This window comes from Pyxicephalus adspersus, chromosome 6 (genome assembly GCF_032062135.1).
Source record: "Pyxicephalus adspersus chromosome 6, UCB_Pads_2.0, whole genome shotgun sequence".
In the NCBI taxonomy this organism is placed as follows: Eukaryota; Metazoa; Chordata; class Amphibia; order Anura; family Pyxicephalidae; genus Pyxicephalus; species Pyxicephalus adspersus.
Window position 1 is genome coordinate 61,656,138 of NC_092863.1, and position 144,179 is coordinate 61,800,316.

The window sequence follows — 144,179 nt, forward strand, 5'->3', positions numbered from 1 at the left end:
CAACTAATAAATCTAAAATGAATATCGTAATATATAGATAAATTTTAGTTATATACTTAGGACAATTATGAGTCCTAATTTGTTTTTAAAAATCTACTTTGGGTTTAGCTTTGGGTTGAGTTAGTCTTTACAATAAATATGTTCTTTGCCCAAACAAGATAAGCAACAGGTTTACAATAATTTTGACATCTTACAATAAATATGTGCAACGTATTTTCTGCACCTTCCCTTTCCCTTACTTTATTTACCCTTTAAAAGCAAAATAAAAGTCCCTGTGTAAGACTCCCTTAATCTCCTGCCTTCAAACTACTTTTTTATAATTTTAACCCTCTTTTCACTCTTTTTCAATCTGGCTTTTTAATCACCTAAATGAAACAGCCCTCACATAGGTGGCCAATGATCATCTCAGAGCAAAGTCATAACTCATCTTTTCCTTGATCTTGTCACAAAACTTTCAATCACATTCTTCTTCTCCAGCCCTTCACTCTAATAGTATTGGCAACTCTGTCCTCTTGATTTGCTTCTTAAGCTACGTACACACGTCAGATTTTTATCGCCCGATAATCGGCAGCGGCCAATTATCGGGCCAAAATCTGCCGTGTGTACAGTCGGTGTCGTCCATCGTCCGGACGACCGACCTGCCGGATCCACGGACGACAGCCGATCCTAATGAAAGGGAAGGGGAGAGCGCGCAGCAGGGTCCCGCTCCGTCGCTCTCCCCCTCCCCTCTCCATAGAGCATAAACGGTGCTGTATGTACAGCACCGTTCATGCATCGTGCACTCCCTTGTCGTTGGAAAGGATCGTGAAAGATTCTTTCCAACGACAAAAATTGGAAGTGTGTACGCAGCTTAAATCATTCAACTGCACATTGCAAAATTTTTTTCAGTTGTAACTTTGACTTTTCCACACCCCTGTCTTTTAATGTTCCCCAAGGCTTGATGTGTGTACTTTACGTCTTCTCTCTTTATACTTGGTATTCTCCATTGGCAAATTGATGTCCTCCATCAGTCTACAATACTATATGTATGTAGATGACACAAAGGTTTACCTGTCGATCTATGACTTGTCTCTCCCTGTCCTGCATAATGTTTCATGATACCTGGCTGCTATTTCATTTCAGCAGTACTGCTGTAATCATCCCCCACCCCCCAACAATAAAAACTGTGACATTTCCCTAACTACATATAACACAGTCTACACCCTACAGACACACTGTTTTGTGTAACCACTTTAATTCTGCACTCTCTTTTACTCCTCACATACAGATTATGTCAAGGTCCAAACAATGCCCACTGGGCAACATTTCCATGATACGCCTATTCCTGTGCCTGGAGACAATAAACTCCTGGTATATGCTCTGATTACCTCTCATCTTGACTACAGCAAAATCCTTCTATCTAGTATTCCAATAACTAGGCTCTCATCTCTACAGGCTATCATGAATGCTGCTTATCTGTGCTTCTCATTACTCCTCATCTGCTGCTCCTCTCTACAAATCTTTACATTAGCTTTCATTTTGCCTCAGAATCAAATCAAGATATTGTGCTTAAATTTTAAACCAGTCCACTGCTCCTATCCCACCCTCATTTCAAATTGTATACTGGAGTATACTTCTAGACCACATCTCCACTTCTTCTGTGACCTAATAATGACTTAACCACCCATAACCTCTTCCCACGCATGGCTCAAAACATTTCTAGAGGGGCCCCTACTCTTTAGTAGTCCATTCATGGGTCAGGTAAATAATAATAAGTAAGACGGATTGGCCCAGGGTTGTCATATAGATTGAGTTACATGCTAAATCAAACCAGAATGTACCTGGTACGTCTATTAACTCCTGGCTTTAAAGCAAACAAAAGAATGGGCCAAGCACACATTTGCTTTATGTCATGGTGCAAACATACAAAACACTACAAGAATGGAAGAAGTGGTTTTTACTAAAATCTGGGGCTCAAATAAAGAGATTAATTTATTTGATAGCAAAGAGAAAGGCTAGAACCCCTCTCAGTATTTTATTTCTGTTGCAGATTTTCTCAAACTTTCTATCATGTGAAACTGTAAGTCTTGGTATGTAACCCCCGTTAACACCGAATAACAATAAAAACTGAAAAGGAATTCTAATCCTTCCCCATTCTGTCCAAGACTAGAAAAAAATGAAATATGGCTTGGAATACACTAAAGGTATATACTGTACCTGATTTATTTGTAGGCACAAAGCAGCAAAATAGATTATCATAGAGCTATAACTCACATTTACAGATATCCATCATCCAAATGTGTTAGGGGTTAAGCATATCAGAGATAAAGCTGCAATTCTGAAAAAGAGTGTTACAAATTTAGGAGCTTGGCATACACACATGTGCACAAAACCTTGCCAAACATGCCAAAAGGTCTTTGAGGTCCGGTTCTAACTAACACTGAGTGCTGCAAGCTCTAAACTGAAACCTTGTTCACCTTTGTGACCTGGCATTGCTTCATTTTTGTCCCTATCTCTGCTCTCTGCCCTTCTTGGCTTGACTCATATTGCCTTGTAATTCTGACTTCTGAGTAGACTTTATTAGACTGATATTGTGACTTTAGTGGACTGATATTGTGTCAGTTTGCTTTAAAACACTGCATTGGTTTTGCATGTAGCTTCCTTGTTCTTAGTTCAACTTATGCGGACCTTTTTTCATGTCTTCTGTTCAACATACAATATATAAATCCTCTGATCTTGTAGAGGGTTAATAAAAAAAAAAGAATGTGTAGACAACTGACAGGTGTAGTTTCTTCTGTGGGAATTTGCATAAAAAACTAAAAGCTGGCCATGAACTAGTAAATTTGTATACCACCTTGAAAAAAATAATACTGCAGATCCAACCATACTACATTTAGAGCAACATTTAGACTACTAACCAATAAATTAAACCACTCCAAATAAACTTTAAAAACCCCATCAGTATATAATAACTAAATAAGATAAACTAATAAAATGAACACATGGCTACTACAACTATAGCATAGTCCTTAGATTGTAATCATATCCTAAAACTTTTATGTAAATGGTATTAAAAGGTGTTTTGTATGTGTGCCTTTAAATATTTTAACTGCAGCATGACCTGACCTGTTCCTATTGAAAATATTGGTGACCGCTTCTGTTGGCCCCAAACTGACAGACAGAAGTGATTTGTGGTATTTACTATACAAACATGCAAAGCTAGATGCCAGTAAGTGCTCCTCACTGTAGTCAACATATGAAATATCTGGGAGCTTGTTATGGGTAAAGCAACAAGACTTTGTTCTAAATATTCATAGGAGTTACATAACTTAGTTAATACAAAATACAAAAGGTAATACAAAAGGAATCCTGAAAACTGGTTTGGTGATTGAGGTGTTTACACAGTGCTATTTAGATGACTTCAAGCAGACGCAATAGCAGAAATTATCTTTTAACAGTAAACTAAAGTGGAATAATCATATTTCATTTTGATGCAGTGCCAAGAGGAATATGCTTTATTGCATGTCCCTATTGGACAGATTTTATAGGGTACACTTTTGGACAAACAATGTTCTTCTTAAGAACATCTAAAATGTATTTAATTGCCATTAGTGTCAAAAAAAGCCTCTAGGGATATTTCATAGGCATCTTTAAAAAATGGTCAGCGGTGAAATCATTTTCTTTCTGTGCTTAACCTTAAAGTTGACCTAATCTGAAAAAAGAGTAAATCACCAGGAGCCAACTGATAAAAGAGATATTCAATGTATTTCCCTATTTAATGTACAGCGCTGCGTAATATGCTGACGCTATGGCTATGTACACACATGCAATCATTGTCGTTAGAAAGGATCTTTCACGATCCTTTCCAACGAATAACGACTGCACGATGCATGAATGAGTGCTGTACATACAGCAACGTTCAGATGAATAGCGGGGGAAAAAGACTGAGTGGCACCCTGCTGTGCTCGCTCCCCTTTACTTTTATTACGATGGTTCGTCGCCCAACATCCGTGGATCCGCCAGGACAGATGTTCGGACGACGAGAGCTGTACACACACTCTGGGATGATTATCAGACAAGAACTATTACATGTGTGTACCCAGCCTATATAAATCCTGTTAATATTGATAATAATGTTTAGCACTCTATTTAAGGAAATGCTTTTATTTAATGCTTTCGTCCACAAAGTTGAAACTTTTAGTCCACAATCTAATAATCTATCAAGTGTCCTTTTTTATTCTTTGAATTGTTGTTGTCTCAACAAAATCAGATTCTCTGCCTTTTTTGTCAAATAGCCATGTACATTGTACTTCATTCTTCATGAATATGAAGAAATAGATTGCCACAGCGGGCAATTATTAATGAGCCATTGAATGACTGGCAAGGTGGATGTAGTTGCATAATAATTAAATCTGTGGCCCCTGCTGGGACAAGATAAATTAAACCATACATGTGGTCTGGGTTGAGTTTGGAAATATATTTCGTTTTTATTTGATTTGTGAAGGAATCGTTTTTGGAATGGGTGCAGGTCATCAACCAATATCCAATGTTTCATACACAATGTGACACAAAATGAACATTACATTTGATAAAGCGATTATGGTTTTCAACTCCATTTTTTACAGATTAAAGTTTTCTAATCAGCCATTGCCCTGTGAAATTTTACCATGGACAATATAGATTCATAAATCACTTTGGTATTATATGGTGTTTAAATTAGAAACTTCAGCTTTGGCGTAAGCAGATGATTAGTAAAGTAAACCATGTAGCCATGTATAAAGTAAATCATGTAATTTTCATAAAATAATGCCTCACATGTTTTATTATACAGTTAAATTAAAAAGAATCTGCCATAGGCTTCAGCCACTCTCTTCAATCACTTGCCAGGCTTTCCTAAGCATCTCATCTATGCCCAAGGTTACATTTATATTAATATATTCATTCACTTTAATTTATTCCTTGAACTCTGTAAAATGTATAAAATGGTTACAAATTTATGAAATAGTATACTTATGTAGTCAGAGTTTGTGTGTAACCTTCAGTCCTGTACTCTTTAGGCGGTGCGAGTATTAGCAAAGTATGAGGCTTCATAAAATATCACGTTTACTTACACAATTTGGTAATAACTATAAGTGAATGGTGTGGCTCTCATAACCAGCTTTAACATTGAAATTGTAACCCAGGGCAATCAATCAATATTTATATTTTCCTGATCTGGCTTTATTAACTTAAAATATGGTTAGTGCATTTTATCTATCATTTCTCCTTGCATTACTTTTTCATTAGCTACATTTAAACTTCAGTTATTCTAAAACAAACATGGCACAGCTATGACAATTTAAAATTATTATATAAAAAACGAGATATATATAAATACACACACCATAGTCATATGGTCAATTTGGGGGAAGCCAATTAACCTAACTGTGTGTTTGTGGGATTGGAATTTTTTGAAAGGACAACCTAACAAATCATCTAAAACAATAGAAAGACTAGGGGATATTTTGCAATTAAAACATACATCATTAACAACAAAGAACACAAAAGATAAAATCTAATAGGAGTTGAAGGGTTTTCCATGAGTCTGGGCTGCTTGGCCAGTTTCATTTGGTTTTAGGACTGACATTTTTGATTGTATTTCTAATCGATAAAATGATCGGATCTGAAATGAATCAAAAGAGAGTTCATCAGTCAACTGGTCATAAGAGGCCTATTGGATTTATTATTAGTCAGTTTGGTCAGGTGAGTGCAGGATTGGCAGTGGATTTTCTTGTGGGTACTAGGCCTTAGTCATGCAGGTCCGATAACTCTACATTTTAAAACTCACTTGTAGTTAAATTCATTTATCAGTGTTCAGAAAGTTTGTAGCGAACATGCAGTGCAGGACTTCCCAAAGGGGATCTTGAAGCTTATCTGTTGATTTTTTACTGAAAATGACATCAGTAAATATAAGCAACATCAGAGGGGTATATTTCATAATGAAATAAAGGCTTTTTCTTTCTCATCTATACTTTACCAATTACATATTTTAGAACAGGTAGTGAAGAAGTATTCATGCCCCTTATAATGAAGGACTGCTACCTAATATCTAAAATTTGACAGAATAATTGCCATTCTTTTGAAGACACTTTGGATCACACATGTTATTGTTTTAACTAGGTAGTTTATATCAATATGAAATATATTTCTATTTCTACATTCATATACTACATACTGTAGCATTCACAAGGCTTTTGCTTGTACAAGCCTAGACTTTTCAGGGACACAATACATGTGAACATCCACGCTGAGTCTGTTTTATATCTTCAAAAAGAATGCCAGGAGCAATAAATGACTTATATATTGAGGCATCCCTATCATAAAAATTCCTGTGAATGCCTATAAATATGACTGATGATTGGAGTTTTTATATAGACATTTGACCTGAACATTTTTTTTATTAACAAGTTAATTTTCCCGGTATTTATTGAATGTATTGTTAATAGTATTTGTTACATTCAACAAATGAATCTATTGAAGGTCCTGTTGTTATTAGAAGTTAAACCAAAAACAGATCTGATATAATACCAGTGGTTTTCAAAAATCAGCTTCTTTTTTTTACAAGACTTTATATAACCTCACTAAAGCACAACATGACTTAGTACGGGGCTATGATGTCATTATTGTTATTAATATTATTAGTATTATCATTATTATGTTATTATTATTAACCACCTGGGCGTTACACTGATGTCTAGATTTCTGTACCAAAAGTGGTACACTGTTTTTCATGAAATTTTTTTTTAAATTGTAGACCTGTAACCTACAGAAATATGTCGGAACAAGGATCTAGTAGATATGAATATAAAAAAATATATTTTGTATTGGATTGGATACAGGACTTTGTATTGAATCCAATACAAAATATTTGAATTTCCCGCTACGACCCCCATCGACGGGCGCATGCACGGACATCATCAGGAATCGCCGAGGAATCTCAACCAGGGTTCCCCCAGAGGTTGCTAGGTGTTCCTTGAGCAATGAGCAATTTGTGCCTCTCAGGTCAGTTATCCCTGACAGCAGGGATCTTTTTATCTTTAAGGGTGATATTGTTACCACTGGTCATCAATGTAAGAGACATTCTTCCCACTGACCACCACACTAATGTACTGTAAGCTGTGGAACAGTAATTTTAGTAGGGGTTCCCTGCAATCTGAAAATTCATTCAAGGGTTCCCCCATGTAAAGACATTGGGAATGACTGATATAGAAGTTTCAATATGATATGGGGGAGCTGTGCTAAAATAGGCCCGCCTTGATATTCAAGTGACACCTGGGCAAATAATACCATATGTGAGCATGTCGTTCAGAGGGGAAATTGTATATATTCTTTTTCCAAAGAAATGTCATAAAGGAAAAACACTTTTTAAAAAATATGTAAAGATTATATTGTGGGATTTTAAGAAAATGAAGAGAAAATAGTATCATTGGCTAGCAATCAAGTAGGTTTGCCTATGATTTATGCCTGCAGTAAGAAAACAGTGGGAGATGCACAACTTGGAAGGCTAATCCATTAAGTAATAAATAAAGATATGTGTTCACTAGGAGCTAACAACAGAGTTATAACAAATAATAACTATGATAGCTGATATTTTTCATTATGTTTTGCTTTGGTAACCTTTAGGGGTTTTATGGATTAGTTTCTAAATTTTTAATTACAAACAAAGTGGTTATTGCAATATATAACAATATAAATTTTGTTAAAGTCTAAAATTCCAAAATACAAAAAGTGCAATCAATTTTATAAAACCTAATCATTCACCTTCATAAAGGTAAATATAAAAATAATAAAAATATAGAGCACTCAAAATGCACATACCCTAATACTGCCTACATAAAAATGTTCAAATCCATCAAGTCACATAGGTCAATGTTAAAACCTGTGTAACTTGACTGCAAACCTGAGCTGATGTCTGCATGTTAGATAAATTGATGTGAAGATGAATATATAATAATACCATTTAATCTGCCTTTTCTTGCTCCTGGTCATCCATGAGTCAGCAGTGTCATTGGATCATATATCACAATATATATATGTAAATATATATATATATATATATATATATATCCAGTCTTCCAATTTAATATATTTTTATAGAATATAAAGTTCTAAGTATATGCCCATGTAGATTATCACCAATCCAGTTCAACTGATTTAATTCAAAGATGTGCAGTGAAGTCTACCGATATTAGTAATATTATTTCATTTACAACACACAGCATTTTATGCTGACATATAAAGACAAGCATATAATAAAATGTAAAATGTACTTTGATGGTGATTTAACAAGCCAATTTTATTTTTGCATCCACCAGTCTACAGATAATTAATACTACTGAATTTGTTTTTAAAGAAAAAAGTAAAATGATTCAAAGTTCTTGCACAACAATATAGGGCTACTGCAGGATTATCTTTTAGTGTCTACAGACAATTAAGAGTAGGTATGGTTGAAATTAGATGAAGCAGATGATGATCATGTAATGCTTATGGAATTAGTTTAGTTTTCTAATTTCTCTTCTTGGCCAGAGTGAACTCTGATGTGGTCATTGAGAACGTCAACCAAAACAAACAGGTGCATAACAGTGCATGAGACGTCTATTAGGCATTCCTACCATGTGGTCTGTCTAATTGCTGCAGCTGGAATTACCACTCCAGGAGGTATTCACGCCCTTTTCTAAATAACTCCCACTTGTTTCCCAGACACAAGGCTACAAGGAATTTCCTTTATCATCAAAGAACATTCCTAATATAATCTTCAATATGAGCCTTTTTATTTTGCTGCAAAAGTAAAACATATTTTTAATAAAATGATCTATCTTTAATGCTATCTTTCTGTCTATCTACCGATTTTCTTACACATTAATTATTTAAATATTACTGAATATTAAACTCTAATACATCAGCTAGGACAATACATGGCTGCTTAGCTTGATTTCTGACAAATGTTGACCATTCCTAGAGAACTATAAATATATAAGGTTTCAAAGCAGAAGTGAAGCAAATGGAGGTACACATTAGTTATAAACCTTCACTATGCACATATAGCTGTGTTAGCAGTTCAGTTAGATGCACAAAGCCTGTTTACGTAGCAGACATTTTTAAATGAATCAATCAATTAATTAATCAATGGTAAAAAGTGTATTTGTAAAACTTGTATACAATCATTTTTATTATGTTTATACCATATTTGCTCATTAACTATTTAAACAAGCTCTACATTTGTTGTCAACGTTAGCTACTACAGGAGGTCAATGCACAAATGGATCTGTTTTTTTTTATTAGTAATAATTAGACCAGAGAAAGACTTTGTAGTTTTGAGGTGTGTATGTTTTCCCAAGTTTGTGTGGATTTCTTGTGGGCACTCTAGTGTCCTCCTGCATTTAAAAACTTTCTAGCAGGTTAATTAGCTTTTTCCCAAACTGGCACTGGATTATGTGATGGACATTACACTATAACTGTGGCAGGAACAATAGATTGTGAGCTCCTCTGAGAACATTTCATGACATGACTATAAAGTAATAACGAATGTAAAGTGCTGCGTGATATGTCAACACTATTGTAAATATAAATCCCACCACTATATTGACCTACAGTATACCTTTAACCATGTATGTATACAGTTTGACGCATATGTACAAGTGTATGCATCAGTTACACATAGGGGTCTAGTTTATCAATGCGAATTATCAATTTTCACCCAAAATTTACACATAACATTGAATTATTTATTGATTGTGGACAGTTGGGATTTGGGAAACATACTTACTTTTTAATGTATTCAGATAATGTGTAGTAAGACCATTTAAATAAATAAATCATGAGAAAACACCAGAATTGCTTTCTGACATATGGAAATCACATGCATCAAAGAAGCAGCTATTTAAAAAAAAGAACAAAAAATGGTGCACAGTGCTATTGGTACAAGACAATGAGCCTGGGGTATTAAAGCTCTCCAAGGCTGGAGAGAATACACTTTCTTCAGTGAAGCTGGGTGATCCAGCAAACCTGGATTGGATTTCTTTAAAGTCATTCGCTAGCAGGTGTTTTGAATACTGGACCAGATCCATTTCAGGTTTGCTGGATCATCCAGATTTACTGATGAATGTGTATCTTCTCCAGCCTTGGAGAGCTTTAACAAATCAGGCCCAATGTTTTAAAGCTTTTATCAATTGAACTGTATGTAATAAACATTAAAATGTCTATGTGTGCAAACAATGTAGTATGGCGTTTATAACATCAATGGAATAAGTAACTTGACTAAATGTTTCAAAAACATCAACTAAGTGGAAAAGTTAGTGCATTTCTTTTCCTGTATTGGTGATGATTCACTATATCCCTCCTTTGTCTTTTGGTAATCTTTGTCACAACAACTATGCAATTTCCACTTTGTTTTTAGGATTTAAACTAAAACCGTGAAAGAATAAATACATATTGTATGCAATGAGACACACTAAAGTGCACTATAACTTTGCAAACATTGCTTTTTACCTTGCAGGAAGCTTTTCACATTGCGACTTAAGTTTTGTGCCACCTTTTTCTAGGTCTGACATGTTACTGTAGACTGAATACCTAAGGTCATACAGCTTAGTTCTTTATACTCTCCACAATGCCTCCTCAAAGCTGCTGCTAATGCTAACCAGATCCACAACTTCTTCATTCTCCATCTACACTAATTGTCTACTTTCTTCTTTTATAAAGCTGAGGATTTTGGGCAACTTCATGAACTCCAGATAGGTCACAACCCACTTGTGAACCATGCACCTAGGCTTCTATTGCAATTGCAAAACCACCCGCGGTATTAAAAAACAATACCAAAATATTTGAGAAATCCCATTTCTTAAATATTGAGTTCAGGTAAACCATTGAGTTCAGGTAAACCATTAGGTAGCTTCCATAGATACACTGTAAAACATTAACAGTAAAATAGTCGTTTGTATCCTCTGTATCACCAGTTGAAAAGAAAGAGGCACAAGGTCCAAAATAAAATACCTAGTGTTTACTAGAAAACCCAATGAGTTTTAATGATGACAGCTTCCTTGTTGTGGCCCTATGTTAAACTTTGAGTGGGAAAAGTTGACAGCAAGCATAAAAGATGTCTGGTATAGATTGGCAGGCAAGGTTGTGGTCAAATAAGCAAAAGGTCAAGACATGCAAATAACAAGGATCATTAAGAAACAGACAAAGAGTAAGGACAGGCAAATTAAGAAACTGTGAGGAGTCATAAACAAGCTAAAGCTGTGTTCACCGAAATACCCAATAATATGCTAGTACATGATTGGTTTATTTAGGGGAAATTGGATCAATCTTATTTACTAAGATTGGTGAACACTTAGTTTACTTAATTCACTATTAAGGGTCGTTTGTTAGATCTTCTAAACTGGACTTTGCATTTAGTGGGTATTGTGGTTATTTTCATGACTCAAGGAACACATGCAGCACCTCACAATTTTTAGGCGTCTAATATTTCGAAAACCATCAAAAAATGAACCACCACCTCTGTAGTGGTTATTCTGGTGGTGGAGACCGGTTATGGACAGTTGCCACCCCTTAAATAATGACAGCATGACATTAAAGGACTCTGTGAAGACTAATGTAGATGCTAACTACTATAGAGATCTGTCAGTCTATAAGCAATGTGCACACCACCAAAAATCATTAGGCTACTGCAAGGCAAGCAAGGACCCTTCCCCACAATAGACAAGAATGAAAAAGACTTGAGACCTGTTTTTTTCTCTAAAAACTAGGGATTAGCTTAAAGGGAGTGGAATGAGAAGGGTTTTTTTTGTCTAGAAATCAACTTTATTCAGAGTTGGATAATCACATAATTGCATCAGTTTTTTTGTATTCTGCAACAATTTAAGTGAATGTATATGTACATTTACTCTTTAACCTCTAAAAGATCCCAAAAACACAAAAACAATGGAGAAACACAATTGTGTGATTGTTTTTTTAAAGCACCCTGTTTAGTTATAGCTCTTATGCAAATTAAGCCACTGGTGATTGAAGAGCCTAGCATGTGGAACAAAAGTGTGCATTCATTTAATTGGAGTTTTGTCTGATCCTTACATTGGGCCTTTTATTAGACACCTCATAATTAACAATTTCACACAACCTTCATAGGTTTGCAAAACAGGTTAAATAGCCCTTACAATTAAGCCTTATTGTGATTGTGGGAACACACCACAGTAGTTGGATCTCAAAAAATGTGCTAGTAATGTATTCACTGTTGTTTTCTCTTTTTTCCCAACATATTCACCAAATCTACTTGTGTGCAGCTTAATGCAGATCTGCAGCCAGACAAGTTTAAACATATGGAGCTTTCAGGATAATAAAATGTGTGAGAGTGCATAGATTAAACAATGGAAACCCTGCTTTCTTATCAGAACCATGAACATTGTTTTATTCTACTTTTTCATATTTTTTTTGTCTGATCCTGTTTTATTTCTCATACAAATTACCTTCCTATCCATGTTATTTTTGTGAATTAGATGCACATTTAGGAAAACCATGAGGATTATGTTTAATATAGTTTAAGAGTTTCCAATGGTTCCTCTAAATATTTGTGTGGTTAGCTAGTCATAATATTTTAAAATATGTTCAAGATGTTTCAGATTTTTTCTTAGATTAAGCGTGTAAGCATTCAAATCATTCATATTAACAATGTCCCCTTACACTGCTGCTTATCTGGTTTGTATATTTTAAAAATAAATAAACGTTAACTCTTGAGAATATTGTAAATACATGATATCAGAGCTTCAATGTTTTTTATTTTATCTTTAATTGCAATATGGAAATGGTGTTTATATAGTGCACACCTGGGGAGATTCATAATTGTGATAACACCAGCAGAATGATAGGTGTAAATATCACAGATCATTGCAACGGTATCTTTTTCATTCAATTAAAAAACCTACACTTTTATAGGTGTTTATTAAATGATTGGTAAAGGTTATTCTGAATTCTGGTCCAGCCAAAGTAAAAGGTTAGAAAAATCACTTATTATTAATAATAGAAAAAACTTTGTAGCCATCTTCTTCTTATTATTATTTTATTAGTTTTATTATTATGCTGCATTTGTTCAGCACTCTTATTGCCCTACATTGTTAGTTAATATTTTTATTGGTGAAATATGATGCAGGCACTTTACTGGTAAAGTTTAGATGACCTTTGTATTCAACCTGTTATTTTGGCAGAAATGGCAGTCCATGGCATAAAACCCCCCAATGTATATTTATTTAGCATGGACCCCTCAAAGGTGTAGGAATTGGGTGTTAATCTTTCTAGCAATCAGTCTGAGCAACAATTTGCTAAACCCCATGTATAGGAGGTGCTCTGGCAAAATAAGGACCATCTCTAAAGTTTATTAGGTATGAAAGTTTATTAATACTCACAAACAAAAAAGCTTTTACAATATCCTGCTGAAAAGCTTAAAAAGGAAAGGTAGAGATAAACATTGTACTGATGATGAAAAACACTTAATCATGGTGACTCCCAACAGAATTTCTGTGTGCTGAGTGCTGACGCGTTTCAAGGGCCATGCCCCCCTTCCTCTGAGCTCATCACTTGTCCCTTCTGCAATAAATAACCGGCTTGCTCTCTATTTTTCTATGTTTCCAGTGTAGTTCAACTTTAAAAACAATCAGCACACTATCCAGTGATGTGGTGATGTATTATTGTTCTTTGTTGTTAGGAGAAGCAAACTATACATGATGGTGCATAGGGTTAGATTGCATTGGGTCAGCTAGAGTATAATGCGGTCTTTAGAGGTTTAAATAACACTGAGTGCGTATGAGAGAGGATATATTGACATTCCTTGAGCAAACGTAGACTTCTATAATCCTCTAATCCAAAGGTGTTTTTCTGGTCTTTAGATTTGCTGTCTGAATTTATCTTTTTACAGCATTTTTGTTCTTATTTGGAACTGGTATTCTTGCCAGTAATAAACTTCCTGACCTAGGGTAATGTTCATTACCTAGGAATGAACATTACCCTAGGTCAATGTTCTAGGGTAATGTTCATAAAGGAACATTATCCTAGGGTAAATTATCCTAGGGTAATGTTCATAGAGGAACAAAGTCACCCTAGCTTGTGAAAGAGATACAAAACTGGCTGATACACTAATGAGGTTCCTCTCAGTCCATCAAATAGAATTTCTATACAAAATAGGCAAACAAATAACATGTCCATAATTCTTTTGTAATAAAGCTTAACCATATGAACCTGATATTGTCCTAATTCAGTGGTTGGCTTTAAAATGGGAGGCTGAAGATAGTATTGTGATGTAAAAAATGTATCACTTTATCAATTTATTTTATGTCTTAAAAAAAGGTTTGGATTATAAAATAGTTATTGTCTTTCTCCACTTGTCTTCAAGTTATTTTTTATGTATGGTTAGCCTTTGTATGCCCCCACCACCACCAATCCTATACTTTCTAATAGATTAATTATTAATAGATCATTACTGTGTGGCCTGGAGACCACACCGCCATCCTAAAACATCTTCCTACTTTGTATGTGAGGCCCATCTGGCTGACTTTCCTGTAGATACTGGGAAAGGTAAATGTAGGATTCGGGTGGTAAAAATATAATGCTTAGGCATCATAGGCTATAGTAATGATATGTATGACCACTCACTCCGCGAGTAAATTGAAAGTTATCCTTACAAAATGAAAGTTCACTGAGCTTAGTAAAAACAGTGCAGCTGTGTTGATTTGAACACCTAATCATGTTCAATTGATATGTGAATGGAAGATTGACATGAACACAGCTTTTCTAAAGGAAATTATTTCTACTCCTTCAGTAAATCAACCTCCTTGTGTGCAGCCTTAAAGTGATCTTACAAAAATGATGATATTCATCATTCTGTTGCACAGTCGTTCTATTGTTATTGATTCACTTGCTTCATGTAATCATTATTCTTCTTTATGATAGTAAGCCTAATCCTCAGACAATATTTTATTGGAAATCCTGATTACCAAACAAAAAGGATGTTGCTATACAGAAATTATACTGTGTTTGACCCTTTGTTTATATATTTTTTCATTGCCATTGTTTGCATGGTTATAGGATTATGTATCTAACATTACATTTCAGAATGAGTGCTTAACAGTCCATGACTATCAGAATAATTTATCTGAAAATATGTAATTCCTTAAAATATAACATAGATTATAAAAGAATGTTGAGATTAGTTATCCAGATAAAAAGTTAAAGCTGCCATGTGTTCAAAAAAAAAAAAAAAATAACAGAATCGACAAAGACGGATACATAAAATAAAAGATAATTTACTTTGAGGGTTTTTTGCAGCTCAGTAACAACTAAATTATAGATGTGCTATAGAAAAAAATCTGGTAGAAATCTTTCAGTCTCCCCTAAAGATATGTGCAGGGCATGGACCTTAGATGCAACCTTTACCCCCTCTCCACTGCCCAACTGATATGTTTAGCCAGGTGCTTCTGATGCAATAGCAGGTGGGAGCTGTAGTACATTGACAGCTTTCCCATTCATGTCTACAAGACTCACATTTGGGTTCCAGATGGACTATACTCACATCGTACTACAACAGGGATTATTACAGTGGTGCTCATGCCCTTGCTGTGTTATAAGGTCTTTTGTTGCAGGTATCTTGTTATTTCAATGGGGGTAGAAAGAATTCACTTAAGCACATTGACATATGGCTTCAACACTTCCCTAAACTAGAGGTCTCATTCTTGGCTATTCTACAGGTACAGTTGGTGTCACAAAAAGACCCATCTGTAGCATTCCTTTAAAAACTTAAACACTTAAGAGTTTGAAAAGCTTTATAATATCCTTAAATGTTGATCAGACACCAGAAAGGAAAACTATGTCCTTGTTTTCTACATTTATGTAACATACACAAGATGTTACTTGCACGTAATGCTTGTCTTTATGGTAACAGAAATACTAAAATGACTAGCAATATGAACAAAAAAGAACTGTTCTCACACTGCTGGTAATTCCTAATAAACTGTGAAAAAATTACAAACATCAGACCTATACGTAATGGCTTAAGTTGCACTCAGATACATTTTTTTGGCTTAATGTTTGTTTGTTTGTTTGTAAGTGACACCCAAACCCTTACCAGACAGTGCTGCTAAATTCTATGGAAAGGCAAGCGGGAGGAACCCTTCTTGTTCTCCCCCACAGGATATCCCAATGGTCATCCCTGCTGGGTTGTTTAGCAATCCAGACAGCAGCTGATCATTAAATGACTTCAGAGCACCACATGCTAAATTTCTTCTATCATGACACTAGACAATTATTTGCCATGTGTACATAGCTTTAGGCTAGTTTCACACTGTTCCCTGTGTGTTGTAGTGTAATGATGCACATGTTTAGGTGTAAACAGGCCAATATAATTTCAAGTATACCCTAAACTGTGCTCACAAAAGGTGAACCAGCCCCATAGGACAGATTGGGATTTTTACATTTTCACATGGTTTGCTGCATAGAAAACAGACAAGAGTAACTAAGTCTTTAAAGTATAGAATTAAGAAAGGATGGGTACACACGTCCAATGGTTTTTGGTCCAATAATCGTCTCAGGGCTGATATCGGACGAGAATCTGGCATGTGTGCAGTGCCCGTCGTCCATTGTCTGAACGACCATCCTGGCGGATAAACGGACGAGGGACTACGAACAGTCCTAATGCAAGGGAAGGAGGAGAGAACACAGCAGGGTGTCGCTCCATCGTTCTCCCTCTCCCCTCTCCATAGGGTAGAACGGTGCTGTATGTAAAGCACTTGTTCATGCATCGTTCAGTCCTTAGTCGTTGGAAAGGATCGTGAAAGATCCTTTCCAATGACAATTATTGCACGTGTGCATGTAGCTTAAGGGATTCAAAGTAAACTGCCAGTTGTATTTTATTTAAAGGTTTAGGTTCCTCCTATGTTTTCCTTTACAACTTAACTAACTGACTGCCCCAGAAAACAATGGGACTCAATGCTTGCACCAGGTAATTGGCTTACTGTATAATGAAATACAAGAATTACAGGTACAGATGGGAGCCCTGTAATTGGAATGTAAGTCAGTAATTGCACCTCTTTTAGTAGTATATACATATTCTGATTTCTTTATGCAATCCTAGTTTTCCACACCTATGGACTTTGAATTGTCAATGACTACCTCTATCTGGTATGGGTGTATTCTTTTTAATTGAATAAATATCAGCTCAGAATTAAACATGTTAAGCTGTTATCTAAGGGCTGTGTACAAAAGCTGCTTGTCAACTATTCAGCTGTCATATGAACTGATTGAAATCACAAGTATTAGACAATAGACATTTTTATATCTATAGGAGTCATAGGAACTTAAACAATGCCTGGTTTTCACATTCCCAAATGTAATTACATTTACATATAACTAAAATGTCTATCTTTTTTTCCTCTAATAGAAATCAGTTTAGAATTATACATTTCCTCTGAAATGTTTTTCTCTTTACAATACGGAAATCTTAAGGCTCCTTCCTTGCAATTATCACATAATGACAGTAAACACCACAATTTTAGTTCTGTGCACCAATCATCTGGATGTTTAATGTATCTCTTCTTCCACTTTGCATTTGCATTCAGCTCTGAACACTGATGCAAATTAACTTTACCCACTGAGTCATTGTATTCCAGATGATTAGAATTTTGCTGCTATGGATTCTAACATATTTTGCATTTTCTTTTATCTCCTCCATAGCCTGATAATGTGTTGCTAGCTGAAAGCTCCTTTGGAACAGCAGAGTCCTAACACAGATTCTATCCTACAAGGGATAAATTAATGCAGATTTCAACAAATGCAAATGAGCCATCTTTTCTGTAAAGAAAATTTGAAAAATTGAAAAGAAGGGTAATTTTGCTCATTTTGAGTAGGAGGTATAATGTCTTTATAAAGTAATAATTAAAAGAAAAACAATTACATGGGGCTTATCTGGACCTTGCAGCTGTAGTTTTTTTTCCTCTTACTGGGCATTAACAGCTTACATTCTAAGGTTATGACAAAACCTTGGAAATAGAATCTTAAGAAGAGTTTTATTCCTTTTTATATGATTTGTTTGTAATAGTCGGCTCTGTTTTGTGTATATATAATTAGACAGCAAACCAGGCTTTGAAGGCAGCTTTCCATTTGGTATGTGAGTCACGCAAGCAGCAGCCTTTCATTCAGCAGCCAAAGACTGATCTTTTAAATGCCTCAACTCGCTAAGCATGCTTTGTAAATGCTGCATGTTTAAAAAGGGTAGGAATAACATTGGCTCTATTGTTATTTTATGTTACTTTCCACAGAGCAAACAAACAGATAAAGCTATCTTTGTAGATCTCAACCAATAGAAACATATTTTACAGCCCTTTTTTCGCCATTGTTTAATGCAATGAATATTTCAGCAGACCAGAACCTGTTTTATTGTCTCTTCACAAAAACAGAATCTTGATTGTGTAAATTTTGCAGAGAAATAGAAATCTTCTATGTGAATCATTACTGTGTCATCCTAATGTACCCACAGTCTTGAGATGACTGTCATGCTATCTGGCTGATTACCATTGCAATAAGAATTATTGCTGTCATTACCGCAAAACGCATCACTGATATTGCATGGCTAGGTCCTAACAATGGATTTCCCCTGACATTCTTATACAAGTGAAGAAAGTTTCCACTTACATTAACTGACAACTGCTAATCATTTTTAATGTATTTTTTTATATTAGGAGTAACCAGGACCACAAATATGTCACCACCATTTGTCTTTTTGGTTTTCACATGCATTATATGTTGTTGATTTTAAAATATACATTAGTAATAAAGATAGTATCAGCTTTTTATATTAACATGTCTTTTGGACATTTTCGACTGGGTTAAACCAAATAAATCCCCACAGGCAATTTTCTAATTCCTGTTGTATAATATATGCAGTGGTTCGAGACATGGATAAACATTATTCTCTTTTTGGTACTTTCCCTTCCCTTTCCCCCCCCCCCTCTATTAGCCCTCATTGCTCATACTTTAAAAATATGATTGCCATTGATCCTAACAATCAGGGTAAACCAAATACATCCACACAGGCAATTTTCTAATTTTTGATTTATACTATATGTGGTGATCTCAGGTCATGGATACACATTATTCTCTTCTTGGTATTTTCCCTTGACCCCCACCCCATTAGCCCACATTGTTCATATTGTACAAAATATGATTGCCATTGCTCCCAACAATTGTGCATCTATGGAACTTCTCCAGCCATTTCTTGGCCAAGTAATCGCCGACAACTGCCTAAAAAAACTGGCTTTTTAGATATCAGTTGGCTAATTGCTATTGTTCATCATAGAACAGACCACCAGTGGAGTCGTCTGCTCTGTGTAAAAACCTGAACTTCTACAATGTTATATGGCTGCTTCTCATGCATGAAGGATCCAGCCACCTAACTATTTTTTCTGTAAGAGATTGTTGAAGAAAGCACAAGTTTGCATCAGACGAATATTTGCATGTGTGCCTGTGGAGGAGAGGGATAGAATATTCTACCAGGGGCTGACTCCAACATAGCCATCAACACCCTCCCAAGAAGTTAAGGCAGGGTATATCTCCTGCAGTCAGGAAGGCTGTACAGACAGCCATTATTATTTAATTCAATCATACAGGGCTGGGAAGGGCAGATGTGCTGTTAAGACCAAATGCTGCTTTACCCAACAAAATGCATAATTTGCATAGGTCCCTTTAGTCACATATAAACATACACAACTGTCCACAGGGGCTTTTGACACTCATGGGATATATTACATTTAAATTTTTTAAATCTGCCTGTATAAGCAATTCCAGGCAACAAGTCAAATCAACCAGTAAACTATGGAAGCTATATAGCAAAAACTGCTGTTGTACTAAAATTAGCAAAATGACTTACTTTACCTCAATCTGAGTCGTCTGTAATCCCCCTGCAGCCACAATTTAGGGACTGACTCATAGGTTAAATATGTACTCCTATATGCTAATTCTTCCTCCTTAATTGAAAGACGTCTTTGTAAATTTGGTGGATGTACTCCTTATTTGTAGTCCAGAGCAAGGGTGAAGAACTTTACATTCCCTGTAGAATTTGTTCCTGGACTGCAAATGGCATCCTCCAGTTTTACAAGGATACAAAGAGTGTAGGATTGCAATAACTTTCTTTCTACAATACATCTAAAATTCATACACTCATGAAATGAAATATATACCCTGGATACAGATATATAAATAAAAAGGCTTCACAACATCATAATACATCACTGACACTGTGATCTGCTTGCCTCAGTATTGTAAGGTTTTACACTAAAACATTCCAAAATATGCAGTTGTGCAATATGGCACAATCATTTCTGCTCTGTCACTTTAAGTCTGCATACACATCTGTTTGAACTCAAGAGGGAATTTATCTCCAGTACAAGGACGAGAGGCCTCAAGCTTTCATTTTTTGAGAAATTCTTTTGAGATATCAATAACTAAAAGATAGAGGCACAATGTGAGTGAACTATCACCCATACCTGGAGATCCTACACAAAATTTTATGGGAACTCCAACCAATTTTGCACAAGAGAACTATAAAATTGGCAAATTTGCGTTCCTAAAAACTATTCGGTCAAATCGAGAAGTGGAATTTTTAGTATGGGGACAGACAGCATAAAACCGAAAATTGGTTTCCTATTCTTCCCTACTCTCTTAGCTTACATACACTTTTGTTGAAAACATCTTCAAATTGTGTCAAAAGATACATGGTAATTCTACTGAGTTCATAAATTTTCCTGTAATTAAAGGATTTATTATCCTGGAAAGACCTGAATGATCATGTAAGCCAGTAATTGAAAAAAATCTTCAATAATATTTAATTACAGACTAATATTAAATTGTTGCAGTGTACAGTACATTATAATTTAATATTAAAATCAAGAGAACAAAAAGCTTACAGCAGCACTCACTAAACAGGAAACCAACAGCCTTATTTTTTCATATGTTTGAAGGAAACACTGCTCTTCCACTCTTATCACATAAAATGATCCTATCTACTACCAGACTTTAGTATGGAAGACTATAATTGATAATCTGGTTAGTTTTTATTTTAAATGTTTAGTATGCATAGGGGCATAACTGGTAATGGAGATACTGAGCGTTGCATCTGACCATTCAAGCTCCTCTTTAAGGGAAATGTTGAGAGACTTATGTCCCTTTTATTAATACATCACCACCACCATAATACAAACTTGGATTGTAGTTCTGTGATTGGCAACTGTGCCACTACACATTGCCATGATAGGCTTCATGGAAAGTCACATGGAAGCCTATCATCATAATTCAGAGACCCATGGGAGAATCTCCAATGGTCATTGTGGGGTTTGCAGATAAATTAGAGTAAAATCCTGATTGTGCTTAGATTACATTCACCACTGTGTTGCTCTCACTGCATCCTCTACATAATTAGAAAAACTGTTTTGTAAAACCAGCTTTAAGGTCCCAAGACAGAGATAGATTATGGACATTTCTGAACGTTTCATTTTAAGATCAACTGAAATGTAGATTTAGAGGTAGAGGACCCAGAGGAGATGATTTGGTAACATACTGAAGTGTGTGTGTCTGATGTTAAATAAAAAAAATACTTAGTGTCATTCACCATTATATTTCTTAAAGACAGCTGACAACTTAAATGACATATTTTTTTACAATGTTCCCCATGAATCATTATGTGGCTTATCCAACTAAACTTTAGAAACTAAATAGTGAAAAGCTACAGGGCAGTGTCATAGCAATGCTTACTAACAATTTAGTTAGTAAATTTCGCTCCTTGTAACTTTTATATTTACAGTCATTCCCTAAGCAGCACAGCTGGAGACCATAGAGTCTATGTGCAACTTCTGACCCTGTACAAGTATTTGCACAATTTTAGTCAGCCACTCCCCCTTGTAAAAGTGCTTTTGTGTGGGAAATAAATGAATCACTTGCACTGCATTGTAGTGAGAAAGGGGTGTATCTAATCGTGTGAGTGTGTAAAAGTTGGTATACTCCAGTAGCTCTGGAAGCATTGTCAGGAAGAGGACCGTAAACAAAAAGGATCTGGCACTTTATAGTTGCTTCTATCCAGTAGTCATCCTACTGAGTGTAGGTTTCCCAGATTTCTCCCTGCATGTTTTCCAAGCGTCATCCATTTTCATTTTATTTTAAATTAAAAAGGAAGAAATATATATATATGTTTTTCAGAGTTTTGAATAAAAAGGCATATTGGGGGGGATCTATAGGGTTGGGGTGCAATGGGTCTGGTTCGGAATTGAAAACGTTTGCCAACTAATAGCCGTCCAAGTTCTGTTCTTACATGAAAGCCTATCTTCTCCAGTCATGGAAAACTTTATTAAATTAGGCCCATTGTGTTAGTTTATTTTTTAATTTTTTTTTACAGTTTTTTATAGATTATTAGATGCCTTTGGCATATGCTTCCAAAGACAGACTTGTATTAAACACAAGGTTCAATCAATCGTTTTGGTACATAAGTGTTTTCAAAATTCAGAAAATCTGCTTGACTTTTCCAAAATTACACTGGTTGAAAAAATGTATACATGTGAATACCACCACTGACTGTTATAGCACATTTATATAATGTGATTGCACCAAAAATGTGAAATCCTACAATTAGACATAAGTCATCCTAATTAGTGCATCATTGTCTTGAGTACTTTAGTAAAAGATCCCAATATTTGCCAGCACTGTTAATGTTTTCAGAGTAGGGTACCTTTTGAAAATTTGTTCATGCTGATGACATTAATAATAATATTATAGGTATATAATGTCCTAGACTAGCATGCCTGAAAAATTAAGCTGCATACACATGTGCAAATATTGTCGTTGGAAAAGATCTTTCACGATCCTTTCCAACAACTAAGGACTACACGATGCATGAACGATGCTGTACATACAGCACCATTCTTCTCTATGGAGAGGGGAGGGGGAGAATGACCCGCTCCCCCCCTTCCCTTGCATTAGGATCGTTCGTTGTCCATCGTCTGTGGATCCACCAGGACGGTCGTTCGGACGATGGACAAGGGCGCTGTACACACGCCAGATTCTCATCCGATATCATTCCTGAGCCGATTATCGGGCAAGAACCATTGTATGTGTGTACGTAGCTTTAGACTTTCCTATTTATAAAAAAAGACAGAAAGAAAATAGATTATCAGCTCCAAACAGGTATTCGACTGGAACTGATTTATGGTGGGAACATGGCCTCACAGTGACAAGTCCAACCCATTTTTATGGATTTTGTCCATGTTCAGACTTTGTCCAGATACATGGTTACATTCAAGATAAAAAACATCTGATTTACATTTGAATGTGCATCATAATTCTGTTATATATTAACAACCATAAGCTAAGAATGTCTTCTACAAGTAATGTGACAAACTTGCCCAATTAGTATGCAATGTTTTCAAGCGCTGCTGGTTACCAGTGGGAAGTGGTCTTTGTAATATACTGAAATTTACTATGCTTTTTATCAAGTCTAAAATAAAAAATCGGCAATGCATTTATTTAAATAACCTTTATAAATGTATTTCTTCTGAATTCAGACACTGTTTACAAATGTACTTGATAACAAAGTGTATAAATTATTTTGAATACATGAATTTACATAAAATGCCATGAACAACAACCATCTTTATAGTCTGAACATGAGCAGAGAATAAAAAAAAAAAAAATCAAAGAATTTCTTCCAGATGAGTATCTGAAATTTAAATTCATGAACACATTCCTGATATTTCTAGCAAGCAGAGAGATCAGAGGAAACTAGAATTACTTTCTGTGATTTGGAAGATGCTATACTGTTGCCTATCCTGACCATACACTACCTTGTATTTTTTAAGATGGTCATGCTCTCACAAACAATACATCTTAACAGGCACATAGACACGCAAACCGGTTCAGTGGTTAATTTACTAATCCCACTTGTGTTTTAAGATGCAATTAGGCTCAGAAATCCAACTTAATCAATGTTTATGAGATCAGTGTGAAAAAAAAATGACATGTTCATCTAACATCTGTGGTATGCCAAGCACTAAAGGACTGCGCACTTCTGTCCTACGTGGGGGAGGTGCACGGAGGCTCATTTGTCACAGTGGCTCATTGCACAGAGGCACAAGCTGAATGGTTATAATAGCAAACCAGCCAACATATTGTTTTAGTCCTGGAAAGAGTTTTGAAGTCTATTTTCTGTCTGTGTCCTCATTCCATTGATCTCTCCTGCAGAGGAAAGTGAGGGAAAACACCCCATCTCTTTGTGTTTGATAGGTGTCAGGCATAACTGAGGGATAATCTTCTTATTTATAGTATGTTTAATAGGTGTCAGACAGAAGAGGAAGATTCCATAATACATTTTCTAGTAAACTGTATGTTACTGCTGTCTTAGTTCCTATAAGGGAGATTTCAGTTCACTTCTTGTCTAAGTAATGGGTTTTTTACAAAAATAGAACAGATAAGAAATCTGTAGACGTGAATAAATAATAAAATCATACAGAAAAAATGTGCTCGGAGCACAGATAGCATTTCAGCCTGACTGAATTTGAAATAAGGCAGTTTTTTGTAAGGAAGAAACCATACATACATGTTTATATCTCTTCTACTCCTGCTACTGCAATCTATTAAATAGAAGTTGCCAAGTGAAGTTTCTTTTGAAACTTACAGGTCCAAGATTGTCAATATGTCTCCTGTCCCCCCCAAGGTTCTTTTCATTACCTTACATGCCGTAACTGTAATGATTTTAGAAGAAACTTCCTTCAGTGATTTGACCCATTAGATGCAATAGTTTTACAATATTATTTAATGTTTTATGTATAGTTGATGTCTGATTCAGTCTTGTTTGGCCAGGTCCCTTGTAATGATCAGTTATTTGTCCAAGTGACCCTTCACATTCAGATGCAATTTTATCCATCCATCCTCAACAGAATGGTGATGATAACAAATTATCAATAGCGTCCTCCAGCAAGACAGACAAGTATTTAAATAATTATCTAATCATTCTATAACATAATTATCATTCCTGATCATACAAGCTTAACCTCTATCCTTGTCCTTTCCCAAGGTAATGCTACCATATGATCAGTAAAAATGTAAATTAAAAGGGTAACCCTCACCTCTAACACACACAACCAACCACCGACACATTATTGGTGGATGACAGAAATGTAATTGACTCAATTAGGCCTTCTTGGTTTTATACACTTGGTTTATATATGTGAGTGTATCCAAATTAAAAGATTTTTCTGAGAACGAATCATGCAAATACAACATTTCTAAGCAAAGAATCCAGTATTATTATTATTAATAAACAGTGCCAACATATTACACAGCGCTGTACATTAAATAGGGTAAAGAACTTGTCTGCAATAGGCAAATATGGCAGGTACATTCTCCAACATTACTAGTAAAACAAAAAGCAATGTTGCCACCCTCTTATCACAATATTATAATTATTCACATAAAGCCTAAAACATAAACTACAAAGAAATATTCATACACATGTTATGTATGGATTAATACCTAGGATACTAATTAAAGAATGTGTTTAATCCCACAAATGAGGGTTAAAACGTTAATCTAGGCAGTTCATTATAAACTGTTGGCATGTATATTTCAGCCTAAATTGGGTGTAAATGGATGGAGAGCAAAGGGCAGGAAACATTCATTCTTCATGATAAGATGCCAAGTAGATATTATAGATTCTAAGTTTATAGTATTTAAATAAACGAAAAGACGTTTAGTGTAATGGGAAAATGTAATTAAAGCTGAGGTCAGGTGAATGGTTTCTTTCTTAATTGGAAAGCATGGCATACATTCCTCATACTGATCTGAAAAACCACAACAAACTCCATTTGTGTGACAAGTAGAGCAATTTCCATTCAACCCACGCAGAGCTTTCACTGCAAAGTGCCGAGTCTGAACCTTAGATTGGCCAAATGTGCCATTTCTACTCCTCTATTGTTTGAATAAAACACACAATCAATCAAAACAGTTTCAAGCTCAATTAAAAATTATATTACAACTGACCCTAAATGTACCTGTAGTAATAAGATGACAGATACCAGATTTAGTTTTGTTTGGGAGGATTGGGCAACTATCTCATGCCATAAAAACCCACCTAACCACAGCAGTGCGTAATATGTTAGCACTAAATAAATCCTGTTTAATGATAATAATAATAATAATAACCTAACTCAACAAAAGCACAAACAGTATTCCCCCATGCAATTACCCCTGCCAGCTAAAAAGTTGCTGACAAAGCCTGCCAACATAGTTTAGGAACAAAGTTGGTATTTTCCTATAGTTTGGTGAATGCTTGAGTGTTAAACAGCCTGACAACTCATAAGGTAGGTAGGAGCCACAGAGTATTTTATAGTATAGAGCAACTATTCTTAACCAGGATCCCATGTAACCCTAAGGTTCCTCCAGTGGTTGTTAGGGGTTCTTTGTGTTTTGGGTGATTGCTCTTCCATCTGATGGTGCCTGCAAAGCTGTGGGTTCAACAAGTCAGTAAGATGACACCAGCATTCTTATAACTGTCTGTTAAGGTGCGTACACACTTCCAATTTTTATCGTTCCAATCGAACGACGAACGATCGATTGGGCAAAAAATCGTTCGTAAAAAAGTAACCAACGACGCCGACGAACGAGGAAAATTGTTGGAAACGAACGACCGGACCGGCGGATCGGATTGGGCGACGATCGTTGAACATCGTTCGTGTGTACGGTCGTTCGTTGATCGTCCATATTCAGAGCATGCGTGATGAACGAACGTCCGTTCACTTTCCTGTCGTGCACATAGTTCCTCTATCGCTTAAACGATCGTATCTATTGTGTGTACAATATCTACGAACGATCGTGTCGTTACCTCTATGTGCAGGATCGGTGCTATACGATCGTTCATATATATCGTGCAGGAACGTTCGTCGTTCGTTTTCCGACGATAATAATTGGAAGTGTGTACGTAGCTTAAGGGTGTTATCTGACTGACAAAATGTCATCCATCCCTGATTATCATCATAATTGGGTCATTTTTCCCACTGACCCACAATAAATTCATTTTATCACGGGCTTTCCTGGAGAACTGAACTTTATTTCAAGGGTTTCTCTCAGGTGAATAGGTTGAGAAAGGCTGCTATAGAGAATGTACACGTGACCGGTAGCAATTCTGAGGGAGTTACACTATATTTTAAGGAAAATATAATGTATTTTTAATATTATATTGAATTTATACCTGCTGTAGCCATTCGTGGGAGACATGCAATATTTTATATTGAGAATGCACATCTTTTAAAGCAAAATATTAGAAAATGCAAAAAATTTGTTGGAACACCCAACTTGAACCTCCTGGGTGATGACGAACAACAAGAGAGTCCAGGAGAACTTAGGCTAGGTACACACATACAATTCTTGACGGTCATTAGTCATTCGTTTCCAACGATAATTATTGCACGTGTGTATGTAACCTTTGTTTTGGAGTATTTCAAACATTTAAAAAAGCAAAGCCATTTTGTCCATTAGACTCTATAGCCCTGTACAACAGTATGGTAATGTAATTTGGGATCTTCTGTTGTGTACACAGGATCTTGCAAGAAGAATGTCCTTTCCAGTGTAGGATGCTGGGATCCCAGACTAATCCCTGCTTCCATTTACATCATTCCGACCCAGAAAATCAAGATGGCCAACTCCAGGAAAAGGATGTGGCTGCCTACGCTGAGCGAGGACAGGTGAGTGCAAATAAAAGATTTCAACCAGGAAGTAAGTTATTTTATTACAGAAGGGTCATCACCTGTCCCTTTGGAATAAAGGATCTGCCTGGTCTACATGTATTCATTTTTAGGTTTAGATCAACTATAAAGGCAAACGTGATCTTCTTAATCATTAATGAAGTAAAGGAAACATTACCTTCCTTCATTATCAACAAAAAAAAAAAAAAATAGAACACTGGAAATGTCTGTTGATGATAAGGCCCAACTTTAGTTTTCTTTTTTTTCCTGCAGACCTTTGGTTGGTACGCTGACACCACAAATCTTTTGTTTTGGAGGTCTGGTTGAGGGGTACTGTGAGCCTGTTCCCAGGGAGCATGCCTATGCCGGGTTTACAGTCAGACGATCCTGGGCATTACTAAAATCTGAAGCTGACCTGTATAGGACAGAGCCAGAAAGGAGGTGAATATTGCAGCCGGAGCTGCAATGTATGTTTTTACATCTGTTAATGTAAGGTGGAGGGCTTTAATGTATCTGTAGGGATCAATGAAATCTATTTTATTTTTTTAATCCTTCATTTTAAATAGAACAGCTCAAATGTAAAATTCATCTGTCTGTCTTCACTGTGTTTATATTAAAGTCCAGATTATTTTGGGGTATTATTTAGATTACATGGCATATACAGCTGTTTTAGTTATACAATGGCCATGATTTATGAAGTCAGAGTGGAAATATATCGTTTTTCATATTTAAAAAAATCAGGATGGGAACAGTACTGAAACAAGCCTGCCAAGTTTTCATACCCCACATCTTAAATGCATTACATTTCAATGTCAACCTAATTCGTATGTATTAATTTAAGCTCCCCTATTTACTGTACACTTGCAGTCACCCTTTAGCAAATATACATGAACTTCTTGTTCTATTTGTAGGCAGACTAGATGCCAAACATACAGTAATTGCACATGTTTTCTGGCACAATATTCATTTTTCACAGTCAGGACTGTGCTCAGAGCTGTATTCTGACAGGCAATCCCTTTGTGCTGAGCAGGTTTGCATTTTACACTGCTCATAATTCAGTTAGGAACATGTGTTTATTGCTAGGGTAATTTTTTTTCCTGCAGCCTGCTGTGTAACTGCTTGCTGGCTTCTCCTTTTACATGAGTGTTTGTTATATGTATATACACACAACCTCCCCCCACTCAGGCTAAAGAGACTCAGCCAATCAGCAAGCTTAGTTCCACAAATGCTCCACTTTGATTGGCTGCCTGAGAAAGGGTATTAGGAACAAAGAAAAGTCTTTTCAGGTAGAGAGAGGTTGTTATGCTTTTCTCTCTTTTTCTGATTGCAGGCAGTGCTGCTGCTCGCCTAGTCAGCTGTGTTATTGATCATTAGGAAGCAAGCATTGTGTAACTTATTCTGTACAAGTAATGTACCAGTGGAGGAAACGTGAAAACAAAATAGGTGTATATAAAAAAGCCCTCGGCAGCAACATAAAACATTGATGCAATTAGAAGCAAAGGTCATCTCGATCCTATTCAGATCGTAAGTACAGATGTGTGCGATGATTGATTCTGAACTGTTAACTCATCCAGTAAAAAGAACTATGAAGCTGTTTGTTCTAGATGAGCCTAGGCTGGGAGGAATGAAAGGGTGAGTGTGCAGCATAGGCTCAATGGGGTGGGAAGAGACCACACTACTAATATACACCCAAATCTAATACTCTGCATAAAACACATCTACTCCATACACTCAGATGAACATGTTCTAATAACATGCAGCAAGGCTGAAATCATTCATGTTGTTCTTTCTTTTTAATTTCCTAGTGTGGGATGGAGGAAACATTTTGGGATCTCTATGACACTTACAGAGCCTCAGTGCCATGAATATAATCCACACATATAGAGATGCCTTGTGATTAACATTACAAAATACAGCACATTTTACAAGGCTTAAATCATTCATGTTAATCTTTCTTTTTTATCTCCTAATGTGGGATGGAGGAATCATTTGGTGATATCTATGACACTTACAGAACCTATATGTACGGAATATTTGGGGTTGACATTTAAAAAAAAAGTATATTTTGTGCATCTTGAGCACATTTTATAAAGCCTAAATTATCATTATTATAAAATAAGCGCCATATATATAGCGCCAACATATGCAGCGCTGTACATTAAATAGGGTTGTAAATGACAGAATACAGACAGTGACACAGGAAACAGTGACAGTGACACAGTCCCGAAGAGCTTACAATCTAGGAGGTGGGGTTAATAACACAATAGGAGGACTGATAAAATCTATTCTATTGATCTCTTATAATAATTAGGTAATATCTATTTACACATGTAGAATGGAGGAAACATTTCCTTTAATATATCTTACATAACCTTTGCCATTCATTTAATCCATACACTGAGATGACTTTTGGTTGACAAAAATGTGCCAAGTTCATATAGCACATTTTACAAATATTAAATCTATATTGTTGATCTTTCATGTTAATTGCCTAAAATCAGCTCTGCTTACACGTGAGAAACGTTTGTCTTTAAGATACCTATTACTTACTACACTACCTACCTACCTATTACCTATTACACTACCTACTTATTACTTATTACAATACCAACCTATTACTTATTACACTACCTACCTACCTATTACTTATTACACTACCTATTACTTATTACACTACCTACCTATTACTTATTACACTACCTATTACTCAATACACTACCCACCTATTACTTATTACTCTACCTACCTACCTATTACTTATTACACTTACAGAACCTAAGTGCCATTCATAAAATCTATACATAAATAATGGCTCGTCCATACAGAACATTTTCAAGGCGTCATTTCTTAATTGCTGACTTTACTCCCTAATTACCTAAAATCAGCTCATTAACATGTATGGGAAGGAGGAAGCCTTTGACTTTAAAATATCTATGTCCCTTATAAAACCTTAGTGCCATTCATATAATCCATAAAAATGATGTGTGGTTGACATTTAAAAAAACATGTCTTGACCAGCACATTTTACAAGAATGAATTGTACTGTTGATTTGATTGTGATGGAGGAAACACTTTTTTAGGTTTCCATTTATAAAACCTCAGAGCCATCTGTACATTAAAATGACTTTTGGGTTGTCCACCCAGCACATTTTTACAAGACTTAACATCTTTATTGTTTTTCTTTCATTTTAATTCCTTTAAAAATAACTGACCTTTTCCTTTTATTTTTTAAAATCAATTACCAGCAGTGGGTTAGAGGAAACATTTGTCTTTAGCATATCTTGTATATAAATGTATAACACACAGCTCTCATGCATGCATAGCACGTTCCTTGATGTTTTTTCTCTCCCTGAGACACAGATGTACAGCTGCAGAGAGAACTGTTTCACATTCATGAGTAATAGTTATGGCAGGGGAGGAAGGGAGAGCAGCACAACCTAAAGAGGCTTGTGTTTAAAAAAAAAAAAAAAGCGAGAGAGATGAACATTTTCCTGATATTGCCTGTCACCCACTTTGTGTTTTCACATCACGACAAGCAATTGAGCCCTTGATCCCCATGTGATGTAAAAGCTTGAGCTGCAACAAAATAGCTGCTGTAGCTTTCCTATAGCTGCTTGTTGCTGGCTGCCCATCCCCCTCCCCTACTGCCCTCTCTTCTAACAAACCACTCTACACTTCCAATCCATCAGCAATTCATTATAGCTTTTTAACCAAGAATGTCAGCTAATTAAAAATACTAAGATCATTTCACTGGCACAGAAACTGAGAAAAGGGAAATTGAATAAAGTAGTGTTGACTAATATCAAAACACAATATTTATTTTTTTTGTTTTATTTATTTTTTTGTTGTTTTAAGCACTGTGTGATTTGCTGTACTTTGCATAGAAGCAGTTAAATCCCACTATGACTTGCTGAAGCAGCACAAACAAATTATAGTGCACTGAGGATAAGGTTCACCTCCCTCTGAAGATTGAACATCACACTTAAAAATGTTTTGATAATAGGTTTATCAGATCTCAGATCCATCACTGTTACAGGCAGCACCCCCTCCTACTTTGCTCTTCATGTGTTGTTCAAGAAAGCAGATTTGTCAGGAAAACTGCTGGTGGGGGAGGGTGTGGGAAATGCCACTTCCTGAGTAAGCAGGGAGCTGAATCCAGACCAGAGTTTCAGTCGTTCTTCTCTCTCTTTCTTCACCCCCTCTCTCTCCCTTTCACTAATTTATCCCGATGTTAGCACATTCTGTCTTGTTACAAGCGGACGCCTGTAGGTTTGTTCATAGGGATCATTACTTAACTGATCAGGATGGCTGTGAAATCTCTGTTTAAAGGAAAGACGTGATTGAAGTGGTGGCAAGGAAATAAAACCCACAACTTTTTTTTTTTCTTATGCATTTTTTGGCATGTCATTGATTTTTATTTTTTTTTATGGGTGAAATTGTGAGACCAATTCTGCTAGTGTTTTTATCTTCAGTTTAAATCCCAAATGTAAAACTGAAAAGAAGACTGGCAAGAGAGGAATATAGAAGGGAAACAAATCTGATGTTTTTCTTGAGATCTTGTGAATTACATGATTGCCCTCTGGTTGGGATACATGACTTGTGTCTTCTGGCAGTGGTGTTTCAATAAAATGAGGGCAGCATGTAATGATTGTATGCTTTGTTGGATTCTATCAAGGTGGCCTTATTAAGGAAGAAAATTACAAAACAGGAGAATTAAGGTAAGTCTGATTTTTTTTTGCTATAATCATTTTACTGTTTGTCCCTGTAAAAATCCCTTTAAGTCATCTTTGTCAAAAGCTGCCTTGTTTGCGGTCACCGGGGCCACCTTGGTGCAGATCACTTAAACTGTATGTCTTAATCAGTTTCCTGTGCAGTCAGTAATACTATATTTAACACACTTAGCAATTCTCTGCCGCCTGATCCCTCTGCAATTTCATTTTTTTTCTCTTTCATAACTGTTTCCAGGCATTTAGGCAATTTAGTTGATACATTTTGCTGCAATGTCCTGGTTTGGAAATGTTTTTTATTATTTTTTGTGAAAGCAAAAATATTGTGCTGTTATGAACCTACATCCAAGGTCCCGTAAAACCTGTCTATGTCTTCATTATATCTCATTTATGTGAATGTATAACCCAGATTCTTTCCCCTCCCCCCCACAGGAGGTGTAATCCAACTGAGGAAAGTCACATTTGGACAGTTATTGGAGTACTTAGGACAAAAGACCTAATATTTCAGCGGAACAAATTGGATTTATTCTTTTTTTTTACTTTTTATTTTTTGATCGTTTTGAAACCTGTGACACTGCTCCATGGAAATCAACGAATGTCAACTTTACTTTGGAAACCAGTTTATGGGAATGTAAAACCTCCGATTACATCTTCAGGATGTCAGTAAGCACTTCTACTATAGGGAAAGGTGTGGATCCAAGTGCAGTTGATGCCTATGACAGTGGGGATGATTGGGAAATTGGTGTGGGAAATTTAATTATCGATTTGGATGCTGATTTGGAAAAGGACAGACAGAAATTTGAGATGAGCAACTCAACAGGCAGTGGCTGTGCATCCAAGGACAGTGGACATTGTTTGACATCTAGTGGACCAGTTAATTCTACCTCCTCTACATTGGCTGACACTCTCAAATTTGCCTCTGTGCAGCAGCCCTCGGGGCCCCAGGGGAACAGCCACAAAGAGACAAGCAAATCAAAAGTGAAAAGGAGTAAAGCTTCTAAGGATGTTAATAAGTCATTACCTTCTGCATCTTTGTATGGGATTCCTGAAATTAGTAGCAGCACTGGTAAACGGCAGCAGGAAGCAGGGCGCCTTGGGGAAGTGGCATCAGCAGTTGGCATGAGTACTTCACTGGGCCCCAGCACCAATGGAGTTGGCCTTGCAACTAATATTACTTGTGGGAAAAATGTCAAAGAGGAAAGGCCCGGAGGAAAAAGCCAAAGCACTAGGGGCTCTAAAAGGGATAGGGATTCTGGAAAGTCTAGAAAGGACAGCACTAATAAATTGTATGACCTTGGGCACGCGAACAGTGGAGTGAATACCCAGGCAGTTGTGCACTTGTATGGGTTTGGCAGTGGTAAGAACGCTGGGAATAGTAGCCCTTTCCACTGTAGCAGTAGCCTTCAAGGGGAGTTGGTTAAGAATTCAGTTGATTCAGGGATTATGGGGACCTCTGTTTTGGCTAAAAAAGAAGATGATGATGAAGAAAGCCACAGGCGAAGCAAAAAGTTAAAAACAGAAAAGGTAAGAAACTTTATCCCATTTACTTTACTTGGATTGCTTTTTTTTTTTACTTTTCAGATTCATCCTCTGCAAAAATCATTATGTTCAACTTTTACTACACTGGCAGGGGCATGTAAGGGCAAGGCACATGTTGGAGAAATGCCCATAGCCAATCTTTTATGTTTTATCATTGCTTGTTATAACCTCAGTTTATTTTTAGAAGCTGCTATTGTCTTTATTCTTAAACACTGAGCAGGTTGTGCCCTTTCTTGTGTCTACAAATATCATCCTGCCTATTTGCATTTTTTTTAAGGCAGTTCATTTGTTGGTCTTTTGTTTCCTATGTTTATCTGGTGTTAATGTAGCTACTATGCTACCCATCCCCCATAATCCTTATTGCCTGTAGCAGCCAGCTCTATTTGCACAACAGGCTAGAGTATAAACAACCAGTGAGAGATGACATGGTTACAATAATCTGTTCTGTTTGCCTATGGGGTGGGGGAGGTGTCTCATGTATCCTCTTGCCTTGGCAAAGCTGTACTAGATAGTATTGCAATGTGAAAAAATGTCTTTTTTTTCTTCCTCTAACGATGTAACTAGAGAGCTATTTCAAGAAATGCAAGACAGCAGTGTTTCAGGCACTCCTTTGATTTCAACCAGTCTGTCTTGAACTGTGTGAATGCTAAGTAGCCTGAAAGCACATGAGCAAATCAAATGTTAGGACTGGTTATGGAGAATGGCTATTCTTGCTGCTCATTCAGGCAGGTTATTTACTAGCAGTTATCCAGAGGGCGGAAGGTTTCTCTGGGGAACTAGTGCTTTTGTTGATTGATAATTAAGGGTCAAATGCATTCTACAGGCTGTGAACCCTGTTCCCTTTTTTTTTCTCTCCCCTCCTGCATGAATTGAAGTACTGTGGCGATTATGTATTCTGCGTTCATCATTTGATTCACTGTTCTAACACTTACCAGAAATAACCTTGCTTAATCTAAAATCATTCAGCATATTTCAACCCAACGCGGTATTACCATTTTTTTTGGTTCATAATGTATCTCTTTATATCAGCAGCAGTTTTCTTTTGGAAGCTCTTTACCTTGGAAATGACTCACTATAATTATGTTATGCCCCCACTTGATGTATTAACAGAAAAATAGGCCGAGTGTGTCATACTATTAAGGTTTCTGGGAAGATTCTAATAAAATAAATAATGCCGTTTTACAGAGGCGATCTGCTCAGAATACATTTGTGGCCCTTTTGTTTATATGTTAGCTCTTTTACCATAGGTATTCTGCCTGTCAATAATCTTTAATGCGCAGTTTCTTAATCAGCCTTAACAGTCCAGATAAATTGCCCTAATCCAGTGATTATAATAGCACTGGTTAAGGAGTCAGGTCTTTTGGATTGGATTTAGTGGCTTCCTGGAATGTGGGAGGTACTGCCCTTTTATATCCCCTTTAGCCTTTTAATCTTCCAGCCAAATGTTCACAATCTACAATTTTGTTTAGCTGGCAATCTGTACATTTCAGTATCTGAAAGGCTGCTGTCATGGCAACAAAGATTAGCATGCTGTGGTTTCCCTGCTTCTCTTAATAATTCTTTTCACAATACTTCTTCAGAGATAAAATGTGTGTGAGAAGTATATTTTTAGCCATTGTTGTGTTTTTATGGTTGCAGTTATTAACTCCGCAGTGAATTCAATTACAAAGCAGTTGCTATAGCTTTTTGTGGCCTTGGAAGGGTGAAGTTGTGCTTTACATCACAATGTGTGTTTTTTTTTGCCTCAAGCAAATATTTTCTTTTGAACCAGCCAGATTCTTGTGATAACTTATCTTGGCTGTTTGACTCTTCAGAATCATTAAGAACTGAGTAACCAAGGATAACATCCAGACTAGAAAAAAAAGGAAACCTCTTTCAGCCGTTTTTATTGTTTTGTTTGAATGTGACAAGACAAAATAATCAGCATTTCAGCAAGAGTGCTACATCATAATTTATCTACAATAAAACACAATTACAACTATTTCTGTTGGCCACAAACCTCAGTCTCCAGCTCCAGTCTGTCCTTGACCCAATTATTTCCCCATTGGGTGCTGCCATATTGCTTCTTGCACAGGCAAGTTGGAGCCACGGTTATCGTGCACTTTCTTTGATAGTTGTTACACTTTTCCTCAATAGGTATCACCATCTTGCTTCTTGAAAAGAAAGTAACGTCATCCCTTGAGCGACACATTTCTGTACTTCCCATGACCGTCATAAGTTACTTCAACCTGCATAGGTCTTCAATCAGGGAATGGTTTCTTAGATATTGAAGGTTAAACTATTGACTTTTGAAAAGTCTAAATTTTGCATATCTGGGGACTGGGTTTTGGTAAAGGAGGAATGTGTGGGAAATTGCTGATTATTTTGGTAACATTATATTTATGTTCTATGAGAAGACGGGGGTGGGGAGAGAAAAGCATAACTAAAGCCACTTAAGAGAATGACAAAACTCCCCATTGGAAACAAATCCAAGATTCTTTTGAACATGAACATAGTAGTCATCTGCGATTAGCCTGGAATATCTGGAGAGGCCTATCTGTCATATATTTCCCCACCCTCGGTTCTATTTGCCTGTCCTTGTTTATTAACAGTACATACACGTTGTTAAAAGCCTAATGGTTTATATGTTGACTATTTTTTTCATGCATCATCCTGTAATCATGCCTTGTAATACACACAAAGCCCATGGGAAGGGCTTATTTGGGATTGTGCTTATTCCTTTATAATCAATATATAAGTGAACTTTAGTTATTTAGTTTCAGTTCCCAATTTTGGTAGCCGTCAAACTAGTTAAACCACCAAGACTAAGTTGTACATCCCAGTTTGTTCTTTTTCTCTCTTTCCATATTACTGTATCTGTCTGACCAAAATGTTCATGTTTGCTCATGCCATTTGTGTGTAGGAACTCGTACATATTGCAAAACTATTTAAAAGCCTTCATACCACATACTTGGTTTATTAAACCAATCTTTATCTTCCATAAGAAACATTATTTTGATCAGCAACAGCCATTAAAAGCTGAGAATAAGTGGTGTCATGACAATTAGGACTTATCTTAATCTTGGTAATTTAGGTCTAATGTTTTGGTCAAGTGGTAGTAAATAAGAGGGTAGTTTTTCATATTTGAATTTTTTCATTTTGTATTGATGGCTCAAAATGCGTTATGCCTCTGGTGGGAAATGCAAAGAGTCATGGGAAAGTTATGTCTATGGAGACCATTAGGTTTAGTTTTGTTGTAGAGGAATGAAAATTCTATTTCTGTAAGCTATAGTCGGCCTATAGTGTGTACCTAGTTTAAACTCTGTGTTTGTTGTGTAATGCATTAATGATTAGTGTAAAACCTAGAATAATGCCCCTTTCATAAGCTGGTCAGTTTTATTTCTCAGATATGATGTAATGATCCTTGGAAGATTAAATAACAAATGGTGGGAGTGCATGGTTTCTTTGTATACCTAAGAAAACGTTTCTCTAAATTTTCTATTTGATACCTGTTAGGTGTTTGTTCCTGAATTTGTAATGCCCAAGGATTTAACAATGAGGCTTAACTTTAGACCTTGTGATTTTGTACATCCGATTGATCAAAGCAAAGTTTCTCAAGAGCCAGGTTACAAAGTTCAGTAGGTAACATTATATCTTGTGCAGTCATTGTGAATTTACTGGGTTCCAACACTTTATTACTCAAGATAAAGAACAGATTTAACAGCATATTCAATTTGTATTTTTAGTGTCAAAGTCTAATATTTTATTGGATTATTTATTTAAACTGCAAGCTGCTTTTTCATTTGTAAAAAGTCCAACTCCAGTTTGCTTAATGAATTGATGGTCCTAATATATTGTGTCTTTTCAATTCTTTGCATGTAAGGTGTAGTTTATTCAGACTAAAGCAGTGGGTCAGAAAGGTCACTGGCTATAATTGAAATACAAAATCTGCTGAGGCTTCACAACACCTAGTTCTTAAATCTACATAAGTGATTTAGCAGTTAAATGTTCTGCTAATTATGGATGTCTAACAATAAGCCCAGTTTAGGACCTTAGTTGGGTTTTTCTAATAGTGTACAATAATTACATAGCAAAATAGTGATATATGGCTGTTTTGATAAAATCTGTGTAAATTAAAACCGTTTTACTCAACTACTATTGATTTTTCAAAAGTTTTTCAAAGAAAAACACTTTTGGACAGTCATAAGTGTGTCTAATATGGTTTTCCCCACAGTGTGGGCAATAGGAAGACATAATTGCTATAATGTGAAAGTTAGGTGTTTGTAGTTAGTCGGCACATTTAGCACATACTTCATTACAAGGGACTTTTTAAGTGCATTTGGGATTTTGTAATAGTTCTGAGATTCATTACGGAATCCCGGCACTGGGAATGCCTAGTCTATGACCTACATTCAATTAAGGTTAAATAGTAAACACTTTAATAAATTGCTATGTATATATGGTTATGAGCCATAACATTTTATTTTCTGTCCTTTTGTATTGTCATTCTTAATTGGATGCGCAATCTAAAATTTAATGATCAAAAACACCCTTTGGACAGTCTAGAGGCAAAATACTAAAAGGGCCCAAATGACAATACACCAAAGGGAATCCAAAACCCTTAGATCCCTCACAGAAGTCCTTTTTTGAGTATTTGAACCAACAATTTAAGATCCCTCCCAGGACTCCTTGTTCAAGAAAGAACTGAAGCCTGCTCAGCTCTTCTAGGTATTAAAAAACATTTTATAGACCTCATAGATGGAGAATATGGTGATGGTGTGGGGGAGGGGAGCATAAACTGAACATGCCATGCATATTTGGTAACAACTGAAGCTGTACATGTTTAATAGTCCCCATGTCTCTCTACCTCACTTGTGAGTTAATATATTATACCCTTCAATAACTCTGGTAACACATACACAGATATGTTTGGCACCAAACAACTTTTTATACGCTTTTGGGGTACATACCAATGTTTGGTAACTTCATCCTCCGGCACCTTTTCTTTTTGCTTACTCTGGTAACACGTGCAACTTGTGAGCTTCGTCCTTTAATACTTCCTAACCCACTGGAATGGGTCCAGCGTTTTCCTGATTTGTGCTACAATTGTTCTTAAATGTCTTGCCTGTGTGTATATGCTAACTGCATACAGAAATGGTAAATGTTATTCTACTACAAACAGTACATCTGCTTTTGATTTTCACCACCATATACTAAGCCACACAAGGCTTTTATTATGTCCTGTTTTTTCTGATATTGCATATACTTTTGTTATTACAAAATGTGCACCACATCAATGGAAGAATTTCCTTGATTAGGGTAATTTTCAGTTTAATTGATTTCTGAGTAGCATGGCCTTTCATGATTTTTCTTCAAAAAAATGACAATGAGTATGAGGTATACATCCTGTCAAATGTCCATTGGGCAAATTAATGTTTAAGTTTGTGGTCTGGTAAGTGACAAATCACCTAATAAAAATGTTATGTGTCTCTACATGTTTTCCCTGTTGAGTAGGTCTTTAGGCAAACCTAAATTTTGGTCATTTATCCATTACAACTGTGACCTGCCAGCATACAAGCCTTGAAAAGGAAAACATCATCTGGCCTTTGTTTGAGGTCTTTTATTGAGGCTAATGGCTGGTCTTGTGCCACCCTGAGATAAATGACATTATCTTTGAGTGGTCTGACAGGCAACAGACATGTTAATGTTGAAGCTGCAGGGAGGGTTTGTCATAGCTATAACAAAAGGGGAAACTCCTTTGACATAGCATAAAAGGGAAGTAGTTGCTTGTTTTAACAGATGTAATACTGTTTGTGTGTGTGTAAGACTTATTCCGGATGTAGAAATGCTTATATTAAAACAGTATTCAGTATAACAGTTAGTACAAAGGTCCTATTTTTCAATCCGATTTGATCTTTACCTCCAATGAGATAAAATGATCTGATTTTCCAGAAACCTTAGGTGAATTCATCAGCAGGCAAATGTGTTGGTAAATATCAGTCCAACATACACAAGTTGTGTTCTGTGTACATTCAAGCTAATACAATCTGGAGTTCCTGTCTGTTCTTTATCATGGTCCCCAGGTTCACTCCATTTCCCATCTTTTCTCATCTTTGTAAACAAATATACGTATCATGTGTACTAATGCAGAAAACCTTGATGAATATGCAACAGGTGGGTGTGGGTAGAAAGGTCTTTCTTCTTTACGTTCATACAATTTCCTACTTGTCTGAGGTCTGTGGACACAGCCCAACACCATTTACAGAAGAAGTGGCACTGAAAGTTCCAAACTCTGGGACAGGGATATCCTAATGGTGATTTATTTCTTTAAAGGCAGCCCACAAGCAAGGCTAAGTTGGATTTAGGTTGTCTAACTACATTTTGAGTTTTGTATAAAGAATGTAGTTATATGTAAAAAAAATGTATGTTCTAAAGTCTGCAAAAGTGATGGTTTTCTGTTGTGAGTCCTGGGGGGTAAAATTTGGTATTTTAGAGTCTCATCTTTTTGTTGCTACCTTCATTATTTGTGACAGTAGGTGGTAAAAATCTACTCAAAAGGGACACAAATGGCAATAAAAATATTTTAGTGTAGAAGGGTTAGAACCTATAAACAAGATTTTTTTTGGAGTAAAGGGAAATCAACTTAAAGGAGACAAAAGGCAGCACTTAAAACTTAACAGGGGTTCTAACTCATTGATTCTATCCAAAACAGAAAAATAGTTTGGCTGGGTTTGCGTTTAGATTTAGATTCTTGGCTAAACATTACTTCCTAGCTCTCAAAACATTTTAGTCATCTAAGCAGGATAATTCTGGCAATAGACCTGCTCCTAATAATATCTGTTGAAAGCTTTATTGATGCGAGTATTTACTGTGAGTTCTGTTAATTGTTATATTGTTACAAAGAAAACAATAATAATACTTAACTTCTTATGCATTAGACAGGCTTATGTAAAATAAAAATGCTTTTACACTATCAAAATTGTGATTGATCTAAAGTGTTCTATTAGTTTTGGGGAAAAAGTTTGTTTGCTCGGTTCACCCATACAATCTGGAGATGTGGGCTTTTATATCACTTATTTCCCTACTCAAAATCTGAGAGTACTTGTGAAATTCTAGCAGCCTTTATATTTGTTTTTGGCTGCTCAGCGAAGTGCATGGTTTTGTCATTATGTGATCATTGAGGAAACCAAGACATTCCAGTGTGGGCTTGTAGATCCAGCTTTTTATGCAGAAATTCTTACCTCCAGCAGAGTTATTTACAGTCCTGTGTTGTGAGTGATTTAGAGAAAAAGGCTGATAACACCTTAGTTCTCACTTAGCAGCCATTGTAATTGGAATGGAATGTTTTACATTTGAATGTGGAATCATTATTCTATTCAGGTACAAGTACTTATGCTACACTTTGAATCCAGTAACATAGTGAGATGGGCTTGTCCGTTGCACTGAAACTAGATTTAACACCTAAAAATGAAGTAGTCTGCTAACTGATTTTAAATAAACTCATCAGTGTTAAATATAAATTGATCTCTATGATGATGAGAATATAAAGGTTTGTTCTCAAAATTACCTTGGCTATGGCTGTATGGTAGAGGTTTTTTTCTAATTAACATGCTTGTCACAGAAACTAAAAGTGAAGGTATGTTACACCAGTGAGAATTCAGACACCAGTAAAAACACACAGATGTTTGGCTTCTGTTCCATGTCTGGAGTAAACTAAATTGCAAAGGTCCACTATTTCTGTTCACAATTTCATCACTCCACTGTAGGTAGTCTCACACGTCAAATCTGGACATTTTATATACCACAAAAATAGTTTGCTAGAAAACAATACATATTTTACTTACTGTATTTCATTGCATTTTCAAGGCCAGTTGGGGAAAAATGACATCTAATTTAGTTATATAACATATGGATGGGTGGTAACCAATGTTTGTGTATGTGGCTATTGTGGAGTTTCAGTGGTAAGATGGTTGACACACTTTTGGAAAAGGCAGTGAAATTTAGTTATAATAGATAATGCAGTAGCTGTCATCAAGTTTTCCAGGTCATGATTAGCATTAGAATGGCCACATGTGTGGCTGGCCTAATTTGGTTTCCTGTGAACATGAGAGGTAATAATGTTTCAAAGCCTTAAACCTTGATGGTGTTTTAAACCTAACTCTTTAATGTAAAACCTTTCAGTTGGTAGATACTTCCTGGCCAAATGGAATACACGTCAAAAATAAATTAAATATACATAAGCAGAGAAACAATGGTCGATGGAGGAAGAGCCCTTTACTGAACACATTGAAACCGGCTTTAATGAATATCATACAGTATATAAATTCTGCACATTTTAACCTTTCATAATGCTCTCCAGGTCTCTCTCAGAAGAATACCCTTTCAACTATCAAATAGCTCCTGATCAAAGAAAATCATTTCAAAATCCTTTGAAAGCAATTTCTCTTTAAACCTAAACTTAGAATACAGATGTAATATTTACACTCTCAGTAAAGGATAGGCTTGCATTAGAATATCAGTCTTTGAAAACAGAATTTCCTCTAAATAATATGACATTAGCTTAGATTGTTAATATTTCAGTGAATTGAAGGAAGGAATTAAGTGTACAGGAACTGTAAGCTCTTGCATGTCTGCAATCACTTTTTATAGGGCAAATTATAAACACATAAAAAAGAGTTAACTAAGTGGTGTGTCCTATGGCCTGTTGAATTTAGCAACCCTTAGTCTCATTTTACAAAATATCCAGCCAGACCAAATTATTTTTGGATTTCCTTTTTACCTCTCTGGCTGACTAATTTTGGACGGCTGAAGTTAAAAAGCAATAATGATGTTTGAATTGGAAAGGTTTGGTCTTTTGGTTCTCATTCTTCATACAGAGCTGTTTGTGTGTGGTTCACCGCACTACATGGATAATGCTATCAAATCTGGGCTTTATTATAGGCTTATAACTGCAGCATAGCAGCACTTTTCTTGTTGTTGTGTGTTCTGCCTGGGATTCGTTTCCGTGCCATTGCGATCAGTGATGTAAATAAAATAAGCATTTAAAGCTGTTGCTGCTTTGCAAGAGATACACGTTTTTGGCCATAGTAGATTTTTATTATAGAATATTCTCAGTTATATTTTTACTAGGGTATGCTTCTCAGGTTCTAGCTTTGCCTAAGTAAATATGTAAAAATCTGTATTACATTTATTAGGAGGGTGTGCGGGAGGGCATTTGTATGAACTGCTGTGCATACTGTATGTGTGTGTAATGTATATATGCATGCAGTACATATATAAACATATTTTAAGGAGTATAGTCATTCATTCAGGATCTGGTCTCTATCATTTTTCTAACATCCAAATTTTAACATTTTAAAGTATGTTGTAATTATGGTAAAGACCAGGTAATGAACTCTTGAAAGTATTTTATTACATTTCATGGTGATACTTTCCTCATGTTAAAAGTAGAAATTGTGTTTTTTTATTCCTTAGAAAAAGTCACACATTTCATTTTTTACTTTATTTTTTTGTTTGGGGTGGCTGTATAATTTTTTTTTTAGGTTTAAATTATGATATACAGGTCAATATTCTAAAAATCTGTGTTTTACATCCCATATTCTCTATACATGGTCATAGTTGTTAACAATAATGAAACAGGATGAGAAACCTGTATGTCATTATCAAAATGTTCAGCTGTACAAATCTTTGAAAATAAACACTTCTGGCACTCAGAAGTGCTCATGATGAACCTCCAAGCTTTCTCTACACTACCAGATTGGTATCAATCAATGTTTAAATATGCAAACCACTTCAAAAATATATCTTCTGTCATGTTTGCCAAGATTGAGATCTCCCCATTCAGCAAGTAAAGCGTTTGTTTCCCATTGGACCACTACCCCAGTATATTGGCTATAGATACACCTCACTTCCAAGAAAGCCTTTAATTTTGAAATTGAAAGGTTCACTGTTTTGAAATACTTCACCCCCCAAAGTAAATTTGCTAATAAATTCCACAAGAATACATTCCAGCCCATTGTAGTGATGTATTTTTGTAGGCTCTAGGGGCCATCCATCCCAGAAGGCAGTGAGGCATGATGATGATTTCCCAATGATTCTAATATCCATTGTCAACGGTTATTCTATTGCTCAGTCCCCCGTAGACATCAATATTGTTTACACAAATAATCAATATAATTCATAAGTAACATGATTATGGAAAAAAAATAACTTCCATTAGATTTTTTTTCTTTTTTTCTCTGTCTTGTACTATGTTTGCATAGTATTGTGTTACCATTCTTTTTGCTTATCATGAGGGACAGAGTCTTTACTTGAGCCCTGCTCTCTTTTTTCCATAAGATACAAGACATTGTTTCCAGGTCATATGCTGTTATTGCTCAGATGTGACTGACAGAACTGCATGCATTACAGTAAAGCATATTCATTTTCATCTAGTACCCGTTTATTGCCTTAAGCACTGTAAATCTGTCAGCTCTTCACAATACTTTCACCTCTTTCTTCATTTGCTCCAGCTCCTAGTTTGACAACAATCCCCCGAGGCAGAAACCTAATCTGCTTCCAATTAGTTTCAAATGTGACTGAAATTTCCACATTCTAACTGCTGTTATTTTTATGGTGCTCAAAAAAAAACCTTTGCAATATTTGTTTTATTTAGTTTGGAGACTACAGTGTTAAAGTCACTAGCTGCGTTGAAGTGACTTCCGTGGCCTTCATCCTTTCTGTTATATTTGTTTTTCAAATGGTGACAAGAATTTCAATGACTATGCTGACAAAGCCTTCCTATCACTAACTTGATTAAACTGTATCATCAATGCATAATTCAAGTACAGATCACTGTGTAGCATGCATAAATCTAAAGGATTCTTAGCAGATAGGAGCAAGTATCATTTTGATTTATTGCTTTGATAGTCTGCCAGAGCTGAATATTATGGGCATATACAGTCAAGGAACATAATCTTTGGAGTGCATGCTTCACATGTCCGACCTTTAGAGACGGTGACCTAACTGGTACTAGCAGAGTGTCAGCCTAATTTATATTGAAGTAAGTGTAATGCTAAACTATTTAAATTCATATTGAAGAGAAAAAGTTTTTGTTTTTTTATTAGTACCCTACTGGTATATACAGTACGCTTCATCAGGCAGGTAATTGCAGTTTTAGAGCACCTTAAATTGCATTGTGTGCTCCATGGGGACAAAGGTATTCAAAAATATTTCCTGTGTGACGTAATTGAGATATCAGTAAATGTGACACCTTGATGTGGTCTTGCTCTGGCTACATTTACCAACATCTTTATTTTTTCTTCACAACCCATTGCCATTGGTTGCCCAACAAATTGTTATCAATAGGTCTGCATGGAAATGGGCCAAATTATGAACTAATATGAATTATGGCTATAGCCGACTATTGGTTCCAAATGAAGACTTGCAGTATAGCCTATGTTTTTTGAGCCAACAGCCAATTTTTATTTCAGCACCTAAGATAGGTTAGGAACCAGAGTCTTCAAGCTCTAAAAGTTATGTACATATTTCTGTTGTTTGGGTAAATATCCCCAGAGGGAACACAGCTGGATAAGGAGGTAAACAGCAGTGTGGTCTTAAGGTGCGTACACACTTCCAATTTTTATCGTTCCAATCGAACGACGAACGATCGATTGGGCAAAAAATAGTTCGTAAAAAAGTAACCAACGACGCCGACGAACGAGGAAACTCGTTGGAAACGAACGACCGGCCAACGATAATAATTGGAAGTGTGTACGTAGCTTTAGAAGCAATTGTAATCTATCCAAGGTCAAATACTTGAGGTTAAACAGAATTTTTACTGCTGCTAAACACATTGTGTAAAGGAGGCTTTAAAATTATCTCTGGAATGGAACTTCAGTTATACTTTTTTTTTTTTTTTTTTTAATTAATAATTTTAATTCCCAGTGCTTTAAAACCTAAACTATGTTTTGCTAACTGTGGCTATTCTCTGCAAAGGAAAAACAATTCTACCTGTTTCAACAGTTGCTTGCACATTTCGTTTTACTATGCATGTATATAACACTATATGTTAATGAAGTGGGGCACAAAGCTTATTTGGAATAGGATTCCTCAAAAATAGATTATGAAAAAAAGTTTTACAGAAATGGCAAAATATAGTCTAAATAGGAATTGCAAAAATTGGCTAAGCTAAGGAAGAATAATACTGGTAAATATAGTTTTTCTTTTTTCATTACAAGGTTGTGTACTTTGCAAAAAGATGGCTGGGATATGGTTACTGTAAAATGATATTCCCTTGTTCAGCATGTCAAAAGTCTTTGCATGTTTAATTAATAGTTTTGTGATTTTATCCATTAGAGTATTTATGGCTAACTGTCACACTTTGAGGTCAGTATTCTTCATTTACGCAATGCTAACACTCTGGTCAATACTGTAGAACAGTGAAATAGGAGATGGTGTCTTGCTGGCAAGAGATTCCCAGAGGTCTGAGAATTCTCAGCACTTCTCACTTCTTTGACACTTCGTGTCTGTCTGTTCCTCATGAATTCACCCTTACCTGATAAATCTAACAGATTTACTTAAGGTCACATCTAACAGCTATTTATGCAGGCTGACTGCTGAGTGTAGCACTCCTGTGCAAATGTCACTGCAATGTGTTTATTGTGGTTATCTCACGTCAGGTAGGTTTTATCCTTCTAAATACATAAAATCTAGAGATAACGCAGGTTATCAGCCTTGGATGAAAGTGTCGGGTCCTTCATAATACCTCACTATAAATGTTCTTAAAATGTATTACCTGCTACCTAAAAGATGTGATAAAGATCATCAGTTCAAAAGCACCAGAAAATGTTATATTTAATGCTAAGGAAAAATATTAGGCACTGCTTGTAATATGGTCACACTGTATTTTTGTTGGAATTAAAAATATTTTTGTGAAAAGAACTAATAACTTAGCTTCATCTTAAACTATTTTATTTATTTTATACAAATTTTAACTACAATTGGCATTAGATTGGTCATTTTTGCTTTAATGATAGCTATATTGGCAACATTTGTATAGTGCTTTTCCCCCAAAGGACTCACAATTGGCCACCATGTTATAACAAAAATTCAAAAAACACAAAATATATCATATGATTCCTAGGAGGTGATCCTAAAAATGTTACAATGCTTTATGCAGATGGTCTGTTTTTGAGAATGATATGCTTTTAACAAAGGGCAACAACAATCCAAAATATGTTTAGTTTTGGTTATTGATGATCATTTGGATAAAGTCAGCTGTTTATATCAAATAAATTTGGTAAATCTTCTCCTAATTGAAAAATGTATTAACTTGTATTTATATAATGTCAACATTATGTAGTGCTTTACAAAGTCCATAGTCATGTCACTAGCTGTCCCTCAGAGGGGCTCACAATCTAATGTCCCTACCATAGTCATATGTCATTAACACAGTCTAAAGCCAATTTTGGGGGGTAGCTGATTGACCTAACTGCTTGGTTTTGGAATGTGGGAGGAAAACGAAGCTCCTGGGGAGACATGTATGTTAAGCCTGTAAGCACTGACACTTTTTGGGCATCAAGTGACAACTCAGAAAACTTTGACTGATTGATTTGTTTTTCCCAAGACAAGATGCTAGTAGAGTAGTGTGGCTGCCTATTCCATAGTATGTACAGGAATACTTACCCAAGCCATGTACTCACATTTATAGCTTCTCCACCAGGTACAGGTGCCTGAAATTACTTTGATTGTTTTCTGACAGCTGTCTCTGAGTTTATTTGCAAGCAGGATGTGCAGTAGCTTTACACCTAAAAAAAAAAACACCTAATTTTTTGGCTATCCTTCAATGTTTGTGGTGGGTACACATGCAAAGTTGTATTTAGGTAAGGTGTAAACTTATACTTTTCTATGTGGTTGGTGAGGTGCATCAAGAGTACATTTGTGCAGATTTAGTGTCTTATAAATATTCTGCATGGTATATGTGTCATTCAAAATTGGTTGGCATTGGTTGTCTGGTTGGCGTCATCCCACCTCTACAGTTAGGTTACCTAATGTCTTTTGGCCAGTAATGAAATGTAATGGACTTTTTTCAATTTAAGTAGATTTTGCCTATTTTGCTATTTGCTATAATTGACAGAGTGACTCCAGGCACTTCAAAAGAGCAAGTACATTTTTTTACATTATTAATTCTGCAAGCAGAAGCCACAGTGCTTCTCAGAAGCATTAAATGCTTTTGTTGACGGCTTACAGTTTTATAAACTCAGAATGAGCTTATTGCCTTTTAACCATCATGAGTACTAAATAATAGAAAAACCTATGAGCCTTTGGATTGGAGAGCTGCCAACTACCTCCAAGAAGAGGAGAAAGAAAAGAACTGAATAGTTTAATTGTAGAGCAAATCATTTGTTTACAGATTAAGACCTAGTTGGTAGCCAACTGCTGCAGACAAAGGCGTTAAGAATAAAGCTCTGAGGTACAGGAAATGAATGTCTGGCTATAGATTTTGTCACTGTTGTAGTTTTGCTCCCTCCTTGCACTAGAGAGACACGTTAATGAAATGTGAGGACACTACTTCTAAGCTTTCTGTGTCTCCTAAAATAACAAAGATGTTGGGGGCAGGGAAATGTGTTGATTTGTTTATGCTGTCTGCCTGGAACCAGATAAGCTGGCCTACTCCCAGCAACTGCACTTCACTTTTTTTGGCAGGGTGGCTTGCCGCTTTTGTTTCACTGTCTGAATTACAACAAAAAAGTGAGAAAAAGGAATGCCTTTGAATTTGAAAAAACACAATAGCCTCTCAATGTACAGAAACCATGTGTGTCCAGAAAGGCATGGCTAAAGTTAACCAAGCCAAGTTATGGTATTTTGTTTTGCTTAGTTTGGTATTTATTTTAGCTTTGAATGTTTAATGGATTAGCATGCATATTACCCACACAGTATAACATAAAGTGACCTGTTCATACTGTTCTTCTATGTATTCTTTCCCAGCTAAAGAACTTTTTTGTATTGCCTAATGTTCCCAGAGACACCATAACTGATAACTTTGTGTTTAAAGGGACCTCCCAACAGTGTTTTGAAAACCTGCCCAGGTTCCTCTGGCTTTCCTCTGGGAAACAGCCCTGACAGTGTGTACCAGCAACTCTTATAATCTCCAAAGTCCCTTCTCCAATCACATAAATTAGGACTTCAGAACAATCCTTTTCCAGGACTGTCTGGACAATACTGCTATATAAAAGGGAGCCATATATACATATTCACAGTGATCAATATATCTGCATTTTGTAGAAATGTTTATTAATTCCACTGATGATTTAATGTGCTTGCTTCTCTGTTCATCATTTAAGCTACTAGGTGTTCTAGCATCCTTTAGCCAACATAATGTTGTAACACCATTCTGACAGTACACACTTAAAGAATAGGAATGTGCACTAACATTTAAAGGGAACAAAAAAAGCAAGCAGAAGTTGTTCAGTGGTGGTGGTTGGGGGTTGTTGGCACAATAAAGCATTCAGGTTCAGGCAATGTTCCTTAACTGCCCAACTGCTATCTCTTTTTGTACCACTGAAAGCCCATAGCTTTGTACGACACTTTATTTTATTTTGATTTTTTTTTCAATATAACTTAAGATTATTTTACTGCTTGATCTATTTAATGTGGAGAAACAAGGTGCACAAGTACTTTACAAGGTGGTTTAAACTTTGGGTCCTGGCTCCTGGGCAAGAATTGGGTCCTGCTCTTTACAGATAGACACCTTGTCATTCTATTATCATTATGTTGGAAAACCTGAATATTATTTAATATTAACTGTAGCTCCCCTTATGTAAATTCTTACATGAATAGTATTGTATATCTACTATGCTCCTTCCAGTACATTTACTTTGACTAGGGAATGATCCTGTTTCAGACCTTCTGGTTTAGGACATGCTTTAGGAGTAGAGGTAGTGACAACCCGAGACACAAATTTACATGGTGGTTCATTTCAAAGTTAACAGGGTTGCTGATTTATGTAGCCAGTTTGCATACAAATGATGAGTAAAGAAGATCTTTAAAGCAGCTGGACTCATTATGCTCAGTCAGTATTGTGTATCTTGGTTTTGTGGCCAAGTGTGCAAACCTTTTTATATTTTTCCCCCTGCCTGTAAAAGCTGTTTCAGCAGTATTGGCAGATTCCCACTAAACAAGCCATGCCAGTCCTTTTCTGGACCCACTGTAGCTGAAAACAGGAAAGAATGCCTTGGTTCAGCGGCTGGAATGTAATGGCAAGTCATCAGCTCATCCCTCCTCTTATTAATATTCTGTATGATGCAAGCTTGTAAAACAGAGGATTGGATGCTAATCTCCCAGATCTCAAGGGCTTTTGGCAGTCGCCCATAATTGATGTGTTCACGTAGCTGTATTCTGACTACTCATAATTAGACAGCAGTGTTATCCTACAGCTAAATCAGTGTTGCTTATAAATCATACTTGATAAACTGTAGTTGTATGCATTTTACTGTGTATCTTTTTCTTTTAATACATGAAAGAATATAAACATATATGAAGAGAAGAATAATTGCCAAGGCAGTTCATAATGCCTTCACCTTGGATCACTTCCATTTTTATCCTCTTCTGGAAACCAGCATGATTTGTTCTACGTTTTTCTTCTAGCAGCTTGTAAAATAAAATAAATTAGCATATCCCTTGACAAATATGTGGCTTAGAAACAGTTTGTTCCACATGCCTTTTTAAACCATAATTCTTTCATTGGCTTGTAATGTTTCTGCCATTTAATTACCTGATCTTTCATGTTTTTTGATGTGTGTTTTTATATTTTAGCATTTTATTGTTTTTCTTTTTCTAGCATAGCAATAGTTGAGTGTGAACCTTTGCTGAATAAAGCATCAAACAAAAAAGCACACATTACTTTTTGTATTTTTAGGACTTATTTTTAGGACTTGGTGTATATGTATAGCTAAAATATATATATATATTTTTTTATGGAGCAGGGAAGGGTTAAAATTTGTATTGGGTTTTATTTTGGGGTCCATGTCCTCCTGAGGAGAATTCCCTTTCTGTATTAGACACACAACATGAAGTGATATGAACCCTCCTTAGACAGATGTCCCCATTGGAAGCTTTTCCCTTGTCGTGACAACTCTGAAATAGTGGTCACCAGGAATAATAGAGTGGTGAATTTACTAGTGGGAAAACATAGTAAATTTACATACAGTCTACAAATGTTTTTCCAAGGTTACGTATACAATTCCTTCTGCATTTAGACTTTAATAACCTAGAATAAAGTTGTTTGGTTACCCATATACATTTAATGGTTACTGAAAAATGCAACCAGTAAACACATTTGTCATAAACATGTACCAACAATAAGTTTGGCTTTTTATTAGTAAACCTCAAGAAAACTGTTAAAGTGCTGCCATCTTACCTTTCTCTCAAGCCCCCATCAAAGTGAAGAAGTGTTTTTGCAGGACCTCTACCATGAGACCCAGCTACACAGGCCTAAAGTAAAACAATTTTTTTTGGTCGTCCTATAATGCAAATGGTCATTGAGTGAAGCAAAGACCATGACTTTCAGTTAGCTTTTAATATGTTCTAATAGGATACATGATTAGCCCCACTTTAATCTAAATACAGGTACACTGTAAAGGTGCGTACACACTTCCAATTTTTATCGTTCCAATTGAACGACGAACGATCGATTGGGCAAAAAATCGTTCGTAAAAAAGTAACCAACGACGCCGACGAACGAGGAAAGTCGCTGGAAACGAACGACCGGACCGACGGATCGGATTGGACGACGATCGTTGAACATCGTTCGTGTGTACGGTCGTTCGTTGATCGTCCATGGTCAGAGCATGCGTAATGAACGAACGTCCGTCCACTTTCCTGTCGTGCACATAGTTCCTCTATCGCTGAAACGATCGTATCTATTGTGTGTACAATATCTACGAACGATCGTGTCGTTAACTCTATGTGCAGGATCGGTGCTATACGATCGTTCGTATATATCGTGCATGAACGTTCGTCGTTCGTTTTCCAACGATAATAATTGGAAGTGTGTACGTAGCTTTAGAATGTAGCACTTCATGAATAAGGCTATGTACACAAGTGCAATAATTGTCTTCGAAAGGATCTTTCATGATCCTGTTGTCCTAAACTTAGGCAGTACATTGAGAAATCTTTATCACATTCAATGTATTTTAATTGTGTTCTAATATTGTTGAAGCAGCATTAAACTCCAGGGAAGCAGTTGTCAATTTATCCTCACAGTGGGGGAAACTCTTTTCTTTATCACTCTGTCAATGGCAGTCATATTAATTCCCTCAATCAATCATTTTACAAATAAGTTCTAGCAATTACCAATGGAGATGTCATTTTTAGTAAGAGAAATATCCCCATTTAAGATCTCACACTGTTGGCAACCGCCACCACATTTCTGGCCTACTTAATTGCCTGGGTTTAACATCTAGTGGTATATAAAAGACTAATGCACCTAAAACCTTGCCAACAATATAAATAAATAGGTTAAGCAGAGATTGTACTAACCACATTTATTTTCCTATTCTTATGTCCACTATCTTATTGCTTAAATATGAATAAGCAATCTAAATAACATGAGCCCATGTAATCTGACAGATCAGGTCCAAGCGCACCCTTTTTCTTTACTCTACTCAAGGCCCTGGGAGGACATTTGTGATGAGAGGGGTGGTTGTTACTCAACCATGCCAATATATAGCAATAGATAAGGTTATTTTAGGCAATTCCACGGCAAAATGTGCTAAAAACCATAACCTAGAATTTTACAGAACTATATCGAGGAAAGTGTGATCATTAAATTGGCTCTAAAGCATAATAATTAGATCCTTTAGGATGGTTCATACCCAACTATATATTTGGGTATGAACCCAAAGGCTTTACATTGATGACTGAATACATCAAAACACTTTTTTCTTGTAAAATATCTGTCCATTGGAATGCCCAGTGGTGGTTCAGGATTTGCAGGAAGGGTGGAGCATAAGATTGAATCTGGAATTTAGCTAGGTTGGATAACGATCATTATGACTTTTAAATAATTTGCTTTTGTTTTCATGATGCATATCATCATATATTTTTTTCCCTCATCATTTATTTTTATATGTAGCATTTATTAATCGGATGAGGGTTTACAAATTTTATATGCATCATTAAACTTTTGTGCACCACACTAGTTCATCACGTCTGTCAATTCAATGCATGTTTAAAATTCTGTACATAGAATAAAGGATTTTTGTTTATTTCTTATAATATTTGAATATAAAAAGCATTGTATTCTTTTACTATTTGCCAGATGATAAAGCACTAACAAGGAACCTTGAATGTGTTAGTATATATATATATATATATATATATATATATATATTTTAAAAGTGTTTTGCCCTAGTCATAAAATCTTTTCTTTGAGCATGGCAGCTGAGATTGAAATGTTATTTGATTGCAATAGGTAAAACATCCTGTTTTTCTATCAAACGTTTAACTCGTCAAATCAAGTGTAAACCTCAATGAACTAATTTATCTGCTCACCAAGCTTGGGTATTTATATTGTATTAGCTTTACAATAAAAATTTTATACTGAAAAAATATATTTTATTTTGTCAGGTTGATCCCCTGTTTACAGTGCCTGCCCCTCCACCTCCAGTTTCCAGCAGCATCTCACCTCAGATTCTGCCATCTTACTTTTCACCATCTTCAACCATTGCTGCACCAGTGGAGCAGCTCTTAGTACGGACTCGATCGGTTGGTGTAAATACATGTGATGTAGGAATAGTAACAGAACCTGACTGCCTTGGGCCTTGTGAACCGGGAACCAGTGTCAACTTGGAAGGGATTGTCTGGCATGAAACTGAAGAAGGTATGTGTTTTAATTATCTCCCATGATTGCAAAAAGTTAATACATTATTTAATTTTTTTTCTACAATAACATTTAAAATTTTCCTGATGGTTTTATTTGCTCTGCCTTTCAAATCTGTTGAAAGTCTGTTTTATAAATTACATTTTATCTATGTGCATTAAGGCAATAATTTTACATTTTGTAAAACCAGAAAATATTTTAAATATTTATTTTCGTTCTTCAATTGATGATGTTTTTTTTAATCAACAGCTGGCTTTTTGTATGTCTGGATAGCAGTGCATTAATGGTGTAGATATTTCATATGTTGTGATGGTAAAGAAATGGTGATAAACTGGAATTTAGAACTGAAAGGATTAGAAGTCTTTTTTTCTGTGTTGAGCATTATTTTATTTGCTTTTTTGTTTGATATTTAATCTTGTAATATTAGAACACCTATGTATTATTAATTACCTGTCAGAGGAATTTAATGTGCTCAGTTTTAATCAACAGGAGCGGTTTTGTCTCTCCTTGACTGGCGGCTATAGGTTTTTATTTTATGTAATTACCATTATGAGTTTTTTGACTGGTTTAGATAAGCATGTTTAGTTTCTGGGTGGGTACAGATATGAAGGTATTCTTGTTGATCTACTTACAATATATGGCTTTTGCAGTATATAACCTTCATGTATTTAATACATTCATGAACTTTTGTAGTATACAAGGTATGGTAATATGTATGAGCACATTAGGAGGTTCTCCTGGAGTCCCTTTTGTTGATAACAGGCTTGAAGGCAAGTGAATGACATTTATTACATAGGTCAAAAGGACCCAAGATAGCAGCAATGATTGCACAATGAGACATGATGGGTCCTGTCAAGCGAGTTACTTTTCCTGCTGCATTTTATAAGGCATGGCAGAGTGGGGGGTATGCTTATTTGTTTTGAAGCATGGTTACAAATGATTTATATAAAGGATCCTTATTTCTTTTTTATGTTCCGTATTATTGAAATATTACTGATTTTGAGGGTTTCCGACGTATATTCTGCTATTTTCATTCACCTGTATTATAAAATGTGCATTTGGTTTGCTGCTATGGCACAGACATTATTAAAACTGTAGATTTAACCTTTCTGCTTGCTAGACAGTGCTGAGATAAGCAATTGTTTACTATAGAGAAGAAAAAGCAGGTTAGCTTTTGGAGGAGTTGTTCCAGTTGAATAAACTAAACTTCTGACCTTCAATAAATTAAAGAGTGCTTCTTGTGTGCTGGACCATTTCTATTTACAGATGTGCCAGCAGCAAATACTCTTGTGCTTTGTAGTCTGCGATGGAATAATGCTAAAACATCTGAGGCAGCAGAAGAATTCCCATGTTGCTGCAATTAGAGCACTTCACTTAGCACTAGGATCAAGCCAGAATTATTCTGGGTACTTTTACTAATTTGGAGCAGGGGCGCTTAACCCAGTGGTAAGGATTATTTTTGAGCCATTTAGGCGTCTGTGAAGCATACTACCTTAACCTCCACGACACATGTTTTTATTCTGATATATAATTCACATCACTATCACATCACTAATTATAAGATTTCAGTTTGCTTCCCATTCTGGATAATTGCAATGGGATGTCATAACTTTTTACTTCTCAGAAATCCATAAAGCCCTTGATCCTTTTTGATCTAGTTATGAAGTGCCCAATTATATAATTTTTTAGGGCAGTAGTACACCTCCAAAAAAGCCCACTAATATATATATGTGGACTTTAGTAGGTCAATGGAGAAAGGAGATGACAATTTAAAAAGTATATGCGGATGAGATCAATAATTAGGTGGCTATTGAGCTAATAAAAGTGTTTTTTAGTTACCATTTTTAGCCTCTTAAGGAGTGTATTACATGGTTTAACAAAAGCCTCAGTAATGATAGAGGGGGCAGAAGGCTGACAGTAATTAATTATAAAGTATCAAATTTACCTAATCTAATTTAGTTTTAGGGAATTGCTAATTAATGTGCCTATGTTTTATGGTTTGAATAGGAAACACTGATGTCCTTATTAAATGCACAATAATTTCAAATGTTGCAAAAAACATATGATGGTGGAAAATGATCTTTTTTTGTAATGTACTTCCTCTAATGGCTATCCTTCTAGTCGACAGAGATCAATGACACCATTTTCAAGCTCCTTCTGTGCTGTGTTTACCACATGAGGAGAAAGATTCAATCACTTCCAGCCCACCACAATCTATTTAAATGCTCTCAGCTTTTTTACTGCACAGAATGATTATAGGGATCTAAGTAGAACTGGTTGTTAAATGACAAATAAGTTGTTGCTGTGTCAGACTGTAGCTAGTTGGTTTAGATGTCTCTGTAATTCAAGTGACTTGCTATTGCCCTTCAGGGCTTTCGTTTCAAAAAATGAGACATTTGTGCTGCTCTGGAGTGAAAAGAAAGTGTCTAACGTGGAATAATGTAAATTCTTGAGCTCATATATAAAATTGTCAAGGATGTTTTGGGTTTCCTTCCTTTTTGATGTGCTTCATTTTAAAATATCATTGGCACAAGAAAATATTGTTTAAAATTGCTCACAGATGCATAGAAGAATTTCCATAACATTTGCGCTGTAACATTTGGGGCACACATGGCATTGAAGAAATACGTGTAGTCAGATTTTCTGGAATTGGCTCTGTCCAGCTGGTTTTTAATGCTATGATCATTATCCTTTAATATTCTTATCCTGGTCCATGTTGATGGGGGTTTTAGCTCATTGATTTTCTATCCAATCTAAAATCAAACACAATGCAATTTGAGAGTAGTCCTATTATTAGAAATCCCGTCTGTTTTATTTCTTTTTTTCTGCAAACCTTTGAGCACTGAATTGGTTATATGAGCTCTGATCAGCATAGATGTTAACTGCTGTTGTGCCTATTCCACTTCATCTGTGCAAAACCAATTGCACTGTTTGAAGTTATGTAAATGAGTTGTTTACTGCTAATTAAAATGTGTCTGTATTTGGGCCAAGGGGATCCTGAACCACATGATAGCTCTGAGCTGTGCTTCAATTGCCTGTTTACTGTTACTGGGAACACACAATTTTGTTCAGCTCCAGGAACTGTGATTCAGAATAAAAAACCCTTTACTTTGAGGGTTCTCTGACCTCCACTAAATCCAGTTCTTGCTCTTGTTAGACATAGGCTTGGGAACCTAATACTCTGGAGGTGCTTCCAATTAAATGAGACCTGTTACTCAACTTGTCACATACTGCTGTGTTTCTCATTTCCCTCGAGGGAGAGAGAGTGAAGCATATGTTTGGAGTTACATTAGTTTATTTTTCAAAGACAAATGTCTACACTATGGTAACATAGGATACATTAGTGTAATACATATGTGTTTTCTTTGTGTATATGTGTAAGAGTGTAAGATATTATATACACATTTATATATTACATACACATTTATATAATAAAGATTATATATATATAGAGAGATATATATTTACTCACAGTTAGTGTATCAGTTAGTGTATATGTATATATATATATATATACATATACATATACTAAGAGAGAGATATTGTGTGCTTTGTCTATCAAAAACTGCAGCCATATTTTGAGCTACCCACTTACTGCTAAGAAAATAAACATTAAAGATTGAACATTTATTTTGAGTGAATTGTAAATTTAATTGTAATTTTAAATCCAAAATAGTCCCAGATCTGGTGGATTAACTTTAAGCCAGGATGGCACTTGATATACCTACACGCAAGTAAAACATTCTCATATATATATTTATATATAAAGTTGACCCTTTATAATTCATTGAACAGCAGTTACAGTAGTTGAAAAAGGCAATGGTTGATCTCATTGCAGGCAGCGTATTTCTTTTCCTGGAAGCTTTTTATGCTCAGTAAATAAAGGGAGAGATATAGGGTATTCTTAAACAGCAGATTAGGATGAAGCCTGTCTTGTTACCTAATGTTTGGTTGGTTACTGCAATAACAACAACATAAAAAAGAAATCTAGATGTAGCTTACTTTAAAGTAATATATTTTTCAGTGCATTAGTCCTTCTTTTATTTGACCTTGTTTTGTGTCCATTTTCCCTATACTGTAAAGTACTCTGTTGTTGTAACTAATGACTGAGATTTAATGCTTATGAAATTACACATGAAAACCATTAAGAGGGTATTGAGTACTTAGACTGTGAGTACATTATTTTGAAATGTTATATTATAAAATCAATAGAAGCTAGGAGGCTTTGACTCCTAGATTTTTTCCTTTATTCTAACTCCAGAATTGATTTGTTATGTTGTTTTCTACCATCTGTAATACACATATGGCTCATGCAGGGTAGTGTTTTGCGGTAAAATATATGGAGCGATTAAAACCTCTTCTGTAAGTAAATGGCAAATCTATCTGACCAAATTTATTTGAGAGCACTGATGTACTTTAAGCACAACCCTGATAATTCAAGATGTTTAGGTTTTAATAAAATAAGTGAGCAAATCATGTGCAACAACCAATCAGAACCAATCTTGTGTTGTTTTTTTTAACAACTCTGAGGGCTATAAGATGATTTTTATTCTGCTGCTTGCTCTGTTAATTAACAAAAGCCCATTTTCAGAATGATGTCGGTAGGTTTTTTTAAATTTAAATGTAAAAAATTTATAAAATGGATACACATCTAATAAAAGCATTTGATATTTAAAGCCTGAAAAAGTTAGTATTTTATTACGAACTGATCTCATAAAATAAAGTCTGTTTTTGAAGGTAGTAATCACCACCACTTAAGATGTTTTAACATTTACAGTTCATGTCTTGACATTTAAGAACATGGATTCATAGTCATTAATCATCCATATATTCAAAGATCATTATGAGAGGCACTTAAATCTTGGATGAAAGCTAAAAAAGTATGCATGTTTGCATTGCATAGTTAGGTTTTCTTACCAGAAAAAAAGAAATCTAGGTGAAATTGAAGGGCAACTCTTCCTTCAAAAGTTCAAAGATCCAGTGTACACAGTATATGTGTTAACCTGTGTTTAGAAGGCATCAACCTTTAAAGCCAATTTTTTCATTGGGCTAGTAAAAATAAAATGTGAAATCTAAGACCAACATGAATGTCTCCACATCTGTATTTATGACCTAGCATAATCAGCATTTAGGTATTATATGTTGGGATGAAATGTAGTGGTAGGGTATTCAACATCCAGTTGGGGAATATCCATTCACATTTAGGAGAGACCATATAGATAACCTTGTCTATAATATTTTGAGGTTTATATATGGGTGAGCGTGTGTGTGTTATGGTATGGTGGGCCCTTCTCTGCACTAATGTGCAGTGTATCAGAGTCTTTATGTCTTACTACTATTACAAAGCCCAAATAAGGGTTATTATTATTATTAATATTATTATTAATAAACAGGATTTATATAGCGCCAACATATTACGCATCGCTGTACATTAAATAGGGGTTGCAAATGTTAGACGAATACCGACAGTGACACAGGAGGAGGAGAGAAGAGCTTACAATCTAGGAGGTGGGGGAAGTAACACACAATGGGAGGGTATTATTTTATTTTAGGATAGACAAGGCATGCAAATCATTCACTTTTGCCTTTTGGTCAAGAACAACTTGAATGGAGGATTGACTATTAATGTTTTCTGATACATGCCTTTTTTTTTCTTTGGAAGTAGTAAGGGTTTTAAAATGCTTTTAGTATTTTAGCTTTTTTAAATGTATATAGTTTTGTTTTATTGTTACCTTAAGCCTTGTAGCCTTTATTGAACTGTTATACTGTTGTTATTAAAACATTCATGACAATTGAAATTACTGGATATATGGAAAGACCTTGTTTCTTTTTAAAGAATTTGTACTATAGTAAAATTCTCAGCTTATTGTTTAATGCTTCCTTTAGAAAAGCTTGAAAGCATTGTGTGTGTGCTGCTTTTTTTTACCTGTTAAAAGCAAAATAATAAAACGCAGAATGACTGCAGTTATCCAACCAATGGTTTGAGCTGTTCCCTGGCTCAGATTGAATTATAGCATGTCTGATAATTTGTGCGTTTGAAAACTGTTCAGCAGGCAGCCATTTTTCACTTTGCAGCTTTTGTGTGCTGAACAAGCTGTCAGCATGCCACACACTTCTCACATCCACAAGCTGACAGTCTTTTCTCTCAGCACAACCTGTTACTGTTATTGTAGTTAGAGAAGGGAGAACATGAAGAAAAAAAAGTCAACTTTGTTTTTACGTCAATTTTGCAACCATCCGGGACAGTGTCACATTATCTGGGGTCAAAAGGGTAGAATAACAAAACTTATCCTGCTGGTTCCAAACTTATGTTTTTTATTGAAGTTGCAGAGCTGGTATGATGTGGTTTTAAGGAGTGCAAAACATGAGCACTAGTTAAGCAACCATTGTTTTGTGTAGCTTATAGCCAGTAATATATTTATGACTTCAGGCCATCATGATCAGTTATGTATCTTTCAAATGTAATGAAGTCATTTTTTGATTTAGTTATTATCATTGCCTAAATTTTATTTAGATTCTCCTCATACCAGCTGAAACTTTAAATTGGGTAAAGGCTTTTTAGGGATCTAAAGATTTTTAGGGCTTACAGATTCCATTAAGGGCATCAGCAGACGTACTGAATCCTGTTGATCTGAGATATGCTTGAACATCTCTGCAATGCATGCATACATTCCCAAGTTTTACCCATAAAATAAAGCAAGTGCGGAAGAATATTTGTTCATCTGCAAGTATTTAGGTGAGCTCCTTGCTCTCCTTTTGGGCTGTCTATACATCACTTTTTCTCTGCTCAAATACCAATTAACAGTGTAAACCCTGCCTGCTGGACTACTTTTCCAGCACAAAAAATGCTGCTGCTTTGACTCCCAAGAGCCTGTACCCACACTTTGTAGTGAGAGGTTGTTGGGAAATGTGTATGTCTATGTCCGTAGTGGCCTCCTAGCAGCTGTCCCTCAAAGCTAAACAAAAATACAAATAAGTGTAATGTTTGGGGTTAAATTTGGATCTTGGACATGTTCTCCAAAACATGAGCAGGAAGAAAGGTTGTCATTTATCATTATCCACGTTGGCATTGCCATGTGTATGGAATTCCTAAACCTAATTATTGTTTTTTTTTTTTACCAAAAAACAGAATCTTTTATGTTGATATTAATATACTAAACACTATATTTCAAGTTCTAGTGTGGATTCATTGGAAGAACATTTTCAGTAGGCTTTGTCACTTTTGTATTGTAGTTTGACTGTTTTCCCTGCTCCCTACAGCAGAACCTCTCTAAAATGAAGACGTCTTATACTTTTCATGTGCATATGAAGCTAAAATATTGTTTCACTAGTGTGAAATTAAAGCATACACCTTTTGCCTTTGGGAAAGTTTTGGTGTGCCATCCTGGCTACTGCGACCCTAAACTCTACTGTGCACTAATTTGTTAAAAGTAAATAAAATATTGCTAATAATTTTGTTATATTATAGTCAACTGTCTTTGTAAAAAAAACAGTGTTGTGTAGTCAAGAGCGGATATGTAGTTAAAAATATTTAAGATGCAGCCATTGGTCAGAATTCAAGAAAAGAATGGGTGTAGTAGTAAAGTAGGTAAAAAGATCTGATATTTCAGAAGTACCTAGAAGAGAAAAAAAAAAGTAAAACAAATTTAAAAAAAAATGGGGGTTACGTGTGGCTGAGGAAGAAAGGTGCTCAAAAACGGATGCCGGACTCGAGTTATAAGACCTATTTTTGTGAACACTCAGAGTAAACTATTGGATAATTCTAACCTGAAATCCAGACCTAAAGCCAGTGTAATAGAGTTTTAAGCATCTGTTGACATTACTTTGTAGCATGGAAATCTTGCCAAAATTATGCTAGACTCGTGTTTACTTTTTTCACATGTTTGAATGAACAGTCTGCACTCAATTACAATATACCAAGACCACAGGATTTGAGAATGAGGTTGGGTTTGTTAACAGAATGATGAAAATATAATACTTGTTGCTTGATCCGTGAGACTTTCTTGGCTTTCTGCCATGGGAATTGTCAGGGCTTCTTTTCTTGTTCATTTGCAGAGGTACTTTGGCTAACTCTCCACAAGTGCTGGAACACTGTTCTTTATGGATCACAAGCTATACAGTCATAATAAACAGCACCCCAAGACTTTTATGAGTCCCAGGGAGTATTTGTTTCTTAAGTAGATATTAACATGCATATTCCAATGACTTACAAACCAACCAGATGGGATAACAGACCTGAAATAGTTTTGCTGGCTGCCTGCCACAGGTTAGTGTGTTTTGATTTCTATGGATAAGTAACATTCTCCTTTTTCCCTGTTTGTAAGAGCTTTCCTGTAAGGCTGTGCAGGAAAGCTAATCCTTGGTTTCCTGTAAAATGTGTGCTTGTTAAATAGATGATTCTGCAATGTGCCATGCTGACCCTGAAATGTGGAAGTTTATGACATCAACAAGCTCAATTGCCTGCAGAGATCTTGAGGTTTTTTTCCATGTAATTCTAGCAAATGGAAGACATAAAGTCAAAACAAGTTCAAATAAAAATAAAAGGAACTCTGTTAGAATAGTAGTCATTTATTTGGGTTCCTTATCCCTTAGCATAAAGCCATCATAACAAAAATGAAAATACATACATATTTTTAATTCCTGCTATTGCAGTAAATAAGCAGCAGCGGGACAGATCTCCACAGTGTTCATTTTTGTGCTGATGGTGGCCAATGCACAAAATCAATGCCTAGAGATTTTTGGATGGCTGGGATTATTAGACATTTTAAAACTTGGGGTTCTGGTTGTAACACTAAAAGAATGTTAGTTGCCTTGGTTTAATACTGTCATTACTGTGATTCAGTTGTTTGACGTTGTGCATCGGTGAGTAGTATCCTGTACTATTTTTGGTCCTCAATGCTTTTTGCTATATATGTTTAGTTATAAGCTGAACATTACACATTTCCTGATCTGTGCTTAATTTGATTAACAAAACTTCAAATGGTAAACCATTAGTCTGTTGTAGGTTGGGAAGTTTGTTTCCAAATGCTATTGTTATTCAAAATTATCTTTTGTATTGTTTCTTAAATTTTATAAAAATGTAAGCAATATTAGGTTGTTGGGTTCTTGATTTATATTGTTTTTTTTGTGGGTGATACATTTAAATTAGAACCTAAAATTTAAATATTTGGGCATGAAATTGGTAAACAGTCAGTTATTGTGGAAGAGCATTCAGCATTGACTTGACTATTAAATGGGGAATGCCCAAAAGGGTTTACTATCAAATGAAGTTGCCATATTGGAGAGATTTGTAACTGAATTGATAAAGTATAAGCCTTAAAAGGATCTCAAACAGTCTATATAGCAAATCCCATACAAAAAAAAAAGACATCCCTTGGTGACTTAAGCCAGTAAAATATATACCATAAACTAGAAAACTGTACAAGGGTGATATTCTTTATTATGTGTTAATTTGGTGCAGTGTTTCCAATTTACCAGACCATATTCCACTATTTGTACAATCAACCACTCAACAAAATCAGGCGGTTACCTTTTGTAACCTTCAGAGCATGTGTATTCATGTTTTTCCTTTCCATTCACAGATCTCTCCAGCTGGGAAAATATAACGTGTACAATTCTCTGTGTCTTCAACAGACATTTCTCATAAATTGCGACAGAAACACTGTTATCAGCAGCTTAATAGCAGCTCTACAGATCAAGTCTCAGCATGACACAGAAACTATGGAAACCACATTTTCTAGGCAGATAAAGGAGAAGGAAGTTTTAAGTAGAAAAGTAGCTGAAGCAAAATTGTAAATAGATTCCAAATTACTTAAGGGCTGATAAGGGTTTGATAGATTTAATAGCATTGTTCTGTAAAGCCTCTGGTATGCATCTGAACCATTAGGTAAATGTATTATGCACTATTATATTTGTTCTTAAGCCTGTAATACTTCCACACTTACTGCATTGTTTAGGTAACTAATATAGAAAAATTGCTCTACACAATCTTTACATAATATGCAATGCTCTAACTCTAAATGTAAATGTTTTTAGTGGGCACATTTTATATATTCTTGCTACTACATATTTCTGCAGTGAAAATAGAGATTTGAAGATGGGCTACTAGTAGCAAGGTTAACAACTGCCCAACTGCCCCAAAATGAAAAAGTTATATTATATACTACAACTTACCAGCACAAATATTTAGTGGATGCATTCAATTTTTTTGTTTTTACTTGATGAAAATGGTAACCTAAAAGACAAAAAATGAATTTGGCCACACATCTAGGTATCCTTTAACAAATGTAGAGACCAGGGGAGAATTTTTACATAGGTATGAAAATCTGCAATTTACCCAAAATATTTAAAGGACAAACTAAAAGAACAGCTACCTTGAGAGCAATGAGCAAAGTAGTTGCCCCTGAGTACATATATTACAAATTGCACAATTAAAAAAAAAAGCACACAGTTTTAAAGCTTTAATTTGATATTGAGCTGATCTCTTTTACACACATACCAACATACATAGGACGTAGAAAACATACAAAGAATTTTGTTAAATACTACTGTACCTTTATATGGGTGGTCATTTACATTCTATTAGTTGCGAGCAGTACAACAGCTGTGAGGCTGTAAAGCTGTTTTTCAGGCTACATGGAGGACAAATGCAATTGCTTCCCATTCCTGTGTTACTGGACACCGTCTTCTATTCTTTGGAGAAAAGATAAAATAAAACATTTAACGTGCAAGTACAAGCTGGCCAAGTCCTCATACATATCCCTAATGTATTGGTAACTTGCTTTAATTTTTAATGGTTACCATTAAGAGCAATCAGTTGAATTGGATGTACAAACTTTCGTCTTGAGACACCCTTCTTTATACCATATGTTTCATTCAACAATAGTGTCTGGAACTTTTGTGTCTCTACCGATTTGTCCTTATCCATATATTTGGGAACTGAGGGGCATAAAGGGGTTGACTTGACTTAAAAAAGTATAGACAGAAAATGGTGGTGGGATGTTGGCAAGTAATCCAACTAGAAAATGGGTTTATACTGTCCAAATAGAAAAGCAATTTATTTTCAAATGAGCAAAATACATGTCTGTACCACTTATACTAAAAGAACAAAATGATACTGGCCAAAAAAAACCCAAAGCTATCCTACCTATCAGATTAAACTTTACTGATGGAGGCTAAAGAGGCATCTCAAAGCATTTATTCTTCGACGTAGAATGATCACCTAGTGTCGATAGTTGCCTTAAATGTAATTGTGGAGCCTGTAAGATAACAGGAATCAGTTATTCAATACTAAGAGACTTTGTAAGTGCATAGGTTCTCAACATTGGGGAGGCTGAAACTGTCTTTAGATTAAATCTAAAACCGTATTATATCATTCAATGCGAAATAAAACTTCAACAATGCCCATGTTCAAAATGAAAGGTTTTAAAACAAGTTTGTTTTCAGTTGGAAAGGTTTACTATCTGTAATTTACTGCATGCAAAAAATAGTAAAACTTTTTTCAGTTAATGCTTTGTGGTTGTAATCTGTGGTTGTCAGTCATCGCTGGTGAAGCAAAACACAAACTGCCCTGGTAAACTGTCACTTCGTATCCGTGTGTGAAGTATTAAGATTACATCTGCAAACTGACAAAATTATAGCTTGGAATGAACAGATATAAGGACTCGTCTAGGTTTTCTGCTGTATTATGCCAACTTTGAACACTGGAAGTTTGCATTAATTCAAGCAATAAAAGCAGAAGGGTTTTTTTTTTTAGCAATGTATTGTGTAACATACACTCAGTATAATTATTCTCAAAATCATACGGCCTTTGTACATTTGCTCTGTAAATTTTGAATTAACCTTTTTAAGCATTAACTAGCTAGAGCTACGTGAAATATTCCAAACGTTGTACGTTTTTTTTTATTTTTATTTTAAACACGTAGTATGAGATACAAAAAAAAAAACCTGTAATGATTTTTAAAACATGGTTTAAATTTGAGAAACATTTAAATAAAACTTTTACAAAAGGTGTAGATAAGGCAGAAGATATCTCTTCTACAAAGGCAGTCGGATCAATGTCCAATTTCATGAAATTAGATCCAGTTTTTCAACACCTGCCACATCATCATTTTGGTATTAGGGCAAGTTAATAACCAGAAAATGAACATTTTGACTTGGAGCAATGTACATAGTTCTACTGAAAAGCGAAAGAATGATTTAAAAACAGATATTAAAACCCACACCACCTTTGTCACAATCTAAAATCCCTTTTAATCTGCAAACATTCTCCTGTTGTGAGTTGACAGCACACAGCTTTTTTTGTGGATTGAGAGTTGTCTGCCATGTACAGATGTCTTTTAATAAAGTACTCAGCCACTTCTACTCTCAGGTTTCAACAACATAAAGGCTATTCAGTTTGATTTTTTCATTTTCATTTCAAGAACAATACCCTTGAAAGTGTGTAGGGTACACAGGGCTTTAAATTTTGTTAAAGATCAACTACTTTTTTTCTTATCAAGCAGATATACCATCATGTGTTCAATGGTGTACTAAATAAACCAAACGGGAGCAAATAGACCAAGTTCTTTCCCGGGGGGGGGGGGGGGGGGGGGGTAGGGGGGTTACAAACACAGTTAAGCCAACAAACGAATATTTGCATGATTACCTTATCTGGATAAATGACATAGTATATGACATTTAATTTTCTTTCCTCAGTGGAGAAAGTAGCATAGTAACCATTACTTATGTTAATAAATGCAAATAGCCATGTGGTTTAATTAGTATTTGAAAGAAGGTCTTTTTTTCCCACAAATATTATGGAGTACTATATTAAGCAAACCAATTCTGGATAATGATCCAACAGCGCAAGTCACGAGGACCATAGTGGTAAATCAATATTCTATGCAAAGTCTGGAAGTCACAGTCAGGATCACTCTCCAGAAGTGTTAAAATGACAGCCACATTTCCTATTTAGGGCATCTTGACCTAGTGTTTTTCTAAATGGCCTGTGAATCCCTAACCTAGTGACAATGTCAGTGATTTTTGGTATGAGGAAGAATGTGACCTCCTCCCTTTGATACTGTTTAGTTAGAAGCCAGTTGCTTGGTTCTAGGACTGCCACTTGGCAAAGGAAGAGAGGTCACTGTTGCATCTTTTCCAAATACATTCAAAAAACTTTTGTTTTACCTTATTTTGTCTGGTATATGAGACTTAAACAGGGTGCCATTGCTGGCTTCTCCTGAAATTGCAAGTTGACCGTTTGCTTTTTTTGGATACATTAAAGTTGTTTGGGGCATATAAAAATTATATATAAAGAGATCATTTCATACAAGAGATGTTTTTTATTTGTTAAGGCTCTACAAGTATATAAATATCCCCAGTTTATTAGGTGCATTCCTCAAAAAGAACATGTAAGACACCAAGTTTTTTAGTAAAATGCTCAAGAAATAAATTTCTTCTTGGTTTTCTTTTCATAAAAGTCAAAAAGGCAGTTTCTCTGCTTTGTCATGTTTTCAAACATTGCATACTGTGTTGTAGTGTCAAAACTCAACCAAAGAGAAATCTTGCTGTTTTTGTGCAGTTTCCCCTTTCCTGTAATTGCTCTCTGGGTTATCTATGTAGGGTCTTTTTAATGGTAATTTTGTAGACACCATCTCACACTGATGGCAACCAGTAGATCAGAACATCTGTCTGAAAGTGTTTTTTTTTTTTTAACGCTGCCCTTCTAACCCATGCTGTGCAATAGAATTTGTTTTTATATTGTGGTTATAGAAAGAGGTCTTCGTTTAAAGTATTTGGATGCATGAATAGCACACAGTAAGTGGTCCAGGTTAGCATGTCACTCATTTCTTCCTGATTGATAGACATCTATAGCTGTGCATACACATCTCTATGGCTGTTGTTCTGGATATACCAGCAGGGAGTGCCCACTAATGTCAGGAGTACGCAATTACAGGGAAATCTTAGGTTTTCTGATACTTTCCTGTAATTACATACTCCGGGGCAAACAAAATGGCCAGGTTCTAGCCTGGTGGCTGTATGAAGGACAGTCATGTGCTATAATATGATTATACATCAAATCTAAACCTTCTATATTCAATAAACCCTTTATTAAAAGGGTGTTGCTGGGGCTTGCAAATATATGTAAGTCATTTACCTTGCCTAAAATGTATACATATATGCTTGCTTTAAAGCAGTCATTATACACCCTGGGCATATGTTGCTGGTATAGGAGCAGTGTCCATACATAATTATTCTTATTATAGTATCAATAAATTGTATGTTTACACCACATCTGCCTTGACTGTCCATATTGGTCGACGTTGGCTATCAGCTTGGTTGGTGAAAACTCAAATGGGGTGATCTGCCCAGGTTTATAACAAATACGTTCATTGAAGGCTTTTTTTGCCATTTGTAACTTGTTAAAGAACTATGTCAGATTAAATATATGATATACACATCACAGCTAAGAGTTCACTTTAGTTGGAGTATTGTTAATACCATAAATCAGCTTGTAAATAGAAATGACTAAAGCTTAATGTCAGTCCATCCATTTAATATATATTTGGTTTGGAAATCAACAGCTTTCTTATGTTTTAAGCTCTTTTGCCATTTGTTTTACAAAGAACCCATTTAGATTAGAAGAATGCTGGCATGCATGCAGCTGCACTAATCCTCAGTTGATTGAATAAGAAAGGATATTGTTCTTAAATTCACATCTTATTTTATTCATTTTGAAGAGAAAGCAGAGCAATGAGGCAGGATTTACTGTGAAAAGACAATTCAGCTCTTGTTGTGTGGCATGCTATATGGAATAATATAAGCACTGCTTCTTTTTGGTGTATAATCTTGATCTTATAGTATTGTCTTTGAGTCTTCAGATTCCAAAAGGCATGGCCAGCTTTAGGGTCTTAGTGGATCCAATTTTTTGTGAGATCACGTGCTGGCTGATGGTTAAAAGAAGAAGCTTTTCTAGTTTACAGAAATAGTAAAAGAGAATTCAACTGTCTTGGCGCTTTCCAGTAAAAAAAAAAAACATTTGAGACTTCGCCAATTCCTGTACTAGAAAGAAGTGCTCATTTAACGCTAAATCTTTAGGGAATACCAGATGAACTGTAATGGTTGGAATTCTATTTTATACATTGATATTTAGACAGTGCCTAATAACATTCCACAAAATAATACCACACCCATTAATGTTTGATCTTTCAATCTTTGTTTTTAAACTTGCCAACCTATTCACATTTTTAGTATGGTAAACGTTAACTAAATTTTCTAATTATACATCACTACTATGTAATTATTCACATAGCAGATTCATGTTTAAGTTAGTAAACTGATTGTACTTGTGCTGGGTTATCCAGTAACTATAATCCAGTTTAAGAATCTAATGTAAACTGTGTATAGTTATTTAGAATTTTGAAGAGACATTATATGTGCATTTACTGGTTGCCAGACAGAAATAGTTTCATAAAGCCAGATAAAGCTAGTCAAAACCATTTGAGAGTGAGGGTCAATCTACCCAATGAGGACAAAACAGTTAAAACTGATAAAATAAGATGGTTTTTTTATTAGTCATAAAATGAAAAAATGGTTTCCACTTTAGGATTCACAAAAAAAGTTGGATAATTTTTATGTATTTTAAATATATGCTGTATTTTCTAGGGCTGATTCTGTAGTCTTTATAATAAATCTTGGATTTGGATAACTTTTATTCAAGCATGTACAACAAAATGGCAAATGATAACCTACACAGAATTTGCATGCTACACTTAGGGTTCTATTTATAAAACAGGGAATCTGACATCTGAAACACATGAACCTGGAAGATTCACACCAGGGAATTGTGAGAAAATGTCTGATTCCCTGTTTTATAAATAGAGCTCCTAGTGATAAACGTGACTATAAAGTACATTGGTATGTAAAAACAGTGTTTTTATTTATATTGAATATGCTACCAATATTTGAACCAGTTCCTTTCCTTGAATTACATAATCTTTTTTTATAAAAATTAACATAGCAAATATATTTTACATTTTCCAGAACGATCCTTCCAGAAAATGAAAACTATAAGGATCAAGTCCTAATTGTCCTTGTAACCATTTTATTTTTTATTTCACAGGCTGACACCTAAAGCTTTGCTTTCTGTGCAGAAAAATCTGCGGAGCGAAGTCATGCAGGCTAACTAGATTACAGAGGCATATTTCTTTCCCTATTGAAACTTTGGAGTTGCCTTAACTTCCTTCTGAAAAGAGGCAAATAATCTAAATAGAAACCCTGCAGCTTGAGTTAGGCCTAATGGGACAAGGCTGTAAAAACTGTCAAAGGTCTTGATTGATTGGCGTCTACACTGCAGTCTCCAGAACAAAGCAATAATACTCTTGTTCTCTTTCTGAGAGGATTTCATGTGCCACTCAGGGTTACAGATTATCTGCTGGAAAAGCCGATATTGTAGATAACAGTGCATTATGGGTAGTCATTTAGACTGCTGTAAGTGCTTGGAGTGCATCTGTCAGAATAGTTAGCTTTACTTGCACACATACTAGAAAAACCACAAGATGACATATTTTGCACATTGGTGCCAGAAATCTTACTACACTGATTATAGAGTGCTTTCTTCTAGGTATTTGGATTTTCCCGCCACCCTGTTTGCCATTAATCATATCTCATGGGATTTACTGCACTCTACAATTTGTTTTTAACATCAGAAAACCTTGATAATACATTACACACTTTTTAAAGTGTTTCCAAATAGTTTTTGATAAATGTTCTGCTGTTTAGATGTGTCAGGGTTTAACCTGTAAGCTTGTACTGTATTACAGTGAGGCATTTATTAGAAATAATTGTGCATTAAAAAGTCATTCAGTGGCAGCATACAATTGCAAGTTTTTTTTTGTTAATAAAATGTAGCTCGGAAATACGTGAAGCAATGCAATTCTTCTTTTGTTTTGCCAGTTATAAAATCAGTGCTTTCTGCCAAACTATAAAGAAAATGGACAATGGTTTGTTCTTGCTTCCACTATTTAATTTTTTAGGTTCCCACACACACATCAGGATCTGAACATCATTCTAAACATTTGCATATGTTATCTTCTGGCCATACAGACCTTTGACCACAAAATATGGTCTTTGTCACTTTAGCTAAAAAAAATGGATTGGGCAGAAGAAAGTCATATGATGGCCTAATAAATAATGAATTACCCAGTATGTGTTTATCTTAAATATACAGACACTTGAAAGTTCATTTTAAATACAGGGTCCCAGCAAAAAAAGTCATGGAATACAGACCTCTCCTGTTGCCATTGCCACTAGTTACTGCTATACAGTGAGTGTACAAAGTGAGTATACAAGGTGAAACCTCCATCTAAAGATTCAGAATTTGACACTTCCAGTAGTGTCAGATTGTTGGTCCTCTGTCTTTAATACCTCTGTCTATATCACTATTATGTCCTGTTGAGTAGATGTTGGTGGGAGGAACCAGTACAGGATCTTTATTCAGTGATTTCTTTTCATTATGTCCAAGAGATCAGCAGTGCAGGCAGCAGAACTAATGCATTTCGGCTTTTTTGCAATATTTGGAAACTATATTTAAGTCACGCAGTAGATTTACATACATGCTTGCTGTGTGACAGATACGATGAACATGTTTCTTTGGGTCTGTTTTTTTTTTTTTTTTTTGCATTGATAGTGCAGCTTTATGCTATTGTGTTGCTTTCTTGTAAGCTTCAAAGCTGTGTGCTGATTAGGGCAACAAGTAATTTTTTTTGTAAAATGATTGCTTCATACTTAAATGATAAACCTCAGACAATATCATTTTTGGCTGTGGCTTGAAATCACAGTTTATTACCTCACATAGATATTTGTGGCTTATTTCAGTTAACATAGTCATGCCTCTACAAGACAACTGCATGCAGTGTTAAAAGATTTTTCTCTTTCTTCTTAAAGGTCACAATTAGTCACACTTCATTAGCATTGTTTACAGAACAGAACTAGCTTACTGCTGAAATAGTGTTGCCATTTTGCTTTTAAAGATAAAAAGGTCTGGAATGTAGACCAGAGCTTGTTGTTGCAGACAACATTACTTACAGGATCCTGTTCTAAAGACATATTGAATGGAAGGACCTGTTCCAAAGCGTATTGTAAAGATAAAAATAATGTTCTTGATTTACTTAATGGTAAACCGATAGTAACGGATAAAATGGCACATCTGTACAAAGAATAGCACAGGTTTTTTTTTAGCTCAAGATGAAAAGAATAAGACTTTCGTTACCCCCACTGCTGTATCCCAGCACTATTTTATAAAGTACTGCTTTGTTAGCCTTAAAACATGCTTCAAATGTGTTTCTACAGAGGAAACCAGCTGCTTGCTGGGAGGAATTCAAGTACACAAGACTTTAAAAGACATTCTCACGCAATTCATAAGCTGCTCGGATTTCTCAGTAATGTGCTACATACAGCATTACTTTAAATATGAAATTGAAGTAACATTGCCTAATGTGTTAATAGAAGGTTGAAGGCTTTCACAGAGAAAGGAAATTTCTTGCTTAGGGGCTATGGATTACAACAAATCAGAGTATAAAGAAGCTAAATAATGCACATGATCTTTTCTAGGATATCTGCCTTTGGGCATTGGGTCAAACATTAATGAGCAAGTCATAAATCACAGAGTTTGTTGGACAGAAACATTCAACTGTTAACAATTCTTGTCCAACCTGTTTTCATAACAATTAAAAAAAAATATTCCTAAAAAGAGAGGAAAAATGTTCTTTTGTAAAATGCATAATATGTGTATTTAATACACAGTGGCCCATGTGGCTAAATACAACACAAACATCCACTGTTCATCAAATTATATTACGTTCGTGTTACAATGAAGTTCTTGATTTTTATTTAAATCTACGCAACAAATGTACATTTTCTGTAATAATAAATATCAAAAGGTAATTTCTATTCAATTTTATATCCCAGGGAATTGTTTTGAACCTGTTTTAACCAGCTTTTCATATAATGTGAACTGTGTTTTGGTAAATGTTTGGTAAATTCTGTTTCAAACTTGGCTTCAAAAATAATCCTGAATCTTTTTTCTGAGTATAAAAGTATAAAACTTTAATAAATGGATACTGGTTTTACCTTCATGTGTTTGTAAAAGTATAATAATAATATAAATATTCGGTTTTAAAGCTCATATTTTGAGAAAACTTCAAACCTTCATTCAACCCCCTTTCTAACTAACCCCTAATATAAATTAAAAAACTTTTTACTCAGCAAAAGCCACATTTACATGATGCTTCATTGCATTATTTAATTTATTCTTTTGTCATAAAGCAGGCACTTCAGTTTGCCTGTGCACAGTCTTTAGGGACCAACCAACATAAGCACATCAGTGACATTGGATTAGCAGTCCCTTGCACCTGGATATGGCACTGGCAAGGGACATTAGATATAGATAAGTTTATCTTACTTCAAAAAGGAAAGGAAAAGCTTAATATGTGTTGCATGTGGTTGAGGGTTCAGAATGTAACAAAAATTAAAATTTTAGCTTCCCTTTATATTTATTATTTTAGTTTCTTTGTTTAAGGGCAAGCAGAAACTTTTTCTTGCCAGTACAGTGTTGCTATTTCTCAGACCTCTACCTAGGAGATCTAATAGAAAGAGATCATTTTTAGTCAAAGCAATTGCAGCTCTTTAAAAAATTGCATATTAGGAGGCTTCATGATTTAGCGAGGTCTCAGCTGGCTGCCAGCAGAGGTTTAGGAATGTGTTCTCTGGGGCCTGGTAGCACAAGATGAAAAGGACCCAGAGCTGGCAAAAAAGCAAATAAATGCTTTGACTTTAACTAAAACATCATAATTTATGAGGCTGCTTTCACACTCTCCAGCACAGCATGAATAGATAACAGTTTTTGCTCTGGCTCAGAATATTTTGCTGCTTTTCAGCATGTCCTTTCATAGTGAGCTCCAAATATCTATTTTGAAAGTGTAATGTTTTACTGCTAGAACAGAATAAGTGGCCTGGTTTTGGGCAAGTTTATTTGTTTGATTTACAGTGCTAACAGCAAGTAGATCCTTTATCTTTACCTGTTTGTGGACAGAAATGGTAATATTGTTCCTGTTATTAGAAACTTTTATGCTTTGTTAAAAATGAAATGGACGCATATTTTAAGGGGGCAAGTATCATATTTTGTATGAAATCCAACACATAACGGGGAATACTATGGTGTGTGTATATATGTGCATGTGTGTGTGTATTTATGTATGTATGTATGTATGTATGTATGTGTGTGTGTGTATATATATATATATATATATATATATATATATATATGTATACCAGAAGCAATGAAATGAGCATTTACATGACGTTAGGGTAGAAATCTCCAATGAACTGGCTTTTAACATTTTAAGAACATGGGTTTTTCAGTTACTGAAGAACCGGATGAAAACAGTAGATAATATAGTACAGTAGATAGTATAATAGTAGCTTTATACGGTATGTACAATATATTTACCTTGCTGATGGCTTGAAAACCCATTGAGATGCAGTTCCTTGGCCTCCACAAGTTTTCTCAACAAGTTTATGAGCAGGAGGAGGAACCGATGTTTGTGATAGGAAAAGCAGGCTAAAAACATAAATTCTCAAAAGCAAATAGTAAATTATCCAAATTATGTTGCCATACAGCCTGGTAGACTAAATAGGTATATATCTGACAGGCAATTTACTTCAAACACATAGATTGGATAATCAAACAACAAAGATTTGCCAAAAGTATAATTGTGTTTAAATGGCAGCTATTAAAATGAAATTTCTTTAAAGGTCATTTTGATAATTAAATATGTATAATTAAGTATTTAGACTGTAAAGGTAGGGCAAGCTCTGAGTAGAAGAACCTGCTGCTTCACCCCCTACCATAGTTTATTCTGTTACTGTATGCCAATCATAATAATCCTCTTTTCAACCTAAATAGACCAGTAAATTGCAGTGATGCTATTAACTCAACACTGAAAAGAGAGCGTGGGGGTGAGTGTGTGTCTTTCTGTCTCATTATGCCTATTCCCATCCCCCACTTCACTATTGGAGAGAGGTTAAGGTGCCTATAGACACATGTTTTCTAATCTAGTTAGGACACATCAATGTATGGTCAACTGATCTTGATAAAAGGAAGCATATGGACAGGTCATGAAGCCTTCTTCAATCTCTGTAATGTGCCCAGTGATAAGCTAGTGGCAGGAATCCCCTCCCTACTGCAAAAGCCCAAAGAAATGTATGTACAGCCTGAATGTTCGGTTTATGACTAAAGCTGGGCAGAAAGATCTCGGAATTTTACGCAGCAGGCTGTTGTCTGTCCAACTTTAAGCTCCTAAATAAAGTTGGAAGATTTGATTGGCTTAATTGTGGAATAAGTGTGTGCTCTTGTGTATTTGCCGAGCTTACAGAATTTACCACTATGCAGGCAAACCCAGTGCCAACCTGATCTCGGGAAGATTAACGACAAGTCACGAACATTCATGCCATCCATTCAATTCCAGTCAGTCAAGAGGTTCTGCAGAGGCCGCAGACTGGTCACAGATATGTAGAATTGCTTCTCAAGCTGACTAGGTTGGATGGAAATAATCATCTAAGTGAGTCAACAGCTTTCCAGTGTGTACCTATTTATTGAAGAATATGGTATACTAGTTGCACCCAAATTTAAATACAATTCTGGATTTTATTCTCCTGTGAATGAAAAGCTACCATCAAATATTTACTAATGATTATCCAGAGTTAGACTAAAAAGTATTGTTTTGTTTTTAACTATGACCTTTCAATAAGCCTGGTCATGAGTAATCAAAAGCATATAGTCTAGTAATACTGGAAATTGGCTATATCTGAATAATTAATATATATTGTAATTGGTATGATTTTCCAGATGTTTTATTATCAAATTTTTCCAGTGTAAGTTGGTTTTATGTAGAAAGTTATCTGGCCGTTAAAATTCTGTGACTAATGCAAAGTGCAGGAAGCTGGCCGGACAGCAAAGCTAATGGTTCTGTAATATATGGTTTGTCTTATAGGGGCAGCAGGGTCCAGGGCTGTAGAGGAAACGCTGTTCTAAAGAAAGCCTTTACACCATGTGTTTTCCAGCACTGCAGCCCAGAGAAAATATCTGTGCTTTTGTTCTGTCTTGGATTTCTAACATCATGACGTGGTGGTTTAAATTTTGGGTATCTAATAAATTTAGCATGCATTGACTTAAAGCTGGGAGTATTCAACGCATACCTCTGTGGCACTGATCTTTATAATGTAAAAGATTAAACTAAAATAGTGAAAACATTTGAATGATAGAAGTTTGATTCATGTGGCAGTGTGTTATAAATAGGAAAAGGTTTTGCTGCTTTTGTTCTCTTGGCCATAATTTAACAATGCCATCAAAGGCAGAATGAAGAGGCAGCACATGGTGCTTCATCCATAATTTCTGTTAAACGTATGTTTTATTAATTTAGACAGATTGAAGTCTTGCTTGTAGTCCTTGTAATGTACTGAGCAAGATCTATGTAGCCACAGAGCCACATTGCCTATTGACACACTGTAATTCATTATATCTGTGGAAGGGGGGAGGCTGTTACTATGGAAGCAAGGAAAAGAGAAAGCAGCAAGAGATGCTTTTAGCTGACCAGTCAACTGGATATTGACCAACTGTCTTTTCATGAGGAAGAAATAGATGGTAGTGAATAAGCTTGAGTCTAGTTTTCCAAGAAGCTGAACGATTTTCCCAAATCAATACAGCTCATCAGGCTTCAGAACAAAGGCTGCGGGGGATGCGACAGTGATTGAGGTGGTGATAGGTTCTTTTGTGTTTAAGAGCAGGCAGACCCAGGGGAAACCAAAGTCTGTGTTATGCTTTTCATTGCTTTCTCCGTGTGTTTCTTTTAAAGGAGGTCTTCAAAGATCTTTTTTTTTTATTATTATTTTGTAAAGGATGCATAAAGGCTGAGAAGATTTTTCTTGCCCTTGTATAAAGCCATACCACTCGGTTTTCTTACTTGGCTGCCTATTAGCCTTTGCTGTCTGCCGGTACAGAGCCTGAAATAATAAATGGCAATCACCCAGACAACAGTTATTCCTAAACACCTCATTGCGTGCCTTTTCATGAATGTTCTAAATAGCTATTTACAAATAATGTGGGGAATTACATGATTTAGCCTGTTCTGTTGTTTAAGGAGATGTAATTAATAAAAGTCTTTTTCCTCTCCAACCACCAACAGCGCTAGCCTATCTAAAACAGCAATATCTGGTCCTTTCAGTGATTTTAATCTCCGCTTAGTACATTAACACAAAAGCAATGTGTCTCAAAGGTTTATGACTGTAGTAGCAGCAGCTCACTAGGGTATAAAGTGTTTCATTATGTGTCTGTTTTGTCAGCTCTCCCCTTACTCCTGAGCTCCATTGCAGTACATTATCTGTCCAGCTTAGGCCAGAGTTAAGGGTGACTAATCAGCAGCCCTGTGCTCCAGATGGTTTGATTACTGATTATTGTTAACTCTTAAGCATTTTGGTTTAGAAGCAAGCCTCTTAAAAAAAATCCAGTTCTATCAGTTTTTTTGTGTGTGACTTCCACCCTAAACAAGATGGAGATCCATTTTTTCCTTCTTAATAATGCATATTTTAAAAAATACCTTTTATAAATGTTTCATGTTTAGAGATGATAAGGTCTAATAATGACAATAAGCTATTAAAGCTGTGTACACACTTCCAATTTTTATCGTTCAAAATGAACGACGAACGATCGATTGGGCAAAAATCGTTCGTAAAAAAAGTAACCAACGACGCCGACGAACGAGGAAAGTCGTTGGAAACGAACGACCGGACCGGCGGATCGGATTGGACGACGATCGTTGACCATCGTTCGTGTGTACGATCGTTCGTTGATCGTCCATGGTCTGAGCATGCGTGACGAACGAACGTTCGTTCACTTCCTGTCGTGCACGTCACTCCCTGTATCGCTCAAACGATCGTATCTATTGTGTGTACAATATCTACGAACGATCGTGTCGTTATCTGTATGTGCAGGATCGGTGCTTTATGATCGTTCGCAGATATCCTGCAGGATCGTTCATCGTTCGTTTAACAACGATAATAATTGGAAGTGTGTACGTAGCTTTAGTCTTCACATCTAAAACTATATGGAAACAAACAGTCCATCCTATCTAGGACAATAATGGTTATGTGATCCATATGTCCTAGTTTAAGAACCATATAGCTTTATACATTTTAGAAGTGAAGCCATTCAGAAGGAAAATTAGACAAATTCGCCAAATCATTCTTCAGCAATAGCATTTTTTGCTGCATGAGTTCATGACATTTTCTTTTAACAACATGGGAAATGCTGAAGCAATTATTTAGTAAAATATATAAAAATGCTGTTAAGCATAAGTTCACAACCGTGGTGGATTGCATACAGTACAAATGTTTCTTTTCACACTTGTCCTTTTATGCCATTAAAGAAACATTTTGTTTCTTTACATTTGAAAACATTTGTGCCTATTTACATCTATGTACAGATATATAAAAATACAATTTCTAATGCTTGGTGGAATCCTTACATTTTTGTCCACTAGATTTTTTGTTTTTATGAAAGTCTTGTACTTTTCTTTGCCAATGTGATTTATTGCTTCACAAAGTGCCTTTGGGAGAAAAAAGGTTAATATGATGTATTTGCAAACAGGTTTGCAATTGATCAAACAGTGACCCTCCTCCATTCTTGTTTAGTATTTATTTAAAAGCTGAGATTCTGAATGTTGATTCTGTAATTGAGATGATTAGGAATTAAACAGCATCACATACTGCTCAAAAAAGGAAGGATGTGTGGATTAATTTGTATGCCGGCTTGACTTCCCATCCTTCATTACCAAAGGGGGATTAGTGCTTCCTGGTGATACACTGTGCCTTGCATATTATGTCTATTAAGGTTGTTTTCAAGTACATGGGTATACCTCTGTTTGCTTAAATTGTAATAATTGAAGTAAAATGACCTGAACCTTTTACTTTCCATTGGTTAAACAACCCATACTTGAACTTAAACTTACATTTGTATTCTTTAAATAAACCAAATGTATTTAAAGCCAAATTTTTTTTAAGTTTTAGGTGGCCTTTGGAATGATTAAAACTTCTGTCAAGTTTCTTTTGTCTGTCTTTGTCCAATCAGGGGAAATTTAGAGATATAACCAGAAGTAGGTGAAGGGATATCCCAGTCGTCACCAGAATAGCATGATTTCCACTAATGGAATGTCTACCTTCACTACCTGTTCCAGTCTAAAATGGTGTAAATTTCATAATTTTCTGTTCAAGATTTAGAATCGTAGGTTTAAAAAATCAAAGTAGTACAACAGACCTATAAAAACTTGGCCATACACGTAAACCTTGTGTGAAAAAAAATAGACAACAGTCACTTCATTTTGGAGGAACCCTCAGTTAGGAAATGACTACTGGTTTTCTAGTACTGAATGAACTTTGCTAAGTGACCTAATGAGGAATAATGGGTAGTTGCAACCAGTGCAGGCTGGTAAAAAAATGACTTCTTAACAGATCTCTTTGCTTAAAGCCTAAATTACATGGGGGTTGCGTAACTAAAAACGCTGCCATGATCATCTACTGGATTAGTGAAAAGATGCAGTAATGCACAGATTTGCAATCAGTCTAAGGCAATAATTGTTGCACGCCTTCGTAATTGCCTGTTTTTCTTTAACAAGAGCTTCCAGTCAAGGCTAAATGTACCAAAAATAACATAGAGGTACGCCACTTGGTTAGAAGTGCTGGTAATATCATGTTGGGGGTCAAGTGCATTGGATTAGGATAGGCAATAACACAGTCATCTCCCATTTTCCTGTCCATATGAACAGGCTAAAATTCCATGTCAAAATATATAACCAGAAACATCAGGATTCTTCCATTTTTGCACAGGGAAATAAACATAGTGAATGCATTTAGTTTAATACTTGAGAAGCTCTGTAGGTAATTTACAAACAGCAGGAGTTTCACCTCTCTGGTAATCTTTGTTAATACAGGCAGCCGAGAGTTTGTTTTACAAAGCTGGAAAATATTACTCAGCCAGTCAGCTTTGCGTGGGTTTGCTTTTGTAATATAGATATGTATTTACAAGTTTTCACACCTGAATTCTTTTGTTGTCCAACAATTCTCACTTGTGTAGTATTTCTTACAGGACCATTTACTTTGAATTTTTGCTAAAGAATATTGTGACAATTGCTCTTTTTATTTTATAATTTTCATTATATTAAAAAAAAAATGAACACAAATAACGAGTCAGATTGTTTGGACTAAAATGCCCCGTGTTTTAGCAAAGAATGAGAGTTTTTCTAGAGTCCTGTCTTAGAGCGACAAGATTCCTGCTTTGAGAATTGGTAGTGCACTTTGTTTGCCATATATGTTTACTTGTAATATAAAAATGTCCTTTTTCCTCTGCAATCAGTTCAAGCAATGCTTTGTGGAAGTCAGTACAAAGTTTTACAACCTAGTGATAAACATTTATGAGCAATGGAAGGTCTTACTACTCTGGTTTTTTTAGCATCTTGGAATTTTTTGGAGTTTAGTATTGATTATTCCTTGTACACAGCCAAAATGGTTTGGGAATATTAATAATTTGTGAGGCTGGCATGCCTTCTAAGAGGAATAGGAAAGCTCACTCGACTAAATCCAGTTAAGACATAGGTGTCAAAACAAAGGGTTTGTGAGTGACATTAATAAATATGTTTTTTTCTTTTAATGTTTTTATTTCTTTTTGTGTTTACACATTTCAGTATTTTGTTTGTACATAAAACAAGGGTTTATCATACTGGTTGACTTCTCCAGCAATAAACACTTTGGCTGACTACAAAGCCCATTAGTGGGAAAGCTGTGATCCTTTTGTTGTTTTGCATCTGCAGCTACAGAACTAATTCCAGTTAGTCACATTGAATTGTGTGCAGCAAGGGCTCACCACCAATCTTTCATTGACTTATTCTGAGAATGTTGAAGCCCTCAGGGAAAAGGAAATGGCAAAAGCCTTTTTTACTAGGGATTCAGTTTAAGTATTTGTGCAAGCTTTTATGTTTTCTATTAGTCATTGAATGGTGAGCTTCTTGTGTCTTTTATGTTTTCTTTCAAGCCTTCCTGATTACACACATGTGCTTGATTACCGACATTGTAACACAGCCGTTTTACTGTATTTAAAGTGCAAAAATACAGTAAATTCTACACTAAACTTGCAAAAGGTTGAAGTACAACATATGCAGCTGGCAAGAGCTTTATTTGCAGACATATTTGTGTAAAGGGAAAATAGTCTGTACCAACATCTATACCTTTAAACTGGGAGAGGAGGGCTAATTATCCCCCAATTAATTTAAAGGAATGTAGTGGATCAGATATTTTTTTCTAATCAAATAGGTCAGATGTTTAAAGGCAGACATTCATGTGAAATAAAAATGATGGATAACCTAATAATACCTTAACAGTTATTGTAAATATATATATCTGCGTACACAAGTGAGGACTGTTTTATTCTTTTTTAGGCAAAGATAATATTTCTTATTGCATTACATGTTTCAAATCTATATTGATTATCCTTTTTATCTTACCTTGGATTTCTGGCATGACATGCTTCGCAATTTCAAATATGTGGTAATGCTGATGTGTAGCCTACTGGAACATATAAAATATGAATTCTAATGATTTTTTCGTATTTGACATACATATATTTATAACTGGCAATGTATCAATATCAAATTATGCAAAAGAACTGAAGGGGAACTGAGTAAAGAAGGCATATACCGAATTCAGAGTTCTATAATATGTTAAAATGCTCTTGTCTCCTACAATGTATTTTTTACTCTTACACATTTAGTAATGCAAGTTGTGTTTATTGTCTTTGGTGCATGATGTCATTAATTTCTCATTTTATAATACAGACAGAAACCAGTTCAGTTTCTGTGTGGGCTTAATTCCCATTAGGGGAATTCATAGTTTTCTTTTTAAAAGCGGTACAACTTTTTTTGCATTTTTCATCTTGTTTATTTTTAAACGGTCAAATAGTAAAAAAAAAGGTAATTTTGTATAATATTACTAACTGTAAAAGGTAGCATGTTGCTGTAGGACACGGCAACAGCTTTTTCCTGCTGTCATTTTTTTGGTCCTATCTTGATTGTGCATACCCATAAACCATTTCCTCTACATTTCAGGGGCCATTAAAACCAAAAAAGGAAGCAAACAAACCAAATCTAATAAAATGTATTCAACTGATTGACTGACTGTGCTCATAAACTGCCAAAATATACAAACTCACAACTGTTCTTTCTGTTTACAGGGGTTTTGGTTGTTAATGTCACATGGCGGAATAAGACATACGTTGGTACTTTACTAGATTGCACAAAGCATGACTGGGCTCCTCCAAGGTAAGATATGAACTTGAAGCCAAATTAAGGAAACATTGTGTACCGGGTCAAAGTATATCATTCAATTTTCCTACTCTGCTATGTTATACATCTTTAAACCCTAATAGTTCAAGCAATAACCTTGCCCCATTATACCATAGTTTATTTTACTACTCCCTATGGAATTTAAGTGTGAAAATTATTATGACAAAGAATCATAACAGAAATTCAAGGAAAAAAATGTTTTTTTGACATAATCGTTAATATAAATGAATTCAGTATTTACAGAAAATCTGAACCTTGGGCAATCTCTTCGGCAACAGATGTGGTCATAGGTATATAGGGGCCAAATTTAAACAGATAATAAGCTCTGTTACAAAACATCCAAAATGTGCTTTCTGGATTGACTATTAAATACTGTCATATTGCCACTTGATCATTCATACCTTGATCACCTGGGAGCCAAGCAGGGCAAAGCAACAAGTTTTTTTTTGACCCCATTATCTGTCTGTACTTTTTTTTGCCATTTCGCTGTTCCAAGTCATGACTTAGAGCTAGGGGTTTGAATGGCCAGTCACTAAAAACCCAAGCCCTATCAAATGCAAGCTAGGAGAATAAGTCAAAAGTTCACTAATACCCAAAGTATTATAACTTAGCTTCCATAAAGTAGCAGGCAAGCTAAATAAACAGAGTAAGCAACTGCAGCGTTTGGCATCAAAGTAAACTTGCTTTCTTGCCCTACACAGAGAATACGTTTATTACTAGAATGTGTATATGTAGTTTGTAGTAAAATTAACATGGGTTATATGTTATAACGTTTTTTATTTATAATTTACAGGTTTTGTGATTCCCCTACAAGCGACCTTGAAATGCGTGGGGGCCGTGGAAGAGGAAAGAGGGCAAGGTCAGGAGCATCAGGAGCTACAGCAGCGGCTCCTGGCAGTGATGCAAATTTTACAGAATCAAGAGGACTGCATGGCAAAATCAGAGGAGGAGCTAATGGGAAAGGGAGACGTGGAAGCATTAATAATAGTGGTCGTCGGACTCCCCCAAACTGTTCTATGGAGGATGTTAAAGCAAGTCCTTCTCCTGCTGGCAAAAGGAAAAACAAACCTCCAATGGAGCTAGATCTTAACTCCAGTTCAGAGGACAATAAATCAGGTAAAAGGGTTAGGACAAATTCTCGTAGCATGCCAACAACCCCACAAGGCAAAAATGACTCCTCTTTTTTGGACCAAGGCCGCTCATCTCCAGTTTTAATAGACTGTCCACATCCAAACTGCAACAAAAAGTACAAGCACATAAATGGGCTAAGATATCACCAGGCACACGCACATTTGGACCCTGAAAACAAACTGGAGTTTGAGCAGGATAGCGAAGACAAAGTTTCAGACTGTGAGGAAGCACTGAGCAATGTGGCACTTGAATGCAACGAGTCAAGCACAAGTTTGGATCAAATAAAAACACCCTTGTCGCCGGGTTCACAAAGTGCACCTGGCACACCAAAGGGCAAACGGGATTTAGCAAACTGTCCAAACCAAATTAGTTCCAAAACTGGCAAGAATTCTGGAAAAAAGAAAGTTCTAAATGTGGAACTTAATAACCTTCCTGTAATATCCAACATGTCAGTTTCACTGGACAATTGTGCAGTCTTGGATGGAAATCTTACGATTGAAATGCCAAAACTGGAAGCAGAAGGACTAATTGACAAGAAAAATGAAAAAGGTAAAAAATCCAACAATTGTAAGGTTGATAAAAACCTTTCAAAACTGAAAATGGCTCGGCCAATTGCTCCGGCTCCAGCTCCCACACCCCCGCAATTAATAGCTATACCTAGTGCAGCCTTTACAAACACCACTACAGGAACAATAACAGGATTACCCTCTTTAACAACTCCTGTTGGCCAGGCAACACCAAAGAGCCCCCCATTAAAGCCTATTCAACCAAAGCCTACAATTATGGGTGAGCCAAGTACTGTAAATCCTTCTCTCACATCACTCAAGGACAAAAAGAAAAAGGAAAAAAGAAAACTAAAGGAGAAAGAAAGTAAAGATGATGTAAGCCCTAAGGCAGACTCTAAAATGTGTAAAGTAGAGGATTTAAAAGGATCTGGAAAGGATTTATCTGGTCAATTTTTAAAAGATCATCTTAACAAGAGTGAATCTCTTACTAATGGACTGCCAGAAACACAAGAAAGCCGAATGGCTAGTATTAAAGCTGAAGCGGATAAGGTCTATACATTTACAGACAATGCACCAAGCCCGTCTATAGGAAGTGCCTCTAGGGTTGAATGCAGCACTGTGATAAATGGACAAACCCCCATAGCTCCATTGCTTGTCATGACACAAAATGGTGGTGATAGTTCCGCTACTAAAACAAATAGTCCAGCTTACTCTGATATTTCAGATGCGGCTGATGATGGTGGTTCTGATAGCAGATCAGAGGGCATGAGGTCAAAGACTAGCTCTCCCTCGGATATTATATGTAATAAAGACAATGTTGTTAAGGGTCATTCAACGCCTATTCCTCAATCATCTCAGATGAAAGAATCTCATTCTCCATATTATCATGGGTATGACCCTTATTATTCTCCAACCTATGTGCATTCTGGACAGGTCAACACTGCTGTAACTGGAAATATTAATTCCTCTCAGGGTGGCAAAAGCAAAAAGGAAGCTGATGAAGAAGTGGAAAAGAAAGAGAAATGTGAAAATACAGACAGTAAAAAAAATGAAACAAGTTCCAATAATGTGCCACCTCAGCATCAATCTGTTATTACACAGAGACACCCTGCACTAGCCCAGTCACTTTACTATGGACAGTATGCTTATGGACTATACATGGACCAAAAGTCTTTAATTGCATCAAACCCTGCATACAGACAACAGTATGAGAAATATTATGAAGACCAGAGACTCGCAGAGCAAAAAATGGCACAAACTGGTAGGGAGTGTGAAAGAAAACCTGACTGCTCAACCAAGGAGCCTGGAAAAGATGATGGCAAATTAAAAAATATGCCATCTGCTACTATTTCAAAAGCACCATCTACTCCAGAACCATGTAAAGTAAATTCTAAAATTGGTGTTGTCACTAAAACAGAGGATCTTGTGAAACCCCAAATGTTGTCTAATCATCAGCAACTTCCATGTGATAGCTTCAAGGCAAAGCAAATGGAAAACCATCAACTTATAAAGGAGGCAGTAGAAATGAAATCTGTAATGGACTCAATGAAACAAACAGGAGTAGACCCCACGGCAAGATTTAAGCAGGTAAGAAATAATATTTCCACATGTCCACTTTTCACTGCAATATTTTATGTTATTCAATATGATTTAAATCAAATGTTTTGCAAAGCTTGCATTTTTTTTCTATAATACCAAGCCATGAATTGAGAAAAATAGGCTTAATCTTGATAGACTACCGTTGTAGGCATAAACAAGTAACTAACAAGTTCCTAAGTGACAAGTAGATATCTTCCTTGAGTGATCCTCAAGTGATGTGCTAAAATGGACGTTTTCCTGTATGATATGGAGCTCTTCAAATGCCAGATGGTTGCTACAAAACCATGTGGGAAGTCAAGATTTACTTGAGAAGCTACAGCTGCCATTGAAAAATTGCTACTATTCAGTTTGAATTTAATATTAATAATAATATTAATAATAATACTACTAATAATACTATGTTCTATAGTCAAGTAGCAGCCAGTGGGAGTAACCACATAGCTTAGCAGGGAAACAGGTTTCTGGCACACCCAAAATTGTGGGATGTGAATGGCAACCATAGCTCTTCAAGAAGCAATGTTTTTACTATAGGAATGTAATAAACATCTTTCTTTACAGTTGTGTATAATGTTACTTAAAGAGAGTCAGTCATGTTATGTAAAGGTGAACATTGACAATGAACCAGGTAAAAAAAAAAAATTTTTTTAGAAGTAATAGCCATTTATTTTCTAAATGATATGCATGCATGACAATAAGTATCTGGTTTAACCAAAACAAATGTTCTACTTTCAAGGAGGCTGACTCAAGATGGCACCATTATATTTACCAGTCTAAGTACCTAGAACAGCAGAAGACTGAAGAAATGGAGAGAGACAAAAAAATAAAGGAGGAAACCTTGCAAAAAACACCTACTAAAGAGAGTGTGTTACCAGTGGCATTACAAGTCCCCAAAGAGGAGCCCAAAGAGGTCAAGCGCCCTGAATCCCAGTTAGGAGAAGAAAGCAAGAATAAGAATGAAGATAGGAAGACTCCTGTAAACTGGAAAGATTCGAGAAATGCAAGAGTTGCAGTTTCCTCACCTATGAGCCAACATCAATCATATATTCAGTATTTGCATGCCTATCCATATACACAGATGTATGATCCAAATCACCCAGCATATCGGGCAGTGTCTCCAGTTTTGATGCATAGTTACCCAGGTATGTTGAATGCAATGAAACCTTACAATTTTTACCGTTTTTACACTTGCCTAGGTTTTTAATGGTGTGGTATGATTTTTAAAAAGGTACAGTTCTTTAAGAGTTTAAAATGCTGTAAGACATACCATTCTCTATAATTGTAATATTGTGTATTTTTCTGGGCAGCTAAATGTTATTTTTTTTTTGTGTGTTTTGTTTTTTCGGTCAAGTATACAAGGTTGTTTTTTTCGTATTAGATTTAGCTGTAATAGTCATGGTATGGCATTACTTAAAGAATACTAAAGGCTAGTATTGTCCATTATCATTTTCGGGAACAAGGATTTTAGTGTGCACAACCACACTGGCGTATAATGGCAGGGACACCTTCTTTCAATTTATTAATAAACAAAAGAAAAGATAATTGCAAGTCAAACAGACATCCCAACAAGCTGTAAAACCATTGTCTAAAAACAAATACTTCCAATGTTTGGAATTACTTGTTATTGCTTTCTTAAAAAGTTCTACAAAGCCAAATCCTTGCTTAGTCACCGTTGACAATATTGGAATTAATCCATGTTAGCGGCCCCCCTATAACTGTTTTATGAACAACAATGCTATGTTTTTGCCCTTAAGTAGACTCTGATAAATACCATAGAGCACTGCTTGGAGTTCACCACACAACCTTTCTTTCACATGCTATCCCACAGCATCCTGCCAGTTAAAGAAATATAATTGATAGATACAAAGACATTTAATGTACAGCGCTGCATAATATGTTGGCGCTATATAAATCTGGTTTAATAATAATAATAATAATTTAAAAGTAACCTCACACAAAGGCCAAAAATGATAACACCATGCTAGTACTTGACAAAATTCTACTTATGTAATCATACGGATACATGTACTTCTGCATTAAACTAGGAGCATTGCGTTTAGCTCATGTTAATGTGGAACTCATTTGTAAGCCTTTATACAAACATTGTCAATAAAAACTAGCTATGAAAATTAAAAAAAAAGCTCAAACTTCTGGAAGATGGGAAAACACCACCATCATCTCAGAAAATCCCAGTAAATGCTAGACCTGAACCTTCTGAAAACCGCCAGCAAATGAGGAAAATAAGCCATGATTTACCCTAAAAACCCTCAGGATTTTCTGCCCTGTGGCCCTTATGTTTTATTATAATCATATGTTTAATTGCAAAAAAAAAAACATACCTTCCATAAAATATTTGTTTCTATTTTTCATAGGGGCTTATCTTTCTCCAGGGTTTCCTCACTACTCCGTTTATGGAAAAGTGTCAGGAAGAGAAGAATCTGAGAAAGCCAGCACCAGTCCTAGTATGAGCTCAAAGCCATCTTCTGAATCGAAAGCATTAGATTTGCTGCAACAGCATGCCAATCAGTACCGCACCAAGTCTCCTGCTGTGAGTATCATTTCATCTATGTTTTTGTCTCTTCAAATTGTCTTGTTGAATTTTATAAACTACAAACAACTACTACATATATTTAAATCTACTCCAAGCATGCATCCCTAATATTCATATTGGTAAAGTTTCTCTTTACCCTGTGTACCTGTGCTTTCTCTGGGATGAGCACAACAGCAGATACACTTTATTACAGGTCCTTGAATCTGCATACTTGACTCCCTTCCTACCACCTTGCCCCACTATATTTGGCTGCCTTAACAACAGAGAAGGTTATTCCTGTTTAATCTGTCCCACTCGGGGGTTAGGGCTTTCTTTCTGCCAGTGTTTGACTACACTGGCTGTTAGTCCACCTCCAAGCTTTTCCACATGGGGAAAAAGGTAGCCAGTCACATACTTGGGATTAATGCCATATTAATGTCTGCCACACGAAAAAGAGGTTAAAGGTTTGACACACCATTTGAACTCTGCACGGGAAGTTAATATATATTTATTTTGCACCAACATAATATACAACACTTTATAGTGTCCATATCTAGGGAGTAAATTTACTGTCTAAATATAGATAACTATGCATAATTCATTTTTATGTCTTGTTCGGCATCTGTGTTTAGTTGGTGTTTTGTATGTAGGTGTTCTATTGGAAAATGTACATTATATAACATTCATTGTTTCTGCTACACAGCTGGCAGAAAAAGCTTCAACTGAGCGTGAAAGAGAAACAGAAAGGGAGAGGGAGCGACACTCGCCTTTTGGCCAACGGCATCTTCATACACATCATCACACGCATGTTGGGATGGGATATCCGCTCATACCTGGACAGTATGACCCTTTTCAAGGTTGGTACCCTTTCCCTGACATCTTTTTTCATTCACCATTATTAATACTATGTTATGGCTTGTTAACCTTGAGATGCTTCAGAATTTGTAATGATTGCCAATTTAGTATTAGTAGAGTGTTTGACAAGAGTTTAGTACTAATATGATTTTTGCTGCCTTTCAAAAGACTGTTTTCTAGTCACGAAAGAAAGAAAGAAAGAAAGAGAGCTAATACAAAGTCTAATCATTTGTATGCATGTCAGCAGCAGGGCACAAAGCCAAGTAAATTGCCAGTTTAATGACATTGGGACATCCAGCAGCATCTGTATCACATTATCAGGAACGTGTGGTATTTATTGTTTTAAGATGCAATTTAGCTATGCTTTCCTTTGTTCACAAAGAATCCCACCAATGCTGTACACATACTACCCATGAAAGTGAATTGGCATGTATGCACTGCAGAATTTATTACAAAATATATAGGCCCATTCCGTGCTGTTGTAGTATAATGGACACCATTGTAGTATAATGGGCAATGTAGTTACAGACCAGCATACAAATACTGTTTATTTAAAATTATTTGTAGTTAGTGCAATTGAGTGACCAGTCTTATCTTGGTATACTCTTTATGAAACAACAAAAAAAAATTCTATTGTGTATGAATATTCTATTATTAAAAAGTCAAGCAGCTAATTTATATATAGTCAGTGATCTGGCCTGTTCTGTATTCATTGAGGGATTCTTTAGTTCATTTCATAATGTGGAAAATCAAATACATATTAGTATACTGAATAAATCCACTCTATTGGTTATGCAGGAAAAAATAAATGTTATGGAAGTTCAACAGTAGTATTTTAAAAGGTACAATAGGAGTGAAGACTGTATAATGACTGTGAAATCTTTCTTCCGTCCACCAGCCAAATTAAAATTTACTGTCTTATATTTATAATGGTGCGTATTATTTGTGAAAAGTTAGGGAAGGAGAATTTGTGATGCATGTGCACTGCATTCAAGTGAATGTACTCACACAGGGCTTTTCCTCTAGGGTTGACCTCTGCTACCCTTGTTGCCACTCAGCAAGTGGCTGCTCAGGCATCTGCATCCGGTATGTTTCCTACACAAAGAAGGTAAATAGAGTATCTTAGTCAATGGCATTGCATCTATTAATATGTATACATGCATTTGGAGATTCGAGTGGAACTTTTCAGTATTGCAAAGTTTAGTCATCCTGGAGCCCTACTATTTTTAAATAAGCCAAAACCGTGTAACTGCATCTGCTTGTCAGACCCCTTTTTGCTCTTTGATGTCTTCTTAGAATGATAGGAGTACACTGTTTTTCAGTAGCTGTGTGTACTAAATCTAATGGAAATATTTTTGCAGTATAAACACTACTTTAAAAAAAAGCTTCTATACATTTTCTTTAAAACAAAATAGATTTCTGCAGTTTCCTGTAATCCTCAATATGTATCTGCATGAAATCTAAAAATGCAGAATAACAAATACTTAAATACAGTTTTATAAACCAGTGAAACCCCCTATTCAATGTTACGAAGAGTTTGTACTCTTGTATTGAGTGTCCATAGGAATAAATATAAACTATAAGGCCATGACTTTGACCTGGATTAGTGGCTTCATGGGTGATTTTTCGATGGATTTGGAGACAGGTGAGTAAAAGGCTTGTAGTGATCAGGTGGGGCTGGGTGTGGATAAAGATACAATATAGGTGTAACAGCACCAAAGGGATTTCTCTAACCTATGTAAATTTAAACCCACCACCCTTATAAGAAGTTCACATCAGAGTGTTTAAGAGCTCTGTAATAACTCTGTAATCAAACAATTTCAATATGAAAAGGAAAAAAGGAGTAGAGTTGGGATCCAGTTTATTAGTCGGGGTAGGCTTATTGTCTTATCCAAATCATTAGTTCCCCATTGATTTTGGGCAGCCAACAGTGCCTGACCACCCGCAAACATGGTATTGTTGCCCAATCCTTTTAACGTTATCTATGTTTTTTTTAGCCTTCTATTAAAAGTGACAATTACTAAATATTATGTAGTATAGTTTTATTTTTTGGTATGTGCCTCTGTACAATTTATTTTAGCACATGACATTAATAATACAAAAAACATAATTCATGCCCACAATAGATGTTTGTTTTGTACTACATCTAGAAAAAAAAAAGTTTAGAATTTAAATGGCAGATTTATGTAAATAATATTGTCTTGTAAGTCACTGTTGAGCATTTTTTTAACCTCCCTTCTGCTGTTAAATTCTGCACAGCCTATGTAACTTGTAACTTGGGTTTACAAGACCCAGCAGGTTACATTATGTATAATGGGAACTATTCCAACCATGAAATCTTATCCGCTTGTATGAAGGCTATGTAAAGGGCACCCATGAGACTCTTAGAAATGTATTTTCCATCCTTCTCTGTGATTAAGCACTCTGTATTAAGTAAATAATTGAATCTGTACCAGCAATAACGTTACTGTGATATGAAAATAAAGATGTACTCATGATCAGGATGTGCGCATTGTACATTGCAGTTATTTAAAGAGCAGTATATTTTACTTGTATGCTGCAAATGTGTATTTCAGTTTGAAAATGAGTACTAATGAGAACTGTTTTCTTTCTTTTTCAGGGAATGAATTCATAGAAAATGTACATTAAATCATGTGACTGGATCACATGGGAGAGTGATTTATTACAGACATCAGTTCCATGGTGTTTAACTAAGAATGCCTATGTGGGAGGCAAAACACGTCATTTCATCTTTTTGGTTTTTTGTTTGTTTTTGTAAATTGAAGATTCTTGTTATTTTTTTTTAATAGCAGAATAAACCGTTCCTGTAATTAGATGTCAGTGTGCAAGTACAACATATATATATATATATATATATATATATATATATATATATGTACACAGCGTTATGTTTGTATATTAACATGCACACAAATATATATAAATAAATATATATTCTTTACTTTTTTTTTTGTATCAATAACCAGGCTCGCGCACTCATAGAGTCTGCTGCTAATCTGTACACTACCCGATTTAAAAAGAAAAAGAAGAAAAAAGTGTAACCGTCATGTTGACTAGTGTTTACTACAAATGGCTGTTGATTATTTTTCTTCCCTATGATGTAAATAATGTTATGTATCCATGTGCCTGAAATTTGCAGAAACTAATCATACTGGCCATAGGCTGTAAGGCAGGCTGTAAAATGATGACACTTTGGTACAATGTAGATGTCTCTTTGGTGGCTCCCGTTAAGATGCATCGGTGTAAAATGTTACTGTAATAATTGTTCTATTGTAATTGTGTATTGTGAAAATTTACATATGGACGGCATGGGGTTGCCAGTACCATGGTATAAGGTAAAAAAAGTGAATCTGCTGTACATACTGTATAAATCTGAGTAAATAATGAACATCTGTGAATAATAAAATGTCTCTTTTAATCTTGAATGACAAATAACCTGAAGACCTGCATACCACAAGACATCTGTGATTGTTCTATTACTTGAATAGTCCTGCAGTCTTTTTTTAATGTTTACAATTATCCAGTTTTAGAAGAGAGAATATAATGCCATTGCCTGGTTACTTGTTTTATGCTGTAATCTAGTTTATTTTATGTAAAATGTATATTGAACGCTTTCTTTTTATACCTGCCTTAAATAATTTGGCAATCAGAATTAAAGAAGTTGTTTTTGTACTGTGTTGTCTATTGTCGATTTATTTTTTGAACTCTTGTAAAAAATACAGAACATCTCTGCAGTCTCTTTAAAGCAGTGTTGGTTTTAAATGCAGATGAAGATAGGGGAGCACAAAGAGACATGAGATGGGTGATGGGCACAGCAATTGGGTTCAATATGCACACTGTGGCAAAAATGTGCTTGGCTACTTCACATTTAAATGGATATGACTTAAGTATCGTTTGAGCCTTCTCACTGTATACGAGCGAGTGCTGAGAAGTTACTGGCTTTGCCAAGAAAGAAGAGAGCCAGAGTTATGAAATAACACATTTATTCAACATATTCCCCCCTGAGATGCACTTGGTACAGCGTAGTTGCAGCTTTTCTAGACCATTCAAATAAAAGCCCTTTGGTTGGGCCGCAAATCAGCTCTCAGCAGCATCTTTGACGTCAGAAATGTCCTCAAAACATTGCCCCTTCAGGTGTTTCTTCAAATTTGGGAACAGATAATAGTCCGAAGGTGCCAGTTCAGGTGAGTAGGGGGAATGGTGGACCAATTGGAAACCCAGGGTGTTCAAATTGGCAGCCACAATGTTGGACGTGTTCGCAGGTGCATTGTCATGCAAAAAAAGGATCCCTTTGGTCTACTTTGCACTGCGTTTCATCTTAGTTGCAGCTGGTCCAGGAATACATAATAATACTCTCCAGTGATACTAGAGCCCTGAGGTAGGTAGTCCACCAACAGAATACTGTCTTTGTCCCAGAAAACGGACGCCATGACTTTTTGGCCAATTTTTGGGTTCGGAACGTCTTTGGCCGTGGGGACCTGCTGTGGCGCCATTCCTTTGACTGTTCCTTGGTTTCAGGATCATAGATGTGGAGCCAGGTTTCATCGTCTAACCTAGCCAAAAAGTCCTGTGCAGCTTCAAAATTGGCCAAAACGGTTTTGAATGCTTCAATTCATTCCTTCTGATCACTGTTGAAACATTTTGGCACCCACTTCATTGAAAACTTGCGCATGTCTAGGATAGTGGTGATATTCAACCCAACATGCTCTTGTGAGATGTCAAGTATCTGGGCTATCTTTTGCGGATATTCGCCGGTCCTCAATTGGGGGGTGCCCACTGCGGGGCTCATCTTCAACGGTGAAATGCCTAGTCCTGAAACAAGATTTCCAGTGCAGTAGGAAGGACACTTCTCCCCCAGTGCTTGTGACATCTCAGTGTGAATGTTCTTTGCTGACTTTCCCTGGAGAAACAAAAACTTCATGACGGCCTGTAACTCCAACGACGTGAAACTTGCTTGTGCCTCTGCCATCACAGCTTCTCACTAAAAGAAAAAACAGTTTTAAGACTCGCAAAGACCTGATATTTGGACAGTTACATACTAAGATATTAGGCTGTCATTTGCCCCCACACTCATTTTTCTATTTCATCTGGAAAAGGGGCAAAGCCAGGTACTTCTCAGCACCCCCTTGTACATTGCCCATGTTTGTAACTGTGTACATGTACACTTGACCATACCTAGACACACAAAAAATATTATTATTACTCCAATTACATAAGCTTAAATATCACACCTGTGCCTTACGTATTTGAGATATATTTTAAACACAATACTCAGTGATAAACATTGTTGACCTGTACCAGAAAACAGACATTATATCAAAATGTGACATTTCAAAGTTAACTGCTATACAATGTATTGCACAAACAGAACAATCCTTCGTCTTGGTGCAAAACAATTATAGGTGCTGCAAGAAATGCTAGATATAACATCACAGCTTTCAAGATAAACTCCTTATTACCTAACTCCCTTAGGTTGTAGGGGCATTTTCAATTTAAATTTGAGTCAAACGACACCTCTGAAATAGGGTAGCTGTATTTTGTTCTGTATACAGTGGTAACATACATGAAAAATGAGTTGGCTTTTAACAAGCACATGAACTAGATGCAGCAATCTTTGACAAGCATGTTCTTACAGATCTTAAAATACCTAAAAAGGCATGTGTGTGGTGTTACACTTGCAAGAAGAATTAACTAATGCAAGGAAAAACAGCAACTCTGAAAATTACATGTGATCCACATTGTGGATAGAGCACCACAGCTTAAAAATCACATCAGAATTGTTGTGTGTTTTCTGGGGAAAACGGTGGCATGGAAAGTACTAGGCTACATCCTCGGATTGAGAATTGTCATCCAAAAAAAAAATTGTATACAAGTTTGAATTCTGCCTTTTATTTATTTTATTTTTTTTTTGCTTTTGAAGATATGTTTTAAGTTTTGGCTCAACAAGCATGCTATCTCTACTGTGAATAATATCTGATGGGAGGTTGACCAGGAGGTCAAGTCTATCTTTGTTCACTCCCTGCATATTTAAACAATTTTCTGCCTCCTGTCATTACATTTTATGGTTGCCAGCAAGAAGTGGAAATATTTAAGGAGATGCAAAGAAAAGTTATGTAGTAAATGCAGAGCAGAACATAGAAATACCTCTCATTAATAAAGACATTCGAATTTCTGGTAACCTTTAAATGTAAATACATCTTTCCTTACCAAATTGTTTTCATGAGCCTTGCTGTTTGGCTTCTGCCCAGTAATACAGACGGTGGATGCTGGTCATTGGCCAGACCAGTTATGTTTGCTGAGGCTGGATGTTGGGTAGGTAATGCTCAATGGCTGAGACTGAACTTCTGCTTGCTGGTGATCCTGAACTTGAGCTGACTAAGACCTAAACCAGTTGTGTCCTGTGCCTACGACCAGAAAACTGACCTTGTGTATTCCACACATATGGAGTTCACATTATGTCCCAGTAAGAATGGCAAAGGTATTGAATGACTTCAGTAATGGCTGCAGGCTGGTATACACACTGCCCATGTACTACACAGCACTGGGCCTATATGTCGCACTCCCAGTCACAGCCCTAGTAAGCGGTTTCCCAGAATTAGTAATAGCTGGCTGACTGCCAGCCTCACATTACCATAATGGCTGTAGGCTGTCATACCTGCAATTCCAGTGTTGTCCTATGCCTGTGGCATAGACATGGCACCATGACAGAGGGGGACGGAGACTTTCTTATGACAGAAACTTCAGATGCGGATTCTTTTGAAAGAGCAGTCGGTAAAATTTGTAGTTCCAAAATGGAAATATTTGAAGAACTAAGGCCAAAGATAACTGGTAAAAAGCACACAGTTCAGATTAAACACCTTTTTATAGTTTAATCAGGTAAATACATTCTAGTTGTCTTAAACCAAAAGTGAATCAAAAAAACGTAGAAGTAAACATTCACATTATTGCATTGCAGTAACCGGCCAATTGAATGGCTACCAATTTTAATGCAACTGGATTGCAGTGATGACACAATAGGGTGGTGTACTGTGATACAATAAAAAGCTGTATTTATAATTTATTCAAATCACTGGGCTGCTTTAATGCAATGCACATTGAAAACTCGCTCCGTAATTGCACTCAAACTGATCTCCACGAGCTAAATGATCCTTTACAGTTTGCTTTCTTTTAACACATCTCAATCTGAGTATCTGAGAAGCTTTTTATGCAAAACTGGTTCCTATGCAGAGGTCCAGCATGCACATTTGTTAGTCCAAGTACTCCATTCAGCAAAGCTTGTCTTCATATTGATTGAAGATCTTTAACTAAATTAGTGTTGGGTGTGTCAAACCTCTGCACTAATACCAAATGAGCTCCAGATCCTTCTGAAGACATCCCTGTAGCATTGTCATCATGGTTCTTCTGAATTACAGGAGAAATCCATGATGTCATCGGGAATTTCTGGAGTGCTGCTATAATGGCTATAAATTAATAGGACATCCAAACACCTGAGCAAAGGCAGCTTAATGTCATTCACAAATAGTGTTTATTTATCAATTCTGCTCAGCATTTTCATACATTGAGACATGTTGGATTAGGCAACCCATTCAAAATTCCCAGCCTATCAATGTACAGGTTGACAATCAAAAATCTGGCAACCTCCAGACCTGGGGAAGGCTGGAATTTTGAAAATTCTGGATATTTCTTTTATATTCTTACCTCCACACACAGGCCAGCCTTCCTCTCGCAGCACCCATGGACATCTGGCACAGTTCTAGGCAGCAGGGACGTCCCAACGTGTATTTAGTGTAGCAAGCAAGACCTAATAACTGTTTCTGCAGAACAGCACCATTAAAACATTAGTGGCCAAACAGTGTACTGTAGTCCCTGAACTGAAAATGTGATCCGAAATTTTTGCTGGAAAACAAGGAACCAGCTTATCGATGGCCAGATTTTCGATTGTCAACCTGTACTTCTAAACATAGGAAAATAGGTGCTGCACCATTTTTTAAACGCAAATCACAGAGCATATGAATTGTGCAATTATGGTTTGCATTGATGAAAGTGTCGACGTTCACTGAGGTGAAGTTGTTTGACTTGCCATTCATTAGGATGCTTTACATGTTATTTGTTTTACAAGTTAATTAATGTGCCCTTTCAAATGATTGCCAACATAACGCATCGTGCTGCCTGATGCTTGTCAATTGACCCTAATTTTTTTTTAATTTCCATATTATTAAATTTGTTATAAAAACTGAAAACAGTGGATTTTACCAAATCATATTTATGTTTTAAATCTTTATTGAGTGTATTGATTCCTAATTAAATGTGGCTAAAAGGTGTCCTTTCACATTGCAGAAAATTGGTGGGGCATGCACACACACATGAACGTGGCATACACAAGCTAAGCACAGTTACAGTCCAACATATCAACTCGCAATAATAAATATTCTTTGTTTCCTCACCCCTCACATTTACAATTTATCAATCTCTGCAAAGCACACATGCAGTCATATAGAAAACTCAACTATATGATAATGCAATATTACAATGTCTTTATTCAAGCATCATTCCTACTGGCTCATGGTTTTCTATAATGTTCTCCAAACCATTTGCTGTTTCAGTCCTTGGGACTGTCTTTCTTCTTTTGAAAGCTGATTTTCCAATTGCCAGGTATTTTATGTACATAACTTGTACTTAGCCTAAAGAAAAAAAATAAATTCAGCTACCATATCTAAGTACCTGTAAGTTCATTAACTTTTTCCACCCTCTGAATTTTTGGGATTTTATCAAATGTACTCCTTTATACATTCCAAGTTGTGAAGATCTGATCCCCCCTATCGACCCACTTCATTAAAGTGATCCTGCAGGTCTGTAGATGATTCGAGGTGAAACATTTATTGTATATTTGGTGCTTTTTGATTCTTCTAAAAAACTCAGAGTCAGATCCAAAATCTTGTTGGTACTAGTCCACAGTTTTCTCTCCTCTGCTTTAGAGGTTGAGAATAATTAGGTACCTTGTTCATGTTTGGTCCTAGGGCCGATGATTCTGGACAAAGATTTACAAACTTGTTTATTCTGTCACACCCAGGTTAACCTCCTTAGGAGCCTGAGAGTGTGTTCTTTACTGAGTTGTATTTCTCTCTGCCCAAATCAGATTCTCATTATATTGCCAATATCCTTTTGGCGGCTACATCATCACTGCTTACCATTGGAAGTCATCTGATATTCCTATTTACCAAAAACAAACTCAATTGGTTAATGGTTATTGACAAAATATGCTCAAACATGACCTGTTAGGCTTTTGTAAAACTTGGGATCTTTGAAACTCATACATAAATTAGATTCTCACTTTTTTGTTTTACTGTAATGAACTCCTTTGGTTAGTGTTTGTTCTTTTATATATATATATATATATATATATATATATATATATATATATATACACAGACAACCTTAACGTAACAACTTGCCTCATTTTTTCTTTCTCCCCAACCCTATGTTATTCTATGTACATGTACTATGTGTTGTTTCATTTTTTTTACGTGGTACCAAGTTTTATATCTAATTTTATTCTTTGTATTGCCTTACCAGACTCCCTTGGTTGATGCTATGAAAATATATTCTATAATTCCTTTAATTGAAACTCTTGGAACACAGTTTTCTTGTTTGTTTGTTACATTTTTTCAGTCTGTAACTCTAAACTGTAAATACTTACAGTCTGTAAGTATTTTGCTCTTCATTCTTCCTTTTTTATAAAAAAAAATGTTCTATGTTGTTCTAACCAACCCAACATACACATTGTAGGGCCCTGGTCAGAACTAGTTCCCATCAGACACCAGTTCCACAATCAAACACCGCAGTCTTCACCTTTAGTAAGCCCCCGCCCAGCCTCGGGGGACCGGTTGCGTCCCCCAGCACTCGGTTGCCCCCAGGACTTACTGCCCAAGGGATGGTGTCTGGGGATGGGCTGGCAGCAAGCCAGGGGCCCACAGATAGCAGTACCGAGATTCCAACAGAGACAAGTCCAGAATACAGAGCAGAGGTCATACACATAATATCCATCCACCAAACAAATTACACAGGAGCAAAACACAAGCAGAGTAGGGGTCACAGGCAAAAGGTTGGTCCAGGCGGCATACAAACAATAGGTCAGGAACTTCAGCACAGATTAGCCCAGCTATACGCTACAACAGGCACTGATGACTGGGAGCAAGAGGCAGGACTGAGTCAGGAGATGATCATAATCCCCTTCAGCTGTGCAAACCTAACAATGGATGCTGAGGATGCCAAAAATCCATCAGGCTGCACAGCTAAAGGGAAGCAGGGGCTGCTGCTATCTTAGTTCTCCTGGCTGCTGCAAATTACATTGCTGGACAGAACAGACAGTGTTTTATACCACAATGATGCACAGCACGGAGTCGCCGGACAGATGAGCATTTCCTAACACACACTGTATCACCTTAGTGCTGTGCTATAAAAGAATATGACCTACAACTTCTGAGCATGTTTGATGCTGCAGTCGACTTTTATTTGTACTCCCCCCCCCCTCCCCCCAACATGCAGGCCTCCCATGTGGAGATTAATGACAGTTTGCTCAAGGAAAACACTTCAATATGGTTTAGGTGTGCTTTAGAATATTTAGACATCTCTTGTACAATCATTTTGATATGCTGTTGTCTATTTTAAGTTTAGTTGTTATCTATGTATTTATTGATATGTTTGTTGTGTTATTGTAGGTATTGTGTTTATCTAATAATAATATTTCATTCTCATTTAAACCAATGTTTTCTTTTTTGCTCATTATATTTCAAAATCACTGCCTTGCATTGTTACTTAACAAAGCCTAGAATCTTTAACAATTTAAAATATTTATATCCAGCAGCATTTATTTTCAGAATCTGAAAGTGTCAAAATGGCACTGAATGTTAAGCAATAGAAAGATGAAATGAATAATGGATAAAGGGCATTTGCCACACCTCTGCTAGCTTCCTGCTGATAGGAAGGATTTATTACCTTTTATCAGGGAGCAGTTTCTGTTGGAGAACCAAAATTGTCTGACAGACATTTATTAACATTAGGTATAATACTATAGATTTTTTTGTAAAGTAAAGCGTCTAAGTTAGTTTTAATAAGGGAATCTCTAGCGAGGGCTGGGGTTTCACTGGCTGGTTGCTGTATATTTAAAGGACACAGTACTGATGTATCAGTTGAAAGGTAGAACCCTTGTATGCAGTGGTGGGCCATGCATTCAACACATATGCATTTAAGCCCCTCTGATTGTCACCACACTCATCATTAACTGTCTTGCTGGGAGCAACAAATTGGCCAAAAATTGTTCTTTGTGCCTTGGTTGCATATAAAGCTGTTTCCCTAGAGTTCAGCTTTAATACCCTCTTTTTTAAAAATGATTTTTTTTTATATTTTACTTTTGTCATTTTTATTATATTTTTGTTTGATTTCGTATTTTTTCTGATTTGAACATTGTGTATTGAAATTAGCATGGAAATCTTGTATGTTTAGAGGGCAGCGCATCACCAGATGGTCAATGGTGTATTCCGGGATCTTGTAATTGGTTCTAATACAAATATATCTCATTATTATACCTAAACTGAAGTTTATTTATTAGACATCAAATCAGTCCCCATTGTAAGTAATCACATAGTATATTGATTTCCGTGCTTTCATTATTAATCTCTAACCTGCTCTATTTCATTTTGACCCAAATAAACATAATTAGATGAAGATCGTCTGTAAGCTCAATTTCACCTCCTACCTCTACTGCATGTATTAGTATTAACAAGGGTGTTAATTGTTTTTATATCATGACTTTAAACTACATGAAAAAGTCACAATATAATGAAATAGCAGAACAATATCTGTGTGAATTTAATAACTGCATCTGTGTAATGTATTCCTTTTGTGAGCTAAGTAATTGAAGGAAATGCAATAAGAAAGGTAAATATGTAAATAAATGATACTTGTACAAGCCTGAATTAAAGGTTAAGTGCAATTTGTGGATGGAACAATCCAAGACGGCTTGTGCTATGGGTAAATTTTGCGATAGCAGTTGTTTCATGTTGTTCAATGCTTGATGACTTTTTTTTATAGCACAGCAAACCAGTGTCAGGTTGTAATTACCAGGAACAGTATAAAGGATATAGCTCATTCTCCTTTTTAGTGGTATAGCATCAGTCAGCCTTGTAACCCAACAGCACACTACCACAGTGGGGAGATAGCAAGAGAAAAAGCCTTGAGGAATAGTCGGTTTGTATATAAAAAGGCTTGTGAACAGCTAAGAATATACCAAATTTGGTTTTCCACATCAGCACAAAGCTTGGATTCCCTAACAATGTGAGTGTGAAAACTCTAGAATTCTAGAAAACTAAGAATAATCTTTATAGGTGAAGAAAAATCTTTCTTTTTTTCTGCTTTTGGTATATTTTTTTCTAAAAATATTAAACACGCAAATGTCAGCTTCTTCTAAGCTGTGTGCACACTTGCAATATTCGTTGGAAACCATTGTCGGAAAATCGTTAACAAAAAAGTGAAATGGCGCCGATGAACGAGGATTGTCGCTGGAAACGAACGACCGTCCCGGCGAATCTGATTGAGCGACAATCGCTCGCTATCTATTGTGTGTACAGTCGTTCAGTGATCGTGGATGGTTCGGCAGTACACATTTTTTCCTGTACATGTCACTTCACGCATCGTTCAAACAATTGTATCTAGCGTGTGTACACTATTGGTGGAATATTTTTGAACGATCGTTCAAAATATTCGTGCATAATCATTAGTCGTTCGTTTTCTAACAATAATTATTGCAAGTGTACCTAGCTTTTGAATTATGTAGGTATATACCAGTCCATACTGGTAAAACATATGAATGTGCGAAGTCGCTTGGACTGGCTTTCTCTTTATGGGATTGCCCTTGAATTCTGTTTAGTGTTATGCAAAGGGTAACCTTTTGAAGATTTTTAAGATGCATCTCCTACATTCATCTCCGCTTCCCAAACTACCAGGATATAAACAGCTGATGAAATGTAGCCCCTCCAGTGGTAAATAACACTTGCAGATACCAGAAGGTGTGGGTCACCTCCCCTCCTTGAAAATCTGAAAATCATCATGAGAATGAGCCTATTGCAAGACAGCGATCCCATGGGATTTTAAGATTTTAAGAGATGGGATTTTTTCCCAGAAGGCAGGGGTAAAATGTGGAGATGATTCTTTTTCCATTTGGATGTGTTTGAGGTCAAAGCTGAGGTTAGGGATGATCACCCTGAATTCACGGCATTCCAAGCTTTGAATTCTAGCTCTCAATTTGTGGCTTCCAAGCTAAAACTCAGAACTGAGAAAAAATAGAATATTGACTAAATTGATTCTGACCTGTATATTGTGAGGATACTTCTCACTGCAGAATGTTGTACAAAATATAATCAGAACTTAAGTGAAAGCTTTCTCTGGCTGTCCTCTCTCTGGATTGGCTGGAGGCAATGACAGGAGCTCCACTCACCTGTATTTATCAAAAAAAAAACACTATTTTTACTACATCTTACAACCATCTTTTAAATGTCCCTTTTTTCCTTGAAGGCTGTCTCCCCAACAGGGAAAACAGGGGTTCATGTAGTGTTATTTGTGAAGATGGGAAAGTGCTTTCCCATAACATTTATAAAAAATGTTTCTTATTTACTTAAAAACCTATTGCATCTGCAAGCATGATGCTAATGAGTGACATTCCAACGCTACAAAAATGTTTTTGGCCCCAATACCTAAGAAAAATTCTTCACTTGAGGAATGCTCCTATAGGTCACCCTAAACCTGCTTTCTATATTTACACAACCTCATCTACCTGTGTAAACAAAAAACAAAAAATGCCCACAAAACCTATACAACTCCTGGGCACCAAGCTGTTTCTGCTTATCTTTACTCATTTGTAGCAGTATGGTGTTTGACCACTAGTTTGAACAAAACCACATCCACATTGATCCACATCCAAATTAAATGAAATGTCTTTCTATTTTATTTCCTATTAACCCTTAGTTAACCATAATTCGCAATTTTTGACTCATTCCTCCTCTCTTTTGATATTTTGTTCTGATGATTTTTAAAAATTGTTTACTATGCTATGCCCCAAGTAGGTTTTACAGTAGATGGATGCCTGTCTGGCATTCACGGTAATAAAAAGCATTAACTGTAGCCTAAGCAATGTTGTTCAGGTTTGCTCACAGTATAACTGGCATATGGTATATTTTCACTAGTATGTTGAAAATTATGTTAACTTTTTCAAGCTGGACCTTTGCACTTTTTAACATAACATAGAGATGTTCGCATGAATCAGTCTTGTGAGAACGTACATTTCTGGATTTTGTTTAATACTGAGATACAATATAAAAAATCAATAATATATTTTCTGTTAGGACATATTGTAAATTGATATTGTAATTAGTAGTGGTCAGATTCTTTCAACTGTAGTCAATTCCATCTTAGATTTGAGCTATTCCAACCTCAGGTCGGAACTTGGAATTTGAACTATTCAAGTTTATTTCCAAGTTGGGAATTTGAACTATTCAAGTTTATTTCCAAGTTGGGATATTCACCAGTTTGGGGTGATTGACATTCATTAACATAATGACAATTTGTTACTAAATGAGAGTTTGTGATTGTTAACTAAGTGAAATCACATCAATTAGTTAAATATTGGCATTTAGGGATTTTTACCTTTACATCTTAAAAACCTGACCCTCATAGTCATCTTTCACCTAAGTTAATGAATTTTGATTCAGAATTTCTAACTTGATTTGATCTGACTATTTTTTTCCTTACAGTTGCCTCTAATTGTAATAATTGTCTTCTTTTATTTGCTCCTACTTTTCTTTATTTGCTATTTTATTTACATGCTAATTGCATTTTATAATTGGATTTGTAAATTCTCCCAGCAGTGACCATTAGTATGTCAGGGAGCTCTGCTAAACAACTGCTTATATATTAGATAAGCCACCTACAGACTGTATTGTTATGTTAGTATGTACAGACTGGCACTGGGAATAGGAAACAATAAAGCATCATCACCCTGCTGTAATCAAAGGGCATAATGTGAAATAGTTATAAGCAAGTATTGTTGTTCTCATGTACAGTATGTATCAGTATGTATCTAAAAAAAAACTATGAACATAAATAAAATAACATATTCATGTTTAAGGTCATTGTCATTAACCTAAACACTACTTATATAATATAGCTTTGTCCTTACATTACCTACAAAGGGTGTTATTAAATAGATGTTATAACTCGGTATTGCTTTTTGAGTTCAAACTTGTGCAATGCCACCAGTAGACAATTCCTTAGTTTGAAAGCAAGAGTGAAAAGTATTAGCATTAGTTCAAGAGTTTTCCTCTTGATAAGCATGTCAGTTCGGGTGGGGGTATAGCTGACTGGGGTGTGTAATTTAGCCCTAAAAATATAAAGACAGATGTAGTTTCCTAAGTCTCAGTGAATCTACTAATCTGAACCTCACAGCTGATATTTTTAGCTATATGGCTTGGTAGTCTTCTGCCACAACAGGAGTATTACAAGGAACACGACACTCTGACTTGGCAGAAGTGCACTTCTTCATCCTGCTTGATAGTATTTCTATTTCAAGAAAAAAAATAAATTGGCTTCATTAGTATGGGACCAACATAAAACTCAGTAATTTGTATAAAGTTTCCCATTTCAGTGGTTGTGGAAGAGGTGGAATATATCATATGACAAATCTAGAAAAGCAAAAGAAAAGTTTAGAGTAACTAATGTGACACCTTCTGTTTATGATATATCTGACTCTGTGTTGAGTGGAGATCATGTACTAGAGTACAGGATATAACGAGATATGCAGTGAATTGTATTAGGCCTACTTATTGATGACCATATATATGATATTTAACACTCTAGTTTATGCCTTTTGAATACAATAGTCTCTTTCATAAGTCTCAACTTAATTCTTATACTTCTTATACTTATATAATTTTCCCAATGCTGCTGCCACTGTTACGCACGGAGTATAGTCCAGCAGTGATGGAGAAGGGAAAGCATTGCAAACCCAAGTAAAAATTCAAATGTGTCTCCTTTGTTACTTGTATTACATCTCTAGCTTCTGCACGGGCACATTTATCCAGGCACCTAGAGTTGACAGTCATCCAGTGTGGAGTGTAAAAAAATACATGCATATTCATTATCTTTTCCTCTCTTTCCTTATTCTTCTCCCAAGACCTAATTTTTGTAGCATTTGTGCATGAGCAATTCACTCTTCTCTACAGATTAGGTAAATCTCCCAGGGCTAGTTATGAAGAACAATCATACCGGCAAAGCATGATACTCAAAAACAATATAAGAGACAGAGACAAGCTTAAGGGTTTTTTTTGTCAGCCTCATCTTCTCCTCCAGGAATAAGATGGTGGTTGTCATCTTTAGTGTCTCCTTACAAGAACCAATTCTCTCAATAATTTTCTTCTGCAGCATTCTCAAGAGAGGCATTGATTTGTAGTTGATGTAACAGTGTTTTTACAAAATCTTTAGTGACAAGCGCTACTAAGTAGTATTTGAGTCTTACAAGATAAAAGGAAATTACCTATCCATTTGTTTTATATTTCTCGAACAGTCAAGTCTCCTGTAGCATTTGTTAAAAATAATCACTACCCTCTTAAGTTCAGGTATCTGCAGCAAAGTTAAAGCCAGCAAGGCAGCCCCAAGTAGCTTGAGTAAAATACAGTAATAAAAAGATTCCTGGTAAATATCAGACCTTGATCTTGGCTATGTATATATGTTTGATTTTGGTTAGCCACAGCAAAAACATACATTAAAACTGTAGTTTGAAGATAATTCCTTTACCGACGACTTTAATAAAGACAGAAATCAGTCATGTACATGAACTGCAAAACAATTTCACTGTAACACTCGAACCTGCATGTCCAACTAAATGTAAACATAGAAATATCTAAGGCTATGTACACACGTGCAAAGTTTGTCATTGGAAAGGATGCACGATGCATGAAAGAGTGCTGTACATACAGCACCATTCTGCTCTATGGTGCGCTCCCTCTCTTCACTTCCATTATGATCGTTCCTCGTCCATCGTCCAAGGGTCCGATAGGACGGTTGCTCAGACAATGGATGATGACCCCTGTACACATGCAAGATTCTCTTCCGATATCGGCCCTGAACCGATTGTCGGACGGGAACCATTGCACTTGTGTACCTAGCCTAATAGCAATCAGGTTGATAAATGCTTACAAACAGTTTATGGAAGCATGGTGGTCAGAATATCCGTTTCATGGGCCGGATGTCATCGTCCAGTGGCCTACTATACCTATCAATGACAGTTTTTTTTGGTGCAGCCAAACTAGGCAGTGGATCATGACAGCTGTAATAGATTACAGAACTCAAGATTTGGGCAATCTGAATACTGAACTGACATTACCAGCGGTGCTTGGAGTTAAAAAATTATGAGTCAAAACAATATAGACCAACAAGAAGACAGACAAAATGTATATATTGTGAAAAAAGACATGGACTATACCTGTCAGTGACAGGTATGGTGTACAAAAATGTCAGGAAGCTGAATTACTGTATGCTCAGCCAATCCAGCTGGCAAACTATGACAGTCATCATATGGTAACCAGATTGACCAAACAATACCAGGATCTCAGCTGGGAGCTCCTGTCATTGTATTCAGCCAGTCCAGCAACAAGCAAATGGTGAAATCTGTCCCTAGCTGCTCCTTGGATAAACAATAACAGGAGTATTGTTCACCTCAGCAAAGCTCCTGCGATTTAGTGCAAGCTGGCACAGTTGACCACGGGGGCAAGCAGAAGTCTGTCTTTTTTCCTACAGGAAGAGGTTTACACATTCTTGCACCCTTTATTTTTTGGCAAACCAGATTCCAAAAGACATTTTATGGATAGGTCCATAATAGGCCTGATGTCCCATCTCCTATGCAAGAATGTCCCAAGCATTTGAAAGGGCCTGGTTTTAAAAAAAGGGGAAACCCAGACTGTTTTTTTTTTATGTGGCAGCCTTTCAAGAGGTGTAGTGTTTAAATTAAAACAACTACATGGAAACTAAAAAGCATAATAAGTCTGTAAGGATAGTTGGACAGCTACAGGCAAGTACAGCTACCTATGGGTTTTGTTTATAGGGAATTGTTCATTTCCAAAGATCATACTTTAAATAGCTTGGCACATTACTCATGTTTGCCTGTATTTTGTTAACAAAATTAACATAATGTTGCACAGATTTCTACCTTCAGTTCTAGCAATACACTAGAAACCTTGATTTACTTTTCATTTGCTTCCTGAACACGTACTGCTAGGAAATCAATATCTATCAGGTAATATAATATCAGGTTGACCTGAAATAATTAGAGCTGTCCACTGCACATACAAAGACTTTTCTAGTTTCTTGATGAAGACAATAGAAGCATGAAGGGCAGGCTTAAGAGTTCTGTAGACTCAGACAGCTTGGCAAATATGATAGGATATTGGATACAAACTTTATTCTGCAGTGGAAAACATATAGGAAGCACAAATGGGACTTTCTTGTTTATCTTACTTTCCATTCTTCCCATATAAGCCACATTTGTGATGTTGTTTTTACATAGACTCATTGATTTATTAAACCTTTCCAAGGCTGCAGAAGATACACTTTCATCAGTGAAGCTGATTGATCCAGCAAACCTGGAATGGATTTCTTAACAGTCATTTGCAATTTGTTAGCAAATGTTTTCCATCCTGGACCAGATCCATTCCTGATTTGCTGTATCACCCAGGTTCACAAAGTATATCCTCTCCAGACTTGAAGTGCTTTAATAAATCAGACCATTGACAAGTCTTTGCCATATATTTCTGTAATTGTTTCAAAAATGTCATATGATATTTTGTCAATGTCATATTGATATCAATTCTGATTGTGTAATTGTAATCTACAGACTGGATCAGTGACCTTAATTATAACATATTGAAATAACATGGCTCACCACCGCCATCCTACTCAGTCAGTGGTGGAATTACCATCAGACTCCTATTATTATTAATAATATTATTATTAATATTATTAATAAACAGGATTTTTATAGCATCAAAATATTACGCAGCGCTGTACATTAAATAGGGGTTGCAAATGACAAACATATACAGACAGTGACACAGGAGGAGGAGAAGACCCTGCCCCAAAGAGCTTACAATCTAGGAGGTGGGGGAAGTATCACACAATAGAAGGGGAGATAGGTATTATCCACAAGCACTGAGGAGTTGACAACAATCAAAATTAACTGATGCACCCATGGATGCCTTTACCAGGCCTCTGCCATCCCTCTCTTTAACCATGTCCAAAAGTGCATAAAGCACCTTTTACCCCAATTGTATTATCCTAAATGTTTTGCCTTTTCTGGACATATTACAAATATACAATAAGGGACACTACTATGTGACATTCTCAAATATTCACTGCAAGGGAAATTTTCATGGTGCATGTGTTTTAAAATATAGAGAATGGTTTACCACTTAATAAACTATGGGATTGTTTGATGAATGTCACATCCATTGCATTATAAAATATGCCCTTAGGTGTAAATACATATACAGGTTGATAATTGAAAATCTTGCTTGCTAAACTAAATACAAGTTGAGACGTCTCTGCTGCCTGCTCCCTTGGACCGTGCCAGATGTCCGCGGTGCTGCGAGACGAAGACTGGTCTGTGTGTAGGTAAGTATATTTTTTTTAAAAATCTGGAATTTTCAAAAATCTGGCGCACTTTAGACTCGGAGGTTGCTGGATTTTTGATTGTTAACCTGTATATTGAAAATAATTAAAAGGGAAACTAGGCTAACATCCAGAGCTAGAAAAAAATAAACTCTATACAACTTAATTTACCAAATAAGTGATTTGTTAAGGTAACAAGTTTTGCCAGTGGGGCAAATTTTGAATGTCTTTACTATTTCTTTGCTGAAATACTCTCCTTTAAAAAAGAAAAACATGACAAAATGGAAAATTAAGATAAATAAGATGAATTAAGATGAATAATCCTGAATATTTATAGGAGGTCTGTGCATATTTTAGTATGAACTATGAATATGAAAGGTTAGCAAGATAAAAAAAACTCTGTGGTTACAATGTATCATATAATTAGGCAAATTACACTTCTAAATCCAGGTTTTTATACAATGTATAAAATCCAATTATGGAACATTTAATTTACAATTAATGATATTTCAATACAATTTCACTACATCAGACAGAGACAGTATACAGATTCATTATGTGAGATTATGTAATTTACATGTTGTTATGATTTAGATTTGCTACAAGGGTTGATCAAACCAGTTCATCCGTTTTATTCCACTTTGTATTTGTATGTGGATCTGACTGGTCTGCAAAGACTCATGCAGTGCAGTACCCAAGGCTGCCATAATTCATGAATTGTTTAATATCACTTTCATCTGGCCTTTCATTACTTTTGAGTACATATCAGCTTGGCTTCACAACCTTTGAAATATTTATCAAAATTGTACCACTATGTGATCTATCAAAAGTATTTTTCTCTCCCATAAAAAAACAATCTGAGCTTTTGGAAGTCTTAGCATAGTAAGAATCAGTGCTGCAAGAACTAACCCTGGAAATTATACTATCTGTTCTACAGAAGACTGATGTTCTCTACAGATTTTCCTGCCAACTTAGCCCATTGAAGAAGTAAAAGGGCAAGGGGAATTAACTAGTTGTGGCTTTCAAGGATCAAATCAGTTTGGGATAGAAGTGGCCCTTGACAGAGTAGGTTGAAGCTTATGCTAGTCGCAAGCCGTAGAGGTTAGCATACATCTATGCTTAGAATGTTGGGCAGTGTGGACCTGCCCAATCCTAATGCAGAACTCACTCCTTTTCTATTATCACTGGTTTCTTTGGGGCCAGAGTGCTGTGTTCTGAGCTGCCTTTCACTTTCAACATACAAATAAAAAGTAATAATTTTCTAATGCAGAAAAAGGGACATGTGTGAAATTTGGTGCCGCATCTAAAACTTTGTCTCCATTAACTTGATCACCAATAAATGGACTTGAAAAGGCACCTTTTATTAAATAAATCCCATCCTCTATCTTCAAGTAAAAGCATAATTTATTAAACCCTTAAAAGGGAATAGAATTTTCATACTATATAGATATGTCTAATGAATTATCTACTTATATATAAACAAAAAGGTTTTCCAGGTTGTAGGTGCATACCAGTGCTACCCATTTGGCTCCATTAGAGAACTTGTATTACAAGAATATGCGGCAGTGTTTAAATAGGCGGAATATATTGTTTCAATTTTGATGCCAGTTTCTTAACTCCGGAGGAAGCAGATCCAGTTAAATGCATCGAAATTGAGACTGGATGTGTATTATATGTATATCTATATATTATGAAAAGTATATTACTTTTACACAATTGAATTTAACAATGGAGGATGTGATTTATTAAGAGGTGCCTTTCAATTCTATTTATTGTGGATAAAGATTTAATAACTATATTTTTATTGAAAAAATCAATACATATAAACATTTAGCACTCATATTCCATCATTTAGCACTCATATTCAAAGCACTGTTCCAGAAGACAACAAAGATGAAGGAAATACAAGTAAACATACTATTAGTACTTCTAACTCATCAGTGCCAAAAGGTACAATAATGTGTGTAACTGAGACACTACAAAAAGGATATTTTAGTGGTCTAGTAAGACAAAACACTGACAATGATTAGTGGTGAATGCTCTAAGTACAGCATTAAGATGTGTTCAGTTACAAATGCAACCACATGGCCAAAATAAGTTGTGTGTTTTAAAATAGGGGCTGTCTAAAATGTCACAACCCCTCCTCTGTTATGAGAAATAATGTGAAAAGTGTATGAGGGTACATGCATAGAAGGAACAGGGAGCCCATCAATTTTAACCACAATGTAAAATGTGCAATGATTCTTGGCCCAAGCAGTCAAAAGTCTGCAAATATCTGCCTCAAGCAAACCAAAGCCATCTGGATCAACCTCAAACATGGCAAATCAATCCATTAATCTCTATTCCTATCTGTATAACAGACTTAGAACAGAACATACATTAAAAATAATGTTGTTTTTTTACTGTACAAGAATGTATTACTTTGTTTATGCTTAATGCAACTGTCACTGCCACAATCTTTTAATGTGTTTTTAAATACAAAGCAGGATAGGACAGAAATAAAGCAGAATTTACTTACTTTAAATTCATACAAACAAATTTCAGCAATTACAGAGACTATTCTGTATGCAGTGAATGCATGGTTCTCAATTAATCTAGTGTGCCTCCAGGCAAGGTCTGAATCAGCTGGCTACTGCTAAAGCAATTTGCACACAGCAAAAAAACAAATTGGAAAATAAGTGTTCTACACTGGAGCGGCTGATCTCTCTAAGCCAAATACACAATCAGCATTCTGGCAGTAGCCTTCTGTCATGTTACTGCAACTATCAGTTTTAATTATAACAATTATTGATTAGTTGGGAAAGTAAATAATCTAATGTTCACACAAGGATTCAAAGCTATTGTGTATATATTATTTCTTCAAAAGGACCTGATTTTAAACTCTACAATATTTAATTTAAATCAATTACAGAAGGAAAAAGGAAACAACTGTGTTTTATATTTTAGAGGATGATACTTTGCAATGTGACTGTTAGTGAGTATTTTATTTTAAGGTTTAGTGATTATAACAGGACATGGAAGGAGAAGAAAAACAATATAACTAAAAGTAACACAAAAATATTTACAGCTCATGGCAGCATAAGACTTTCTTTTTTATATAATATAGGTTCTATGTGTACAATTAAAAATGATAATACCTAGCTACTGCAGTCCTTCTGATATTATACCCAAGGTGCCTATTAGATTAGTGATTCTACAGCAATTGTAAAACAAAAAATTGATTTAAACAAAATCCATAACTTTTTGCCTACTATTAGATTGTTTATCCCATTATGTAGGAATCCATCACAGCCATGACTGTAAAAATTAAAAAAGAAAAAGATAGAGAACAATTGGATACATACAAACCAAACAAGATAAGGAAGAAAAGGGAGGAAAAAACACTGCTTGGGTAGCTCACCAATGGGCGCTGGAGCAATAAAATGTCGCTACTATTATACATATATATACCTACACTTAACTTCCAGAGTATCCAAGGATTTGTGCATGGAGCTCATCCCTGTACAATTGTTTTCTATTCTTACTAAAGTCAGAGAGAGTTAATGTCAGCTTGCAACACACAGGGAAAGACAAGGGGTATCTATTTATAAATGCTTTCTTGCACCCAACTTTTATCCTAAATTGACACATTTTACATTGGATTTAATTAGAAAATTTTACCTATGATATTTTACCTATGAGTCCAAAGTGACAAATGTGTAAATTTTTAGAAAAATTGGGGTATATGTTGGGTAAGAAAATTTTCAAATAATCCCCAAGGTACTTGTTCATTGCAAAGTCAAAGAGGCTAATGTGTTTTAAATGTCAAGTTATTAATTAAGTACATTCATTTGAGTATGCATTCTACAGATACAACTGATCTGCATCAGCATATAAAAAAATCACTTGGCATGTTTTTTTTGTACAAGATAGATGACTCTTACTTTTTATTTATTACTTTAATACCATCCATATCAGCAGGACTGATTTACTTTATATTTCTGGTAAACTTTATGTAATATTATTTTAGTATTTTTGCTATGTTGCTCTTCATTTTATATGCATAGGTGTGTAGGGCCCACAAAAGATTGGTGTATGCGACCCATTATTAGGCCATCTGAGCCCCTCCTACATAAAGCTGCATAGAACGCTACATACTTTGCAATGTACTCAGCAAAACAACTAATCACACATTCATGCACCAGGGCAATGCTCATCATAAGGATAAAATAAACTCAATAAGTAACGAGAGTATATAAACTGCAGTGGGTCTGAGTTGGACTCTTAAAGTGGATCTTTAGGTAAAAAGCACATTTATGGTTTGTGCACAGTAATATCAACTAAGAAAAACAGTTTTACCTTATTATTCATTTCAGGCTTCTTTTCTTAGTTTTTTGGCCCCTACATCTACAGACTGGTCAGCTGAAAAATAAAACATTTTTGTTTTTGGAGTTGGATATTACACATACCCCACCGTCTTTGAAGTAGAGGAACTAGCCAATTGGTGGCATCCTTACAGAAATTCCATTTACCCTCTTTATAAGTTCCAGTTTTTCATATATAAAAATAGGTATGAATTTATCTTCACTGTATCATGTTGTATGAATAGACAAGATAATCCTCTGAGGCCACATCAATTCCAAGGTTACATAGTATATTGTGGACAATGTGCAAGATCTTTCTATTATTTAGTAAATTATATGTTTGAAAGATTTGTTGAGATATAAAATGACTTTTTGTAGGAGGGACATAATACAGATCAACATGTTCTTTAGCTAACACTCTGGTCTCCACATAATTCAGCATGCACAGTATAATGCAAACTGAAAGCAAACTAATCCTTGGATTTATTAAAAGTATTTGCTGTAAAGCTCTTTATCTTTGAAAGCACATCTGTTATAAGATTGCTGGTGTTAAACAGTGATTTCTGTAGCCTTAAAAATGCATTTGTAAAACTCAAAAGAACAAAACTCAGAGGTTTTGGTAAACTTTATTAGTAGAATTATTTAATTTAATGGAACAATAAAGATAAGAAGGAAGCTCTTTTACAATAGCAAAGAAGATACTAGATGCATTTCAATTGGGCACTCAATGAAGGTGAATAAAATATTTTCTAAAGCTGCATACACACTTGCAATTATAGTCGTTGGAAAAAATCTTTCACGATCCTTTCCAACGACTAAGCACTCCACGATGCACGAACGAGTGCTGTACATACACCGTTCTGCTCTATGGGGAGGGGAGGGGGAGAACGACAGAGCGGCAACCCACTGCGCACTCTCCCCTTTCCCTTGCACTAGGATCGTTCGTCGTCCATCTTCTGTGGGTCCGCCAGGACGGTCGTTTGGATGATGGATGACAGGCACTGTACACATGCCAGATTCTTGTCCAACATCGGCGCTGAGCCGATTATTGGGTGAGAACCATTGGACGTGTGTACGTACGTAGCTTTACTAAAGTCAAAATATCTGCTCTGCTTATATAGATTTACCACTTGAGTATTACTTTTAGTGATTAAATCCTTTTTACAAATGAGTACTTAAAAGAGTAAAATTCACGTAGTTTCATTTTTTAATAGGAGCCAAGTTTGCTGGCAGTGTTCCATACTTACAGTCATTTGTTACTGTGTTTTGTGTATCAGAACATCATCAGGTCCTTAGTAGGTATTACAGATATAAAACATCAGATGAACAATACATGACACATAATAAACTGTGACATTATTTAACAAAGTCAAAATGCAAAAACAGTGTGTAAAAAATGATATACATTCATACCACTTCTTTAGGAATTAGGAGGGTAAGTAGCAGCCCAGTGCTGCTAATCAAATGCTATTAATAATCAGCAAATGTGAACACTTCTATAAAAGCAGAAGTTTTGGCAGCTTTCTGGTCTGAAGCATTCAGGTTTGTGTTAACACAAAAGCCAAGAAGGAAAGACATCAACAATGATCTTAGGAATTGTTCCTGCCCTTCAGTCTGTAAAGGCTTATAAGACGATTTCCAAATAATTTGAAGTCCATCATTCTACAGTGAGTAAGCTTATTCACATGTGAAAAAATTAAAGACAGCTACCAATATTGCCAGTGCAAGTAGCAGGAAATTCACCCCAAGTTCAGTCTGTGCAGTGCGCTGCGAAATTGCAAAAAAGCCAAGAGCTACATCTTAGACATTACAGGCATCAGTTAGCACAATAAATATTACATTTCATGACAATAAACACAACAGTATGGCTTGTTTGAAAGGTTTGCTAGGAAGAAGCCCCTTTTCTCCCTTAAAACAATATGGCTGCACTGCTTAGGTTTGCAAAGTTGCATCTGAACACAAGGCTTCTCGAACTATGACCTTTGGACTAACAAAACCCAGGCTGGAGATGTTTGGACATAATGCATAATACCACGTGTGGTGATAACCAAACCTAGCATATAATCACAAACACCTCATACCAAATGTTAAACATGGTGGTGGAGGTTTGATTTCAGCTTATTTTGCACAGGACCTGAGCACCTTCTGGGCCATTGAGTTGAGCATGAACACTTCTATATACCAAAGTATTCTACAGTCAAATGAAAGGGACTATTTAGGATAATGGTGGAGGCATTGATGATTTGGGCTGATTTTGAAGCCACAAGACGTAGACTCCTTGCAGTCATTGAGTTAACCATGAACTCTGTATTCGCGAGTCAAATGTAAGGCCATCTGTGCAACAATTAAAGCTTGACCAAAATAAGGCCATGCAAACAGGACAATGATACCAAGCAAACTAAAAAAAAAATCTACAACATAATTTTTGAAAATTAAAATATTCTAGAAGTTGCAATGACCCAAAGTCAAAGTGCAGACCTCAGTCCAATAACAAAAATGTTGTGTATAAATGAATGTAAAATATATTACCAAATTTATAAATTATTGATAAAGTCATATAGAAATATTACCTTACTAAGTTTTTGTATTATGTATCAGGCCAACTTTTAACTTTTGCACTAAAATAGATCTTAGACTAGTAATTGAATAGATGGGAATAAAATATTTGGTGTAGATGACCGCTAGGATTCTACCACATAGAGTATGAAAGTCAAAGTTTTTCAGTGTATGCCTGGGTGGCCAGCACTCTCCCTCTGTAGGTTGTTTAAAGCAATAAAAATGTAATTTGATACAATGGAAGAAATGCCAAACCAGTGCTAACTCTAAAACTCTGCAGCCAATGTTTGTTTTATATCTCGAAGCCTGAAAAAAACACTTTGTACCAGCATCACACACTTTTCTGTCATTTATTATAGAAACAACTCTTTTTCTTACATTGGAATGGCTAAATGTCTTTTAAAATTCCACCACTTGCCTTGTCTTGACTTGTCAATGACTGCTTCATTAATATTTAAATCTTGCACGACAATACTGACACCACAGAAAATCAAAAGGCTGTCAGCACCCATAGATCTATGAAAATCCCTTAACTGTGGTTCCATACCACCCAATAATGTGATTTTGGAGTGCAGTGGTACTGTTTGACAGCAAACAGCAAAATAGGTAGTGGTATCATTCAATATTTCCAATATGCTTGTGTGATAGTCTATGTGATAATTTCAGACCACAATAGCACCTCCTTTATCCATTGGCTTCAGAATGATATCCCTATCCTTTCTGAGACCGCCAAGAAGATCATTGGGGTCAGTTAAACTGACTTGGAAGGTACATATTGATATTTGTTTAGAGTAGAACTTTTTTCATATGTGGTTTGTTCTGTTTGTTGCTTTGTCAAAGGAAACAGTGTCAGTTGGTATGAAACCAAAAGAAATGGATTTTCAAAAATATATGAGTGCTGACATCTTTGCTATTTAGTATTTCTTAGCAAAACTTATTTTTCAATTGTTTGGGTGCCATGTCTACCACTACCTCGATTCTCGTACAGTAAGCAAACTGTTCTTTCAGTGTCAGATTTCTTTTCATCATCGCATCTCTGTACAAATTCCTCATTGTATTTTAAAGATATCACATTTTTATTCATCCCAGCATTACCTGCACAGCACAACAAGTGCAGATTACATTTACAACAGAAGTAAGGGGACTAGATATGAGTGGATAATTAAATAAAACATACTTGTTTGCCTGATTTAGCCACTATAAGTACAGCATTTCTATAAAGCTAATATGGGTGATATAGCATTCTGAATTTTGTGTTGCAAAAAAAAAACCAAAGAACAAATGCATGGTGCAGTATTTTGTGGACAAAAACAAAGATTTACAAGGTTTTTATCTTCAAAGAAAGTGTTTCGCAAAACACTGAAAAAGAAAATAGCCATTTTTCTTGTGTAGAAATAACAAGATCATACAGTTCAATTTTTGCTTGTTTTTTTATATTTTTAGATAAGAAGGTGTTAGAATTTAAGACAGTGTTTAAACGCTGTTTATGTACTCCCAACGACTGCATGCACAAATCATTTCTTGCATGCATGCATGTAAATTTTACAGCCTTTCACATTAAAGGAATTTAGATTTATAGTTACCTTGGGAGTATGACAAATATTGCTAGCATTGTGTAACTATTGTAAGAAACTGTCAAGGAGGACACAAAGTAAGATAACATCGAGGGGTAAAGGGGAGACGTAGATAATTAAAGCAAAACATTAAAGAGCAGAAATTGTCCCAGAAAACTACCCTCAGAAGTCACCATTTAACACACTGGTAAACCCCATCAGTATGAAGTATTTGAGATTCCAAATTTATCAGGAGTGGTTAATAATTTGTAGAGAATAGTGTTGGAGATGTCAAGTAAAGTGTCAGAAATGACTTCATAGCGAATAGCCTCTGGAAAAAGTGCAAGCTGTTCCTCCAACTGTGGTTTTCTTGTTCTTTAACAACATAGGGCCAAATGTTTCAGGATCCAGTTGTTGTGACCTTTAAACTAGGTCCTCTACCTCCTTTTCCCATTTACCTATATGAGTAATGAGCTTTGATAAGGAAATGATATTTGCTTTTGTCAAGATTGCAGACATTTGAGCCACGGTAACACAAACTGTGGATGGCTGGTTAAGAGCATGGACAGGTGACCATGGGTGATGGAGACCAGAGAAGATCCACAGATTGCTTTGGGTTCAGAGGGACAAAGCAAAGTAGTTCTTAACTTTTTAATACTAGGTTTATATTCATACACGTAAAAGACATCCTGAATCTTGGGTGTACACTTTAAATATCCCATCATGTGAAAAGCAATATCCTATTTACATATTTCTGCACATGATTGTAAAATTATTATGTAAATATTTGCATAATATTTGTGTTAAGATTCTTGATTTTCTTAGTAAAATTGGCCCAATTGTATTTACAGATTGTTTTAATGTTTACTATTAGCATTATACAAATAATTAAAAATCCACTGTGCTAGCAGTATTGCTTGATTCACTTTTCGATGTCATGTAGGGTTAGAATCTGCCAATCTACTGCTTTTGTTATTAGCTCTTTTTATTTTAAGATAGAAAAAAAATTCTTACTATATACCAAACAATTCCAGGCTCAAGCATTTAGTCCATATAAAATAGTGTATTGATTTAGTATCCCTATGCATTTCATATCACTTTTTTTTATACCATAATTGAACAGGCAGTCTCTTACTAGTAGTCAATAGCTTAGAGTACTCTCAGCACAATGGAGTGAAAACATTTAAAGAAATCGGCTCCAATTACAGTAGTAAACAAAATTCTCTGAAAGAATATAGATTCCTCAAGATTTATATTTTTTACATCAGTACAATTTTCCAGTAAACTTTTTCTGTTAGTTATACTACGTGGTTTATGCTTTTAGGAATCAGGTTTTGAATTCAGTATTTAACCATCATGATGTTTATTTAAGTTGTTTATGTGTTAAATGGATTATGGCATAATAATCAACTCAATAATCATATAAATCAACCTGCATGCTTTGTAACACCTAGGACCCATGGATTACATATGTAGTAGCTAACACAACCACCAACATTTCAGTCCACACTTTTTATGACTATCCTTTCGGACACCCAAGGCCTATCAGTACATGGTACTATAATCTCCACCGGGTTACCTCCCCCCTCCTTTACACAGATATAAATTAAGACAATGATCATCCCTGTTTTGGTTACATGCTATTATACCCTGAGAAAATTGTCAAAAACAAAACACATGTCTACAAATATGTTGTTGTATTTTCTGTACCTCTCCTTTACTATAAAACCTAATAAAACCATTGAAAAAACAAAGCTGTATATGTGATATTTCTTTGAATATATTTAACATTGTATGTTTTTTTTTTCATTGCTTTCTAGACTTTTCTCATATATTAGTAATATATAACAGTCTGTACTTCAAGTATTTTTTTCTTTTTTCCAGACACAGTTACCAGCCGCCATGTCAAAGACTTATTAAAACTAGTTTGTTCAGTCAAAAAAACTATGGTGTTTAAACAAGGAAGTCTGTGTTTATTTAACAGAATGGGAAAATCTTACCCTGACAGTTTGTTCTAGAGAAAAATGGGACAATAGACATTTTTCAACATCAATGTCTAAATTTGTCTCCAGGCTGATTTTTTATGTAGTTTTTTTTTATCCCCTCATCATCTTTTTATATTCATTGAAGACAGTATTGTGGCTTACCATAATATCTGCAACTTGTGTATGTGCAGCCAATGTATTATTCCCTGCAGCTTTGGAAAATATGATCAGAAAGCAAAAAAAAAAATCAGTATTGGTTATAGTGCAGGCAGGTTATAGTTACAGTAAAACATAATAAACATATCTGCAGTTCTAGCAAGACTGATCTATCAGTTAGCACAAATGCAAGGCATACCTGATGTAATTTTTTTCCAATGGTATTGTCAGTCAATCCTACGACTGTAATTAAATGAATCCTTGTGATAGGCTACAAGTATTCAATGTATCATCCATATGTTCATTTTTTGATTAATAATACAATATGCATATCATTGAAAAATCAAATGTGACACCAAAAAGTGATTTCAATACAAAAAAAGAAGAAAAACCCAATAATTAAGTGTACTTGTAATGACCTACAGAATGATTCAAACTGTCTATCAATTTGATCATCTTAACAATATAAAATATTACATGTGTGGATCCAATGTGAAATAGTGAATGTTGTTTGAATAACATTTTAAAATATACTCTTTAATTTGCAGTTTTTATTTTCTAAATTTGCAAGCAGGAGAATATTTCTAACAATTTTTAATGTCAATAGATGAGTGAACTAATTAATAAATTCACTAGAGCTCGATTATGCACTGATAAAGCAATTGAGTTCTAATATGTTACATATAATAGAAAAAAAACTTATTGGGTCTTTTGTATTAATCCCCAAGAGAAACATGTAAATTCAAACAGAATAAATGTATGGAGAAAGTCTTGAGTTCTGAATTTTTTTGGTTGTGAAAACAGAGATGTGTGAAACAGATGGGGTCTGATGCACAAATGGTTTAATGTGAGGACTGTAAATCTTGTGTTCTCCAGAGATCTTGTTCTCAGAGAATCAATGGAGCTTTGTTCAAGCCTGCTCAAGGCCATCTCTCACATAACAGAAAACCCCCTGCCCCAATATTACAGCTCAGAAGCCATCATCTTAAAAAGCTCTCTATCCAGCTGGCCAGTTCATATACTGAGAAACTGGAGGCAATAAATTAGTGTTTCTAGAAAACCCTTTGCTAAGTACCAATAGCAGGTCATGTTTTTGAGGATTTATCTGTCAGAACAACAGGAAAATGTTGTACCGAGTTAGCCTCTAATAGGAGCAGGAGCGGTAAAATGAAAATGTAACCTTTTATTAGCCTACTGAATGGATTTCAGATACAAGCGTTTATTCTCCAAGGTTTCTGCTGTTCTTGACAGAGAAGAGTAAAGATCAACCTGCTTACAATGAATGTGAAATTGTTGTTTCTATTTGTTCTGCATAGTTGCATAGTTACATAGGTAACTAGGCTAAAGAAGGCACAAATACTGTTCCAACACTATCATTTATTTTATAAAAATGTTCCCCAGAGTTGTACATTTTGCTAAACCAGTGCAAATCAGATAATAATGAGTAGAGGTTAATATATTAGTTTTTTTAGTTATTTTTTATGAACAAAACTGTTTTTCTCCAAAATGTATCAGCAAAGCAAAGTAAAATGAGAGAAAGCATGAGCCACTCCTCTGACTCAATCAGATATATGTGTAAATTTCAGCTTGAACTGTAAGAGCTCCTCTTCTGTTGCATTGCTTTGTAGTTCTGTTCACCGGCTTCCATTTCACCTTGGAATCAAATTCAAGCTCCTATGCTTTGCCTTCAAATCCCTCCACAGTTCTTGTCCCACTTACATTTCTGGAAGAAAAATACTCCCCCAGCCGCTCTCCTTGCTCCTCCAATGACCTACTAATCACTTCCTCACTCATACCTTCATCACACGAACTGCTCCAAGACTTCTCTAGAGCTGCCCCAACTCTCTGGAATGGTCTTCCTTGTTCTACCCGGCTTGCTCCTACTTTCTGCTCAAATAAAATTGCACTCAAAACCCATTTTTTCAAACATGCCTACCCCCCTTCTTCTGTTTTTTGATACCATTACTACTTCCCACCACTACATATCTCCCCTCCAGGCCCTGATTTATTAAAGTTCCGCAAGGCTGGAGAGAATAGGCTTTCATCAGTGAAGCTGGGTAATCCAGCAAAGCTTGAATGGATTTCCTAAAAGTCAATAGCTATTTGTTAGCAAATGCTTTTAATCCTGGAACAGATCCATTACAGGTTTGCTGGATCACCCAGCTTCACTGATGAAAGTGTATTCTCTCCAGCTTTGGAGAACTTTATGAAATCAGGGCCAGAGTGTGTTAATTCCCCCACTTCCTAGATTGTAAGCTTTTTGGGGCAGAGTCCTCTCCTCCTCCTGTGTCACTGTCTTTAATCGTCTGTCATTTGCAACCCCTATTTAATGTACAGCGCTGTGTAATATGTTGACGCTATATAAATCCTGTTTATTAATATTATTATTAATAATAATAATTTGTCCACATATTAAAGAACACAGCGTACTCCTAGTGTCATTACCCTTAAAATGTAATTTTTTCAAAATAAACAAGTGATTAGAAGAAAGCAAGAAGCACAATTAGAATAAATTGTAACTGTTGGCAAAATAAATTACAATTACATTATCTATGCCGTCTGCCACTAGCATTAACAGAAAGGTCCTTGTTTTTCAAAGTCCCCATTCAACAATTTTCATTAGTGAAACGGTTGCTTTACAGCCGCATGGTGGAGGGTCTGGATTTAGTCTGGTTCACCGATCAGAATAAAACCTCCTATAAAGAAAAAAATATATATTAAATACACATAGACAGATATACTATGATCTTTAGGTTGCAACAACAACAATTGTCAATGATGATTTGACATATTATGCAGCGCTGTACATTAAATAGGGACATAGGGAAACAGGGAAAATTATTTTACATAATTATTTCAATATTTATGTCGGTAAATGAAAAACCATCTGTGATGCTGGCCATGTGAACCTCTGAAAAAATCTTGTCAATTTTCTATTTATTCAGACATATTTGAGGGTATGTCAGTATCCCTATTTTATAAAGAGAGCCATTTGAGTTTTACTTATTCGATACTTTAAAAAAAAGGGTTTATTACATGTGTTTATGACTGTGATGTTGGTTTTTAATGCACATAAAATATTTTAGGACACTATTTGTTTCAGAATCTTTTTTTTCTTCATTTCCCTCCTCTAAAAAACTGGTGCGTCTTATGGTCCAGTGCGTCTTATGGTCCGAAAAATACGGTATGTCGGTGATGCGATTGAAGAGTTTCCTTCTTTTCATGTGTTTTATACAAGTTATACCAGGACAAAGGAGACATAAAATATCTGTAACAAAGTTTCAGATAGCATAAAACAGTATAATTACCCCAAAAGACCTTTCTTCTCCTTACTCCCTACTCACACAACGTGAGACATATTTTACACCAAATGTGTTTTTTCAGGGTTGGTATAATGTAGGTCCACTCTCACTTTCTGAGTATACAGCTGTGGCATTCACCCTAATTTATGCCAATCCAATCCTGTTAACTGTCCTGCTGTTTCACTGCCACGTGTTGCTGTTATTAGTTTGTTCTTGCTCTGTGAAAACAATTTTAAAAAGATGGTTAAAAACATGTAATTCGTTTCCTAGCTTTTAACAAAATAGGTAAGACTCAATAAGATTATGATTAGAAGTAAGAAAACAAATGCAACCCAAAGGATAAATATTGTCCTGCCATACCGGACCACCAATCATTCATACCTCCCCAAAAATCTACACTGGAAATGTGCTCCCAATGCTGTTCTTTTGAACGGATGTAGGTGAATAACACCAAATCATTAAAGCTTCCAGTGCAAGCACCTCTTAAGCTGTGAGTTGACATTTAGCAAACATTCTCTGTAAATGAATCTTCCAGGTGCATATTGTGGGGACATAGAACTAATGGCAATAATGACTTCCATAAACACATAATATAAAATGTAGTTTAAAAGCAGAGCCACAACCTTCTAATGTAGTTCCTCCATGTTGGCAGTGTATATTTCTATGCTAGGCCAGGATTATGCTGGTTGTGTGCTACACAATTTATTACAGCACTTCAGGATTACTGGGAGCTGACATTGAGAAGGAAGACAAAGTTCTGCCAGGTGCCTGCCTAAAACAAACCAGAGCACAGACATAGCAGGACACCGGGTGAGGAAGGAGCTGAATGTACACTTCTTATGTGACATTTGTGCTTTGGCCAAAGGATCACTAGCAGGCTAGCTAGCAATTATTATAATAAAAAAAGAATCCTCTGATATTTGTAAAGCAGTAGATAAAGTCTTAGTGCAGACATGCTGTGTAAGAAAAATGCACATTAGGGGTTCAAAAAGAGACAACAAAAAAACAAGCTTCACATCTAACATATCACAAAAAAAAACCTGTAAAGAAAAGATGTAAGCTGCTTTTTCTGACATTTGTTTCTAAATTTACTGGTTGCTTGACAGTTCTTTATATTCTAGCTGCCAGGGCTTTTATGATGACTTAATTATTTTTAATTATTTTTCTGAGCAATTAACCTAGAACAAGTAGGTAGACAAAATTGATACAGGCTTCAAGTTCTTTTCCAGATGGTAAAGCAATTGGTAAAGGTTCTATGGATTGAAACATCATAGTTCTGGAATTTTTTGGTAAAACAAAGTCAACAAAGGAATGTCTCGATGTTCAGTTTGTTCACTAGGTTATTGCTACTGTCATGTTTGCTGCATGAGCCTAAATCCTCTTTGGCGATGGGGTTCTTGCCATTGTGGATAAGGAAAAGATTTTCCCTATTTACTGTAAAGTCACAATTTGTTGTCATTGTTCTTTCCATTTCTTTAAATTATCTTATAAAATTGCAACATCAAAAAGAAAAGTTTGTGGAAGCATACTTTACTGACTTGTTTTTAAATACAAGCAAACATTGATTATAAACCTCCGTAATATTTGAAGAAAATATTGCAATCAGTAGTATGATAACCTTGCAGCTAGAGTTTTATTTTTTTGTATACATTTGCTTTAAATGATCCCACCTTGCCGCACTCCCCCATTTCGAAGTTATATACTTGTTAGTCCTTACTCATCCAATATCTTCTTTTTGCAGCCCACTAGGAACCACACAACTGGCAATGCAATATATCCCTGCTGATTTCTTCTTTCCTTCCAATCGAGTCTATCTACTTGGAGTCCCAACATTTGAGATCATCATGACGGAAGATTTATGCAGTAACAGCTAGTGCACAACAAAGGAAAGATTTACAAAAGTGAGAACTAATATGTATGAAACTTAAGCGATTTTTAATAGAAGAATTAATTTAGGAGATAGGATTTTCTATCCCTTTTTTTACTGATTGTCATACAAATTAAGTCTTTTTTGGTAAACATTTACATGCATTTTAGAAAAGAAGAAAATAAAGCCTATGGGATGTAAAGATTATTTTCTGTTCTTGAGATTGTTACAACTAGTAAGACCCACAGGGCCTCCACCGTCTTAATGATGCAGTTAATGATGTGTGAATTATAGATCTTGACAGCCTGTTTAATAAAAACAACACAACTGCACCAAATAGCTAAGACAGATACATTAACCACCAGTAATATGAAGGGTGGAAAGTAAAACAACAATTTAAAAACCTACCATAATGCAAACTGGCCTGACACCCCTTTCGTATATTGTATAACATGAATTAAACGCATGACAAAAAGAAATTGTCAACCATTCTAAAAAAGTCATAAGCACTTTTATGCAAATAAATCCAAAACCGTTTTTTCTAACTTAAAGATTTCAAATACAGCATTACAATTTCAAACGTGACAACCGAAACAAGTAACACTTATTTAACTGCAGGAATAGCTTTATAATCTTCGATTCACGATATGTACAGCTACCTCACAATTAACTCGCAATGTGCAATAAACTCACAAACAAAAACAGCAATTACTTCTGTGTGCCAAAGTTTTCATACGACTTACCTATATCTAATTTGTATAATTTTTTCTTATCATTTAATGTTAGGGCTGGCATCCTGGTGTTTCAAGATTTTGGTGCCTTCACTGCAAGGACATGGTGTGGAATATTTGTGACCTTGAAAAAGTAAGTATTTAATATTAGGGTGCTTTAGGTGTTCAGGTATTGCTATTGGAATGATGGTTAAGGATTGGGGTACTGGTAATGTGTACATAAACCTACTCTTACTCTAGATATGTTGTTTAGGATATCTCTGTGTTGTCAAAATGTCAATTCTTCCCGTTTATGTCCTACTTTGTGTCCTACTTGTATAATATTTCATTATATTTATTAAATTTAATTATACCCATGGACACTTTGTTGACAATGCTAACAAGTGGCTTAACATACCAATGACCTGGAATATATTTTGTTCTGCAGTAAAATGGTGATATTTAGCTGCCGCTTGACCATGCACATGTCAACAAGAAGGTAATACAAAGAGTTTACATCGCACAGTATAGGAGAAAGAACATGAAAACCAGATGTAAGATGTATTTGTAACAACAAAAAAAACTGAAAAACATACATCCATATATTATTTCTAATGTGTTAAAAAAATGTATTCATTTGTAAGAGTTTAGTTCTACCTTATGGTTATTTTAAAGTGTTAAAGGTTAGGATTTAGGTTTAATACTAGCTATAAGTGCAAAGAATTATAGCGTCTTCTTGCATAATTAAAAAGATTTCCAACAAGTTGCAAAATGAGTGTGATATATTCATCCACTAGGGAATCCTTATTAAGGTTGTTGAATTAAGCAATGTATGGCCTGTCTAAGTGTAATGAAACATACTTTAGTGGTAAAAATCAGTACAGAATGACAAGGTTCCTGTGGAAATTAGTAAGGATAAAGATCTGTCTCTGATTTCCTGGCTTCCAATTACATAGAAACATGATAAAAGGAAATTGGTTTGCTGATGCAGGTAGCGATTGACACAGCCAATTAAAATTAAGAGGAGCTGTGTGTCAGATATTCCCGTAAGTATTTCTTTCTGTGCTACAGCAAGCAAGAAAGACAGAATATAGTATGATGTTTTAGAGCATGCAAATATATTAGTAATGTTTTTGGCCATCTTTCATTCAAATAGAGGACAACATGAATTAAAAAAAAATAAAAAATAAAAATAGAGACGAAGTAAAATTATATGAATGTTAAAAAAAGCAAACTGATTGTAATTTAAATTACCGTATTTTTCGCCGTATAAGACGCTCCGGAATATAAGACGCACCCAATGTTAAAGGAGGAAAATCTAGAAAAAAAGATTCTGAAAGATTATTCCCCTTCTGATCACTCATGTGCCATTCAAATTCCCTTTCTGATCACTCTGTAATTCAAACTCCCCTTCTGATCACTCTGTCATTCAAATTCCCCTTCTGATCACTCTGTGCTTTTTTTCCACTGTACGGCAGTTAGGACAGGGAACAGCAGGTGGCGCTGTGCCGGCTTCTTTCGCTTTGCTTTACAGACAGGAGAGAACACGATGCTGGCAGAAGAGAGAAGAGAGACACGCTGCAGCCAGAGACACACGCAGGATCGGGTATCGGGTGAGTATAATATTTTAATTATTTTTTTTAACACATTTGTCGTATAGGACGCACTAACTTTTTCCCCCTAGTTTTGGGGAAGAAAAAGTGCGTCTTATACGGCAAAAAATACGGTAAATGCTCTGATGGAAGTTAAAAACATGAATCATTTTTATTCGTACACATCCCACTTCTTTTCTGCACTGCTCTTCAGCCACAAATGTCTATCATTCATTTCATAATCGGAATGCACATTTTATACACTATTATGTTTACTCTCAATAGCTTTTTACCAGTAGAGTAATTTGGAAAAAAAAAACATCTTTAAAAGGGGGAAGTATATTGGTCATAGTGTATAAAGTTTGGTACACTATGAGGTTGAATTTTCAACACATTTCCTAAGCTAAGCGAAGTTTCGGAAACTCCTGTTCCGTCTGCAATAAAGAACCTGTCCTGTCGCAATTTTTTATTTTAATTTTTAGTTCTACTTTAAGGTGTTTGCTATTGTTCTCACATGGCTTTCTACAAAGTCACAATATATTACATGAGAGACTGCCATGGCACCACACATAATGTTACATCACATTATACCTGTCATGTTACATCAGAAGATTTGTCTTATTTCCAAAGGAGTTGTTATGTTACATTAAAAGGTCTGTAACATTACTAGAAGGACTGTCATACTGCCCGAGAAACTGTTAAGGTTCCTTAACAACAACTTCAACAACAAGTAGTAATTCCAAGCTGCAGTCAATGCTCCCGGCTGTAGTATTCGTCAATGCTCTGAATTTATTAATATGCCCCCATAACATGTCATCCACATGCTTCTTCTGCAGCAAATAAAGCCTATAAGACCATCCAGTAAAGGTAGATTGAGCAAGACGCTGGGTGATAACATCTTCTTCATTGGAATATTGTGGTCCATTCTTAGGATAGCCACGCCTTGTGCATTCTGTAAAAGAAGTCCCAGAACTCGGTTTGAATCAAGCTACTCCTTATTGCCTATAACAATACAGTGTTACATGGTCTGTGGTCACATTTCCCTCAATATGTATTTATTAATAGATTGATGTTGCATCTATTTTACTGCTTATGGTTGATTTTTTACATTTACTAAATCCGCTGTGACATTGTGTGCAATTCATAAAAAAAATTCTTTGTTGGGCAGGTTGAAGTGAACTGTATTTTTCCATTTCCTTTAATAATGCATTTTAAATAAAAGCATTGGTTCAAAAGAAAATAGCAAACAGATATTTGAGTTAAAACTCTGTTTAAATGATTTACAGACTGAAAAAAGAAGATTAAAATTAGGTAACAATCTTCATAAATAGGTTTACTGATCTCAACTGACATTGTGCATCATTGATCTCTAAATTATCCTTCAAGCCGATAATAGCTTATTTAAGAGAAACATATTAGCCTATTTAATCTGAAACTTCCTGTACATCTGGTTTAGGATTTGTATTTAGATCCATATTTAGTATAGTAAGATAACAATTCTACCGAAAAAATATGTCATATATATTACTGTAAACAAAGAGAAATTGATAAATATTATACTTACTTTAAAGGAAACAGATTGCCCTGTGGATTAGAATTGTATTATGGTGGATATAGCCATGGCAAATTGCTAGCAATTTGAAACATTTTTAGCTTTAGATCCCAAAATTATTAGAATTGATCCAGCCACCTTACCCCTAAAGCTATGTACAAACATTCATCTGGCGCGTATACAGCGCCAGTCGTTCATCGTCCGAACGACCATCCTGGCGGATCCACGGACGATGGACGACTAACGATCCTAATGCAAGGAAGGGAGGAGACCACTCAGCAGAGTTCTGCTTCGTTGTTCTCCCTCTCTCCTCTCCAGAGCAGAACGGTGCTGTATGTACAGTACTTGTTCATGCATCATGCAGTACTTGTCGTTGTAAATGATCGTGAAAGATCCTTTCCAACGACTATTATTGCACATGTTTTTGCGGCTTAACAGTGACTCCTAAAATACATTGTGTATAATGGCAACAGACCATCCATCATGGTCTTTTGCAGATGAAGAATGATATATTGCGGGAATTATGGAACATTCAAAAAAAATACCAATTTCCCCTTGTTTTCAGTTAAAAAAAACAACTGTGAATAGATCTTTTGTAATTTACAACCAATATTTTCTATTGAAACTGTGAAGCAAGAAACGTTGTTGTTGATAGGTTGCCATTTATTTTGTAATTTTGCGCATGAAAATCTGATTAAATGCAGCCTGAAATTTGCTGTAGTTATGGCAATGAGTAACATTGGAGTAATTTAAAGATGACTGCAATTACCAGAGAAATACCCAGATTACTTTGTGCACAGGACTTATGATTTAGGTAAGTACAAACTTAGTTAATTTAAAAAAAATATGAGCGTGGAGCGTTTGCACTGCCATTGTTTCTTATTATTCTAGGAGAAGCTTTTGTTAAATTGTGAAAGCCTACTAGCTTCCCACCAGCTTTATTTGATCTCTTCTGTCCAGCAAAGTCATTGAATGAATTTAATGGAAAATAACTACATGGTAAACCACCCATCATGTCCTTTTACCAGCTCAAAGTTTAATTAATCTCTTCTTTTTCTTAACATGTCATTGATAAAGGAAAGCACCCATAGAGGGTATTTTAAAAGCCTCTGAGATACTTTCATAAAATGCCTAAAACCACTTTGAACAACACTAATACTGCCTTTTTTATTGATATGTATGTATTCTGGCATCCTGTAGGTAGCAAATTCCAGTTTTGTCTAATAATTGTGTTTTGGAAAATGATAACAGTTTGCACTGTTGTTTTGCTTTCCATTATCCTCTCTAATATATGTATCCTTGATAAATACTGGGAAAAACATAAATGAAAGGTACTATCAATAAATGTTCTTTTTTTCATTCAAATTTCCCAGGGTATTATTATTAATATTAATAATATTTATAATATACAGGATTTATATAGCGCCAACATTACGCAGTGCTGTACATTAAATTGGGGTTTCAAATGACAGATGAATACAGACAGTGACACAGAAGGAGAGGACCCTATATATACTATTACACACTTTAAAATTTCTATGTTACATGCAAAGTAAAGTCACAGTGTGTCATCATCACACCAGCATATGGATACAATGTAAGAATCACTTTTACTTGTTAAATAAATTCCATCTTTGCCTAATAAACAGTAATAAAATACCTACTAAATGGGCACCTAATGTTTTTCATCTCTAAAACAACAAAAAAATAGAATTTCTTGTTGTTTTAGAGGTGTTGTTTTAGGTATTTAACCTCCTTGCCGTTAAGCCCGACCTTCGTTCGGGCAAAAAAAAATTGCAAGGATTGTTCGGACACATTTCTGTAAGTTACAGGTCTACAATTTAAAAAAAAAAATTCATGAAAAACAATGGATCACTTTTGGTACAGAAATCTAGACCTCAGTGTAACGCTCAGGTGGTTAATGTTGAAGGGTTTAATTCTTTATTTCAGGATAACTAAAAACATCCCTTAACCAACTGCTCAATTATTCCAACCCATTACAGCTATATGGGACTTGTTTGCCATTATCAGTTAAATGTACGGAAACCATGACTTATTTTGCATACGTAAAGTGTATAGAATTGTGACCAACTGTGTCAGTTAAATTAGTAGTTTTCAAGTGAAGTACATAATGTGAATGTAAGTATTTGGCTGTGTGTTGGTAGAGAAGGCTCCAAGGCTGGAGAAGATAAACTTTCATAAGTCAAGATGGGTGATCCTGGGATGGATCTGGTCCAGGACTGAAAACATTTGCTAAAAAATAGCAAATGACCTTCCAGAAATCCATTCCAGGTTTTCTGGATCACCCAGCTTCACTGATAAAAGTGTATCTTCTCCAGCTTTGAAGAGCTTTAATAAATCGGGCCCAATGGACCTGATTTAATTAAAGTTCTCCAAGAATAGAGAAGATAGACTCTCACTGCGAGGACCTTGGTGATTCATCAAACCTGTAATGGATCTGGTTCAGGATTGAAAACAATTGTCAACCAGTAGCACATGATTTTTAGGAAAACCACTTCATGTTTGCTTGATCAGCTAGGTCCTCCAATGATAGTCTATCTTCTCTATTCTTACAAAGTTTTAACAAATCAGACTCAATTAATTAACCTGAGTGGGTTTTGTAATATATGCAAAAAAAGATTCTTTTTTGTTTTGATGCAAAGCCTATTGCTTGGATTTAACACAGAAAGATTTCCGTCTCTTCCCATAATCATATTGATATCAACTAGTTCCAGGGGTTTTCATCAGGGCAGAGAATTACACCCTTGTTTATATCTTAGCTTACTTAACTGCAAGCTGGGAAATGGCAATTTGCAGTGTAAACCTCCAAGTGCTGAAGATAATGTTCTACTCTAAGCCTCCAACCTTATTAAATCTGTCTATACCACTTTTGCACACTCACCTCTCCTGCTTTGGGGACATCTTCACTGAAGACCAACCCTTTTCTACAGGAAGATACAAGGTGGAATCTACTAACTTGCACACAATGCACCTAAGAAAATATTTTTTAGTCCTGTAATGGACTTTTTACATGCTTGTTTTATACTATTCTGTTGTGAATTACATGTGCAAACTCTAAATTAATATTATATTATAAACATTTAAACACTGCCCCCTTTTTTCCTTCCCGACCCCCTCCTTTTTACCCAATAACCTCCTTCTTCTTTATCTTAATTTCTTTCTTTTCCTGTTATTTCACCCCCCCCATATAGAAAAATATACATCCACCAGTTGCATTGCAGAATTTATTTACCATATAACCGCTGTCTATACCTTTATGCCCTACTGACTTGTCCTTGTCTTCCTCTTACACGAATACGTCCCGTCTACCACTGGCCTCTATGTTTGTACTTAGCTTTGATATTTTCATGGTTTTTAGTTATCCAAGTAATTATTGCATTGATGTTGCCTGAGACTTTAAATTAAAAATGAAGTTACTAAAAAATAAATAAATAAAACATACATATCTTATATTTTTTAAAAAGAATGGGGGGTGCTAACCAGAAAACAGACATGAATTTTAGTGATTTCAGTGATTTTTTCTTTTTTTGTTTTGTTTTTAATGTTTAATACATCTAAAAGATTGAACAAAAACAAACTGATTATTAAGTTAAAATTGTAACCTTTTTCTTCTGTAAAGGTGGAAGATTAATGTTGTCACTGTAAATCATATAAGAAAAGCTTTTGTGACAGTGTGCTATTCCATTCACAAGAAGAGACAAGGCTTTTAAAATAATTAGGTCTTTAATTGCATTGTCAAGTTTTGTTGACAAGTATTCAATGTTTTGTCTTATTGACAATTGCACCATTATTGCAAATTGCTGTTGGATTGTTCATTCTTTATTTTGTTCTGATCTTCTGACTTCCCTTGTTAATTGACTCTGCTGTACAGAGTATTGATTGCCATTTGCCTGGAGAGAAACTCACATTTGATTCTCAGACTGGTTTTAAAAAGCACTTCCTGTGGTGTAATCAATTGACGGACACACTGTTAATCTTTTAAAAGACATATAAGAACCTGTAAAATACTGCATATTTGAACTAGTGCTCCATTAGTGCATCTATCAATATCATCTGTCAGGGTATGTTTGATCAAATCCTTTTTTTGAAGTTTGTTAGGGTGTCTGTGATGACACATTAACAGAGTCAATGTTGCAATGCAAATGCATTAAAGAACAATTCAAGGTCGTAAATGAAACTAGTCAGTGAGCCACTAGTGTTATCCTGCAAGCCATCATAAGTCAAAGGCCATCTCTGATATGAAACTTGAAGCGGGGCTATCCAGTTCCTCGAGTAGAAGCCCATTTATACTGGCTTGTACCTGGCTGGCCCTTTAATGACAGGGTTACTGTCCCTTTCCATGTATATTGGTGTAAAAAATTAAAATGTCAAAAAAGTAAACTCAAATACACAGAGGGCCAAAATTAAAAACTTAGAGAGGCGGGCCAACCTTAAAATTTATTGAAAAAATTGGGGACTTTCTTCCTTCTCATTAGATATAAACCCTTTTCATATGAAAACAAAGAGGTTTTGCTTCCCATTCAATCTGACACAAGCTTATAATAGAGAAAGAGGCATACATTTTTTTAAATTTATTTTTAGAAAAATATTTATTTTATTTAAAAAAAAAATCTTATGCCTCTTTCTCCATTTGTAGCCTTCTCAGTTAAATTTCAATGGTAACCTTTTTTGCACAGGCTAACAATATTAACAATATACTTTCATGACAATCCAAACATTCAAGTCCATGCCTTGGTAAGTACAGCTGAGGAGTTCTGGAAATGCCAGACGCGTCCAATGCGGAGCTAAATCTTATGAGTGGCTCTTCATTGAAATAGCTCCGCTAATAAAATTCCCTGCATTATTTGGGTCTATAAAACAGTCCAATGCGGGGCCATGCATAGGCAGAGAGCCTGCTGGTCTATAGATGTGAGCGATGCCAGGAATTGTGGTAGTGGTGCTATTTCAATGCAGTGGCGTGCCAGCTGCAGTTCATATTAGAGATTATTTTGGGGGCCAAAAAAAGGATGTTGGGACCAGATTTGGCCCCCGGGCCAGAGTTTCACACCCCTGTGCCAGACAATAAAACTGTGGGAATTCTCCCTGGAACAGGGCAGTCATATATTCCTGGCTGAAGGTAGAATGGTGTCAGCCACCCACTGGCCTGAGCCTGCAAACACTGCCAACTCTGACCCAAGGCACACAAGCTGGTAACACAGCACGGAAGTGTTTGGTTTAGGACAATGCATATGTTTTAGGGAACTTTGTTGGGGTTGGGCCCCTATTGGTCTTGAGCGCTTTGCTCATCTTCTGCACTTTGGCTGTATAGCATAGTCACTTTAAAAAGAAAAGGTATGATTGCCTTGCCATTACATAATGTGACCCATCTACTGCTTTGTTTTGAGAACCTCTGCCTATCACTTCAGGCCTACCTGACATTTACTTTTAACAATAGGGAGAGCTTAATACTTTATTATACATTTATTGAGTAATGTGCTGCAAACAAAGCATTGTTTTCCTCAGTAACAAATGTATGCTTGGCTCAGCAATGCCCAAATGCCCTAATATTAAAAAAAATAAATCACCTCTCCCAAAAACCATTAACCCCAAAACACTATTATGGGGAATTGCTGTAGGATTTACTTTCTTTGTATGTTACTTTCTGCCCTTCACTCTGCATCAGCATTCATAGGCTAACAGCACATAACCGATGGCCATAGATTTTTCCCTGCAATTATGCCTGCAGTGTTTTGACTATATTAAACAAATACAAGTAAAGAAAAAGGCAGCTTGGAATTTTCCCATTTGTGGACTAACCAGGTGAAACTTTCTGAACTTCTCTCTCTCTTTTCTGTATGTGAGACACAGCAAAGAATTTGCCATAGGGGGATTGGGAATAGGTCTCTTATATCACAAACAGTGATTGCCAGTCCACCGGATAACTAATTCTAGGGACAAGGCATGTTGTTACAGTCATGCAAATAAGTACATCTCATGGACATTTTTAACTTTTAGGATGATTGAACTTAAAAAAGAGAAGTATGAAAATAACATGTTTATCAGTCCATAAAAAAAAAGCCCCTAGACTAAGACTAGTTATATGTTGACACGATAATTAGCACTAGTGTAGTTCTAAAATAGGGCCTTTAGCTAATAACTGACAACTGATCTGTTCTACACAAATACACTATATCAAAATGTTTACATATACATAGTTATGGATTAATGATATTAGAATCAGAGTAGTATGTTATGTATCAATTTAATCTTTGGAACATTGTAAGGAATTATTATTGAATTGGCTGTGATTTTTCCCATGTGACAAAGTCTTAAATCTGAGTTTGATTACAAGGCATAAACACTATCCATAATAAGACAACACATCAAGATAAGCTTGACCTTAAACTAGGTCGTTTAAGGTCAATGTATTGTCAATCACTAACATATAAGCCATACCTACTTAAAGATTTAATTAAATGCTTTTAAGTATACAGTGTAATGACATGGAAATTTGCATTTGCATTAATAATATACCACAGAATATATGACATGATTATGAAGATCGGAATGGGGATCATTGCCCCTCAGATCATCCAGTGATCATCGAGTTTTTTACATCTATGATGTAAAAAAAAACTAACATGGCCTAACACTTTTAGCTACCAAGCATCACTAAGAACAGAAGAATTCAGAATAAATTTCCTGAAGAACTTACAGCCTTGAGAGCTGCTTTACAGTTTACATGTACAAAATTAACTAGAAAGGGGACCTTAAGTGCAACCCTCTGACATCACCTAAGGGTTGCACATAGTTTTTAGTTAATGTAATGCTACAGAAAGCTGTCAAAGACTGAATGGATACAATTACATACAAGACATATGACTATGGTAGGGACATTAGATTGTGAGCCCCTAATCAAACAGTGACACACTAAAATCAATGTAAAGGAAAATGTAAATCATATAGATATCACTGTAGACAAAATATTATAAGTTGAATTTACCTATCTTCATGCTAGCTAGGGATAAGATGTGAAAGGGAAGGTAGCTAAGAATGGTGGGGTATTCAAAATGTGAAGAACAATTATTAGATTTTTAGATTTGCCTAAATATTGGCATGCAAACTTGTGTAAATTACAACTAATGATGCAGTAGGATGATCCAGTCTTTTGTGATTCATGGTTTGTCAGGTTCTCTACAGACACTACAAATATGCATGCATATATTGTATAGTCAGTCAACTTGCTCATCATTATATACAAATGATAAATGACAAGTAGATGCGTAAGTGATTGTGGAGGGGAGAGATTAAATGTGTAGAAGAAAGATGGCATGAATGTAGAAGACACAGATAAATGTATCAGTGTTTGTGGAGATACAGAATAAGAGAATAGGGCAGATATTAAATAAGTAATAATAGCAAGCTGCACTCCATAAAGGAAATAAATAGTATAGTTATGAAATAGAAAAGTAGAAAAATATTATAGAATAATTTTATATAAAAATCAGGGCAGATTCAGTGAAATCAAGTGTTTGAACCATTTCGATATTTGGTATCAAAGACGAACATAGAGAGGTGCAATGTGTGCTACTGCATAAGGGTCCCAGACCCTCCCCATATAACAAGGGTCCCAAGTCAGTTCTGCATAGGGGACTGTTGGCTACATCTAGCTCTGTTAGGCATTATTTAGGACCAGTTAAGATATTTACTAATTACTAACATGTATACTAGCATACCTGCAATCTGTGTATATTCACACATAAAACACTGGCGTTAGGCGACCGTATCTGAGAAGTTCTCAAATCCTCTGTCTGGCACTACAAGGTTTCAGAACTGCAAGTACCTAACATCTTCTAAGTGGCAGTGCAGCTCCAGTGATATCCACTGATTGTAATGTGCTGAATATCAGCTTCTCAGATTTTCAGTTTGGGAGTTAGCAGCCATTATCAGCTTCCATATCCAGCATCTCTGGCAAAGCGAAAAAGGGTAAAAAAAAATAAATAAAAAGTAAGAAATATTAGTTATGCAAAATTAAAAGCAGAAATATAAAAAATTAAACAGAGCTATAAAAAGAAAATAAATATTTTAAACAAAAAAATCCATATTTAATTATTTTTTTTACTGTCCTTCAGCTGCCAAGAAAACCCAGATCTGTATCAAGTATCTATATCATCAAGTATTGGTGAGATTTACACCTAACTGGTTAGAAATTTTTTTTTAATTCTACATCAGTTCATTGGTAGACCTTGATTTTAACCTCCTGGTACTCTTTCTTGACCAGGGGCCATTGATACCTAGATCCCTAAACTGAATTTAGCAGCATTCTTGGGTCTCAAATAACTATAATCTTACATCCTAATCTAAAAAAATATCAAAATTACTTTACTAAAATACACTTTTCTTGAAATACGTAAATCTCTCTTTTTTATAACATTGTTTTATTCACTTTCTTGCAATGTGTATTTTTTTTTTTTTAATATATGTAATTTTAGTACAAAAGGGCCTAATTTATTATGGTTCTCCAAGACTGCAGAAGATAGACTATCATGGGTGAAACTGGGTGATCCAGCAAACCTGGAATTGATCTGGTCCAGGATTTAAAGCATTTACCTACTGAGAGCAAATGATTTTTAAGAAAGCCATTCTAGGTTTGCTGGTTCACCCACAATAGTCTATCTTCTACATTCTTGGAGAGCTTTAATAAAAAAGGCCCAAAGAGTGTATGAGCTGGTATTAGCATGGTGGAGGCATCACTTTAGAGAGGCCCATCAACATAGTACTGCAAACTTCCCATATAATTGCACACTTCCCTCCGTTTACACTGTATATTTGTGGGGAGTTTGCTGGAGACATTTTGTAGGAAGCGACCCACTTCAACCAGACTAATATTTGCCTATATCATATATTTGTGGATATGTTTTATCTGGAAATTAGACCTATCTGCCATTATTTCTAAGCCTTGAATATAGGAATTAGACCTCCCAGGTTCCCTGAGACCCTTTGAAAGGTTTATATTTGATGAAATCTGTGTTTTCAGCAAGAAAATCCCACGTGAATTTAAAATAGGGAATGTCATATTGCTTTGAAGTTTGGCATGATGTCTCTTTATGGACCTTTTCCTAACTGTACTATCCTGATAATGATTTTAGCAGTTAAATATTATTTAATACAGGTGTTACACAAATGGCTTTAATCCAATCATCCTTAAGGTGACAATTGGGTTTTATATATATATATTACTAATAATAAATTCTTTTCTGCACCAAGAAGAGAACATCACAATAATAATATAGTTTTCTCTCCCAGATTCTAATAATATTCTATTAAAAGTAAAACACAAGCATTTTATAATTTGATTCAGTAACAGACTTGAATCAACTTGAGTCAGAATGAACAGTGATAAAAGCTAGTTTGCTCAAAGCAAGGCTTCACCAGGATGTAGTTATTTACTAGTAAAGTGGTTTAAAGGACTATTTACCAATTTAGTCCCAGTTTGAAGCATCCAAACTTGTTTGAGATGCTATATTTTTCATTAAAATACTCCAGAAAAAAAACAAAAAACTTTTTTTTTGATCCTTGAAGTCAAAGGAATGGGTTGTGCTATATGCTCCAGCCTAAAACCAATTTAAACATCACCAGGGCAGAGCAGTTTCTTTAAGCGTGTTTTTTTTTCTGCCCTATTGTAAACTGGTAAGTGGTGGTTTTAAAAGCATGTGTACCTAATTCATTAATATACCAAAAAGCAAATATTCCCCCTTATAGCTAAAAATATTTCTACAGCTGTTTATCATTCTAGCTTAAATGCATTGCACTCAATTGCAAAGGTAAAAATTGGGGTGGTTTCTGATGTAAGGGTACAATGGGCTGTTTGAACCACATACAAAAATGATCACTTATTAGCATATTTATTTTATTTATTATTACTTTTCTATTGATTTTCACAGAAAGAAAAAAACAACTGAAATACCAAGTAAACAAAATATAAAAACCATTAGGAAATAATTCAAACTACCCTGAGTACATAACTACACAATAAAACACAAACCCTGTAAATATAGTGAATAAAATTAAGGGAAATTTTGAATAAATAAAATAAACTAAACTGATGTAAATCACCCCCCCCCCAAATAGAAAATAAAAAAAAACTGTAAGCGGGTCAAAAAAAAGTTTGTTTCAGGAATTTTTGCTGTTCAGGTTTTGCCATAATCATTCCTCCCACCTGTAGTCCCTTTTAGTATAATCTGTTTATTAAAGAGTATTTGATTAAGGAAAAATGTTAATATAACTCTGACTTTTGAATAGAGCAATAGAGTCCAAGTGATAGAGAGAGAGAGAGATATCTGTGTGCTGATATCAGGACCCAAAGATAGAAATATAAAAATCTACAAAAAAAAGTATTGAAGATGGATAAGAAGATAAAGGAAGAAGAAGGTGGGAGAGGAAAAGAGAAAAGGTGGGTAAGGAAAAAAAAGGGGGACTGAGTGGAGGTAAGAGTGGAGGTGGGAACTGAATGGATATCACATACAAGGGGCTGTTGGAGGAATCACTACCATGACTAGATCTCCCAGAGGACCTATCATTTACTTAGATAGAGTTCAGCTCAGCGACGCGCGGATCTGTGAAGATTCCTTTTAGATATACCAGGCCGCTCAGGTAGAGAAGTGTTGCGCCTTACGGTCATCACCCTCAGAGAGCAATTGCTCCAATAGAAAGGGTGAATCTCCCCAGCTAGAAAACAGATAACACAATCTGATAGAGGTTTTAGCCTTTCCTCTTTTTGAACTGACGGCATTGGATATACTTCAATGTTATTTCCATATAACTTGACATCAATGACAATATCATCCATAAAAAAAAGGAATATTGCTACACATTTTCTTGAATGAACATTGAAGATGTATATTTCAAAAGACATTGTTTATTACCATTTCCAACCAATTGTTTTTTTTAACCAATTTTCAAAAGTCAGTCTTGTTATTGCATAAATTGTGCTAAATCAACATTTTTTATGGTATACATCACAGCCATATGTGAATTATGAATACATATAATGCAATATTTCATGCCCAAATATTAAAATATTGTTCAGATGAGTGCAGGATTGCATTTCACATAACAGACCATAACAAGGGATTTAGAGAAAGCTTCAGAAGAGAGACATTACTATAATGAATTCTGTTTTTGCCTTGGGGAAGCTAGAAAGACAAATCACACAAAGCAGCATGCAAATGGGAAGGGATTTGTAGGAATGTTTCAATATACAGTTGTTGAAGAAAAGCTGAAAACTCATTTCCAGTTAATGTCACCTGACAAATCAAATAGTTTGATAAATAGGCCCCAATCTCATATTATTGTAGTAAACATGACAGAGTAAACAGCAGGAACAGAAATGATTAGCAGTGAAATAAGGAAGCAGTCAGTAGGATCATTGATAAACAATATAAGATGAAGAGCATTTGAGAAATTTTATTTCTAAGATGATATTTTACTAAACACAACAATAAGTCACAAAAACTGTCTAAAAATACAGAGAAATGCTTTATATAGATTTGGGTCATGTTCTTGATGCTTAGTATATATGTTTTGTATCACCACAAACTTTCTACATCATTCAACAACTGTATATAACGAAATAGATACATTTCAGGTATTGTGCTGACATTGTGATGAGTCTGCTAATAAAATGTTAAGGGTACCCAAAAATGGTGATATGATCATCAGTCAATACCAAATAAGTCTTGCTGTCGTTTACAAGAATGTGCTCAAATATAAACCAATCCTAATATAAAAACTGAGGTATTTATTTTTATCTGGAAAACAAACTGCTTTGAGTAAAATCCCAGGATACAATGGGCCTGAGTTAATAAAGCTCTCCAAGACTGGAGAAGATACATTTTCATCAGTGAACCTGGGTAATCCAGGAAACCTGGAATAGATTTATTTGGAGTTCTTTTTGTTGGATGTAGAGTCTGCAAACTGCACAGGGTGTCTGGTATCCTGACCAAAAGGTCTATATCATCATTTTTGCAGCCCTATGCAAACCCTTTTGGTCTACACCTAATAGATCAGGGTATTTTCTAAAACACTACTATGGACTTATGGCCAGAATATGTCAGAATTACCTAGTCCTCCAAACATGGAGTGTCCAGCATAGTTTCCAGCCTAAACTCAATCATTTAGGTTTGGATGAGATTGCATACAAGATAAAACAAATGAAAATACAAATACAACAAACTAGTGTTATTATATCTGCAAAAGGTTGGTACTTTGGTAAGTAAAAAATGTTAATCTAATGTTAAGATAATCTATGATTCAGTTTTTTATGTCTAGTTGTAAATTTGTTCTGCCTTTTAATTACTGAGTACATAGAGAAATTACATTTCAATAAAAACTTGAAATTGGGAGGGTTTTAAAACATTTGTAGTTAGTAGTATACATGTGTAGTATACATGTTTATGCTGTATAGCTAAAAGATATAAGATATAAAGATATAAGAAAATAAAAGTAGTGATATCATGAAAATACTTTTGAAGAGATGTATATACATAGAAGTCATGATAATATAAAGATTTGATGTACACAGTAAGACATTAAGTAACCAAGAGTTAAGATTTAATACCAAGGATATACCAGTCATAATTGTAACTAATAAATATTTAATGAAATCGTGAATTTTTGAATATGTTGATCAAAATTTAGGAAACAATGGTGATACGTAAATTATGAAAAACAACATACATTTCATATTCATTTAAAAAGGTGTAGATTTTATTTTTATTTAAACTATTCTTTCTTTGTCAGAGTTCTCAAATGTGTGCCAGTCAGGCTTCTGATAAATATTCAAAGCACGGACATGAACTTCGGCTGCTGATCTGTTCTGTTCTTGTGGCAATCTATTTAAATACCCTTGAATTGTACTTTCATGAATTGTAAAATGCATTAGTGTCAGAAAAGTTTCTCCTGAGTACTTTCAAACTGCTTGTTCTCATGTTTTTGATTTACAGATTATCAATTTTATCAAGCATCAGCAGCACATAACTGGCAAATAGCATAAACAAACTCCCTAAATTGTGCGGTGGATTAACCTAAAGTGACACATTTATTTAAAAATCTGCCTACTTCTTGTCCTCATTGATTAAATGCCCTTAAGAAAGTGAGCCTGATGAAATAGAAGACATTAACATTCTACACAACTCCTGCACTTTTTCCAATGGTTTACACATTCCCTAGTGTAGGAGATTAGACGACTGATAAGGTAACACTGAATTATAAGTACCCTGTGGAATGTCATTGTGAAATGAAAGGTTTATTGCTGTGTCTGCAGTGAACAGTGTCTTCTGGTATAGATAATGAGGCAGGGCAATGTTTGAAAACTACTGTTTCCTGAATATGGTTTGAATTTAATCAGCACTTTGAATAAACAGTTTATTATTAAATAATCCAATAATCATTTATTAGTGTTATTTTAAGAGTCCTATGATTGTCCAGTGTTTGACTTGTCTAGTTTAGAGTCTTGGGTTCCTTGTATAAAGAATCTCTTCAGTCTTTTAATGTAGTAGTTTCAATATTTGGTGAATTAAAAACATGTAAAACACTAACTTGCTTCAAATAATGCATCTTTTACTTCAATATCCTAAGTGTGTTAACAAGATTTTTATTGATAATAATATTTATGTTCTTCAAAAGCCCCAAAATTCAAGTATTCTAAGAGTAATTGTTAAAAAATTGCCATCATTTTATTGTTAAAATGTTCAGACTAATTTTTTAAAGAGAAAGTAAACCCAAAACTACCCAAAACAAAAAAAATCCCACTTCCCACCCAGAGCAGAGCAGTCTCTCAGTCGTCCGGAGGTTTCTTCCATCGGGTCCCGCTGTCCCAGTACTTGTCTTCAGCCCGGTGTGCCACGTGCGGCCATCTTCTCCTCTTATTTCAGGTTCTTCCTCCCACGTCACCTGATGCAGACACGAGATCGGATGACTTGATTAGTAAAAACACATGTTGATCACAGTGCGCATGCGTGAGATCGGCAAATTTTTCCCTTTTGATGAAAGTAGCAGCCAAGAGCCTCCTGAGATGCATGACGTAGGTATCCTGGGTGGCTCGTTGCTCCCTTTCATTCTCGATCGCCTAGAATCGGGATTGAGAATAAAGGGGCAGGGCTGCATCCTTTTTTTTTTTTTTAAAAACAGGATGTTGCACTTAAAAAACACAAACAGAATTGTTACTTTAAATAAAAGTATTGTCTACCCTTTTATGTAAAGTTAAAATTCTGAGTTTAGGTACACTTTAACACAGCTATCTATGTCTTATTGATGGGGTACATATTTCACAAGATTTATCAGAGGAAATAATTACAAACAGGAGTAAGTAAGAAGACCCAAAACTCCATTTTTTAAAATAAAAAATATGATAAAAATCAAGAGAAAGAAACATCAGCAACCCATCAGCAAAATCAAGTATATCAGGCAAAATCGGTAACTCCCTCTACTTTGTTTTACCTAATCCCTGTGTCTTTGAGAGCAATAATGCCTGAAAGCAGATAATATTATTATTCATTTGTAACTATTGTTGTAGATGTTTTAGAGATTGTCTAGAAAACCTTCCAATATAAAAAGAATAATGTTCAACTTGTAAGTGGGCCTTCCTTTTTTAGACATCAGAGATGTTTAAGGTATTACATATAAGCATACTGGGGGTATGTAGAAGTCTGATTTCAAAACTTGAGGCTGCAGTATTTTTATTACCTGTGCTCAGTTTACTCATTAACAACCACCCATCATCTTTACTTATTTTTAATTATAAAGCAAAAACTATACTGCACATTATAATAAATAGGGGCTGTAGATTACAAGCCTGCAAACATAATAAGTGTGACTAATTTTTCAAAAACATGTTTGTTTTATCTATCACACTTTAAAATACCTGCTCATTTATAACCTGGTTGGTATTGTTTACATGTTTCTATGGTTAAATACAAATAATTTTTACTATTTATTCCTTTTGTAATGGCTTTTTTTGGTAAAAAAAAAAAATAGAAAAAAAGCAATGTAATGGCAATCAGGGCAAATATCCTGAATTATATTCTGAGGCAAAATGGAAGCCCGTGAAGAGCTTTGCAGGATGGAGGGAGAAGCTAATGGGGCTAGTGAAAAGGATAGTTAAGTCTAGCTGTAGTGTTGTTCATGATAGACTTTAGTGTGCACAGGTGAAAGTGGAAAGAACTAGCAATGCTCTGTATTTGGGGAGTGAAAGACTGGAGAGTCAATGGTAACACCAAGACAGTGTGCCTGTAGGGTTGGGGAAATTACTGTGTTTACCATTACAGTGATGTCTGAGTAAGGTTTTATTGGTTAAGGGGGAAGATGATGAGTTTGGTTTTGTCCAAGTTAAATTCAGGTACCTGCCATCCATCTGTGATGGTAGCAAAAGAGATAATTTCTCTGGGTCTGCAACAGCCATTGGACAGCTTTGTAAGAGATGTTTCAGTCATATGTGAGAGTCCAAAAATAGACTTAAAAGGGTTGAAGGTTTGGAAGTGTACAGAAAAAGGAAAATTATATGGTGGCTGGAGAGGAGGAAGGGGTCAAAAGATGATTTCTTTATAATTATGAGGAAAGCCCACACAGTTTGTGTTAAAACAATATTCTCAAACATTGAGATACTAAATAGGAAATGTACTGTAGATTAAAGCATTTTAGAACATACCATAAAATGAAACATATTAGAAATGTCTTTAAACATGGCTCATAAAACAGTCAAGTAAAATGCCATATCCTACAAAATGCCAAATGTCATATTTATTAGTCCCAGATCAATGCCAAGTCTGGAAAAAAAAAATAATTATAAAATAAATACAAATATTGTCATACCATGCATCAGATTACATTTTCAGCATTTTAAAATGTTTTTCCAATGT

The 144,179-nt window shown here is 35.5% G+C and overlaps 1 protein-coding gene across 5 annotated transcripts; it reads left to right on the forward strand.

The window, feature by feature from the left end:
- Positions 1–29,108: 29,108 nt before the first annotated feature.
- On the forward strand, positions 29,109–92,608 carry ZNF608 (zinc finger protein 608). Of its 5 annotated transcripts, none has more exons than XM_072416024.1 (10): positions 29,109–29,291; positions 32,927–34,018; positions 53,621–53,873; positions 82,186–82,273; positions 83,091–85,521; positions 86,267–86,672; positions 87,903–88,078; positions 88,764–88,917; positions 89,942–90,023; positions 91,536–92,608. In XM_072416024.1, exons 2-10 carry the CDS (start codon positions 33,152–33,154, stop codon positions 91,540–91,542), a joined length of 4,464 nt encoding a protein of 1,487 aa, XP_072272125.1. In that variant the 5' UTR covers positions 29,109–29,291; positions 32,927–33,151; the 3' UTR covers positions 91,543–92,608. The 5 variants fall into 5 exon arrangements, with proteins under 5 accessions (XP_072272125.1, XP_072272127.1, XP_072272124.1 ...); XM_072416026.1 differs by lacking the exon at positions 29,109–29,291 and adding an exon at positions 31,871–32,485 and having other exon boundaries at positions 87,921–88,078; XM_072416023.1 differs by lacking the exon at positions 29,109–29,291 and adding an exon at positions 31,873–32,485.
- The last annotated feature ends 51,571 nt before the right edge of the window (positions 92,609–144,179 follow it).

Bases quoted from the DNA above. Each gene is read 5' to 3' on its own strand.
- ZNF608 (XM_072416024.1), top strand. From the start codon at position 33,152: ATGTCAGTAAGCACTTCTACTATAGGGAAAGGTGTGGATCCAAGTGCA. The intron at 85,522-86,266 runs GTAAGAAATAAT...TCTACTTTCAAG, and splicing joins CCACGGCAAGATTTAAGCAG to GAGGCTGACTCAAGATGGCA. The intron at 88,079-88,763 runs GTGAGTATCATT...TCTGCTACACAG, and splicing joins ACCGCACCAAGTCTCCTGCT to CTGGCAGAAAAAGCTTCAAC.